At 41.6% G+C, this 121,896-nt stretch overlaps 2 protein-coding genes and 2 pseudogenes across 4 annotated transcripts; 2 read left to right on the top strand and 2 right to left on the bottom strand.

Moving 5' to 3' along the window:
- Window positions 1-24,652: 24,652 nt before the first annotated feature.
- Window positions 24,653-103,034, bottom strand: IQUB (IQ motif and ubiquitin domain containing). 2 transcript variants are annotated; one of them, XM_070423819.1, is made up of 13 exons: window positions 101,568-103,034; window positions 88,742-89,126; window positions 86,394-86,528; window positions 78,809-78,967; window positions 78,549-78,721; window positions 78,191-78,346; window positions 64,654-64,864; window positions 49,391-49,566; window positions 39,349-39,519; window positions 34,542-34,718; window positions 29,600-29,848; window positions 28,490-28,675; window positions 24,653-25,247 (listed from the first exon to the last, which is right to left on the bottom strand). In XM_070423819.1, exons 1-13 carry the CDS (start codon window positions 101,631-101,633, stop codon window positions 25,065-25,067), a joined length of 2,427 nt encoding a protein of 808 aa, XP_070279920.1. In that variant the 5' UTR covers window positions 101,634-103,034; the 3' UTR covers window positions 24,653-25,064. The 2 variants fall into 2 exon arrangements, with proteins under 2 accessions (XP_070279920.1, XP_070279921.1); XM_070423820.1 differs by lacking the exon at window positions 101,568-103,034 and adding an exon at window positions 96,208-96,352.
- On the top strand, window positions 81,721-82,598 carry LOC139016630 (MICOS complex subunit MIC60-like; annotated as a pseudogene).
- Window positions 90,300-90,414, top strand: LOC139017104 (small nucleolar RNA SNORA42/SNORA80 family; annotated as a pseudogene).
- A 1,337-nt stretch (window positions 103,035-104,371) lies between the features above and the next one.
- NDUFA5 (NADH:ubiquinone oxidoreductase subunit A5) lies at window positions 104,372-114,539 on the bottom strand. Of its 2 annotated transcripts, none has more exons than XM_070423822.1 (5): window positions 114,458-114,539; window positions 114,166-114,210; window positions 113,477-113,593; window positions 109,024-109,089; window positions 104,372-104,539 (listed from the first exon to the last, which is right to left on the bottom strand). In XM_070423822.1, the coding sequence occupies exons 1-5, from the start codon at window positions 114,476-114,478 to the stop codon at window positions 104,438-104,440; spliced, it is 351 nt and encodes a 116-aa protein (XP_070279923.1). In that variant the 5' UTR covers window positions 114,479-114,539; the 3' UTR covers window positions 104,372-104,437. The 2 variants fall into 2 exon arrangements, with proteins under 2 accessions (XP_070279923.1, XP_070279922.1); XM_070423821.1 differs by lacking the exon at window positions 114,458-114,539 and adding an exon at window positions 114,354-114,451.
- Window positions 114,540-121,896: the final 7,357 nt, after the last annotated feature.

Below are 121,896 nucleotides of genomic sequence, written 5' to 3' on the forward strand. Positions count from 1 at the left end.
GTTACAAGGCAGTCATATGATAGATGGAAGCTGGAAGGAGATGCCTCTTTAAAAAGAGAAGTGATAAGGAAGGACTGAACGTGATTATGCTGTGATTGAAACCTATGTCAAGAAAAGAGAAATATGGGAAAGAGAAATATGCATCATCTGTATATAGTTTGACTCCTCCAATCATTCATAACATTAGGGAAGTTTAGTTCTATGCTTCGTGTGAGCCTGTGGGGAAAGCGGGGCCTCCTGCCAAAGGGAGCTGGTGATCATGGCCCTTGATAGAGAAGCATCGAGGAGCTGACCCAAGAGCTCTCAGGTTAAAGCAGACATGACACCGTACCCAGCATTAGTTTAAAATCTAAATTTGACAAAATGTGAACGCTGTCTAAACATTTCAGTTTTGTTTTCCGAATCCTTATTAACAGATACCCCCAACTTAGTCTTCCCTGAAAAAAAAAATATCCAGGAGCCCTCAAAGGTCTTTTCAAACATATCCAGCTACATCGAAGCATGTTTAAGCAAATCTATCCCAATTTTCAGTAATCTGCATATCCTATTTCTCTATTTTAAATATTTTAAATTTCAATAACATGCTGAGATAAAATGTTAATCAATATGCTAACCTGTAAAATTAATATTACCACAAAAACAAGATGAATACTTATTTATGCAATGAATATTGATGGCATGCTGAGTAAGGGCACTGCTGTGGCACAAGCAACACAGCATCAAGGAGAAACCAAAGATGCTGACAGGGAGATCTGGTCACAAACCAATTTGTTCAAAAACTCAAACACTGAGTGGAGAATTGTGGCAAGCTATTGAGTTTCAGCAAATGAAGAGCGAACTCTCCTTTAGAGATTTGGGCCTTAATAATAGTTTTACTTTTCAGGGTTGTTTTGTTTTTGTTTTTGTTTTTGGGTTTTGGGTAAGTTACCTACTAACTCTATCTCAGTATCTCGGTCTTAAAGATGGACAGATTTAGCATCAGAGAAACTTTGTTCAAAGAATAATTTTAACTAATTTGCAAAAGCAACCGACTATGAAAAAAAAAATAAACTAGTGAAAGTGTTCACCTCATGCCTTAAAGACAAGTTACGAAGGGAATTGGTTTAATTCCTGTTATCCCAACTGCCCTTTAACATTTGATAGGCTTCTTCCCACTCTGATGTTTTGTGGCCAAAGCATTGGTTTTGCTTGTTTGTTTTCTACTCCACTGCTATTGTTTGGGTGGCAGACATTTCTCTTCTACCAAAGTAGAGAGGAAAGTTCACTAGATACATCAGGTTTTTCTCTAGGCATCAAGCCTCACATTTTCTCTGGAAGAGTTCCCACGGGTGACTGACGCTATCTCCATGCCATTTGCCCCTTGCCAATGGCCAGTGATTGACTGGATGGGAGTCCAAATGCCTGCTCCCTGGCCTCAAGGTGGAACAGTGTTTGTGGTCCAATTCACACTCCCAAATTCCCACTGTATCAGGGTTACACTAGACTCTTCCTAAAGCTCCCACGATTGGATTCTCCCATAGCTCCTTCCTCTTCTTTTTACGGCTTCCCTCCCTCACATTTCACTCTGAACAAGCTGCGGGCTCTGGCTCTACCAGCTGGAACCAGGAATGTATGCCTAGGAGGGATGCTAATGGCAAAACATAAGCCTGGAGAAAGCAGAGTTTATCCATAGGGAGCATGCTCCTGGGAGACAGAATCTAACGTCCTGGCGAGAGACCCAGTCCTGAAGCGTGCTGGGAAGACTCCTGACGCCTGGGAAAGTGTTCGTGGCCATGAAATGAATAGCAATACCAGAGCTGCCCTGGCAGCGGGGGGGAAGAGATGAAAGGCTGAGGGCATTGGGCTCGCTAGAACAGAACTATTATGCAAGTCCCCCAAACTCACAATGGACTGTTTCTTGAAGGCCCAAGGATGATCTTTACTTGGTGGGCCTCGCTACCGGTCTGGTGGCTGGGAGGGAAGGTGAGTGAGAGCAGATCTTTAGGGCAGCAAGCCTTGTCCACTCTAGTAGGTTTTCACAGGGTGCATTAGAAAGGGACCCCTGGTGAGTGTGGCCAGATGGATGAAATCTGGAATACAGTATAGAGGAGCTTTTCTCTTAAAAATAAAAATACATGGGAAATCACAGGGGGAAAAATGGAAGGAAACTTAAACCCTTTTAAGAAAATCACCAAGACTAGATACAGTGGGGCCTTGACTTACGAGTGTCCCGACTAACGAGTTTTTTGAGATACCAGCTGTCTCTCAGCCGATTTTTTGCATTGAGTTGATAGAGTAATTTGAGTTAACGAGCTCCTTAATGAGCTCCTTAACGAGCTCAGTCTTGGAACGAATTAAACTCGTAAGTCAAGGCCCCACTGTATGTGATTCTGAATTAATCAGAAAAACCCTCTCCTCCTTAGAGAAAGGCAGCAACAATGTACATTGATCCAATTCCGAAACTGTGTTAGGGCCACGCCAGGACGTACAGAAGTCTCCCGGTCCCTTCCCGGTTCAGCCCAGTGATCTCCGAGTGGGAGGTTAGGAGGCAGCACAGAGCAGAACCTCCGCATGGCGGTGGAGGCTCTTTCCCGTCAGGAAGTAAACACTGGTAGATGCTACTGAAAGTACCACAACAAGCGCAGTTCAGCGAAAGTGATTACAGCCTCGAGGATCCGTGCTGCTGCCACAGAAGGAGCATTTGGCATCCCTGACACATGGTATGTCGGGAAGGAACAGAATGTGGGCCCTCGAGAGAGGCGCTCAGTAACCGTGAAAACTACAGCCCTCCTCAGAGCAGCAGCTGTCCCCTTCGCTATGCCCAAAGTGTGGTTACTGTTGCTTTTTCCAGACCGTGTTTGAGACTTTTATTTTGGGCAAGAGATCACACTTACATCGCCCGTCAGCCCTGTGACAGCATTTGCTGAGACATATGGGCAGAAGACTGAGGAACAGGATAGCACTTGAAAAAAGTGGAGAGAGAGAAAAAAAAAACAGAGCCAAAACTGGTCCTTATGGTTACCCCTGAGTTCACCCAGAATGGAATTCTAGGAGCAAGAATATTCGCAAAACATAAGACATGTTAGTTGTCCTTATACATCTCTTGAAGTAAATTGTTCAACTGCTGCCTGTGTTTGACGATAATAACATATGCAAAGTAAGGTGCTCATCACTGTGCACGAGCTAGCGGCTCCAGCCAAGTACCATGCACTATTTGTATGCCTTTGGCTATTGTCACAGGTGTCAGGTTAATGTTTCCATTTGAATTCCACTGGGGCTTATGTCTTGAAAAAATGCACCAAAACAAGAACTCTGGTTTGATTTAGCATCTCTTGTTCCTCGGTTTGCTTATTACAGCCAAGCAGCTGCAAGATAGCACCACAACTCTTTGTGGTCGCGTGCCAACCATCTATGCTCTCTGAGCTACCATGGTTGTCATCTGAAAGATTATTTTCTCTCCTCATCAGCTGCCTTCTAACCTGACATTTACCTTCATTCATCACTGTCAGCACAATGATTCATCACAGGAGAAAAGGCCCCGGTGCCTACAGACAAAGCAGAAGCTGCCAAGGACCCAGAGGCACCACGTCCTGATTCATCCAGGACAGGACAGCCCCTTACATTAGGCCTTTCTTAATTTTCCATTTAAAAGCAATCAGACTATCCAAATAAACGACATCGTTATGCCATGTGCTGTCCAGCCATGTCTCCAGTGCTATGGACATTCCTCAGGAGGCCCGCCCTCGTCTTACCTGCACAAAGAACATTCCGCCAGGATGCGGCCGTGCTGCCAGGCCAACATCACAGATGCGTTTCGACAGTGCTTCCTCAGCCCGCATCCCTGGGCTCCTGTCGTGTGGCCGTTTCCCAGACCTGTGGCATCTGTGACCGTTCTTTCTGCAAGAACTGACCTCTTTGAGTCTTGGCTTCTGTGTCGGGGTTAAATGAGATAATGTCAGTGGAAACCCTTTATGAGGAGGGCAGTGTTATGCACATTTCAGGAAATGGTATCTTAGACTATTTCGTCTCTTGTCTTTGGAATGGACTGTGCTATCTTGGAGACAGATTCTGCACCCTCTCCGGTTCATTGTATGTGTATGTGGGGGGATGAGTGCCTGGGGAGGGCAGAGATGCAATTAAAGTTATTGGAATATTTTCTATAAAAAAAAATTCACCACCTACCCAAATACTTTTGTGGTGGTTTGATTATATAAAACAATACATAAAATATCACTAATGGACCATTTTAAACAATGAACCCTCAAAAACTGAGTAATAAGATGAGGAGAATGATGAAAACTTGTCAAAAGTTGGTCATAGGATACTGGAAATATTACCTAATAAAAGAGAAACATGTAAATTGACCGTCCCTCCCCTACGCCCACCAGCCAATCAGATGAGTATATAAATTAACCCAACAAAGATGGTGGTTAATTTGCATACATAGGCACCCAATGGCCTGGGTCCCGGGAACATCATTGGCACCCTGAGGTAGGCCCCGTTTGGGCCCTAAGCAGCCTAGGAAGGACCTGACTTTTTGAATAAACTGCTGGTGTAAAAAAAAGACACAGAGTAAGGACAAAATAGGTTTTATGAAGTTCAGAAAGGCATAATAAGGAGAATTTACTTCAAGAGAGTAGAGAAGTCTGCCAAGAAACAGAGAGATTTTCTCCTGGTGTGTGAACCATCTATAACCTCTCATTTCATGGGTTAGCAATTTTAATATTAACAAATTACAGTCCTGAGTAGGGAGACAACAGCAGATTACTCAGTTTTTGAGGGTTCATTGTTTAAAATTGTCCATTAGTGATATTTTATGTATTGTTTTATATAATCAAACCACCACAAAAGTATTTGGGTAGGTGGTGAATTTTTTTTTATAGAAAATATCCAATAACTTTAATTGCACCTCTGCCCTCCCTAGGCACTCATCCCCCCACATACACATACAATAAATCACAGGTCCTCTCAGCAGTTTCCTCTCACTTTGATGTTTCTCTCTGTCTTTCTCTTTGTCTTCCACATTCTCTAAAAATCAATGGAAACATATCCTCAGGTGAAGATAAAAAAAAGAAAGAAAGAAATGGCATATCCTATGAAAGACACATCTTGAAAATGCCTAAAGAAAGTTGTCATTTTTTCATGATGAAGGGACTGGAGTATGTGTTGATAAAAACACCTTGGTGGCTGTGGTGACTGGAAATGGCTGCAGCAGTGGGTGATGGGGCTGGTGCCTTCCCCTGATCAGCCCAGTCGCCTGCCACAAAGGGAGGCCAGACTGTGGCTTAGGCCCACTCCCCAAGCGGAGCAGGGAGTGGGCTTAAGCCATCAGTAGGACATCCCCTGAGGGCTCCCAGTATGTGAGAGGGGACAGGCTGGGCTGAGGGACCACCCCCCCACCCCCACCCCAGTGCATGAATTTCGTGCACCAGACCCCTAGTACATATATATTAAAGGTATAACAATTAGCCCTTTATCTAAAAGATCAGACACTTCCAAGCACATAAGAAGTGATGACTTACATATAAACCATACCCCTGACAAGCAATAGGCTCCCAAGCAATAATAATAAATCAAAATTGCAAATCATTGCTGACTACTAATTAGTGAAATTCCAAAATGAGCTCTTTTAAATATTTAGATGCAGATATCATTACATATGGGGAAAAGCCATATTTCTTTTAAAATATCCTATAATCAGGCTTTTATAATTGCAGAACAAACTTCTCCTTTTCTTGCCCTTCCTCTCCTGAGAAAGTCAATCCCAATTACTGATATTTTATAAATTCTACTATTGCTCAAAATAAATCACAGGTTTTAATAATCACTTTAATATGACTTAAGGCCTCAACTCAATCCAAAAGTATGTTAGTGATTGGCCAGAGTTTTCCAAAGTTTTAAAAAAAAGAAGAAATTCAGATAGAATCCTGCCATGATATTAACCAAATGAGATTCAAATAAGTGAACAAGAATAGGCCACCTTTTTTCAGGTGCTGCAGGAATTGCATGGAGAGAGAATGCATAGCCACATTGTTCTCTGTCAACGAAAACGCATAGCAGGCCACCTGTTTATTTGTTGGGATTTTGAATAGCTTTCCACACCAAGATTAAAAAGATTCCTGTTCAAATATTCCAATGTTCATTTTGTCATTACTAGTAAAGCTTTCATCCTGAAACCAAATTCACCACGCTAATAAAGCCTGCTGTTGTCTCCCTACTTGGGACTGTAATTTGTTAATATTAAAATTGCTAACCCATGAAATGAGAGGTTATAGATGGTTCACACACCAGGAGAAAATATCTCTGTTTCTTGGCAGACTTCTCTACTCTCTTGAAGTAAATTCTCCTTATTATGCCTTTCTGAACTTCATAAAACCTATTTTGTCCTTACTTTGAGTCTTTTTTTTTAACACCAGCAGTTTATGCACAAATAAATAAATATATACTAAGCAGAGCCTCCTGCCTGCCTCCAAATGTCTATGTTATGGGTCCCATCACGGGAGGGTCTGGGGAACATCGACCTGGTGGGGGCGGGTTCTCACAGGCAGGAATGCCCTTGCCAGCCTCCCCGGTCCCCTGGGCCAGGAGAGGGAGTCTGGAGAGGGACCCCCTGGAAGGTGCTGCAGCCAAAAAGGCCACGGTGCGCCTGGTCAGGGCTCCCACTGTCTATCCTCACGTCAACCACTCAGGGCCAGGGCCACTCCAGGGGCGAGAGGGGCATCCAGGTCTCCAACTGGGACAGTCTCCAACCAGGACAGTAGCCAGCCCTGCAGCACGCTGCCTGGTTGTGGAGCCCAGTATGGGCATCACTGGGGCCCCGGGACAGGCGGGCAGGGACCCTCAGGACCCCGTGGCTGGCGGCTGAGGCAGAGGGGACCGCCCCAGGGAGCTGGTGCTGGGTCCCGGCGCCTCAGGCTCTCCTGGCTCCTCCCTTTGAGCTTTGGCAGGTGGAAAGCCTCCCTGAAGCTGTGGGCGGGAGCCTCCTGAGAAGCAGTGAAGGCCAGGTTTACTCCTTTGCTTCAATTAGGTGGCTGCTCAAGTTCCTCATCAAAGACGACCTTGCAGACCACTGTTCCTAACAGAGCTTCTCTCCACTTACCTTGAGTGACTTTTGCTGATGGCATTTATTAACTCTAGGCAGCATTATATACTCTTATATTCAACGACTTCTGTGCACTTACACACATAATGCATGCTATGCTTATACAGTGACATGTTACTTATACATTATCTCCCACAACCACACACACAGAGTAAGGACATTTCGTATTCCCTGCTGCACCTCGGCACCTAAAACAACCCAGCTGGTTGGGTTCAGTGGATAGAGCGAAGGCCTGTGGACTGAAGGGTACCAGGTCCTATTCTGGTCAAGGGCGCATGCCCTGGTTGCCACTCGATCCCCAGTAGGGGACATGCAGGAGGCAGCCAAGGGCACCACAGCAATGATTCTCTCTCATCATTGATGTTTCCCTCTCTCTCCCTCTTCCTTCTTCTCTGAAATCAATAAAAATATATTTAAAATAAATAAATAAAACAACCAAGTCCATGGTAGATAATAATACACTCAAAATGAACTAATAGGTAACAGAATGGACGGATGAATTGACAGGTGGGAGAAAAAGGTGAAGACCTGGATAGAGTACCTGGTGGGGAAATGAAAAGGCAAGACGGTAGGTAGCATGAGCGATTCAGACTCTGGTACCTGAGATAAGAAAAGTGGCAGCTGCCCAGGTGAATACGTGGGAGGGCGAGAGGGAGAACCAGTCGCTGCTCTGGGTTCTGAATGTTGCCTAGCATGGCCCTTTGACAAATCACTTTGGCTTTTCAATCCCCCATGAAATGCTTGGGGGATACTTGTGAGACTTGCATGGAGTCTCACTTCACACTTGAACCTAAAAATAAAATTTTAAATGGAGACACTTGCTTCCAAATAATGTAGCCAGAATAAATTATGCTAAAGATAGAAATATCATAGAACTCTGCTTGAATGACTAACTTGTGAAATCCCCTGCCCATCCTCCCTTCCCAATGAGCGTTTCCCACAATAACTGTAGGGAAATTTGGAAATATATGTAGTGAACAAGTGATTGGTTCCACTGGTGTATCTCAGTGGGTAGAGCGTCGGTCTGCAGACCAAAGGGTCCCGGGTTCAATTCCAGTCTTGGTTACAGGCTCCTCCCCGGCCCAGGCCCTGGTCAGGGTGCACGCAGGAGGCAACCAATGGATGTGTATCTCTCAAATCGATGTTTCTCTCTGTCTTTCCCTCTCTCTTTCACTCTCTAAAAGATCAATGGAAAAGTATCCTCGGGTAAGGATTAACAACAACAAAAAAAGAGAGAAAAGGGTTTTCAATCCACGTCAGCCTGGCAAGCCCAAGAAACAACATCTCTCAAACAGCTCTCCCTGGTGTGCAGGATGGGTTAGAGAGCCTCGGCCTGTCCCTCCCCAGAGCAGCTCTCCCAAATGCCCACTCTTTCCTTTGCCCCTCCCCACCCCTCTCCCAACACACTCCTTCCTTCAGTCCCTGGGAACCCAGGCTGGTCTCCTTCAGGCCTGGGACCTAGGTGTGTTTTCCTCGGTGCCTTTCCAGAAACAAGATGTAAATTCAACATGAATGTGAAGGAGGACCCCAAACTCCCTCCTGACCTAAAAAGCTGGCTTTCTGGCTGCTTAGTTAACAGGAGCACTCGCACATAGACTTTCTAAATTTATTTAAAAATGTGAGACACTTAACAGAGGACGCCTGTGAATGTAGATTGGGAAGCAGAACACCTGCTGCTGCTCTAGTCGGGCTTTGTAAGTTGGTTGGAACATAATGGGAACAGCTTGTCATGCCATAGCCATTATAATGATGTAAATTATTTATATAGATAAGCACACATAAAATGAAATTTAAACACCATTAATGAATTTCACCATGTCCTGTTTGGTTTTACTGCATTTTTTTTTAATGTTTTTATTGATTTCAGAGAGGAAGGGAGAGGGAGAGAGAGACAGAAACATCAATGATGAGAGAGAATCATTGATGAGCTACCTCCTGCATGCCACCCTGGGGATGAGCCCTGACCAGGAAATGCACTGTGACCTCCTGGTTCATAGGTCAATGCTCAGTCACTGAGCCATGCCAGCCAGGCCGCTTTGCTGCATTTTAAAGTTTTGGGGAATGAAAAGGCATGGGGAGGAAGACAAAGGGAGTTTATTAAGAGATATGTACTATAAATAAAATTTCTACCTGTAGTCAAAGTGCTCTTCAGTTCTCAACTTTTTTCCAAATAAATCAGGTCACATAACATCAAAGAATTACCCATCTGGTAGAGTTGCCAGATTTAGCAAATATAAGAAATATTAAAATTTAACTGGACATTCTGTATTTTATCTGGCAACTCTGCCCTATGGGGCTCTTGCCTGATTCGATGTCATGGTTAAGAGCTTGGCTCTGGAGAGAGGCAGCTCTGTAATCCTGGTAAATAATTTAGCCTCATTAAACCTCTGTTTACTCATCTGTAGAATAAATTCATAATAGAATCTGCCTCAGAGAATTATTCTGAGAATTAAACAATTCAATTCATGTGGAGCCACACAAAATGAATGTTGTTTCACACTGGAAAATACTCAATTACTATTATTATTATTATTATTATTATTAGGATGGTGAACTTTTTAATCAATTAATGAAATTACTGGATTATTTCCAAATACAGTTCAACCACATTTCAGTGGTTTGGTTTTATTGCATTTTCAACTTTGGAATTCTTCATGAAATTTAGAACAAGAGGCATATAAAATTATTATACAAATATTAACAATATCTACATTTCAGTTCTACATTGGCAACCTAGGGAGGTATGGGAAAGGAAAAGAAAGAGGGGTGGAAGACACAAATTATATGCAAGAAAGATAAAGACAAATAGATGGGCGTGGTTTGGCCTGCACCCTAATGTTTTAAGTCTTTTTCAACACTCACAGGTGGGGAGTTCACCTAAGTGCACATAATTCTGGTTCTTCTTGACAAATCAGGACTGTGTGCCCCTCCAGCCTGAGTAGCGGTTGTCCTTGATGGAGCACATGCATTTCAGTTCAGCCCCTACTGTCCACCAGACACCGAAGCCTGCTGTTGGTCATCGTTACTCAGTCTATTTGTACTGTCGTTATTCTTATATCTGGTCAACTTCACTCATTCATTTTACCTGCCTGGCCCAGCCGTGAGGCTCAGGTGTGGTTTATAATTGCATTAACTCATCAAAATGATCTTGAAGAGCAACCCAAACCACCCAATATATATATATATATACCATCCAATTATAAAGAAACAGTGGGTTTGGTGAGCAAAAACAGCTTAAAACAAGTCATTGAGACCAAAAGGCTTCAGTTGTTTCTTCTTAGTTGTCTTCTAACAGAATCTTGAGAACTTTGTACACCTTGCACATTTTTATGTTGAAATGTAAAATTTGTTATCCTTGGTGTAATGACTGAAATGATATTATTTCTAACATAATATGAGCACTAAATTTTAAAATCAAACTCATATCACTCCATTAAAGCCACCTGATAGATTATAAACATGATAGTAAATTTTAGCATTTTATATTGAAATAATTTTAGACTTTCAGAAAAAAAAGATAATATAGAGTTCCCTAGGTCCTTTTCCCAACTTCTCCTGATGTTAATATTTTACATAACTGTGGAGTAATTATCAAAACTAAAAAATTAACATTACTACAATACTATTTCCTAATACCAACAATAATAGACTTATCTGGATTTCCCCAGTTTTTCCACTAATATCCCTAGAATTCAATTCTAGGATTCTATCCAGGGAACCACATTGCATTTAGTTGTTATGTCTCCTTTAGTCTCCTCCAATCTGTGGCAGTTCCTTGGTCTTTCCTACCTTTCAGTATCTTCGCACTCCTTCGGAGTACTGATCCTGTATTTTCCAGAATGTTCCTTGATTTGGGTTGGTCTGCTATTTTCTCATGGTAAGACAGAGATCATAGAGTTTGTGGAAGAATTCCACAGAGATGATGTGGCCTTCTCATGACATCATATCAGGGGCTATCTGATATCAATATGTCTTATTATTGGTGATGTTAATCTTCATTGCTTCATTAAGGTGGTATTTGCCAGTTTTCTCCATTCTAAAGTTACTAGTCCACCTTTATAATGAATAAATACACACTTTGAGGGAGGTACTTTGAGATGATGCAAATATCCTGTTTTACCCATTTAGTTTAATAACCATGGATGGATTTTGCCCACACAACTATTACTCTGGTGTTCTAATGATTTTTTGTGTCCTTTAAGCCTTCTTTATTTAGTAATTGAAATTCTTTTGTAAGGAATACTTTCCTCTTCTTCCTCATTTATTTATTCTGTTATTTATATCAGTATGGTCTCGTGGATATTTATTTAATTCTTTGGGTTATGTATTAGTCAGGGTTCTCCAGAGAGACAGAACCAACAGGATGTGTATATACACCTAAAGAGAGAGAGATTTATTTTAAGGAATGACTCACACTGTTGAGGATGTGCACAGTCCAAAATCTGCAGGGGAGGCCAACAGGCCGGGGACCCAGGGAACAAATGTTGTCCTAGTCCAAAGGTAGGCAGCTTGCAGAATTCCTCTTGCCTCAGGGGGAGGTCAGACTTTGTTCTGTTCAAGCCTTGCGCTGATTGCATGAGGCCCACACACATTTTGGAAAGTAATATGCTTTAGTCAAAGTCTATCAATTTAAATGTTAATCTCATTCAAAAAAGCAAACAAACAACAACAAAACAAAACAAAACAAAACAAAAAACAGCTTCACAGAAACATCCAGAATAATGTTTGACCAAATATCTGAACTACTTGGTAACATGACCCAGCCAAATTGACATGTAATATTAACTGTTATAGGTTATAACCCAATATGACCATTATTTATTTTGTTTTTCAAATGGTTCCAGCTTTAGCCATTAGGAGGTCATTCAGGTTGGCTCCTCTGTTCTTTTGCCAAGTTTCTATCCTTCTGCACTTCTCTACTTTCTGGAACTACAGAATATTCCAGGCTCATCTTGAATATTACCTGCCCCAGTCCTGAAATCAAACATTTTCCCAAGGAACTTTTGTTCCTTTAATGGAAAAAGATATTTAGAAACAAAGATCTAGGCACTGAGTGTGCTCAGTGCTGCTGGGATATAAAAGCTTGTAAACCTCCTCTGTGGACAGAGCTAAGAAATGTGCATATGACACTTACCAACACATACATATTTACTTCTGTATCTACCTCTTTGCATATTTGGAAATATGGGTTTACACAGGCATATCTGACTCCAATGTAGCACCACAGGGTTCAGTTCTAGCCTTCCCCCTTTCCTTATGTGTAATGTCTTTCTCCAGTCGTGAGAAGCTTTGCTGACATATATAACATGTTAACTTATTTGTTCAATCCTAGTTTACATATAAAGTAGTTTCAGTATGGCTAACCCATGCTCCTGTAGGACAGATACTTACGAAACAACGTACAGAGTGCGTGTATAGTAATTTGGTCTTTAGTCTTACATTATCCAGTCAAAAGTCGCCTTTTCAAAATTACTCGGGTCAGAGCTCCTTGCATTCCTACCTGCTTCAGTGTGGTTATGCCATTCATTTGAGATGAATCAGTTAAAATCATTTCTCACAATCTGTCTTTCATCTTCAGGTTCCCCCTACAACATCAGAGTTAAATTTCCTTTTATTTACAGAGAATAACATTCTCTGTGTGTAGTGTACAGTTCTATGGGTTTTCCCATAGTCATATATCCAATGCCATGGTTCCATCATCCCCAAAACAGAACAGTTCAGTCATCCTCAGTTTTCCTTGAGCTACCTCCATTGTACTAATGTTTTTAAATATGTGATATCCTTCACAGAGTAGCTATCCTTGGAAATCAGTGGGATACAAAAATTGGATTAGAGAACATTAAAAAATTTCACATTATGAGTGGTTTTCCAATAACTACTTGCCCCTTCTCCCATGGTCTAGAATCCCCAATTTTCAATGGGACACTCAGTCCTTCAGAATCAAGTTATACTCACCTGTGGCTAAGCCCTGGTCAACAGACAGAAGTGCAAGTGTCAAGCATGAGCATCTATAGTATAGACCAGGGGTCCTCAAACTACAGCCCGCAGGCCACATGCAAATACAAATATTGTATTTGTTCCCGTTTTGTTTTTTTACTTCAAAATAAGATATGTGCAATGTGCATAGGAATTTGTTCATAGTTTTTTTTAAACTATAGTCTGGCCCTCCAACGGTCTGAGGGACAGTGAACTGGCCCCCTATTTAAAAAGTTTGAGGACCCCTGGTATAGACCTTACTTTCAAGATTGCTGCAGCATGCCCTTTACCCTTTCTTTATATATATATATATACTAGAAGCCTAGTGCACGAAGTCATGCACCAGTGGGGTCCTTCGGCCTGGCCTGCAGGATCAGACCGAAACCGGCTCTCCAACATCCCCCAAGGGTTCCCGGGTTGCGGGGTGCAGGCCAGGCTGAGGGACCCAACTTGTGCATGATCGAGGCAGGGGAGAAACGCAGGAGGTTGGCCAGTTGGGAGGGACCACAGAAGGGCTCCAGGGCATGTCTGGCCCGTCTTGCTCAGTCCCAATTAACGGGATCCTAGCAGCAAGCTAACCTACCAGTCAGAGTGTCTGCCCCCGGTGGTCAGTGCATGTCATAATGACTGGTCGACCGGTCAACTGTCTGCCACCTGGTGGTCAGTGCACATCATAGTGAGTGGTTGAGCAGTCTTAGCATATCATTAGCATATTACACTTTGATTGGTTGACCGGCCGACTAGTTAACTGTTAGCCTATTAGTCTTTTATAATATAGGATATACTAGAGACCTGGTGCACGAATTCATGCCTGGGTAGGGTCCCTTGGGTTGGCCTGTGGATATCGGGCCCCAGCTCTCACCTCCAGCCTCACAGCCTCAGCTCGCGCCCCAAGCCTCACAGCCTGGCAGCCCCTCCTGGCACCCCACCGTGGCCTGGTGTTGCCCCCTCACTTGATCCACCATCCCACCTGTGAGGCGATCTATCAGGGCTAGGCTCCCGCCCAGCTCCCTCAGAACCTGAGAGCCAGGCAACAACCCTGCACCCTGCCACCGCCACTGATTGTCATCTGCAGGGTGATCGGCAGGGTAATCGTGCCCCCACTCACACCCGCCTTGGCCTGGCACCACCCGCTCACCTGCTCCACCATCCCACCATGGTCCCACTCTTGTTGGGGCCCATCGGGGCCAGCATGTCGCTGATGCCGGCCATGTTCCACACCACCCCCTGGTGGTCAGTGGATGTCATAGCGAGCGGTCGAATTCTCAGTGGAACAACTGCCTGAGGGGGCAATTTGCATATTAGTCTTTTATTATATAGGATATTTATTTATTGACTTCAGAGAGGAAGGGAGAGGGGGAGAGAGATAGAAAAATCAATAATGAGAAAGAATCATTGATTGGCTGCCTCCTGCATGCTCCACACTGGGAATCAACCCCTAACCTGGGCATATGCCCTGACCAGGAATCGAACCATGACCTCCTGGTTCATAGGTCGACGCTCAACCACTGAGCCACGCAGGCTGGGGCTTGCCCTTTCTACTTCATTCTTATCTCTATTGTCCTAACTTAAACTGGCATGATGGTTTAATATTTAATATTTAATACTGTTTTGCCAGAGGGTCAAATGAGATCATTCTACAACTTTAAATTTGGTAGCAGATATTTGGCTTCAAACATTTGGATTACCATATTTATCTTTCTCCTGGGAAATGTAGTTTGGGCTCTTATGGATATTAAAGTAAATAAATTCATCTTTAAAAATAAACTGAAGTAAAAATAAGCGATCTTTCAATTATCCAGGTTTATTATAGGATCTCTGTGATCCATATGTTGGTTCTAAAGATACTTTTCAAAAGCCATATCCATACATAAATTTACTCTGGCAATATGTCTTTCTTCCTCCTGTAGTGCTTTAAAATTCAAATGCAAAGAAACCATCCTTAAATTATCTTGCCTTGTGAGTGCAATCCCCCTCTAAGGCCCAGATTCACCTCCAGCCCGCATAGATCCAGTTCATCGAGACCGCTGCTGTGAAATGTAATAGACGGAATTGAAGACTAGTGGAATAGAGGTGATGTAAATTATTTATATAGCTAAGCACACATAAAATGAAATTTAAACACCATTAATGAATTTCACCATGTTCTGTTTGGTTTTGTTGCACTTTATTTATTTATTTTATGTTTTTATTGATTTCAGAGCGGAAGGGTGAGGGGAAGAGACTTATGCTGGAAAAATAGCCTCATGTCAGTTTACATAGCCTTTCTGAGCATTTCGTTTCAGAGGGGAGGATTCACAGAGAAACCAACCATAGACCTGGACTCAAGAAGAAATAGGAGGCACACGTCAACATCGCTACAGCAGGTACTCTGTTCTGTCGCCTGAAATTAGTAGTTAAAGGGGTTAGGGGGGAACTAGATTTCTGTCGTGTGTCATTTTGAACAAAATTTCAAAATTTTCATAATAATGCCTGTGGAAACAAGGAGTAAACATCAGCTGAAAAAGTTAACTGAAATTTCTAGCTATCAATAAAATGTTATATTTTTCAAAAATGGTTCTCCGCCTTCATTTAGAATGGACAGAGGACATGGGCCTGGTCTGTGACATGAGAGAGGTTGGTATGTAACAGAAATTTCCCAGCAGGAAGGACTTACAGAGTGTGGTAAGGGCTCACAAGTGAAGGTATTGGGGTTTCCTAAGTTAATCTCATTCGCTCATATATTAGCAACTTTTTATTAGGGTGATAAATAGCAGAAGTCACTTGATTACTAGCCCAATGCCTATTTCCAATGCTCTGTCCCCATAACCAACTCATTCCCTAATTAAGGGACAGGTAACAAGAGCTAATCTCCACTGATTATGAAAAAAAGACTTGCCACAGAAATATAGCACTAAGTAGACGTAGATGGTGAATGTAATTGGAAATAAACCTGAAACCAGAGGGAAAAACTGGGAAATGAAGAGCAGCATCTGGGAGTGAGCAGTGGGCAGAAGAGGAAAAGACAGAGGGAGGGCTGGACCATGTGACCACTTCATCCAGGAAAGATGGGTGGCCGGAGCTTCAGGGCCACCTAGGCCCAGGAATGCTTATGAGGTAGAGAAATCAGTTAGCACCGTTCACCTCCCAGTTTCCCCTCTTATTTTGGTTGCCATGTTTCCAGACCCTTGCACACTAGTCCTTGGTCACACAGGCCCTCCAGCACCTTAGCACACCCACTTAAGCCTCTCTCTTTTCCATCCCCCAAAGCTCACAAACTGAAAGAAGGCTGCGTTCATTTGTGTCTTCTCTTGGTTCTTTCTTTAATATGCACACAAAAGCAAGGTCTACCATTATTTCCTCATTTTCTATCTCCTGAGGATTTTTAAAAAATTTTTTTACTTCTCTGTCATCTTCCTTTGGTGTCCACTTTCCTGTACCTTGTAGGTAGGTGTCATGTGAGAGCACAGTGATACACACAAGCAACAGATTGTTCAAGTGCTTCCAGATACTTTCAGATTATGCCCCCCAAAATTATCATTCTACAGGTCTAGAAAAGGATTAGACTCCGTGTTTTGTTTTAGTTTTAAATCTTCACCCGAGGGTATGTTCCTTGATTTGAGAGAGAGAGAGAGAGAAAGAGAGAGAGAAAGAGAGAGAGAGAGAGAAAGAGGGAGAAAGGAAATATCTATTGGTTGCCTCCCATATGCACCCTGATGGGGAATCAAACCCACAACCTTTTGGTACATGGACCAACGCTCCCATCAACTGAGCTACCCGGTCAGGGCACACTCCATGATTTTTAATGTTCCTTTGGTTACTCCAGTGGATCCAGTTGGGAACAACTAGATCAATGAATATTTTAAATGGAATTATCAATCACCCTACCATCCACATCAAAATGAAAAAGTTATCCCAACCAAGTCTTCTAAAACTACTGAGTCTTATATGGGGATGTGCAGCCTCAGTAAAACCCAGAGGTGGACCCGAAGAGCAGCGCCTGGGGCTATCGGTCTGCAAGAGAGTTAATTGGTGTGTTCCATAGCTGTCACCAGTGGAATGAGTTCATCTATAAGCTGTAGTTTTAAGTTTTGAAAAGAATATATTTAAAATATATATTATGATAAAAAGCATTCTTAACTGAAATATTGTATTGGCAAAGGTCTTTTGAAATGAACAATGTTTTAATTTTCAAAGACTTGTCTGGACATTTTGGATTAAAACGTGAAAAAAACTTTAAAAGCCTCTAAGTGAAAAGCTAACAGATATTCATGCGATGTCTTATTCATCCTCAAATTGGGAATGCAGATGATTATAATGTCTGAGTAACAAATCCTATTGCAAACCAGGTGGTATTCAGTTCTTCGCTTTGCACAAAATTGAATAATCTAATTGAGACACCAACTGATGTGTCAATAAAAATAATTTTGAAGATAGAATACTGTATGATTTTTGGCATACAATTCAGGAGGTTAGAAACAAATGCATAGCCAAAAATTTGGAATTCCAATTTGTATGAATGTTTTACTGTGGGGAAGTATGACATATGATAAATAAAATACTGTCAGCCATTAATACATATTACATAAAGATAAAGTCCTGTAAGAGGAGAATTGAGAAAATATGATGAACATATATTGTTGAAAAGGTATTTGTCTAAGTGGATGGTGAAGAATATCAAATTGCTATTGTATCACCTTAGAAACTGGAAAGAGCATCATTCTCACTCTTGCAACAACAACAAAAAAACCTGGGTACCTCTAAGCCCATCACAAGGAGCAGTCATCTGCTGGGTGGCCTGGGTGGGACACAGATGGTGGCTGACTTCTATCTGTCCCTCTCAGGAGGCCCCAGAGCATGTGCATCCAGTGGACAGCTACAGGCCACATTGAAGCATCACCCAACCACCTCCACAAGTGACACACTCAAGAGGCAGACTCAGTGGGCACCAGAGCCCTGCTGAAGTTAAGTACTACTCTGTGGGGTGTACCCCTGCATAGCTGATCCTCCACAGTGATCTCAGCCAGTCCTTGCAGCCGATCAGCCTGGGGGAAAATCCCTCCCATTGATGTGCCAATAGAAGTCATTGCTCAACTACAACAGGAGGGCGTACATAGCCCACATGGGGCAGCACACCTGGGGTGCCTAGCTTGGGTGATTTGGGAGGCTGTGCCACTGGACCCAACAGAGCACTTACTGCATTAGGCCACTCTACCCAGCTTGGGAAACATCATAGCTCTACCTAATACATAGAAACAAACACAGGAAAGCAGCCAAAATGAGGAAACAAAGAGACATGTCCCAGATCAAAGAATAGGACAAAACTCCAGAAAAAGAATTAAACAATATGGAGATAAGCAATCCACTAGATACAGAGTTCAGAACACTGGTTATAAGGACGCTCAATTAACTTAGAGAAAGAGTAGATGAACTTAGTGAGAACTTCATCAAAGAGATAGGAAACATAAAAATGGAACTAGAAAATATAGAAGAACCAGTCAGAAATGAAGGCTGCATCAACTGAAATGAAGAATACATTACAGGGAATTGACAGTGGAGTAGATGAATCAGAGAATCAAATCAGAGATTTAGAAGCTAAGGAAGCAGAAAACACCCAAGCAGAACAGCTAAAAGAAAAATAATTTTAAAAAATGAGGATAGTATAAGGAGCCTCTGGGAAAACTTGAAAGTACCAACATTCACATTAGGGGGGTACCAGAAAGAGAAGAGAGAGAGACAGAGCAAGGGATCAAGAACCTATTTGAAGAGATAATCGCTAAAACCTTTCCTAACCTGGTGAAGGAAACAGACATACCAGTCCAGAAAGTGCAGAGTCCCAAGCAATATAATCCAAAGAGGCCCACATTAAGACACATCACAATTAAAATGACAAAGGTTAAAGACAAAGAGAGAACCTTGAAAGAAGCAAGAAAAAAGCAGTTAGTTACCTACAAGGGAATTCCCATAAGACAGTCAACAGATTTCTCAAGAGAAACATTTCAAGTCAGAAGGGATTGGCACAAAATATTCAAAGTGATGAAAAGTAAAGAACAACTAAGATTACTCTATTCAGCAAAGCTATCATTTAGAATCAAAGGACATATAAAGAGCTTCCCAGACAAGAAAAAGCTAAAGGAGTTCATCACCACCTAACCAGTATTACATGAAATGTTAAAAGGTCTACTTTAAGAAGAAGAAGAGAAAACAAAGATAAAAAATATTAATATTAAATGGCAATAAATACATATCTATCAACAATTGAATCTAACAAGCAAAATAAATGAACAAGCAAAACAGAAATAGATTCATACCTAGATACAGAGAACATTTTGATGGTTGCCAGATTGGGGGGAGGGGGAATGGGCGAAAAATATAAAGGGATTAAGAAGTACAAGTTGGTAGTTACAGAATAGTCACAGAGATATAAAGTACAGTATAGGGAATATAGTCAATAACATTGTAATAACTATGTATGGTGTCAGACGAGTACTAGATTTATCAAGATGATTACTTAGTGAATTACATAATGTCTAATCACTGGGTTATACACCTGAACTAATATAATATTGTATGTCAACTATAATTAAAAATTAAAAATTATTTTAAAATAACCAAAACAAAATTTTAAAAACTGCTTCAAATATTTCTTTTTAGAAATTTGCCTTAAGGTTGTGTGTGAATGTGAGGAATATAATATGTATAGAGTCAAATATATAAAAAATATGTGACTGAATGTTTTCTTGGAAAATATAGCTTTTATTCAAAAAATAGCACTTGACTATATTGCATTTTTTATAATATAAAATTATATTCAGCACTGCTTAGAGTGGAATTTATTATATGAAATGCTTATATGAGAAAAGATAAAATAATTCAAATCAATTATCTAAATTTCTACTGGGAAGTCACCAATAATGAGGGAGAAATAAAATTATTTTCAACAAATGGTGCTAAATTCCTGAAAGTAATCTACACTAATAAAAGAGAAACATGGTAATTAGCGTACGACCGCTACCCTTCTCATTGGCTAATCAGCATATACTTATGCAAATTAACTGTCAGCCAAGATGGCGGCTGGCAGCCATGCACTGAAGCGAACAGGGAGGCTTGCTTGCTCCAGTGACGGTGGACTCCAACGTTCCCCGCCTGACTTGCCGGCCTCTCAGCTGCAACTCTAAGCAACTATGTTGCAAATATAGAAGCTAAACAAAACCCTAGAAACCGGCTTTCAGTCAGCCGGGCTTCAGCCAGCCGGACCACAACATTGTACCAAATACAGAAGGTAAAGGCCAGAAACCTGCTTTCAGTAGCGAGGCCTCAGAGCTAACGCTGGCCCAGAATAGAAAAAAGAAAAAGAAAAAAAGGAGCAGTTGGGAGCTTCAGTCACCCGCCAGCCTGAAAACGGCCCTCAGCCCCTCAGCCAGACTGGCCAGGCACCCCAGTGGGAACCCCCACCCTGATCCAGGACACCCTTCAGGGCAAACCAGCCGGCCCCCACCCATGCACCAGGCCTCTATTCTATATAGTAAAAGGGTAATATGCCTTCCGGCACCGGGATCAGCGTGACAGGGGGCAGTGCCCAAACCCCCTGATCACCCTGCAGCTCTGTGAGTGACGGGGGGCGGGGTCACAACCTCCCTATCCGCCCTGCTCTGTTCGTGACAGGGGAAGGCGCCCCAACCCCCTGATCAGCCCTGCTCTGTGCCTGATAGGGGGGAGCTCCCCAACCCCCTGATCGCCCTGTGGCTCTGTGTGTGACAGGGTAGAGCCATAACCTCTCCATCGGCCCTGCCCTGAGTGTGACAGTGGCAGCGCCCCAACCCCCTGATCGCCCTGTGGCTCTGTGTGTGACAGGGTGCAGCGCCCCAACCCGCCCCCCGCACGGGCCCTGCTGTGTGTGTGACAGGGTAGAGCCATAACCTCTCCATCAGCCCTGCCCTGAGTGTGACAGTGGCAGCGCCCCAACCCCCTGATCGGCCCTGCTCTGTGGGTGATAGAGGGTGGTGCCCCAACCCCCCTCCACGGGCCTTGCTCTGTGTGTGACAGGGTAGAACCATAACCTCCCCATTGGCCCTGCCCTGAGTGTGACAGGGTGCAGCGCCCCAACCCCCTGATCCGCCCTGCTCTGTGTGTGACAGGGGGCGGTACCCCAACTCCCCTATCGGCCCTACTCTGTGAGTGACAGGGGGGAGCTCCTCAACCCCCTGATCGGCCCTGCTCTGTGCATGACAGGGGGGAGCTCCTCAACCCCCTGATCGGCCCTGCTCTGTGCATGACAGGGGGGAGCTCCTCAACCCCCTGATGGGCCCTGCTCTGTGCATGACAGGGGGGAGCTCCCCAACCCCCTGATCGACCCTGCTCTATGAGTGACAGGGGGCAGCGCCCCAACCCCCTGATTGGCCCTACTCTGTGAGTGACAGGGGGCAGTGCCCCAACCCCCTGATCGGCCCTGCTCTGTGCGTGACAGGGGGTGGCGCCGCAACCTCCCCATCGACCCTGCCTTGAGTGTGACAGGGGGCGGTGCCCCAACCCCCCAATCGGCCCCACCCTGAGCGTGACTGAGGGTGGCATTGCAACCTCCCAATCCGCCCTGCTCTGTGCATGACAGGGCGGCGCCCCAACTCCCCAATCGGCCCTGCTCTGAGCCTGACCAGGGGCTGCACCTAGGGATTGGGCGTGCCCTCTGCCACCAAGGAGCAGGCCTAAGCCAGCAGGTCGTTATCTCCCGAGGGGTCACAGACTGCGAAAGGGCACAGGCCGGGCTGGGGGACCCCCCTGCCCCCCGAGTGCACAAATTTTTGTGCACCGGGCCTCTAGTACAAAATAATCTATAACAATAAAAGGCCAGGCATCATGATCAGAACAACCAATTGACCAGTCGCTATGAGGCGCATTGACCACCTCTCAGTCCCTCCCTCCAGCCTGCAGCTTCCCATCGCTAGATGGCCAACAGGGAACCACGAGAACCAGACTGGGTGACAGTAGAGTGGGTCTGAGGACTGGACTCGCAGGGCGGTCACAGCATCACGGAGCATCCCAGGGCAGCAGCAACATCGCGGAGCATCCCGGGGTGGTGGCAAGCAGCTTCACGGAGTGTCATGGGGTGGTGGCAGCTTCACAGAGCAGAGCATCTTGGGGCAGCGGTGAGCAGCATCACGAGGCATCTGGGGGCAGCATCAGCATCGCAAAGCATCCTGGGGCGGTGGCAGCATCACAGAGTGGCTAGGCCTAGGGATCCTACACACACACGATTTCATGCACTGGGCCTCTAGTCTCTATATATAAAAGCCTCAGTGGCTGTCCAACTGACCGTTCACCTGGTAGCTATGATTCGCAATGACCACCAGGGGCAAATGCTCCAACCAGTAGAGAAGGGAGTCCGATTCCTCATGGAATTGGCTGTGGGTTAGGTTGCTGCTGGGGCACTGTCAGCCCTGAATCTGCTTTACCTGCACCCCAGACCCAGAGAGGAGGGAGCCCGATTCTGGGGTGCATCACCTGAGAACTGCCCTCTTACAATCCAGGACCCCTCGGGGGATATTGGAGAGCCAGTTTTGGCCAATCCCCACAAGCCAGGCTGAGGGACCCCACTGGGCCTCTAGTAGTGAATATAAAATGTCATTGAAAAAATAAAAATAAAACAAATGGTGCTAGAACAACTAAATATCCATATTGATAAAAGAAACTGTAATCAATGCCTATCCTATATAATAAAACCCTAATATGCAAATCGACTGAACAGTGGAATGACCAGTCGCTATGGTGTACACTGACCACCAGGGGGCAGACGTTCAATGCAGGAGCTGCCCCCTGGTGGTTAGTGCACTCCCACAGGGGAAGCGCCACTCAGCCAGAAACCAGGCTCACGGCTGGCAAGCACAGTGGCACAGGAGCCTCTCTAGCCTCCGCAGTTGCCTCTCCCGCTTCCACGGGAGCCTCTCCTACCTCCATGGAGAGCAGGCCTAAGCCGGCAGTCAGACATTCCCCCGAGGGGTCCCGGACTGCGAGAAGGCACAGGCCTGTCTGAGGGATCCACACCACCGCCCCCCCAATTGCGCAAATGTCGTGCACCGCACCAGGCCTCTAGTCTCACATAATATACAGAAATACTCAAGATGGATCAAGGGACTAAATGTAAAGCTAAAACTACAAGACAATTACAAAAACACTGTTAACATAAAACAAATGGGGTTTTTGTTTAGCAAATAAGAATTTTTTATTCTTTATTCAAAAGCAACTTAAGTATTTTTTCAACTTCAGGGTCTTTTCCTGGCCACTTGCTGCTGTGTATAATATAAATTAAATGGTTTCTTTCTTCGAATGGGAGACCAAATCCAGATGGTTTTGTTCACATCCATTTAAAAATAGGTAAAAAGAATGGAGCTATCACAACACATAATATTTTTTATTCTAATAACTGGTATTTTTAAAACTTCACATTGTTACAGAATATTTATAAAATAATAAAGCCTAAAAAGTTTAAGACCACATAATTAGTATAGTTCTCTGTTTCAAAGCCAAATCAATCTCCTGAAGTTTGAATTACTGACTTAATAAATTAGAAAAGAGGGAATCAGTGAGTTGTTGTCTTCCTAAAATTGCCCAGCTGCCTCTAATTTGGAAAAGATAAATGCAGGTAGGAAGACCATTGGAAGCTGCCAAACACAAGCATTATCCGGAAGCCAAGCTGAGTGGGAGGAGAGACAGAGCAATCCATTTGCAGATAAAGCTCTTGTGAAATCCGGAAGATTTTTTTCTAAGGAAGTCCCACTGAAAGTTCATAATAACCTCGTGAACACCTGTAAATTTCAGAGCTAAAAGTATCAGCAGTAGCTGTACGAACTTTATATACCTGGAACCTTCACCCCAGGAAAGCAGAATTCTGTCTCTTCTGAATAAAAGGAAACAGAAAAAGGGATGACTCTTGGGTCAAATTGGAATACAATGGCTTTTGGACAAATTCCCACAGTGCCATGTGACTAGTCTACAGTTCATAACCGTGTAGGCCACTAAGAAAATGATTAATCATGGGAGGGCAAACCAAATTCTGTGTGTATCCCATCAACATATTGCATATGAAATAATAAAGAAAATTATGCTGTTGTAACACTTAAAGCAAGCAAACATTAATCCTTTATTTAACAAATGTTTAACACTGCCAGTGTCCCATATATTTTACGTATACACTCTAATTTTCTGCAATCCTACAGCTGAAGTATTCCCAACATCACTTTCTGGATAAGGAGACACAAAAAGATTTTTACTCTTTGTCTGTCTGTTTTCATAAGTTCCTGAAGAATAAATCGTAGTTTATTGGACATTGTGGCCCCATGGCATAGTAGTCGGTCCATATTAAACTAAAAAAATATGTGTTAAATATATTAGTAAATGAATGAATGAGATATAGTTAGGTTGACCTTGAAAAATACCTAGGATAAATAGAAGCAGGGGAGTGAAGGCAGAATAAAAAAAAACCAGAAAATCCAGTCACCTCCGTTGCTTGTTACTATTTAAGGAAAGCAAAATTAAAAAGTGAATCGCCTTAAACCTAGCTACAAAAGAAAGGCATTACCACCCATAAGCTGAGGATGTAAAGAGCAAGAATGAGTCCCAGAATTCAGAGTTGTAGAGCATGTAGCTGAATGCAGTCACTGACAACAGACCAAAAATCAGGTGAGAGGAGCCAGGGGAATAAATACCGCAATCTTTGCCTTTCTTTCAGACCTCAGGTTTCCTGTGATGGTTCCCACTGACCAACGCCACTAGACGGCATGACATACTCGTTGGTGTAGTGCACAATGCAGCCTCCAGGGCACAAAGCAGAGACAGAGGGAGGGCGGGAGGCAGAGCGAAAGAGGCAAATGCAGGATATCCAGCAAAAGCCATGTGTTTTACATTTCAATATACTTTTATTTGAAAAACAATTAAAACCAATTTAACAAATTCTATTTCCATACGGTGTGACCTCTGTATTATTCTATTTGCAGTGGACAAAATGCTGATCATCAAACAAGTCCTCCTGGGTCTTCTAAGGTCTGGGCATCTGGGGCTCTATAATCTTAGGGCTTGTGTCCTCCTGATATTTCTGTCTGATTTCACCTATTTCAGCATCATCAACTATAAATGAAGCCAGGACTGGAATCTGCGAAAAGTAGTTCTTAGCCAGGATATGCTTGTGTTTGATCTTGTGAATGAACAAGGGTTCATATCCCTGAAAAAAAAAAAACAAATTCTATGAAATGTCACAGTTATATTTAGCCAAGTAAAAACACTTTCATGCCTCGCTACCTTTGCTTATAATTTCTCTGAGCTCAGGGTACATTTTTCACCACTGTGACTATCATCTTTCAGGGCTCAGCTCCTATGACCTTTAACCTGCCAGCTTTTCCTGATTCTCCCTTCTTTTCGACCAAGTGATGGCTACTACCTGTACCTTCTCTTACCACCTGTTTTTTGAGAGTAAAACAGCCCGTCAGTAAAGATCCCTCCCTAGTGTCAATCAAAAGTAAAGAAAGCCCTAGAGAAAAGGAGCCAAAGAATATGCACTAGGCAGGAGTATCCTGGGCTTATTTTTAAGCTTCCTCTCCACAGACAAATTTAACAGGTCAAAATAGGAATCCTTCTCACTAATCTAACTTTGTTCCATCACCTCTTAGCTCATATTTATTAAAGAAAAATTAACACATTTCTGTTATGCAGCATTAAATTATCCATACACAGGGCTTCCTACATTTTCAAAGTACCTTTATAGATCCAAAATGTAATCCTTAAAGATGAGATAAGCATATGATAGTATATACAATTGAAGAAATAATAAGCAGCTCTTAAAGAATAATATAAAAAGATATCCAACACCTATCACCCCCTTATTATATTATTCCCTTTTTATTAATGAGAAAACCAGAACACCAAGACATTAACAACCTTGCCCCACTTTTCTCAGCTCATGAATGACAGAGCCTGAATTCAAGTCAGGCTGCTCTGGTCCTCTGCACCGAGTCCATGCGTTTAGGTGCCTTTATAAAAAAGTATGAAGCAGAGGGGGCAGGTCTTACTGCCCTTTAAATCATTAGTGACAGGAATGGGAAATACTGGGCCAGGCCTGATGACTCTAAATCCACTGTTGTTCTGCTTTGGCCAATGTGCACACCATGAGAAACTGATCTGCCTTTTACAGTTTAAAGAAGAGAAGCTTTTTTCCATGCTTTTCCTATAACTTGTGTCATGATTACAGGGAGTCAATCTTTAACTTCTGAGTATTTTTTTTTTTAGTTCACTGAGAAAGCAACTATCAGTGCATTATGGAAAATCTGGAAATACTTTAACTAGCTGCAAGACAAATGATTCTTTTTTTATTTGTTTTTGTTAATCCTCACCTGAGGATATTTCTTCCATTGATTTTTAGAGAGGGTGGAAGGGCTGGGGGCCGGGAGGGTGGGTGGGGGAGATGAGAGACGGAGAGAGGAGAGAAAAAAACATTGGTGTGAGAGAAACACATCACTTGGTTTGCCTCCTGCGTGGGGCCCAACTGAGGGCCAGGGATCGAACCTGCAACACAGGTACGTGCCTTTGACCAGGCATCAAACCTGTGACCCTTCAGTAGGTGGGCCAATGCTCTAACCACTGAGTACATCGCCAGAGCAACAAATTACTCTTTAACTAGGTTGAATATTAATACTCAAATGATTACACCAGGCTGAATATTAATACCTTAAAAGATTACATCAGCCCCAAACCATCAAGAAGGTAATTTTTTTTCTGGAGTTTGTCTGGTTGTAAACCTTAGCTCTATTTTACAGAAATTCAGTAGGCTCGGCATCCTGAATGGGGGCAGAACTTAATTTGATTCTGCAGTAATTTGATTAAATACACAAGGGGAGCTGTATGGATTAATTGAAGAAGCGGTGGAATGTCAGCACTGGGAATGCACGCCAGTCCCACTGCGGTGCTAGATGAAATGCGTTTGCTAGTATTGGCTATGCTTCCAGTGATTAAGTATTTAGGAGGCAGCTGAGTTTACTAAATACAACACATAACACACCTTCAAAATTTCTTGCTGCTCTTTCTTTCCAGAGCTAAAGTAAAATTTATTTTAGCCTGGCTTCTCCGGGAAAGTTATTCCAAAAAAGCTGAAATTTTAACTAGTTTCTCCCCATTACACCTCCCCTCTCCCCAATAAAAACACAGGCCGGGAACAGCATCATCCAAAACGACTTACATTTGAAGTCATTTCTTTAGTTTCTCTTAGCTGGCATCTTACATGGAATTGAATACATCAACTTAATCAGCAGAAGTCAGTTGCAGCAGTAGGAGTCCTGGGCTTGCTTAGTGTAAATAAAGCTCTCTGGGAACTCATTGGGGACTCCTCAAATTCATTCATCAACAAGCTTTAGAAATTACATCTTGTAAGTTACTGAAATTAAGTGGTATTTAATATTTAACGTGCTTTCTCCATTCCTAGTTAGTTGGAAGCAAATAAAAAATGGAGCCTAAAAACTACACCCCATCAGTATGATGATTTCCATTTTGAGCACAAAATTATGAACAAAATTTATTTGACAATTTAGTGTGCTTTTAAGTAGGCTTGTGATGATTAATCAAAGGGCAGATTTTGAGTTCTATAACATCTATCTAGCGGTAATATTCATCTATTCACCCAACAAATACTTATTAAACCCTAATCTGTGACAGGCAGTGCGGTAGGTATTAGAGATACAGACACTAATAAGCTAAACAAAATCTCTGCCCTTGTGGAGAGATTGTGCTTGAACTTGCTATTATTAGATGGGAGTAGTATCATGTTTAGGTACTTGTACAAACCTTCGGGTCTTTCATTCTCACCTTCCATTCTCTTTTATTCTCGCCTTAGCTTCCCTTTAATTTTAATCTGTCACACATACCATCCACAATTTTTGTTATCCAATGGGTTCTCTGTTTCTTAACTCAATGGAAGTATTTAAATTATGCAGGGAATGTGGTTTTTTAAATCCTCACGTGAGGATATTTTTTCCATTATTTTTTTAATCTTTAATTTCTTTATTGGTTAAGGTATTACAAATGTGTCCTCATCCCCCCCATTAACCCCCAACCTCCCCCCACACACACACACTCATGCTCTCATCCCCCTGTTGTCTGTGTCCATTGGTTTGGCTTATATGTATGCATACAAGTCCTTTGGTTGATCGGAAAAGTGGAGGGAGAGAGAGAGAAACATTGACATGAGAGAGACATATCGATTGGTTGCCTTCCCACTCTCACCTGGACCAGGGCTGGAGATCAAACCTGAAACCAAGGTACACGCCCTTGATGGGGAATCAAACCCAAGACTCTGCAGTCTGGTGGCCTATGTTCTAATCATTCCAGGGCATGCATGGAATGTTGTAATACAGTCAAGTTATCTCTAATAATTCCAATGATTAAATTAATTCTCCCAGTAAAATGCAACTTGCTTACCACTTCAATACTAGTTAGCTTGAGATGAGCAGCAGCTTCATCTTTGGTGAGGAGAATGCAGTTCCAGGGGGACCACTCCACGGCCTTGTCCCACCGGACCAGGACCAGATCGTTGAGGTCATTCCAGGCACTCAGTGCTGACTGGGCCGCCCAGATGTTCTCTACCAGGTACTGAATATCTTGCAGCTGCAGGTCAACATAAGTTGAAAAATGTTTTCTTATAAACATAAAAATTGCTTACGATTATTATATTACCTAAGGAAATAATTAAATTATATTGAGTATATTTTTGAAAGAGCAATACTATTAGTGAGGTTTTCCGTGGCATATTGCTCCTTATTTTTCACTAAACATTTGTTCATTCTGACCAAATTAGCTTATCAGTCTCACATTCATGACCGTACCTTTGACCTAGACCAGTGATGACGAACCTATGACACACGTGTCAGAGGTGACACGCGAACTCATTTTTTTGGTTGATTTTTCTTTGTTAAATGGCATTTAAATATATAAAATAAATATCAAAAATATAAATCTTTGTTTTACTATGGTTGCAAATATCAAAAGATTTCTATATGTGACACGGCACCAGAGTTAAGTTAGGGTTTTTCAAAATGCTGACACGCCGAGCTCAAAAGGTTCGCCATCACTGACCTAGACTAAGCTATATATATTCCTTCCAGTATGCTAATTTTACCTTACATTTATATGGCAAGTCCTTTTCAAAATGTATGAGTAACTATCATCTTGTCCTCAGGGTTACTGTCCGTCATTTTATTCCCATTTTACAAATGAGGAAATTAAAATTTAAAAAAGCAATCTTCTTAGTGTTGTTAAAAAGATTTTTTTTGTTTTAATGAAAAAAAGAGAGAAGGGGGAAATGAAATAACTTTAAAAACATTTTTTTAATTTAAACCATACTAGCTAAAACTCTTGAAGCAACTTTTTATCAAGAAGTCTACATATATAAATGTAGACGTGCCAGAAGAGCAAGCTTCAGAAAGTATAAGCACAGGAGGTAAAATCCATTATTTTTAAAAGTTTAGGTGGAAAAGCAGGAATCTTGTCTGTAAACTTTCATCTAATATTGGCAACTCTCACTGATCATACCTGTATCAGGAAAGCAATTTTAGAATCATCATCATAATTAACCTCTGAATAGTAGAGCCGCTTAAGTAAATATTTGTACTTCAAAAATGATTCCCGTTGTCGAGTCTCATTGTCAAGGCTAATACAGTTACGACACCGGTATATGCGGTGTGCAGTGGATGAGATAGCGAACTCCGTGGACGGTAAGTAGAGCTGGCAACTGTGGCAAAAGTAAATCTTCTTATAAAATTTCAGTGGGTCTTGAGGGACCTAAATAATAAAAATATATACATATATTTAAATTTATATAGAGAGAGCAAGAGAAAGATGTAAATAAAAGCCAAGTCAAATACCACCCAACAGAAGCACGGAGGGCTAACATCTTAGAGAGATAAAAAAAGTTGGTTAATTTTTTTAAAAATAAGTTTTTCTTGATTTCACAGAGAGAAAGGGAGAGGGAGGGAGTGTTGCAGAATTTACCAGGCAACCAGAAAATACACAAGGAGTACCGGAGGTTCAGGAAAAACCCTTTATTTAAAGCAGTGTTGCTGGCTCAGGGGATTCGAAGATCCAAAGCCTGAACAACTTTACAGTGAGATTATCCTATATAATAAAAGCCTAATATGCTAAGTGTCTGGTCGTCCATTCAACCAATCAAAACATAATATGCTAATGATATGCTAATGCCACTAACCGCTCGCTATGACATGCACTGACCACCAGGGGGCAGATGCTCTGACCAGTAGGTTAGCTTGTTGCTGGGGTCCGGCCTATTGGGACTGAGCAAGATGGGCCAGACATATGCTGTAACCCTCCCGTGCTCCCTCCCTGGCTGGCCAACCTCCTGCGTCCCTCCTCGACCCCGATCATGCACCAGTGGGGCCCCTCAGCCTGGTCTGTGCCCTCTCGCAATCCAGGATCCCTCAGGAGATGTCAGAGATCCGGCTTCAGTCCTATCCCCCAGGCCAGACTGAGGGACCCCACTGGGGCACAAATTCATGCACCTGGCCTCTAGTTCCTTATATATATATTTCTCAATTCTTTGTTTCCTTACTTCCCAGCTTTCACAGCCCCTCCTGAGTCAGTTAGAATGGGGAAGTAAGATTACAGCTAAAGGCCTGGCCTGGGTGGTGCTAGTGACCTCCCCTCTAGCTAAGCTGTTAAATTCTTGTTTATGGCCCTTGTAAACTGGGAGTATTTAGGAAAACAGATTATTGCCTAAGGAAGGGGCAGTGACTTAATTATAGGCTAACAAAATGTGCACTAGGTCACCAGTCACTGGCACAGATTCAGATTGCTAGCTCCCGCCCCCCTCCCTCCCAGGTTGCCCCCTATATTCCTCCTCAAGAGAGAGAGAAACATGATTGGCAGCCTCCTGCACACTCCCTACTGGGCATCGAGCCCACAGCCCAGGGACGCGCCCTGACCTGACCAGGAGTTGAACCAGTGACCTTCTGGTGCATAGGCCAAAGCTCAACCTACTGAGCCACACCGGCTGGGCAAAAGTTGGTTAATTTTTAAAGTCATACTTTCCCTTTAACTTCCTATTCTATACAAAATTTAAACTTCAAGTAGTATTCATTTATCCTGCCAAAATATTAAAAATCTGTATTATTCATCAATCCTTGGATAGATGTAGTAAAATCACATAGAAAATTAATTGACTGAAAGAAAATTAGTAAGTCAAGACTTTGGGTTGCAAAACAGTAAGAAAACCTTCCAAGTACTTTGGCACTTATTTTTAAGAAGAATTTAGAGTTTTGGTGTTATGCTACACTAATTAATCTTACAGGCAACTAGATTAACATATAAGTAAAAGCTCACTAAACCATTTGTTCTTATTCATTGAGTTTAACAATAAATTTGGATAGGCTCAATTTTCAAGATTTGAAACTCTGTATCATATGGTAGTTCTATTTTTATTTTTTTGAGAAAACTCCATTCTGTTTTCCATAATGTCGGTACCAATTTACACGTTCACCGATAGTGCACAAGAATTCCCTTTTCTCTACATCCTTGTCAAAACTTATCTTTTGTCTTTATCATTTTGCAGTTTTGATTTGCATTTCCCTGATGACTGAGCACTTTTCATGTGCATGGTGGTCATTTCTCTACTCTTTGGGAAACGTCTCTTAAGGTCCTTTGCTCATTTCAAAGTGGGTTAAAATTGTTTTGCTACTGAGTTGTAAAAGCTCCCTTTGGGGGCGGGGGGGGGAGGGGGGGCGGTTGGGATATTAACTCACCAGATATATGGTTTGCAAATATTTTCTCCTATTTCATGGGTTGCCTTTCACTTTGTTGATGGTTTCTTTTACTGTGCTTTTTAGTTTGATGCAATCTCATTTGTCTGATTTTGCTTTTGCTGCCTTTGCTTTTGGTGTCATGACTAAAAAATCATTGTCAAACCAATGTCAAAAAACATTTTCCCTGTTTCCTTCCAGTAGATTTACCGTTTCAGGTCCTACATTTAAGTCATTAACCCATTGTGAGTTGATTTTTGTATGTGGAGGGATATAAGGATCTAATTTCATTTTTTAAATGTGGTTATCAAGTTTTCTTAATCTCATTTATTGAAGAGACTATGCTTTCTCCATTGTGTTCTTGGCTTCTATGTCAAATATTAGTTGACCTTATATGTGTATGTTTTTTTCTGGCTAGTCTGTATCATTGATCTGTATGTCTCTTTTTAAGGCAATACCATACTGTTTTAATTATTAAAGCTTTGAAATATAGTTTTAAATCAGAAAGCATCATGCCTCTAATTTTGTTGTTCTTTCTCAAGATTGTTTTGGCTACTAAGAATCTTTTCTGTGAACAATGCCATTGGAATTTTGAAAGGGATTGCACTAAATCTGTAGGTCAGTTTGGGTAGTATGGACATTTTAACAATATTAATTCTTCCAAAAAGATTTAGTAATACAAAGCAAACACCAAAAGCATGATCCATTTAAAAAATGGATAAATTCAACTTCATCAAAATCACTTATGCTCTGTTAAAGATATTGTGTAGAGAATGAAAAGCCACCCCACAAACTAAAAGGAGGTATTTACAAATCATATATCTTACAAATGGCTTGTATGTGAAATATACAAAGAATTTTCAGAATTCAATAAATGAGAAAATAAGTAGCCCAACTTAAAAAAAGGTGGGGGTAGTAGCACAAGATATATGCAAACAGCTCACCAAAAAGATATATGTATGGCAAAAAAGTGAGTAAAAAGATGTTTATTAGTCATTAGGAAAATGGAGATTAAGAAATAATGGGATACTACTTCACATCTATTAAAATAAAATTAAAATTAAACTTGACAATACCAAGTGGTGACAAAGAGACAGAACAACTGGAACTCTCATACATTGAGATGGGAATACAATATTGTACAGCCAGTTTAGAAAAAATGCTTGTCAGTGTCTTATAAAAGTACATATGCATTTACCATATGATTCAAAAAATCCCACTTTCTAGGCATTTAACTCCAAACAATTCATTTACATAAAAATTCATAATCAAGTGTTTGTAGTGACTTTATTTACAAAACCACAAAACTCTAAACAACTCAATGTTCTACAACTGTGAATAAACTCTGGTACATCCAGGCAAGAAAAATACAAACTACTGATATACTAAAAACCATAGGTAAATTTCAAATGCAATATGCTAAATAAAGGAAGCCAATGTCAAAAGACTACATGTTGTTTCACTTATAGGACATTCTGGCTTAGGTAAAACTATAAAACCAAAATGCAGATCAGTACCAAAGGTTAGGGGGCCAAGGAAAAGATTGACTACAGGTAGCAGCATGAGGGAATTTGGGAAGGTAATAAGACTTCTTTAGTCTTGATTGTGCTATTGGTTATATGACTCTCTGAGTTTGTCAAAACTCACCAAAAAGAGTGAATTATACCAAAGGTAACTTACAAAGTGAATAAAATGGTATAATGTTGTGTGAATGTATAGAATATAAAATTCTATTATATTACTACAAACATAAAAACTAAATAAGTCTATAGAAAAAGCTAGAGGTTAGCCTGGACAAATGAAACATTGATTTAAATAAAAAACAATAAAATGGGAAGCTTTTCTCTTGAATTTTTGTTATATTTTAATATTCTCTTCCAAAGCAATTAAATTTTAAACATTCATTTAAAAATAAAAATTATAAAAATTAAATAATTTTCATTTTTATAAGTTTTGATTAATTATTAAGATAATTGTCAAAAAGCAAAACAGATATTCAGTCAGCTTCTTAAGTAAATTACAACTCTACAAATAATCATTGGAATAAAACACTATTTAGAATTCTTTAGTAAACTACCCCTAAAAATATTGTAAACCATTTTGTACAGTAAGAAGGCAATAAGGCATTTATTTTGGCTTCAGAGAGCAAAAGCCCTATTGAAACCTAAACAGTTGGAGAAGACAGTTTAATTCAAACACATGTTACATGAGCAGTTCTCTCAGGATAGCTACATGGAGCTGTTCAATAATAATTATAACTACGTGATTAGTATTCTAAGGGAACACAAACCAGGTGCATGTAGAATCTCAGAGATGCAGGATCTCTAAGGCCTCATGAAGGAGGGACATGTGAATTGAGTCTTAGGAAATGAATTCGGACTTGGCTGGGTGAAGAAGGCGGACAGCATTCCAGGTGGAAGCAACAGTACGTGCAAAAGCATGAAGGTGTGAGAGGCGACGATACATTCGACATAGTGCAATATTTAACTAGAGATTTGGTTCAGATATTAGGAAAGAACTCAAGGTTGGAAACAGACACAGAAGTGAAATGAATATGTTTAATTCATCAACACAAAAAATAATCATTCAAAAGAGATTTCACAATAAGATGGTCTTCCACATGGAATCCCAGGAAAAGTGTTAAAGCAAACTTTGAATAGTCTTCCATTTACTATCTCACATCTTAGAATTTTGAGAAAGCAATACAGGAAAAAATTGAGTACCTTAAGGTGTCTTGCAACTTCTGCATTAAACAAAGGTGTTTTGATATAATGAAAAAACAATGTTGCAATTCTTTTTCTGAGTCCTTCAAGGTTATCATTTTTGACTCCTCTCATCATAAGGTCAACCTCTCTGTCAATCAATTCTAGAATTTCTTGAGTCAATTTACATTCATGTTCCTATTTAAGACACAAAAATATTCAGTTCAGAATTTTAAGAATCAGTTTTTTAAATTACCACACGAAGAAACTGAAATGAGACTCCAGAAGAAATGCAACATTACTGATAGCAATATAAACCGGCACAACTAATTTGGGGGAAAAATTGACATTATCTAGTAGAGTTAAAGATATGCACAATCTACAACCCAGCAATTCTGCTCTTAAGTGCTTTAGAGAAATGTGCATATGGAGTCATTACACACAGTGACCCCAAAGTAGAAATCAACCAAAGAGCCATAAATAAGTTAATTACATAAATAAGTGATGGCTTATTCATAGACCAGAATATTATCTATGTAAGGAAATAAGTGGACTACAGCTATATTCAATAACAACTTTCAGTCTTACAAATTCATGTTGAGCAAAAGAATCAAGGCACAAAATAGTACATATAGTATCAACCCATTTAAATAAAATACAAAAATAAGCAACACTAACCATATTTTTTTAGAAATGTACACAGAAGTGGTAAATAAAGAAAAAAAATCAAAGAAATTACCACCATGGAAGTCAGTATGGTAGTACTGCTAGGGGATAAGAGGGTGAGCTGCCATTAGGAAGAGAAAGTGGGACACCAGCAATGTTGGTTCTATCCTGTTTTGGATCCACAGGGTGGTTACATGATTGATGGCTTCATATTCGTTAGACTGCACATATATATTTTACAGATATTGTCTGCATGCTAATATAACTCACAATAATTTTTAATAAAGTAATAGAAATGAGTGTGGTTGGATAAGAAAGCCTTGGGTAAGAGCTAAGTGATTAAGGTACAAGGATTGATAAGTAGTCAAATAGAAGGTGCTCCAACTGCCCCACAGAGGATCATGAGAAATGAGTGAGCCAGAAGGTAAAGTCAGTAACTAACACTCTTCTGTACTTTCTAATACATGCTTGGCATAGCTAATACGTGAGTCTAATCAGTGGCCCCTGAGCCTGAAGGCACTTTAGAAGGACCTGGGGGAGGGTTTAAAGATGTTTAACATTGCTCTCACACTTGAGTATCTAATTTAACTGCCTTGAAATGGAGCCTAGATATTATTTCTAATCATTCTCATATCCTCTCTCTTTCTGTGTGTGTGGGGTGTGTGTGTGTCTGTGTGTGTGTGTGTGTGTCTGTCTGCCACTCTCTCTTTTTCAAGCTCTCCAGATGATCCTAATGTGTACTCAGGTTTAAGATTCACTGGTCTGTATTAGCAATTGTTACCAAAATAATACCTATTATTTATTGAGGGCTTTCTATTTGTAAGTACTGAGACATACAGATTAAATTTTTATTTTATATATTTATATATACATATATATGCACAAACATAGATATATTTATATCCTCAAAGCAACTAACTTTACAAATTAATTAAAAATGATTTTCAGAAATATTAAATAACTTATCTAAGGTTGCACAGCCATAAATGAATAAGAGCCAGAATTTGAATCATTCTTGAAGCCAGGGGGGATTAGGCTTAAGCTGGCAGGTGGACATTCCCCAAAGGGTCCCAGACTGCAAGAGGGCACAGGGAACGGCCCCCCCCCTCCGCCCCCGCCCAACCGAGTGCACAAATTTCGTGCACAGGGCCTCTGGTTGTTAAATAAAGGTATGTGTGATATAATCGCTTAAACAAATTGTTGAAGAGATGCCCAATTTATCTTTTATGAGCCACTCTTTGGCTTTTTTTAATTAGCCAGATAATGGTCCTAATTATGTCAGATAAGAGGATTTCTACTAGATTCCCTACCTGCACTCCCTTTTTAACAATTTGGTTATCATGCTTATTTCCTACCTCTGGATCTATTGCTTCTCCCTCTCTTCCTAAGTATCACAGTATTTTAAGGCCACTCGCTACACAAACATCTTTGAAAGAGTAGTTCAGGACAAAGGCACTCAATGCCTCTGCTCTCAAGATGGGCAGAAATGTGAGAGACCTGTGGAGACTTATCTCCCAACAAGAACATTTACTCGGCTACTTAATATGTCATACAAACTTTGTGTGTTTTGGTCTTGTTTTTTCTCAACAGAACAACAGTTCTTTGCAGTTAGGAAGCAAAGAACCCACACGAGGTATTTAAGCATTTCACTGATGAAATTCTTAGACTGCAATCACATGATTCTCCTAGATAGATTTAAATATGGCTGACATCTTCCATTGTTATTTATAATGAATCCTGATTATAATTTGGATATCTATATCTATATGCTCTGAGAATTTGACTCATATTGACAACCAAAATAGACACGCCATGCAGTTATCCAATCCATTGCCTATCTAAAACCTTTATAATGGTTAAAACAGATGGTAATTCAGAAACAACTTCTATCTTTATGCCATAAACTGAAGGTGGCATCTGGCAAGTGCCTTATAAATGTAGTGAACTGAAAATCATTTTCAAAAGCCAAATATTTTAACTGAATTGCCCACTTAATTTACCTATATTGACAAAAACATATGACCAATATTGCCTTCAATTTGAGCTATAAAACAGAAGAGTGATACCAGTGGTCCTAATGATACTTGGGTTTTCCCCTTTATTTAGGATACAGAAGACATACTCATTATAGTGAATGCTGTGATGTGCTGCCCGATTACCCCACTTCAGAACCAAAGCACTCGGTCTCCCTGCTGTGGACAGGGCTGGCAGCTGGCAACTCCCAGCTGAGCCTCCCTCTAGATTTCGCTCAGCTGAAGAAAGCCATATTGGCTGAAAAGAGCCGCCATCGATTTAAAAGGCCTTCCTCAGTCAAGGCCATGCTTTCTTCCCTGGAACACCCTGAAATCAAATGACTAATCAATGTGGGGGTATAAAGGCCAGGACGCTGAGTGGAGGTATTTGGGAACAAACAAATAACTAAATGGAATTCTGACCCAGGTCCAGCTCACAGTGGGTCCCCTGGGTGCAGAGACCCACCAGCATTCATTTCCCTGGTCCTGACACACATCATTGGAATAGAATACTTGGTAGTTGGCACAGGCCCCCTTTCCCTTGATTTCTTGTGCTTCTGTGATGGGGAAGACGAAGCAGAAGCCCTTGAAACTGCTCTACCCTGGAAACCAAGGGGGTAGAGTAGAAATGGCCTCACTCACTACTTTGGGAATGTTTGCTTCCTGTCCCTGCAACTGTGTGCTCTTCAAGTTCAGAGGTCCCAATTCCTGGGGGGGGGGGGGGGGGGGGGATGCTTCTAGCAGTGGACACAGCAAGAATCCTATTAAACGTGAAACTATAACTCAGGGGTCCTCAAACATGCGGCCCGCCGAAAACATGTATCCGGCCCGCCGGGTTTTTTGCCACCGCAGTGTGCATAGGAATTTGTTCATAGTTTTTTTTAAACTATAGTCCGGCCCTCCAACGGTCTGAGGGACAGTGAACTGGCCCCCTGTTTAAAAAGTTTGAGGACCCCTGCACTAATGCCTGGCCACATGATCTGGGACAAAAGAAGTGTCACACGCCTGTAAAGGTAACTGACCTTGATCTTTCAAAGGCAGTATGGCTGTTATTACCCAATGCAGACAAGGAAGGGTATTTTTGGCCTCCATGTAACGGGCATTTCTTGATATACCATTTAAGGATGAGTGCAGTAAATAGCAGCATAGAGCATCACCTTCCCCTATCCCTTTCCCTTCTTGGGCCCTGAAGGAAAAGACCAGCGAGGAAGGTTAGACTCTGGGTACCAAGGAAACTAACACCGTCCTGAATCAGTGATCACTCAAGCCCAACCCAGACTGTTCTGAGGGGTATTCACTGGCTTCAAACCAGGGAGCGTGTTCACTGGGCTCCAATCATGGAGCAGGACTGGCAACAAACGTGAGCTTCCCTGAGAGGTATTGGTTGGTTCAGCCCTTTGTTCTCTAGACCAAGCATGTCAAACTCATGACCCACAGGCAGTATGCAGCCCACAATGAATATTTTTGTGGTCCAGCCAATATAACGGTATGTAAGAAACATTTTAATAAAAATTTCATCACTTAATTTTTACAATATCCTGTTATACATAATTATTAATAACGAACTACAACATTTGCTAATGACTGACTACTATAATCGTGTTGCATTTATTTCCCTTACACTCCTTACATGCAGGCGCACCATTTCTCTCCACTAATACTAACAGCAAACATTTTAGCAGCTGATTGCCACGTCATTAGTCTTGGACTGACTTGTTTGGTGTGCGCAGGAGGAAATATTTCCCTTTCAGAGAACAAGAAAAATAGGTTTATTTGCATTACACTTATTAATTTGTGAAGTTATTCAGTGTCTGGTAAGTTAATGCTCAAGAAAAAATATTAATTTTTATTAAAATGTTCTATTATTTTATGTTAATGTTTACTCATTTATTTCAGCCCTTTGTATTCAGCATTTTTATATTTATTATGTGCCATAATATATAGTTTGAGAACTTTTAGATAAATATCACTGCATAACCCATATCCTCTCCAAGTTATACCAAAATAATACAGTTGTTGACACAATTTATGTAAACATTTATCAATCATTTTTATACTTACTGAATGCAAACATTTCATTTATTTCAGCATTCAATTTTTTTTATTGATAATGCTAAGAATACCCCAAAACTAAGAGAGAGTTAATGTACCTTCACAGTATGTTTAAGTGTTAAGAGTACATCCAGCCTCTCATCTTGGGAGAGATTTTTCAGCATAATGCATTTATAGATGCTTTGAAGCTCTCTGGCTCTGATGATGAACTGTGTTTCCATCTCAATTATTTTGCCATCGGCTCTTCTCCAAGTCTTCGGAGCTGAACACTTAAAAATAATATTAGGTTTATAATTATCAGTTAGCTAAAGGCTAAATTATAACCTTGTTTTTTCTATTAAAAGTTTACCTTAATTATCATGTGCTTTATGGATAAGAGTATCACTAAAACATCAGAAAATTAATTAAAGAATTTGGAGACCATGGGACAGTAAGACATTTTAGGGGAAAAAAATATGAGAGAGCTGTTCAGCATATACAGTATAAACACTTCTACAGGATTCAGATTTTGCTACTAATTGTACTAGCTGGTACGTTGAATGGCTTGAAGGGTGCATGAAAAAACTCATTACCCCCATTTAGAATGTTTTTAAAAGCTATCTGCTCAGTTCAATTATATTAAATTGTATAAATGTCTTGATCGTGCTTTGCCAACTGAAGACCATCTTTGTGGGTGGAGCTATTGTTACAATCCTCAATGTATTCAGCCAAAAGAACTCTGTGAGTTTTAGTTCTGTTTTCTAGATAAATAAATCTACCAAAAGTTTATAATTCTTCACAACGCAGATGTCCATAGTGAGACGGCATTAGTAGCTATCTTAGCAGGTGCTATGGTCCCTGCCTCCCTGGTAATGGCTGAGTCTCACTTTGTATTTCCAAACCTGGCATGGGACCTCCCAACAGAGCCCACCTCCAGAACTGAGGGTGACAACTAGAGCTCACCTGCGCTCACGCTCCTCTGACTACTTCCAGGCTAAGAATTCAGAGACCAGAGACAGGAGGTGGAGAAAGCCCTCCGGCAACTGGGGACACCAGCGAGTCTTCATGCCGAGTAGGAAGTTGGGGTTTGCCAGCGCTTCTGTCCCCGCCTCTACGATGCATTCACCGGGAAATTTCCCTGTGAAAACTCACGGTCTACTTGCTCTTCCACTTGAAGGTAGAAAGCTGCTCAGTTTCTCTCCCTGATTACGCTCTATCAGAAACAAGGCTATCTTATCATGACTAATAGCTGTTCAGATGTTGGAGGCTGATGGGTAATCGCTCTGGAGACCTGTAGTCCAATTGCCATACTTGCAACCATTTAAATCTTAGATTTGATATAATTTAGAGTTTAAATAAAACCCCAGGTGTTGGGACAAATCATCAGGAATGTAGACTAGCCAAATAAAGAAATAATATAAAGATGCATTTGGTATGATAGTATTATGAGGAATTTATAGTTATAGCATCAATTTACCTTTTATTATTTTACATTTCGTATTAGCTAAATTACATTGAGAACTACAAAGTAACCTTTGAAAAAATTACATTTGAGCCTTGGCTGGTGTGGCTCATTTGGCTGGGCGCAGAGGCCATACAGGAGGCAGCCGATAGATGTTTCTCTCTCTCATTGACATTTCTCTCTCTCTCTCTCTCTCCCTCTCTCACTTCTCTCTCTAAGGCAGCGGTTCTCAACCTGTGGGTCGCGACCCTTTTGGCGGTCGAACGACCCTTTCACAGGGGTCGCCTAAGACCATCCTGCATATCAGATATTTACATTACGATTCATAACAGTAGCAACATTACAGTTATGAAGTAAAACAAAAATAATTTTATGGTTGGGGCACAACATGAGGAACTATATTTAAAGGGCCAGAAGGTTGAGAAGCACTGCCTAAGGTTAATAAAAACATATTTGTAAAATAAATCAACTATATTTGATATGCTTTCAAAGTAATGGCATTATTTTCTGATCAAAGCCAAAATTAATCAAAAATTTTAGATTCTCAGTTCTAATTTTAATTCAGCAAATGTGAAGCATCAGCCCTATAATTAATTATTTTTAGAGCATAACTGTAGTATTAAATAATGTATTATTCATTAGTGGCCTGATAAAATTAAGTCAAATTTATTAAGAATTACAAAATGTATATAGCTCAATAATAAAGTGTTTTATCACTTAATTATTATCAATTAGAAATAAAAATATTGTTTTAAATTGAATACAGCCTTGTATGGGCTAGGCCTCAGAATGTTATTAAAGTTTCATGCTTGTTTCAAAGCTCTTTTTAAAAGTTTTAAGGAATAAGCAATCGTAAGATAAGTTTTCTATTGCAATATTCTAAAGTCTAACTAATTTAATATGCAATTTTCCTCAGGGTGGCTCTGTTAAATGTAATCTTCAAGTAATGTGGATGATACCTTTTCCTCTGCAGGCTGGTAATTTATTTCATTGGTAATAATCCAAGTATATTAACCTTTTGATGAAATGCCTAGTGTAAGAAACATGCCTCTGATTCATCTTCATAGAAAAGAAACAGCATGTGGCCAGGCGGTTACTGGATTTCCCCAGAGCAAATAGGGTGTGGCGGTTGGGAAGAGGGCATGAGAGCTGTGCACGTGGCTGATAGCACATTTTCCAGGAAGATTCCTCTAAACGAAGGGAGGTGGAGACGGCTAGAAAGGTCTCTGCCCAATGTTTTAAACGGCCCATGGGAGACAGCAAGACCTAGGCGGCGTATTAGGAAACAGGTGACCAAATAGTACTCAGCCAATGAGGAACCCGAGGAGGGACTAAATAAATAGGCTATGTTCCCTGCCCCACGTGTGTTCCTGTACAATGGGCGCCCACTCTCCAGAGTGTTATTAAAAGTCTCATTTTTGCCATGTTTCTGTTTCCCAGTCCGTCATTGAAATTCGGACAGGTGAGCCATTTCTCAACCTACTTTATCTACTGCATTGTGTTTTATCCGGCTGGTAGATTGATTTAACTCTACCTTAACTTTTTAGCCCCATCTAAATAGTATGATATAGTAATATCTTGGATTTTTTCCAAATATATTCAACATTCTGAACCTTTCCATCCTTTAGTTTTCAACTCAAACTCTATTCCTAACTACTATAGTCTGAACAAATAAAATCACTAGTACCTGAAATCCTATTTTACTTATAAACACACACACACACACACACACACACACACACACACGCAGTGTTTTTATTTCAATTGCTCAGGACAATAAAATTTGTGTCCAAATTGTTCTATAATTATTTTATGTTTGTTAATTCTATATCTCCCCAAAGATTATAAGAATAAATGTTTCAGTTATGTATATCTCACAGGGCTAACAGTACTCATTCATTCAGCCAACTAATATTTATTGTGTTTATTGTATATCAGCACACCAAGTACCTAGTAGATAAAATACTGTCCTGATTTCAAGAACTCTCAAGTCTAATGAGATGTAAAGATAAGAAAATAAGCAACTAAAAGAAGGGTGATTATGCGTGATGATTGCAGGTAAATAAGTAATTAACTGGTGAAAAAAATAGAATCTAAGATGAAACCCAAAGAAAAACTAGGAGGTAGACAGAGTAAAAGGAATAATGAGTGATAGATACAAAGAATCCTAGATATGAAGTTCAAGTTCCCTAGTGTTGGCACTTCGAAGATATTAAAAATCTGTTTGGCAAAGCTTTTTTATACTGGATTTATTTCTGCCAACACTGACAATTTGGTCTTCAAATCTAGGCTTCTTTGATTTCGGGCCTTAAGATATTTTTTTACTCCGATGTAGGAAAATGTCAACTTTGCTGATTTCTCTTTCCTATTGCCTTTTTTTCTTTGAAAGCTTTGGCTGTACTAAGAGATGCACAACAATCGTGTTCTTAAATTGACTCGGAAAACAGGAGTGTAATAAATTCCACTCCGTTGCTAACAAATGAGACAGCGCGAACTCTGGAGGAGAGAAACAGAAGAACAGCAGGAAGACGCATTTCAGGGCAGGGAAGGTGGAGAGAGAACCTTGAGCGCAGCAGGCTTCCACAAAGGAGGAGAAATGACTGCACTGGGAAGAGGTCTTTTCTTCCTCCTGAATTAATACGCAAGTCCCTAAGGACACAAATTAAGAATAGCCCAACCCCCCAGTAGCTACTGGGTAGTGGTCAGCTTTTCTTTTACACAGCAAAGGGGTTCCATTCGTCCACAGAGGACACAGAGGCAAGAATCGGTTGCATTTTTCTGTCCCATTAGCTGCTGGCCACCTGAGTAATGAGAAAACCACTTAAATGACACAGCTAACATAGCAGGCAGTTTTTTAGCTTGTGATTATGAGAAGTGGTGTGAAATCAAGAGAATCAAAGAATAAATGGCCTCGACTCTAGAGAAAGCCTCTTACAAAGTGCAAATGGTCTTGATACAGTTTGGATAAAAAGCACACAAGATATATTAGAAACCAGCTGATGATTTTTTGTTCAAATTTCTTGACCTGAATTTCTTCACCTCTGTTAACTTGTGAGTTTTTAACTTTTGATAACCTGTGGAGGTCGATGTTTGATGTGTTAAAAGTATAACTCATTTAATTAATTCTTCAGAAAACCTTTCCATTAAGCCTTTTAAGGAGAATGAAGGCTTAGTATAGAATTTGTAATAACTGACTGATTCCATGCCTTGATTGGACAAATTTAAAAGCATATCATTCTTGCCAAGGCCGGTTTGGCTCAGTGGATAGAGCGTCGGCCTGCGGACTGAAGGGTCCCGGGTTCGATTCCGGTCGAGGGCATGTGCCTGGGTTGTGGGCACATCCCCGGTGGGGGATGTGCGGGAGGCAGCTGATCGATGTTTCTCTCTTATCGATGTTTCTGGCTCTCTGTCTCTCTCCCTTCCTCTCTGTAAAAAATCAATAAAATATATTTAAAAAAAAAAAAAAAAAAAAAGCATATCATTCTTACTCAGAGAAATTCCATGTTCAGGATAAAAAGATAAAAAAATAGCCCTAACCGGTTTGGCTCAGTGGATAGAGCGTCAGCCTGCAGACTCAAGGTTCCCAGGTTCGATTCCAGTCAAGGGCATGTACCCTGGTTTCCAGCACATCACCAGTGGGGGGTGTGCAGGAGGAAGCTGATCAATGTTTCTCTCTCATCGATGTTTCTAACTCTCTATCCCTCTCCCTTCCTCTCTGTAAAAAATCAATAAAATATATATTGATTTTTCAATAAAATATTATTATATTAAATTAAATATTATTATATTTAATAATTATATTTAAATAAAATATTATTATATTCAATTAAAATATTATTCAATAAAATATTATCTTTTTTAAAAAAGATAAAAAATAAAATATTAGTTCAATAATCTACATAATCTTTAGATTCAATGAAGTTAAACACCAAAATTATAATTGTGTTCTCCAATGTTATTTCCAAACTACAAAAAAGTAATTGTTCTTTTTACGTATCTATATATTATGGTGCTAAGTGTGGATCCTAAAATCTGCATTATAGCTCTGGCTGTTAGTTTTGACATTTGAAAAACTCTAACCTTGTCCAGCTTCAGGGATTAATAATAAGCTATTTTTTCTTAGCAATCAAAAAACCCTGTGGATTAATAACTTACTTCAAGTTTAGGAGCTGAACACTGACTCCTCCTGCACACTAGAGACAATGTTAGGCATGGGGATGATGGGGGAAGGTGGACGGGCATAAAAGGGGGTAGATGTTGTATTTGCAACAAAAGACTAATATAAAATCTATCGTAATTGTTTTCTATGATGTTTAATCTGACATCATATACAAAAAGGTGATTAAAATGATTTTTTTATTTAAATAACAAAGATTTTAAAATGTACTATAACAGGTTAAAAGCAGGTCCAAAGTCACTGTTCATCAATATTTTTGAAGACTTGCCAAAACCGGTTTGGCTCAGTGGATACAGCGTCGGCCTGCGGACTGAAAGGTCCCTGGTTCAATTCCAGTCAAGGGCATGTACCTTGGTTGCGGGCACATCCCTAGTAGGAGATGTGCAGGAGGCAGCTGATCGATGTTTCTCTCTCATCGATGTTTCTAACTCTCTATCCCTCTCCCTTACTCTCTGTAAAAAATCAATAAAATATATATTTAAAAATATATATTTTTGAAGACTGGACTAATTAGGTTATGTAATGGACTGGGATCGATCTTGAATGTAGTTTCTCCATTCCGTGGTTGTGTTTTTCTTGCCCTATATAACACTTTAGTCAAAAGAGAAGTGAAATTCCTTTGTATCAGATGAAATGTCCCATTCTCTCAACCTTAGTCTGGGGATTAGTGAGATCAACTGGTGTATCAGCTGGAGTGACTGCAGATTTAGAACTCCAGTTCTAAACCCTATGACCCACAAAAAGCCTTCCCTCGCTATCCACGAGTTCTTCTGGCTAGCTCTTCTACCCTTCCGTCAACCTTCTGGTCTTGAATCGTTGTGTGCTGCCCTGAATCAGTCTGGACATTGGGATTCAGTCATTCTCGCATTCTGTCCCCCTCACAAAAAAATACCATCTTGCACTTAATATTTTACTTATTTAGTAATACAACTAAAGAAGCCACATTGTACCCTATTGCCTTCCAACTGCCTCCTCAGCAATACTCAAAAACCTCCATTTTACTGGCACAAAACAATACTTCCTATACTGAGGATCCTGCAAGGTCAGATTGAACCCCAGCAACTTATCAAAGTATTTATAAGAAACAAAAATGATCCCTGGCAGGTGTGGTTCAGTTGGTTGAGTGTACTCTGTGCACAAAAAGGCCGCAGGTTCAATTCCCAGTCAAGGCACATGCCCGGGTTGAGGGCTCAATTGTGCAGGAGGCAGCCAATTAGTGTTTCTCTCTCTCTCTCTCTGTCTCTCTCACTCTCCCGCTCTCTATAAAATCAATAAAAGGAAGGCAGGGGTGGGTAGGTGGGTGGGAAGAGATCAATCTAAGAACTTGTATGCATATATGCATAACCCGTGGGCACAGACAATAGGGAGGTGAAGGCCTGGGTCGGGGAGCAGGGGTGGGCTAGAAGGGGTCAATGGGAGAAAAAGGGGACATAGGAAATACTTTCAACAATAAAGAGTAAAAAATAATAATAACATGTCATCAAGGAAAATATAAAATAAAATCAATAAAAGCATATATTTTTAAATAAAAACACATTTTCTTCTTAATGGGAATTCTTGTGAACAAAATTTCCCAATCTTATCCTTTTTTTGTGTGTGAGAGATTTAAAGACCTTATCTTAGAGTGATATATTTCATGAGAAAAAGTTATGTTCTTCAACTGTCTCCAGTTGCTATTGTATGTTGGGACTTGATCTACTTTTAGACTCTCTATAATTCAAAAAATGTTTAGAGTTGATGCTAGACATGAGGCCTGGGGTAGGGATGAAGGGCAAGGTAAAAAGGCATAAAGAAGAATAGATATTGCAAATGTATTTACAAGAAGGATTTAAATTAGTTTATAGTAAACAAAGGAGCAGAGAAAGCACAGGTGGGAACCCCTATGGAGGGTGAAGCCCATCTCCCCTGCCCACTGGCACCTCAGAGGCCTCAGGCACCTGCAAACACTCTTGGGCCCTGGGTCCATGCTGACCTCCTTGGTGAGGTTAACAATCAGACACATAAGGAACACAGTTCCCAGTGATGGCACTAGATTCAACATAAAGCAATCTGCTAAATGAATAAGTTTGTTTGAAATATGAGTTGGAGAAGTATGAATATTATGGCTTCTATACAGTAGACTAGTCTTTTCTAGATGAAAATATTTAAAAATTTGAAATGACAGTAACTACATGTCATTGTATAATATCTGAAATATATACACTATCTAATGTCTGAAATATAAAATTATAAAACGATTGTTTCTCATCTCCCCCGGCTTTCCTCCATGAGCATGCATTGATACTCTGTGATAAACTCTGTGCTAAGATGTGAGGATACAGAGACAAAGATAGCTCTGGCCTTCAGAAGCTCAGAATCTAGGAAGGATGCAGACATCTAAACAGATACAATAAAAACTGACCACAATGTTCTAAGAGAGAAGTAAATAGTCTCATGAAAGCATACAGTCCAGGCTACAGTAGGAGGATCAGTGGATCCTTTCTCGAACAAGGGGCGTCTGAGCCTGTTTGGAAGGGTGGTTAGCTGGCTACGGAAGCAGGAAGGAAAGGATATTCCAAGTAGGCGCAACACTAGATGCAGGAGCATCAAGAGCACGTGATCTTTCCAAGGATGTGCACATTTCTGAGCACGGCTGGAGCAGTGTGGCTTTCGTGTGCAAGTAGAGATGGCAGTGGGAAAACAGGGTGGGTGAGGTGGGCTGAGAATCCATTATTAAAATCTTTGAGCCCTAGCTGGTTTGACTCAAAGTGGATAAAGCATCAACCTGTGGACTGAAGGGTCCCAGGTTCAATTCTGGTCAAGGGCACATTCCTGTGTTGTGGCTCCATCCCCAGTAGGGGTTGTGCTGGAGGCAGCCAATCAAGGATTCTCTCTCATCCTTGGTGTTTCTATCTCTCTCTCCCTCTCCCTTCCTCTCTGAAATCAATAAAAATAAACAAATTTAAAAATGTAAAACCTTTGTTCCCTGAACAAAGTGAGGAGGGGCATGGGCAGAGTGGTATTTAATGAGGTCACTATGGTAGTGACAACCGTATGGATAATGGAGGAGGGAATTGCAAAGAGAGACTGGACACCAAGAGCCTAATTTGGGGACATAGAGTAATCCAGAGGAGGAGAACATCAGAATTATTTAAATCAGGGGCAAGATCACACACACAGGACAAGCATCTCATGACAATCTCCTGGGGGCAAAAGGGCAGCGAGAGAGACGAGCTGCCCACAGCATACCCTCAGACGCCCCTATCCCTCTGTGTTCCAGCAGGACCACAAGGCATTCCACAAGACTCAGAGTAGCTGCGGTTCTACTCTTTGCCTATGTGGATACATGGGAAGTCATCAGAGTGCCATGAAGGAGCCATTTCCTTACAGGCAGTGGTAGTGGGTTTAGAAATGAAGCGGTAAAGAATGGAGGAGATTATTAAAATAATAGAACAAACAGGTTGGTGGCTAAATGGTATGTCAAGAATGATGCTTCCTGAAGCAACTGAGTAGATGATGAAATATTCACAGAGATAAATGGTGTGTGTGCTACAGAATAGAATAAGGTTGGAGGTGAGGGGTGAAGGAATGGTGAGATGATATGACTTAAGAGTTGACGTGAGGTGGACTCTTGGGACAGTAGGCAATCGGGTATGTGATCTTGGGAGCCCCTAGACAGGTCTGGCCATTTTTTACCATCACATCCAGCCTGGAACTATAGGGAAGTCCAGGATTCAGGTAGTCGTTAAGACCAGAAGAAAAAACTCAGATCAAACAGGAGAGTGTACAGGTAAGATAAGAGGAAGGCATTTATAGTATCAAAAAAAATACATTTTTTGAGAACAAATGCTCTCAAACAAGAATCATACAAACTAGAATCACTAGACTCCGTACAGGCGAATATCTTGAAGAGCTCCATTCATTTTCTTCCTGTAGCTGGTTGGCTTTTAATTGTTTACAAAGATCAGGTTTATAAAAGAAAATTGGTCACTATGGAAACAGGCTATTCAGTATCAGACAGTGTCACCAGGAAAGGGTAATTACTTTAGTTTTTCCATTAATTGTATGTTTTCATGGTTTTCAATAATCATGTATCTTTTTGGTCAGAAATATTCCATCAGTTAATGACCTGGTGAGCAAGAGAAAAAACGCTAGTCTATAGCTATTTCCCTAGGTTGCTTACTCTATGGGCACACCAGAAATGAAATTTTGTGAATTTCATACTCCATATTATCAGGGGGTGCAATTCATCCAATTCCTATAGCCAGCCTAAATCTAAATGAACAGTCACAAGGAAAGTGTCTCCATTTTTTTTATTCATGGTTGAATCCCTTTTGTTGAAAACACATTAATTTCATGTTACTTGTCCGTCATTATTCTAGGCTACAGTTAAAATGTAAAGATGCATCAAAAGTAAAAATAGAATTTTTAAAAATATGTCACCAAAATGCTAAACAAAATTCACGCAAATTCTTAAAATGTAAATCTTACCTGTTTTACGCTAAGGGTACACTGATGTTTAAACAAGTGTCGCTGCACTGACCTTATTCAAAAAAGTTTGTATGATGGCTTCCTGGTTGGCCAGGTAAGCGATGTGTCTGTACCTCCCAATGGAAGCAATGATTTGGGTCTCTTTTTCCAGAAGTTCGCACAAAGCAACTTTCCTCTCAGCGCCACAGAAAGTCTGGTTAATGCATTCCAGTTGTTCTTGTCGCCAGACTAGAGGAATAACATGAGAGACTCCTGAGGTTTTAAAATCCCACAGCTTTTTACCACCACGTCCTGACAAGCAGTATTTTATTTCTGTGTCAATTTCAATAAAATTATACATGAATGGAATCACTCATAACGTACATCTGACATATGAAAAAATAGGACGAAAAAGAAGCTGAGAGGCTTAAAGCAATAAAAGCAGTCAGACAGACAGAAGCCAGAGGAAATCGATACAGAGAATGTCACCGTAAGCCTGTAGTAAGCTTGCTCGCGGGTTCCTGCCGCAGCAGCAGGTCTGTCTTCACCCATGCACGGTTACCTAACTTCAGCTCCGCTCGAGGTACCCTCCCCGCTGAACACATCAGATACGCTAAATGCTCTGTCCCCAGCCTTTTCTTCCAGACATCTCAGTCTCCTCTCTCCTAACCCACACAGGAAGTGTGGTTTCAAGGTATAGCTAGATCTTGCCTTAATGTTCTTCCTATTCTAATGGCTGCCCTAAAAAAATCATTTTTGTAACTTTGCCATTTACTTCATCTCCTGTTTTCCTCCCAACCCCTATTCCCCTCTTTCTAATTAAATGAGCCATATAAATGACAGTTGCTGACTATGTGCCAGACTGTCCCAAATGCTTCCGTGAACTCATTTACTCTCCTGACAAACCAATGCTTAGGTGCTACTGGCATCCCCTAGTTTATAGAAAAGGGAACAGGAAAAGAGAGACTGTGGGGCTTGCCTAAGGAGCCGGGACTCGAACATTGACAGTCTGACTCCGTGGTCCACACCTTGCCTGCTCTCTGCCTCTTAGAAGCATGCCATCCTTTCAATTGTACAGTCCTTTTCCATGCGAACTGACCGTTGGTCTACTCCGGAGACCCGCCTTGACTTAAGTAACCATCTAATCCTTTCCTCTGACATAAAGGTAATGTGTTATTACACTGTCAGGATGAAGTTACAAACTCCCATGAACTGTACTGTGGACAAAGAACCAAACTTTTTCTTTTCTGAACTTTCAATAACCTAGTTCACATTTATGGTTAGAACACCTGCCAAAATTCTTCTTTGCCAGTTCGAAATACTCAACAGCCATTTTTAAATTTAATTTAATTTAATTTAGTTTAATTTTTTCATCACCATTTATCTCCTCTACGCCCTTTTCCACCTCCACCACCACCTCCCCGGCTGCAATCACCAGTGCACACTGCTGTCCATGCCAATGAGTCCTCTCTTTTATTGCTTTTTAGAGAGAGGGAAGCGAGAGGGAGAGAGAGAAACATTGATCAGTTGCCTTGAACATGCAATCAACAGGGGACTGAACCCACAACCTGGGCATGTGCTTCAACCAGGGATCGAACCAGCAACTTTTTGGTGCACAGGATGATGCTCAACCAACAGAGCCACCCTGGGCAGGGCTCCACAGCCATCTTTGAGCAATTATTATTGTGAAAAGAACTCTCTAAGGCTGGATGGTACATACAAAAGTGAGAAAGGCATGCATACTCCATTTTGAAGGGACTAACGGTGTCCTTGCCGCTCCCCAGTTGGGTAGACTGTAAAATCCTCCCATCAGGACAGAATTTCTGCTTCTCCTTCCATTTCTCTTTACCCAAAGCCTGTCATTTTGTACCATTAGGCTTAAAGACTTCCTTTGGGTGCAGCTCTTCCTTTTTTAATTTATTTTTTTCATCATCATTTATCCCTTCTATGCCCTTTTCCACCTCCACTGCCTCCCCCTCACCCTCCGCAATCACCAGTGCACACTGTTGTCCATGCCCATGAGTTCTCTCTTTTATTTTTTGCTTAATCCCTCAGCAACCCCCAACATCACCCCATCAAGGGGTACATTTCTTGACATATAAGAGTACTTTCTCTATCGTCTCTTAGTTATGATTTAATCAAGTAAAATATACTCTTCCTTTGTTATATTCCAGACATGGGTACTTTCTCATCATGTTACAGAGATATTGCAAAATCTATTACATTTAGAGGGAGAAACCAAGATGGCGGCATAGGTGAACACCGGAAATTGCTGCCTCGCACAACCACTTCAAAAATACAACTAAAAGACAAAACAGACATCATCCAGAACCACAGGAAGGCTGGCTGAGTGGAAATTCTACAACTAGAAGGAAAGAGAAAAGCACTGAGACTCAGAGGAGGTGCGGAAGTAAAATGCAGAGGTACGGAGGCGCACGCTGAAAGGGGTGGCAGCTGAGGACGCGGTTGTCTTTTTCCATCGGGAGGGAGTATCAAGCTCCAGACATCTCTGAACTCCAGTTCGAGGTGAGTCTCTGGGGACCCAGACTCATACGGGGAGAAACTTGACTGTCTGACATCAGGCAGAAATCGAGGGCAGCTTTCTCTCAGAGGTGCTTGCAGCTATTACCGGGACACTGAGACGCGGGGCCTTTTAGGGTAGGACTGGGGAGCAGCCATAGCTGCTTGCTCCACCCTGTTGATCCCCTGAGACCCCGACCCAACCAAGCTATGCACAGAGGCTTTTGCATATGAAAGGCTTGGCCCTTTGCAATCTGAAAATTACCTAACAAACTGCAGCTCGGTCAGAGAGACCCAGAACTTCCAAAAGAAGGCCCAAGGCCCCACAGTAGCTTGCATTGCTTCACAGCTGGGCCTCATCTGGGCACCTCCAAACCCCAAACAAAGAAGAGGAATCTCTCCATAGCTCCTGCTTGGTAGCCTCAGGCAGAGGCTAAATTAGCACCTCCTTAGAGATCCAAGAGCCAGTGTACCCAGTGGTTAGAGTGGGACCATCCAGATTACAACTCCTCAGATCCATAAGGGACACAATCAGGGGGCAGACTCAGTGAGCACCAAAGCCCCACTGAAGCAAGTCTTGCCCCAGAAGGGTGTCTCCAGCTCAGAAGTTCTCCCACTGCAGACACAGCTGATTCTCACAGCCAAATGGCCTGGAGGTCAATTCCTTCCAGTGATACCTACAACAATCAAGGCTTAACTACAACAAGACGGTGCACACAGCCCACAAAGGGGTGCACCAAGAGTGTCCACCTCAGGTAATTGGGGAGGCTTGAGCCACTGGGCCCTATAGGACACCTAACACAGAAAGCCACTCTATCAACACAGAGAAGCATAAAAAATGCGGAGACAAAGAAACAAATCTCAAAGGACAGAAATGGAGGAAAGCAAACTACTGGCTATAGAGTTCAAAACCACACTTTTAAGGTTTTTCAAGAATTTTCTAGAAACCACCGATAAATTTAGTGAGACCCTCAAGAAATCTAGTGAGACCACCGATAAATTTAGTGAGACCCTCAAGAAATCTAGTGAGACCCTCGAGGTTATGAAAAAGGACCAACTATAAATTAAGCATACACTGACTGAAATAAAGAATATTAAACAAAATTCCAACAGCAGACTAGAGGATCACAAAAATCAAGTCAAAGATTTGAAATACAAAGAAGCAAAAAACACCCAACTGGAAAAACAAAAAGAAAAAAGAATCCAAAAATATGAAGATAGTGTAAGGAGCCTCTGGGACAACTTTAAGCATACCAACATCCGAATTATGGGGGTGCCAGAAGAAGAGAAAGAGCAAGATATTGAAAACCTATTTGAAGAAATAATGACAGAAAACTTCCCCTACCTGGTGAAAGAAATAGACTTACAAGTCCAGGAAGCACAGAGAACCCCAAACAAAAGGAATCCAAAGAGGACCACACCAAGACACAGCATAATTAAAATGCCAAGAGCAAAAGACAAAGAGAGAATCTTAAAAGCAGCAAGAGAAAAACAATCAGTTACCTACAAGGGAGTACCCATACGACTGTCAGCTGATTTCTCAATAGAAACTTTGCAGGCCAGAAGGAAGTGGCAAGAAATATTCAAAGTGATGAATAGCAAGAACCTACAACCTAGATTACTTTACCCAGCAAAGCCATCATTCAGAATTGAAGGTCAGACAAAGAGCTTCACAGATAAGGAAAAGCTAAAGGAGCTCATCACCACCAAACCAGTATTATATGAAATGCTGAAAGGTATCCTTTAAGAAGAGGAAGAAGAAGAAAAAGGTAAAGATACAAATTATGAACTACAAATACACATCTATCAACAAGTGAATCTAAAAAATCAAGTGAATAAATAATCTGATGAACAGTATAAACCAGTGAATATAATAGAATCAGGGGCATAGAAAGAGAGTGGACTAACTATTCTGGGGGGGAAAGGGGTTTGGGGGATGCGGGAAGATACTGGACAAAAATTGTACACCTATGGATGAGAACAGTGGGTGGCAGGGGTAAGGGCAGAGGGTGGGGTGGGAACCGGGTGGAGGGGAGCTATGGGGGGAAAAAAGAGGAACAACTGTAAAAATCTGAACAATAAAGATTTAATTTTAAAAAGTCTATTACATTTATATATAATTTATATAATTAGAAATTATAGTTTTCTTCTATTAAAATGTCAGGTTACTTTAACACCCATCTCTGCACTGAAAGGTGAATATCTGAAGCCATAGTGTTGTTTCTGGCCCTCATCTATTATAACCAATTCCTTTCATGATTTCATGGCATCTAGTTTTACAGTTTTATCAGACCATTTCCTCTCCCTCTTAAATTTCAATCTAAAATCATCCTGATCAGGTCAATAACTTGCCAGTTATGTTCTTTTAAGAATCTACTGACCAGTGTGGCTCAGTTATTTGGACTTCATCCAATGCACTGAAAGGCTGCCAGTTCGATTTCCGGTCAAGGCACCTGCCCAGGTTGCGGGATTGATCCCTGATGGGGGGCGGGGCGGGGCATGCAGAAGGCAACCAAATGATGTTCCACTCTCACATTAATGTTTCTCTCTCTCCCTCTCCCTTCCTCTCTCTCTAAAAATCAATAAAAAAACTTTTAAAAAATAATCTACTCTGTACTTGTAGACACTGTATGGCTTGGTTTGTCCAATAAGAGGATTTGTAAATTTAAGAATTAAATTGTATTAAGAAAGTCCAGGAAATCTATGACTGATGAGTTTATCAGTTAAGAGTGGTAACCAAAAAGAACTTTTAAAAATTGAACAAACTCCATATACCAAAAGGTAGTATATGATTGAAGAGAAAAACTGAAAAATTATTTGCTTATGGAAATAGTAACTGAGAATATTTATCTCATGGTATTACCTAGATGTTCCCAGAAAGCAAATAAAAACTGAGAGGTATTAGTAAGCCTATTTTACTTCCTAGTTTTACATTAGAAACCTTTCAGTAATAAATTTAGGCCACTGGAGCTTTATTTAGGGTATTCTGCTAACCTCAAGAAACAAAATACTGCTCGCCTAGATTAATATTTAAGTCCTAGGTAAATATGGATATATATACATATGTGCTTTCAGGTACATGTATTCATATTACTCAGTTTTTATATTTTGCTCAAATTATTAGTATGACTTTTAAAAAGAAACCCACCCAATGAAGCTAATTAGAAATGAAAATATGGGCCTTAATTTCAATAAAATTTTCCAATAGATGAACAACCTCTCTGTAAATCTGTTATAAGGGATAGAATATGGCATCAGAAACATACCATGTCCCAACTACTTATAAGAAGTAGAAAAATACAGGAATCAGGAACAGCTGGACAAAACTAATTTTACATCTCATTTGACTGTTTCCAGAACTATACGTAGAAGCCATTGAGGAGAACAAGAGAGATTCTTCCTCCCCTTCATAACATATATGCTCCCTAGGGATGATTTAAAGAATGGAATAATGTATTCGTTTGCTTGGGCAGCCTTAACAAAGTACCACAGAATGGGTGACTTAAACCACAGAAGTTAATTTCCTCTCAGCTCTGGAGGCTAGAAGTTCAAGAGCGAGGTGGAGACAGGGCTAGTTTACTCTGAGGGCCTCTCTCCTAGGCTTGTAGAAGGCCGTCTTCCACTGGTGTCTTTATATGATCTCTCTGTGCCTGCCTGTTTCCTAATCTCTTCTTCTTATAAGAGCACTGGTCAAATTGCCTTACGTCCCATTCATAGGACCTCACTCCTTCTTAATTACTCCTTTAAAGGCCCTTTCTCTAAATTCAGTCACATTCTCAGACACTGGGGATCAGGAATTCAACATATGAATTTTAGGGGAAACACAATTCAGCCTATAACAAATATCAAAACCCTCAATATTTTGAAAGAAAATGATATTAAACAAGTTGGTTCATTTGAAAGAATACATTTATCTCCTTAACTTATCTTCTTTGACAAATGACCTAATTTCCAGAGTTTGAAGTTCAACTATGAAATGAAAGTATAAGACTAGTATCTAAAGTCCACACACATTCTAAACTTTCTGAGACCTAAATTACAATTTTCAAATAAAAATTAACAGAACATACAATCTTTATCCACCACTGGCAACTAATGTGCATCTTCTTTTTAAAATTCTCATCACAAAGTCAATCAATCAATCAATAAGTAAATAAATAAAATTCCCCTCACAGGCTGGAAGCCCGAATGAGGAGAATCTAGAAAGATTCAGACTGAAAGCCCAGGGCCAGATATGTAAATGGACTGAGCCCACTGAGTCTTCAAAAGCCGGAAATCAAGGTACCTTGACCAAGAGGTAATAGTTAGAGTCAAAAGACTCAGTTAACACAAGTCAAAACAAGTTAGAAGGGTTAGAAGATTCAATTCAATACATATTTACTAGATGTACCGAGCAAGGTCCTATCAGATGCCACAGGTGCAAAGGTGAACAGTAAAAAGAGAGCGGTGTGCACAGAGCATAACGGGGCAGGAAACGGGGCTGTGAGCTCTATCCATGCTGCCGGGAGAGGTTTCTAAAGATGCTGACGTCTGAGGTAAGAGTAACAATTGATATCAGTGGAAAATTAAATAGATAAAGAAGTAAGTATTCATTTTTATTACTGAGGGACAGATTATCTGGAGGAAAAGTTAAAACTTTGTATTAGGCGTTCTAATTCAAACTATGTTATTGCCACGATGAGCCACAAGAGGGCAGCAGTTCCAAATACGTACAGGAGTTAAGACTATGGACTGAAAACTAAATTATTAAGTAGAAGAGCGGTATAAATTATTGAGCTTGTGAACCAGAAATTTTAACTACCACAAAAAAAATTATTATTCTGAGGGCTTAAATTTAGAATTTTAGGGCTAGAAAAAAACTGAGGGATGTCTCTTTCATGCAAATTTCATTTGCTTCCATATAAAACATGTGTAAACGTAAAATATATTTGTTCTACTCTAATATGAAAAAATCTGTATAAAATTAATTACCACATAACAGTAACTTAAACATGCATAGGTCTTTGTACTTTTTAAAAATAGTTCCATAAATATAATATTTTATATTTTCTACTTTATAAAGTGAAGTAGATGGGTCAGAAATTATTAAGTTATTGTACTGATGAAGAAGCTGAGGCTTAGGAAAAGCAACTTGTGTAAGTTAATTCCACTAGTAAGTAGGAAAAGTAGAACCTCACTTAGCATATTTCCTATTATTTTGCACAGTTACCTGTTAACCAAACAAAATAACAATGGTATTTGGTTTATTCACACAGAATTTGGCATGTTGTTTGAATAGAGTTCTGCTCTAACAGAACTTTAGTTTTATAATTATCAGTAAGAGCTTTCACAGACAGCTTGTTAACAGTACTCTGTTTAACTACTAAGACTTAGAAATAACCTTTGTTTTCATCTGATAGAGCAAACAGAAATAGAAGCAAAATTTAAAGTAAAAAAGAAAGTATTTGCACAGGTTAACACTGAGGAGACAGGGGATGCAGATGTAGAAATCTAGGGAGCAAGCTTAACTGTTCCACTCGCCACATCCCTACAGACACTTAGTGTTACATGTGAAGCACATTTATTAATATTGCTGGTTGGACCTAGTGTTGAATTGTATCGTCTTGAGTAAGTAGTGTCTTGTCACACAGCTCTGTAAGTAGACACCTAAAATTATATTCAATTGGAGCGGAAACAGTGACTTGAGTAATAGAACACATAATAATATCCACGAATAGTATATAAAGTTATAGTAAAACACACTTGCTAAAAGTTAATGTTATGAATCATCATAGAAATCATATTGTTATTTCTTTGTATTAAAAAAAAACACTGTTCGATAGCCAGTTAGCCTGGAGGTCAATTCACCCCTAGTATTGCTGACAACAATTAAGGCTTAACTACAACAAGACTGCGCACAAAGACCACAAGGGGGTGCACCAAGAAAACATAAAAAAATGCGGAAACAAAAAAACATGACAGAAATGGAGGATATAGAGCTAAATAAAGAACCAACTAGAAATTAAGCACACACTGACTGAAATAAAGAATATTATACAGACACCCAACAGCAGACCAGAGGAGCGCAAGAATCAAGTCAAAGATTTGAAATGCGAAGAAGCAAAAAACACCCAACAGGAAAAGCAAAATGAAAAAAGAATCCGAAAATATAAAGATAGTGTAAGGAGCCTCTGGGACAGTTTCAAACCTACCAACATCAGAATTATAGGGGTACCAGTAGATGAGAGACAGCAAGATACTGAAAACCTATTTGAAGAAATAATGACAGAAAACTTCTCCCACCTGGTGAAAGAAATGGACTTCCAAGTCCAGGAAGCGCAGAGAACCCAAAACAAAAGGAATCCAAAGAGGACCACACCAAGACACATCATAATTAAAATGCCAAGAGCAAAAGACAAAGAGAGAATCTTAAAAGCAGCAAGAGAAAGAGACTCAGTTATCTACAAGGGAGTACCCATACGACTGTCAGCTGATTTCTCAATAGAAACTTTGCAGGCCAGAAGGAAGTGGCAAGAAATATTCAAAGTGATGAATACCAAGAACCTACAACCAAGATTACTTTATCCAGCAAAGCTATCATTCAGAATTGAAGGTCAGATAAAGAGCTTCACAGATAAGGAAAAGCTAAAGGAGTTCATCACCACCAAACCAGTATTATATGAAATGCTGAAAGGTATCCTTTAAGAAGAGGAAGAAGAAGAAAAAGGTAAAGATACAAATTATGAACAACAAACATGCATCTATCAACAAGTGAATCTAAGAATCAAGTGAATAATCTGATGTACAGAATGAACTGGTGATTATAATGAATCAGGGACATAGAAAGGGAATGGACTGACTATTCTTGGGGGGGGGAAAGGGGAGTGGGAGATGCAGGAAGAGACTGGACAAAAATCGTGCACCTATGGATGAGGACAGTGGGTGGGGAGTGAGGGCGGAGGGCGGGGTGGGAGCTGGGAGGAGGGGAGTTGGGGGGAGGAAAGAGGAACAAATGTAATCTGAACAATAAAGATTTAATTTAAAAAATAAATAAATAAATAAAAACCTGTTCAACCAAAAAAATAATAATAATTGAGGCCATTTTTAATTTCTAAAATTCTTCTGTGATCACAAGTGCCCAACGTCCCCACTTCCTGGCATCTAAGATAATAGAAAAACTCTCTGTCGCAGTTACTTCCGCTTCCGCAGGTATTCCTAGGAAAGCAGAAGCCAGAAAGAACGGCATCACTACACGCCTGTTTCCCCTTCATTCCTGTATGCATTCATTCCACCAATATTTGTTGGGACACGAGCTAAACACAGAAAAACAGAGATAATTTTTTTAAAAAAATCAGTTATTCTCTCCTGAAGCTTACAACTCAGTGGTGAAAATTAATGTTAAATAAAAGATGTATTACTACAAATTATGATGATATGAGTGAAAAATTCAGAGTGCAATGAGAACATGAGATGTAATAGGATCTCAGTCACAAAAGGCTTGGAGTGGGTGACATTTGAGCTGAGAGATGAGACAGGCTTCAAGAAGAACAGTGCACCTACTGCTTGTTCGAGTAACCGAAGCTTCTAATTGTGCCAGTGACTAGCATACACTGAATGAAAGAAATGAAGCAAAAAGTCAAATGTGTAGAAAACACATGCTTACATATTATCATTAATGGGAGGGAATCTACACTAATAAAAGAGAAAAATGGTAATTGGCGTATGACCGCTACCCTTCCGATTGGCTAATCAGCGTATCCTTATGCAAATTAACTGTCAGCCAAGATGGCGGCCGGCAGCCAGGCAGCTGGAAGCGAACGTGAGGCTTGCTTGCTCCCGTGACTGCAGACTGCAACATTCCCCGCCTGACTTGCCGGACTCTGAGCTGGCAGTTTGAAACATTCTAACAAATATAGCCGGCTGGGATCTCAGAGCTGAAGTTATACATTGTTTCGATTATAGAACGGCAAACAAACCAGCAGCGGAAGCCTCAGAGCTAGAGCCAGAGCTAAAGCTGGCCCAGAAGAAAAAAAAAAAAAGAAAAAAAGGAGTGGTTGGGAGCTTCAGTCAAAACCCCTAGCCTGAAAGCAGTCCTCAGCCCCTCACCCAGACTGGCCAGGCACCCCAGTGGGGACCCCCTCCCTGAAGGGTGTGTGACCAGCTGCAAACAGCCATCATCCCCTCATCCAGGCTGGCCAGGCACCCCAGTGGGGACCCCCACCCTGATCCAGGACACCCTTCAGGGCAAACCAGCTAGCCCCCAGGCCTCTATCCTATATACTAAAAGGGTAATATGCCTCCCAGCACAGGGATCAGCAGAGCCACGAGGCCTTCTGGCACCAGATCAGCATGACAGGGGGCAGCGCCCAAACCCCCTGATCGCCCTGCGGCTCTGTGTGTGACAGGGTGTGGCGTCCCAACCCCCTGATCGGCCCTGCTCTGTGTGTGACAGGGGGTGGTGCCTACCCCCCCACCCCCCACGGGCCCTGCTCTGTGTGTGACGGGGTAGAGCCATAACCTCCCCATCGGCCCTGCCCTGAGTGTGACAGTGGTGGCGCCCCAACCCCCTGATTGGCCCTGCTCTGTGGGTGACAGGGGGTGGTGCCCTAACTCCCCTATCGGCCCTACTCTGTGCGTGACAGGGGGGAGCTCCCCAACCCCCTGATGGGCCCTGCTCTGTGCGTGACAGGGGGGAGCTCCCCAACCCCCTGATGGGCCCTGCTCTGTGCGTGATGGGGGGGGCAGTGCCCCAACCCCCTGATTGGCCCTGCTCTGTGAGTGACAGGGGGCAGTGCCCCAACCCCCTGATTGGCCCTGCTCTGTGAGTGACAGGGGGCAGTGCCCCAACCCCCTGATTGGCCCTGCTCTGTGCATCACAGGGGGTGGCGCCGCAACCTCCCCATTGAACCTGCCTTGAGTGTGACGGGGGCGGTGCCCCAAACCCCCAATCAGCCCTACCCTGAGCGTGACTGAGGGTGGCATCGCAACCTCCCAATCCGCCCTGCTCTGTGCATGACAGGGGGCGGCGCCCCAACTCCCCAATCAGCCCTGCTCTGAGCCCGACCAGGGGCTGCACCTAGGGATTGGGCTTGCCCTCTGCCACTCAGGAGCAGGCCTAAGCCAGCAGGTCGTTATCTCCCGAGGGGTCCCAGACTGCGAGAGGGCACAGGCCGGGCTGAGGGACCCCCTCTTCCCCCCCGAGTGCACAAATTTTTGTGCACCGGGCCTCTAGTTAAAATATATTGCCCCTCGTCTAAAGGGCCGAATCAGAGACAGGATGCTGAACTAAGAAACTGGAGAAGGCCCTAGCTGGTTTGGCTCAGTGGATAGAGCATCAGCCTGCAGACTGAAAAGTTCTGGTCAGGGGCACATGCCTGACTTGCGGGCTCAATCCCCTGTAGGGGGTGTGCAGGAGGCAGCCAATCGATGATTCTCTCTCATCACTGATGCTTCTAATTCTCTCTCTCTCTCTCTCTCTCTCTCTCTCTCTCAGGAATTAATACAATATGTATTTTTAAAAAATTGGAGAAGTTCAATTCTGAATTCAAAAATTCCCAAGACCGTCAAAGAACCATATTGGACAATACTTTCTTTATAACACAAGGTTGAGGATCAAATGAGATAATATACTAAAACTGCATACTTTACCCATCTACACTAATAAAAGAGAAACATGGTAATTAGCGTACGACCGCTACCCTTTTCATTGGCTAATCAGTGAGTATATGCAAATTAACTGTCAGCCAAGATGGCGGCCGGCAGCCAGGCAGCTGGAAGCGAACATGAGGCTCGCTTGCTTCAGTGACTACGGACTCCAATGTTCCTGCCTCACTTTCCGGCCTCTCAGTTGCAACTCTAAGCAACTATGTACTATGTTGCAAATAAGAAGCTAAACAAAAGCCCAGAAACCGGCTTTCAGTCAGCCGGGCTTTAGCAACATTGTATCGATGTTTTCAGCAGCGAGGCCTCAGAGCTACAGCTGGCCCAGAATAAAAAAAAAAAAAAGAAAGAAAACAAGGAGCGGTTGGAAGCTTCAGTCACTCCCTTCCGGAAAACAGCCCTCAGCCCCTCACCCAGACTGGCCAGGCACCCCAGTGGGGACCCCCACCCTGATCCAGGACACCCTTCAGGGCAAACTAGCCAGCCCCCATCCATGCACCAGGCCTCTATTCTATATAGTAAAAGGGTAATATGCCTCCCAGCACCGGGATCAGCGGAGCAGTGAGGCTCCCGGCACCGGGATCAGCGTGACAGGGGGCAACGCCCAAAACCCCTGATTGCCCTGTGGCTCTGTGTGTGACAGGAGGGGGGGGCCACAACCTCCCTATCTGCCCTGCTCTGTGCCTGATAGGGGGGAGCTCCCCAATTCCCTGATTGCCCTGCGGCTCTGTGTTTGACAGGGTAGAGCCATAACCTCTCCATCAGCCCTGCCCTGAGTGTGACAGTGGCGGCGCCCCAACCCCCTGATCGGCCCTGCTCTGTGGGTGATAGAGGGTGGCGCCCCAACCCCCCTCCACGGGCCTTGCTCTGTGTGTGACAGGGTAGAGCCATAACCTCCCCATTGGCCCTGCCCTGAGTGTGACAGGGTGCAGCGCCCCAACCCCCTGATCCGCCCAGCTCTGTGTGTGACAGGGGGCGGTGCCCCAACTCCCCTATCGGTCCTACTCTGTGAGTGACAGGGGGGAGCTCCTCAACCCCCTGATCAGCCCTGCTCTGTGCGTGACAGGGTACGGAGCCCCAATACCCCTGATGGGCCCTGCTCTGTGCGTGACAGGGGGTGGCGCCACAACCTCCCCATTGACCCTGCCTTGAGTGTGACAGGGGGCGGTGCCCCAACCCCCCAATCAGCCCTACCCTGAGCATGACTGAGGGTGGCATTGCAACCTCCCGATCCGCCCTGCTCTGTGCATGATGGGGTGGTGCCCCAACTCCCCAATCAGCCCTGCTCTGAGCCTGACCAGGGGCTGCACTTAGGAATTGGGCCTGCCCTCTGCCACCTGGGAGCAGGCCTAAGCCAGCAGGTCGTTATCTCCTGAGGGGTCCCAGACTTCGAGAGGGCACAGGCCGGGCTGGGGGACCACCCTCCCCCCCCCCCCCCCCGCCCCGAGTGCACAAATTTTTGTGCACTGGGCCTCTAGTCTACACTAATAAAAGAGAAACATGGTAATTGGCGTACGACCGCTACCCTTCCCATTGGCTAATCAGTGAGTATATGCAAATTAACTGTCAGCCAAGATGGCGGCCGGCAGCCAGGCAGCTGGAAGCAAACATGAGGCTTGCTTGCTGTGAACTCCAACGTTCCCCGCCTCACTAGCCAGCCTCTGAGCTACAACTCTAAGAAACTATGTACTATGTTGCAAATAAGAAGATAAACAAAACACCAGAAACCAGCTTTCATTCAGCCAGGCTTTAGCAACATTGTATCCATGTTTTCAGCAGCGAGGCCTCAGAGCTAAAGCTGGCCCAGAATAAAAAAAGAAAAAGAAAACAAGGAGCGGTTGGGAGCTTTAGTCACTCGCTTCCGGAAAACAGCCCTCAGCCCCTCAGCCAGACTGGCCAGGCACCCCAGTGGGGACCCCCACCCTGATCCAGGACAGCCTCCAGGGCAAACCAGCCGGCCCCCACCCGTGCACCAGGCCTCTATCCTATATAGTAAAAGGGTAATATGCCTCCCGGCACCGGGATCAGCGGAGCAGTGAGGCTCCCGGCACCGGGATCAGCGTGACAGGGGGCAGCGCCCAAAACCCCTGATTGCCCTGCGGCTCTGTGTGTAACAGGGGGCGGGGCCACAACCTCCCTATCCGCCCTGCTCTGTTCGTGACAGGGTGCGGCACCCCAACCCACCCCCCCCCCCACGGGCCCTGCCCTGTGCCTGATAGGGGGGAGCTCCCCAATCCCCTGATGGGCCCTGCTCTGTGTGTGAGAGGGTGCGGCGCCCCAACCCCCCACCCCTCCCCCTGCCGCACCTATGGGCCCTGCTCTGTGTGTGACAGGGTAGAGCCATAACCTCTCCATCAGCCCTGCCCCGAGTGTGACAGTGGTGGCGCCCCAACCCCCGATCTGCCCTGCTCTGTGGGTGATAGAGGGTGGCGCCCCAACCCCCCTCCACTGGCCTTGCTCTGTGTGTGACAGGGTAGAGCCATAACCTCCCCATTGGCCCTGCCCTGAGTGTGACAGGGTGCAGCACCCCAACCCCCTGATCTGCCCAGCTCTGTGTGTGACAGGGGGCGGTGCCCCAACTCCCCTATCGGCCCTACTCTGTGAGTGACAGGGGGCAGTGCCCCAACCCCCTGATCGGCCCTGCTCTGTGTGTGACAGGGGGCAGCGCCCCAACCCCCTGATTGGCCCTGCTCTGTGCATCACAGGGGGTGGCGCCCGCAACCTCCCCATTGACCCTGCCTTGAGTGTGATAGGGGGCGGTGCCCCAACCCCCCAATCAGCCCTGCTCTGAGCCTGACCAGGGGCTGCACCTAGGGATTGGGCCTGCCCTCTGCCACCCGGAAGCAGGCCTAAGCCAGCAGGTCGTTATCTCCTGAGGGGTCCCAGACTGCGAGAGGGCACAGGCTGGGCTGAGGGACCTCTCCTTCCCCCCCGAGTGCACAAATTTTTGTGCACCAGGCCTCTAGTTGTTAGTATAAAAGCATTTCCAATTTCATTTCCCCCCTTAATTCCTGTACCAAATGTAAAACACTATTCATCATTTTAAATTATCTAATCCAGATTCCCAAGACATTTTTCCTAAAATAAAGTCTTCCTTTTGTCTTTAGTAGACCTGTTTTTCCTACTAATGAAAAATTTTAAAATTAGTATTTTATGCAAAGCCTATTTTAAACTTACGTTCTAGTGCATTATAAAGAAGTTCAAAATCTTCTTTTGTTTTAGGATTATGCCTCCGGAGATAGTCCATTTTCATCCATTCTTCTTTTTCTCTTATCTTTCTTAGTTCTTCCTCTTCTTTCCACTTCAACTTTAACATTTTTTGTCTTCTTAAATTATCAACAAAGACTTTAGCATGCCATTGTCTATAGTACGTCTGTAACACTATTACCTGTAGTTAAAAGGAAATAAAAAATATCTACCATCAACTTTATGAATCAATAACAGGCAACAATGATTATTTTTATTCCAATTCAATAAATACTAAAACACTCTAGGTCTAGTTTTAGTTCTGTGACAGGTATTCTCACCTATATTATAACACAGATAATGCACATCAGTTATTTGACTGTGAAATCTAGCAAACACATCTTCATGGGAGGCAGATAGTACAATACTTAAGAGTACAGGCTCTGCAGAAAAACTTAATTTAAATCTTCCCTCTGCTACTCTGTTTGGTTTTGGGGAAGCTACTTGCCATCTCTGTGCTTTGGTACCCTTATCTATAAAACACGTGATAATAACAGTATGCATCTAAAGTGCTTAGTTGGCTTAAACCTGGTGTATCTCAAATTATCAATAAATACTATTATTGTCATATTTAATTATCTCTATTACTATTGAATAGCAATTATCTCTAGTTCATCATTTTGTCCTTAGCATTAGCTTATATTTAAAACAAAATTGAAGACCATAACTCTTTCTCATGAAGTATATCACTCTAAGATAAGGCCTTTAAATCTCATTTTTTTTTTTTTTTTTTTTTTTGTTTGTTTTTTTTTTTTTTTTTTTCCTCTTAAAGTATTACAAAGGGTATTACATAAGTATCCTTTTTCCCCCCCCCCACCCTTGACAAACCCCTACCCTCCCTTACCCCCCAGTGTCTTATGTCCATTAGTTATGCTTATATGCATGCATACAAGTCCTTCGGTTGATCTCTTACTCCCCTCCCTCCTGCCCCCCAACTCTCTCTGGCCTTCCCACTGCAGTTTGACAATCAGTTTGAGGCAGCTCTGCCTCTGTATCTATTATTGTTCAAAAGTTTGTAATGGTCTTTATTATCCATGAATGAGTGAGATCATGTGGTATTTTTCCTTCATTGACTGGCTTGTTTCACTTAGCATAATGCTCTCCAGTTCCATCCATGATGTTGCAAATGGTAGGAGTTCCTTCTTTTTAACAGCAGCATAGTATTCCATCGTGTAGATGTACCACAGTTTTCTAATCCATTCATCTACTGATGGGCACTTAGGCTGTTTCCAGATCTTAGCTATGGTGAATTGTGCTGCTATGAACATCTGGGTGCATATATCCTTTCTGATAGGTGTTTCTGGTTTCTTGGGATATATTCCTAGTAGTGGGATCACAGGGTCAAATGGGAGTTCCATTTCCAATTTTTTGAGGAACCTCCATACTGCCTTCCATAGTGGCTGCACCAGTCTGCATTCCCACCAGCAGTGCACAAGTGTTCCTTTTTCTCCACATCCTCTCCAGCACTTGTCGTTTGTTGATTTGTTGATGATGGCCATTCTGACAGGTGTGAGATGGTACCTCATTGTTGTTTTGATTTGCATCTCTCGGATGATTAGTGACTTTGAGCATGTTTTCATATGTTTCTTGGCTTTCTGAATGTCCTCTTTTGAAAGGTGTCTATTTAGATCCTTTGCCCATTTTTTGATTGGATTGTTTATCTTCTTTTTGTTAAGTTGTATGAGTTCCCTATAAATTTTGGAGATTAAGCCCTTATCAGATATGACGTTGGCAAATATGTTTTCCCACGAGGTGGGTTTTCTTGTTGTTTTGTTGATGGTTTCTTTTGCTGTGCAGAAGCTTTTTATTTTGATGTAGTCCCATTTGTTCAGTTTCTCTTTAGTTTCAACTGCCCTAGGAGCTGTATCAGTGAAGAAATTGTTTTGGCATATGTCTGAGATTTTGTTGCCTTTGTATTCTTCTAGAATTTTTATGGTTTCCTGTCGTACATTTAAGTCCTTTATCCATTTTGAGTTTATTCTTGTGTATGGTGTAAGTTGGTGGTCTAGTTTCATTTTCTTGCATATGTCTGTCCAATTTTCCCAACACCATTTATTGAAGAGACTATCTTGGCTCCATTGTATGTTCATGCCTCCTTTGTCAAAAATTAATTGAGCATATTGGTTCGGGCTAATTTCTGGACTCTCTATTCTATTCCACTGATCTATATGTCTGTTCTTGTGCCAGTACCAGGCAGTTTTGAGAACAGTGGCTTTGTAGTACAGCTTGATATCTGGCATTGAGATCCCACCTACTTTGTTCTTTCTCAGGATCGTTGCAGCTATTCGGGGTCTTTTTTTATTCCAGATGAATTTTTGGAGAGTTCGTTCTAGATCTTTGAAGAAGGCCATTGGTATTTTAATGGGAAGTGCGTTGAATGTATAGATTGCTTTGGGTAGTATGGACATTTTAATGATGTTGATTCTACCAATCCAAGAACATGGTATGTTCTTCCATCTGTTTATGTCTTCCTCTATCTCTTTTTTCAACGTCCTGTAGTTTTCTGAGTAGAGGTCTTTAACCTCTTTAGTTAAGTTTATTCCTAGGTATCTTAATTTTTTTGGTGCGATGGTAAATGGGATTGTTTTTCTGATCTCCCTTTCTGAAAGCTCACTGTTGGTGTATAGAAATGCCTCAGATTTCTTGGGGTTAATTTTGTATCCTGCTACATTGCCAAATTCATGTATTAAGTCTAGTAGCTTTTTGATGGAGTCTCTAGGGTTTTGTATGTATAATATCATGTCATCTGCAAATAAGGACAGTTTTACTTCCTCTTTTCCAATTTGGATGCCTTTTATTCCTTCTTCTTGCCTAATTGCAATGGCTAATACTTCCAGTACTATGTTGAACAGGAGTGGTGAGAGTGGGCATCCCTGTCTTGTTCCTGTTCTTAGGGGAAATGGTGTTAGTTTTTGTCCATTGAGTATGATGTTGGCTGTGGGCCTGTCATATATGGCTTTTATTATGTTGAGGTATGATCCTTCTATTCCCACCTTTCTGAGAGTTTTTATCAAAAATGGGTGTTGGATTTTGTCGAATGCTTTTTCTGCATCAATTGATATGACCATGTGGTTTTTTTCTTTCAATTTGTTTATGTGATGTATCACATTTATTGATTTACGGATGTTGTACCATCCTTGCATCTCTGGGATGAATCCTACTTGGTCATGGTGTATGATCCTTCTGATGTACTGCTGGATCCGATTTGCTAAGATTTTGTTGAGGATTTTGGCATCTATGTTCATGAGGGATATTGGCCTGTAATTCTCTTTCATTGTGATGTCTTTACCTGGTTTTGGTATTAGGGTGATGCTGGCTTCATAGAATGAGCTTGGAAGCGTTCCTTCCTCTTGAATTTTTTGTAGTAGTCTGAGGAGGGTAGGTTTTAGTTCTTCCTTGAATGTTTGGTAGAACTCCCCTGTGAAGCCGTCTGGCCCTGGGCTTTTGTTTGCTGGAAGCTTTCTGATGACTGCTTCAATTTCTTCCATAGTTATTGGCCTATTGAGGTTTTTAGATTCTTCCTGATTGAGTTTTGGAATGTTGTATTTTTCTAGGAATTTGTCCATTTCCTCCAGGTTGTCCAGTTTGTTGGAGTAGAGTTGCTCGTAGTATTGTTTAACAATCATTTGTATTTCTGTGGGGTCTGTTGTTATTTCGCCTCTATCATTTCTGATTTGGTTTATTTGGGACCTCTCTCTTTGCTTCTTGGTGAGCCTGGCTAGGGGTTTGTCAATCTTGTTTATCCTTTCAAAGAACCAGCTCTTGGTTTCATTGATTTTCTGTATTGTTTTTTTGGTCTCTATTTCATTGATTTCTGCTCTAATCTTTATTATCTCCTTCCTTCTGCTCACTCTGGGGTTTTCTTGTTGCTCTCTTTCTAATTCTTTGAGTTGTAGAGTTAGATGATTGACTACCATTTTTTCTTGTTTTTTGAGATAGGCCTGTAGAGCTATAAACTTCCCTCTCAGGACTGCTTTCATTGTGTCCCAGAGGTTTTGGATTGTTGTGTTTTCATTGTCATTAGTGTCCAGGATGTTTTTAATTTCTTCTTTGATGTCATCGGTAACCCAATCAATATTTAATAACATGCTATTCAGCTTCCAAGTGTTTGAGTATTTTGGGTTGTTTTTATTGTAGTTTATTTCTAACATTATGCCATCGTGGTCTGTGAAGAAGCTTTTTATGATTTCAATCTTCTTGAATTTGTGGAGACTTTGCTTGTGACCCAATATGTGGTCTATTTTTGAATATGTCCCATGAGCACCTGAGAGGAATGTATATTCCGCAGCTGTGGGGTGAAGTGTTCTGAAGATGTCAATTAAGTCCATCTGATCTAGTGAGTCATTTAGGATTGCTGTTTCTTTGCTGAGTTTTTGTCTAGCGGATTTATCCAGTGATGTCAGTGGTGTATTAAAGTCCCCTACTATGATTGTATTGTTGTCGATCTCTCCCCTGATATCTTCCAGAAGTTTTCTTATGTATGTGGGTGCTCCTGCATTGGGTGCATATATGTTTACCAGGGTTATATCTTCTTGTTGTATTGATCCCTTTAGTATTATGAAGTGGCCTTCCTTATCTCTGGTTATGGCCTTCACTTTGAGATGTACTTTGTCAGATATAAGTATTGCTACCCCAGCTTTCTTTTCCTTTCCATTTGCGTGAAAGATATTTTTCCATCCCTTCACTTTCAGTCTGTGTGAGTCCCTTCTAATGAGGTGGGTCTCTTGTAGACAGCAGATGTATGGGTCATGTTTTTTTATCCATTCAGCCACTCGATGTCTTTTGGTTGGAGCATTTAGTCCATTTACATTTAAAGTTATTATTGAAAGGTATTTGTTTGTAGCCATTTCTTTTTGTGTGTGTGTGTGTGGCTGTTTTCTTTCTGAGCTTGATATTTCTTCTTTTTACACCAGTCCCTTTAGCATTTCTTGCATGGCTGGCTTGGTGGTGATAAACTCCCTTAGCCCTTTTTTGTCTGTGAAGCTTCTTATTTCCCCTTCAATTTTGAATGATAGCCTTGCTGGATAGAGTATTCTTGGATTCAGTCCTTTGCTTTGCATCACTTTGTAGATTTCCGTCCATTCTTTTCTGGCCTGATGTGTTTCTGTTGAGAAATCATTTGATAATCTAATGGGAGATCCCTTGTATGTTACTTTCCGTCTCTCTCTTGCAGCCTGTAAGATTCTCTCTTTATCCTGAACATTTGCCATGGTAATTATGATGTGTCTTGGTGTGGGTCTTTTCGGGTTCACCTTGTTTGGGACTCTCTGGGCTTGTGTGACTTTTTTCTTCCCCACCTCAGGGAAGTTTTCTGATATTATTTCTTCGAATAGGTTTTCTAATCCATGTTCATCTTTCTGTTGTTCTGGCACCCCTATTATTCGTATGTTGTTTCGTTTCATGTTGTCCCAAAGCTCCCTTAGGCTCTCCTCCTGTCTTTTAATTTTTTTCTCCATTTGCCGTACAGTTTGAGTGTGTTTTGCTTCCTTGTCTTCTAATTCACTAATTCGGTCCTCCGCTTCTCCCAGTCTACTGTTGATACTTTCAATGGAGTTTTTTATTGAAGCTATGTCACTCTTCATTTCTTCTTGGGACTTACTTAAGTTGTTGATTTTTTCATCTGTTTCTTCTAGCTTCTTGCATAAGTAGTTGAGTTTTTCATCTGTTTCTTCTTGCTTCTTGAACATGTGGTGCATGTACTCTAGGAACCTTATTCTGAATTCTTTTTCCGTCATGTTGCATATCTCTGTCTCACTTAGCTGCTTTTCTGGCGAGTCCTCCTTTTCTTTCCTTTGGGGGTTTCTTTGCCTACCCATGTTTGATCTCGCTGACATATGTAGATGTTGAGGTGTTCAGTGGCTGCTCCCTGGGTGGCAGGGGCTCCTTGGGTTGTGGTTGCTGCTCAGACGGTTGCGGTAGCAGCTGCTTTCCAGTTGGCAGCAGCTCCTCTGGTGGGTGTTGTTCACAGCTGTGTTGGCTCTTCTGGCTGGTGGGGGGAGGCTTCACGTACAGTTGCTGTTCCACAGACAGAGGGTGTGGTGATCAGGAGGCTGTGGTGATCAGGAGGCTGCGGTGATCAGGGGGCTGCTGTTGCTTGGATCTGCTGCGTTGATTTAAAGGCACAAAATACAACAGAGCAAGGCACAACGTACCAGGCACTGAACACAAGTATATTCACAATATTAATAACCCCAAATAAAGGTGACCACCCGAATTAAGAGAATTAGGGGATAAGGGAGAAAGAAGAGAAGAAGATAAAAGAGAGAGCAGAAAAGAAAAATAAGAAAAAAACAAACAAAAAAGGAGTGCAAAAATAGAATTGGGAAAAAAGAGGGGGGAAAAAAAGAGAGCGAAAAAAGAGAATGAAGTAGAAGTGGGGAAGAGACTCCCCGTATGAGGAGCAAACTCCAATAGAACTGCCACTAATCTCAACAAATTCCAGCAACAGATCCCTGGAGATGAATGCAAACTACAAACCACCAATAATATCCAGAGGGGTAAGGGAAAACAGAAGCACAAAAATAACTGGGGTGGGGTGGGGGAGGGAAGGGAAAAACCAGCAGAAAAAAAAAAGAAAAAGAAAAAGAAAAACAACCTCACAACCAGTCCTAAAAAAGAAGAAAAAACACAAAACAAAACAAACAAACAAATTAAAAAAAAAAAAAAAAGCCCAATATATTCAACAATCAAGAAAACAATAGAAAGATAAGAGAGAAAAAAAATGGTTGGAAAGTGAAGAAGGATAAAGAATAGGTGTAAAAGGATTTAGAGCAGTAGATTGGAAATAGGATATATAAGTAGGGTGGAATTAGACAGGGGGTAAAAAGAGGGAATTGGGAAAGTCTGGAGCAGGAATAGGGTAAGAGAAACAGGACACCAAAAGGGGAAAAGTAAGGAAGAGGGTTTTAGCAAAGAGGTGGAATTGAGATAGGGAAAATTAATGCTAAAGGAACGATGAAAATAGAATGGAGAACACTAATCCCAAAAGAAAATAAAGAGAAAATAAAATGGCACTTTAAAAAATGGTAAAATGGTAGGAGTAATAATACTGGTTAAAAATAAAAATGTGGTAATTGAAAGGGTAAAATCAGGTGATGGAAAAAGAAGAAAAAGAGAAAAAAAAAATTGGTTTCTTAGTAAAAAGGTGAAAAAATTAAAAAGAAAAAGAAAAAGAAAAAATTTGCAGTAGTGATGGTCTTTCGGTTCTTCTACTCTTCAGCCTGGTTCGCCTTAGTCCTGCCAGGTATTTAGGAGAGTGTTGAATTTGCCTGCATTACACTGTTCCTCCGTGTTGTAAATCACAGTCCTGATTTTAAAGCAGGCCGTATTTGTGATCCAGTCTGCCTTAATTTGTATTCCCCTAAGAGTCAGTTTGTGGCTCAACCTCTGGGTGGCAGTGTTTTTGGGTTGGCCTCTGAGGCTATACAGCTTCTCTATCCTTTTTTAATCCTTACCCTGCTCTGTGTTGTTGGTGGGACTGAAAATCCCTCTATAGGCCAGACCCTGGTAACTCCCAGGGACTAATCAGCTTGTTTTAGTCCTTTATCTCATACAGGGTGGAATCTGGGTGTGGCTGTGCTCCTTGCCTGGGGAGCTGGGGGGAGGAATTCCACCCTCTGGAGGAATGGCTGCCCCAGTCCTGGGCCCAGGGGGGTCTCAGCACTCAATTCGCTGCCACCTCCTCCGGCTCCCCCTCTTTCCTCAGCCTCTCCCCAGATTCCCCTCGTCTGCACCTTCACCCTCTCTTCAGCACAGGTGAGTGTCTGTATCCGAACTGTCCTATGAGCAGGGTTCAGTGAAAACAAAGAAACAGACAAACGCCGGCCGGCCGCGGAAACGCTCCTCTTACCGGTCTGGGAAACGCTCCTCTTACCAGCACTGCATGGTCTGGGAAACGCTCCTCTCTTATGGGCACTGCATGGTCTGATCAGTTCCTCAGGATGCCCCCTTTAGTCTCAGTTCTCCGCAATCACAAAATCCAAATCTCAAATCTCCTGGCGCCAGCAAACCCGCGGAACTCCTTACCCTGGTCAGGGTCTGTGTCTGTCCCAAGAGACGCGGCTGTCTGCCATGCGGTCTCCCTCCGACCCTCTGGGCTCAGGTCTTGCAAACTTTCCTGCCCAGATCCCTGGTTTTTAACCTTTCCAGGGGAGGTCTGCCCTTCCAGGCTGCAAGCCGTCTCACCAGCTGAGTAAATTTGCCAATTCGGGGTGGGTGTTATTAGTTTCAGCTGCTTACTCCGTTTGCTCCGGGACAAGACCTGGGACGCGTCTGCCTATGTCGCCGCCATCTTGCTTCCTCTTAAATCTCATTTTTTAAAAAAAGATAAAATTAGGAAATTTTGTTCACAAGAATTCCCATTAGGAAGAAAATTTGTGTTTCCTAAATATATAGCAGGTAGGTTATGTGGTGGAAATCACCAAAGGCAGGTTAGATAAAAGAGAATTTAAGCCAGCAGGTATCTATTAAATTGTGAAAAATATAAATATGTCTGAGGGTCCACTGGATCCGCAAAATACTTGCAATATAGTTGAGAGTTTCATTTTTATTTACTAGACTTATAAATAAAAATAAAATGTGGAGAGGCTGGATCAAGATTGAAGACAGAAATATGTTGATACATGCCTTTCCCTCCTTCTAGTCCCAGATAATTAGAGATAATTATATAAGCAGAAATAAGAAAAGACACTGGACCATGTTGAAGGAGTCCTCCAAAGGAAGAGAAACTTTAAAGAATCCCCCTCAAGAAAGGGAATGGGTGATACTTTAAGCAATAAAAAAAAATTAAAAAAAAAAAAGAAGAAAGGGAATGGGTGGAATCGCTGCAGGAGGAGTCTAATCATACCCTGGACAGGCAAGTCACAAAATAGAGAAACGACTCTAAGACTGCTTCAAGCCCCAAACTGGTGGGTCACGTGAGCAGAAGAATCCCAGGGCAACTAACTAGGTGACTGCTTGAAAAATGCGAGAGAGACAGGATCCTCTAAGTCTAAGACAATTAGTTAAAGACAACAGAGCCTTCGCTGGTTTCGCTCAGTGGATAGAGCGTCAGCCTGAGAACTGAAGGGTCGCAGTTTTGATTCCGGTCCAGGGCACGTGCCCTGGTTGCAGGCTCGACCCTAGTAGGGGGCTTGCAGGAGGCAGCCGATGGATGATTCTCTCATCATTGATGTTTCTATCTTTCTTTTCCTCTCCCTTCCTCTCTGAAATCAATAAAAATATATTTTTAAAAAGCAACAGAGGTATTTGCCTCTGGGCAAGAGGAGTCAGTGGCCCAGAAGGCTCGTGGCACCAGGATGAATAGAAGCCCCCTCTCAGAAAACTAGCTCTCTCCCAGAATCAAGCCTGGCCCAGCCCCTAAAGCCACTGGGTAAGGCTGTAGTAAACAAACACAGTGGACATCAGAAATCTCAAATACTCTGAGGACACACCCAAGAAAAACAAAACATTTAAGAAAAGCCAACAAAATAAAAAGTGCCTCATTCAACAAAGAAGAATTTACATTTGTATGAAACAATTACTAAAACAGTGGGTCTCAAAACCTGTGGGCTAGACCCACAGCAACAGCAGCATCTGGAACTAAATTCACAAGCTTCAGTACAAGGGCTGGAGGAGCAGGGGCCAAGGCATGAAAGAGCTGGCAGACTCGTCATTCCTTTGTTGAACTTTACCCCAGCCAGCCAGCTGGTGCCGCTGCCAAATTGGAGATCTCCATTAAGTTGGCTAACATTGTTCACCGCCCTGGTGATTCCCTGAGAATCCACCACACCACACTCACACCACCCACCAACTTCTCCCAGCAGATCCTTCGCACAGGCAGCCTTCCCCAGATTGTGCTGCTCACTTTCCTACAATCTCTCAGAGGCCCTCAATCCCCCAGCCAGCAGCAGCTGGCATTGGCATTCCCTGTACCTCTTCCAAAGCACCCCCACGCGCAGGTCTAAGGGCAGCCAGACTCAGTTTGCAGCCTTGCCTCTTCCAGACACCTCTAAACTCACAGGCAACAATCAATTGCAAAAGACAAAGGATGGTTGACTAGACAAGAAAATCCAGACCCATATATATGCTGCCTACAAGAGACCCACTTCAAATATAAAGAGTCACAAACTAAAAGTAAAGGGATGAAAAATGACATATCATGCAAATAAAAGGAGGGGGAAAGCTGTGTGGGGAATACTTATATCAGGCAAAACAGACCTTAAAATAAAGTGAGCCTGGAGCAAGTTACTGTTGCTGTGGGGGATGGAGGGAAAGCAAAGGTGAGAGACATAAGTAAAATCAGAGTGTCTAGGAAAAATTAAAGGGAAGATATCCTAAAACTTCCAGGATATCTCCACCAATGAAGCAAAGAAAAAAAAAATGCCTCTATTATTCTGTGAGCAACAAACCTAACTGAGTTGAGGTCTCAGACAATTCGCTCATATGGTTGCAAAGACAGACAGAAGCTCCCGGATTGGAGAGGGCTCTACTGAGTTATTTAGAAAATAACTCAAAAATAATTCAAAACAGCCGAAACCGGTTTGGCTCAGTGGATAGAGCGTCGGCCTGCGGACTGAAGGGTCCCGGGTTCGATTCCGGTCAAGGGCATGTACCTGGGTTGCGGGCATATCCCCAGTAGGAGATGTGCAGGAGGCGGCTGATCGATGTTTCTCTCTCATCGATGTTTCTAACTCTCTATCTCTCCCCCTTCCTCTCTGTAAAAAATCAATAAAATATATTAAAAAAAATTAAATTTAATTTAAAAAAAAAATTCAAAACATAGTAAAACAATAATTTTTAAAATTTAAAAATGGGTAAAGGATCTGTGTATACATTTCTCCTGAGACTATACACAAGTTGTTAATAAGCAAATAAAAATTTATTCAGGCCAGTTAATATATATATATATATATATATATATATATATATATTCAGCCCAGCTGGGTATGGTTCAGCAGTTGAGTGTCGACCCAGGAACCAGGAGGTTGCCGGTTTGATTCCCACCAGGGCACATGCCTGGGTTGCAAGCTCAATCCCCAGTAGAGGTGTGCAGGCGGCAGCCAATGATTCTCACCACTGTTTCTATCTCTCTCTCCCTCCCCCTTCCTCTTGGATAACAATAAAAACATATATATTTTTTAAAAGAAAATATATCCAATATAATTAGCCATCAGGGCACACAAATCAAAAGCACAATAAAATATCACCTCACACTCATTAGGATAGCTATAATAAAAAACAATAACAAATGTTGATAAGAATGTAGAGAAATTGGAATCCTCATATACTGCTGGGGGGACATAAAATGGTACAGTGCTTTGGAAAACAATTTGCAGTTCCTCAAAAGTTTATAAGCAGACTTACCATATGACCCAGCAATTATACTCCTGGGCATATGCACAAGAGAAATAAAAACATATGTCCATATAAAAAAAAATTGTACATGAATTTTATATCAGTTTTATTTCTAATAGCCAATAAGTAGAAACAGCCCAAATGTCCATCAACTGAGAAGTGGACAAATGAAACATGGTATGTACATTTGCATATATGTAATAGATATATACATTTGGGTATATATAATAAAATATTATCCTGCAATATAAAGAAATGAAGGATTAATACATGTTACAATATGAATGAGCCTAAAAAACATTATTCTAAGTTAAAATACTCAGTCACAAAGACTATATTCTGTATGATTGCATGTATATGAAATGTCCAGAATAGGCAAATCAATAGAGACAGAAAGTAGATTAGTGGCTGCCTGAGGCAGAAAGGATTGGAGGGAAATAGGATGGCTATTGGGTGGAGAACTTCCTTCTGGGATGATGGGAATGTTCTAAAATTGATTGTCATAATGGTTGAATAACTCTGTTTATATAGAAAAATCTTTTAACTGTATACTTTTTTTAAAAGGGATACTGAAAATTTTATACTTAAAGACTAGAGGCCCAGTGCAAAAAAATTGTGCACGGGTGGGGTCCCTAGGCCTGGCCGGCAATCAGGGCCTATGTGGGCCATCTCACCCAGTCCCGATTGGGGCCGGGCTTGCCAGAGGCTGCCGGCTGCTGGATGGGGCCTGCCGGATGGGAGGAGGGACTGCGGGAGGTTTGCCAGCCAGGGCGAGAGACTGGGAGAGGTTGGCTGTGGGAGCACAATGACCACTAGGGAGCAGCTACTGTGTTGAGCATCTGCCCCCTGGTGGTCAGTGCATGTCATAGTGACTGGTCAACCAGTTGTTCCTGTAATTCTGGTTGTTCAATCACACTGGTCACTTAGGCTTTTATATATGCAGATATTAATTATATAAATAAAAAACTAGAAAATAATAAAAATGGCACACTAGAAAAATATTTAACATAAAAGAAAATGGTAAAGGAGGAACAGAGGAACCAGAGAAACAGAGGACTATAGACAACAATAGCAAAATCATGATATAATTCAACCTTATCAATAATAACATGAAATATATGTGTATTGAACACTTTAGTCAAAAGGCAGAGATTACTAGATTGGATAAAAAGATAAGATCCAATTATATGCTATTTACAAGATATATACTCCAGATACAAAGTCTCAATTAGGTTAGAAGTAAAAGGATGAAGAGAGTAGAGTATGCAAACATAACATAAAAGAGTTGGAGTGGCTATACTAATATCAGAGAAAACAGATTTTAATACACTTTTGTTTTCAATTAGTCTGGAACCCTTCCTAGGTGATCCAACTGTCACAGGGATTAAGGCCAAGGGATAGAGGGTACAGAGCTCATAAATGGCCAAAGTTCTGGGAATTCCCTCAGGGAAAGAGAAGGATTAGGAGTATTTAGGATTCTGGTTCCTTATACTGGGGGCAGATTAATCCCAAAAACTGCATTTACTACCAATAATACATGGCTCACACTGACAAAGACTCTCTCCTTGACCAAATTCTAATCAGGCTCCTCTAAGCTCTTTTTCAACTATGCCTTGACATTTGGGCTTCTGTGCTCAGCTTTGCATTTTTTCAGTTTTATTAAGAATCCTGCTAACTCAGTTTAACCAGAATCCCCGCCCTCAATATCTGATCACTCTCCATATTTGATTGGGTTCCTCATCTTCCGCCACCCCCCAGATGATGCCTACTCACTCTGGCCTGCCTTTGGCAGAAATCCTGTTAATTTGGTTTAGCCAGAATCCCCTTTATCCCTGATGTTTTCTCATAGTAATTTTCCATCCTCTGATCCCTACCTTGTTCCTTGGCTATAAACTCTCACTTTTCCTGCTGTATTCAAAATTAAGCCTAATCTCTTCCCTCCACTGTAGTAGCCCCTTTTGAATCAAGTCTGCCCTACCATCTTTAAAAAATATTGTAATTTAGTCATTAACCACACTCACATAGGTTCTTCCCATGCAAACTAGTGTGGCTTAGGCAAAGACACAGATATACACAGAACAATTGACTCACATATTAAATTTTTAGTATTCACCCATAATAAAAGTTATCTTACCGCGTTTAATCTTCGAGCATGGTATTCTTCTGCTGTAAAATATTTTCCTGGTGTTATCAGTTTATCAGTCATATTTGATACATACACACCAATTTTAGTCATCTGTGTGGATGTTGTATTTGTAGTTTGTTGGAGCTTTTTTCTCTGAAAAACTGTCTAAAATTAAAAGAAGATTTAAATAAATATCTACTCTCTACACATATAAATGAGTAAGAGCATATTCTCCTACATATTTAAGTTATTTATTCATTAATTTAGTTGCCATATAATTCCTTAGAAGACTTTTAGAGAGGTATACAGCATAACATGTGTTTATTCTGTAGCTTCAAAAACCTATAAGGAAAAATAAAAATACTACCTGGGTATCCCTACAAAATGTATTGTCTTTTTCAGGAATCTTTTTAGGTACAGTTTGTGTTCCAGCATTGTGATATTCTATTCCCGTTAGTTTATGTCTGAATCCACCAAGAAATGGTTTGTGAAAGTCACATTTTATAATCTCAACAGCTACATGCTGGTACTGATCAATGGCTGAGGAGACAAAACCAAGACTGAATGGAAGTTCAACTACAAAATGACTCTAAAATGCTTTTATCCAAAAGACATAAAATAACTAACCAGTTTGTACTCTGACAATTATGATTTGAGAGGCACTTAATCTGTGTAATCTTTTGATTGGATACAGATCTGGAAGTGTGGAATAGATATCCACTTGTACAACATCCTGCGGCTTAACTCCATATTTTAGTAGAGTCTCATGATTTTTAAGAATTTTTCCTAAAAATGAGATAAAATTATAAGAAGTGTTATGACAAAGAAATGAAATATATTCTCATTTGAAGGGGTTACAAAACATCTATAAACACATGTTGTTTAATTACCAAAATATTGATTGGTATCGAGTGCCAAGTATTAATGGTGTCCATCTCTTGCTATAACGTTAATACAGAATACTCTGCAGTGGGAAAAGTCAGGGTGGTATCCCGAGCAAGAATTCAGCATTATAAGTAAAGCTACAACTCTTAACTCATCAGAAATGCAAATACATAATAACCATGCAACTCTGTAAACATTTGAAAATTTAAAAAACCTATTCTATAATATGAGCAAAATCATACTCTAAATGATTCTGTAAAAAAATGACAGTGTATTATATGTAAGCACAAGACATAGCATATCTGGGGAAACCTGACTATTTTAATACTCACCTCTCTCTCCAGCAGAAAAGTATACAATCAGAATTCTAAGGAATCCCTTCCTGTCTCGGTATCTATAATCAGAAACTCATACAAATTAATTAATGCCAAGGTGGAGCTAAACCTCAGTTTTGTGTTTGAAAAAGTATAGAGCACTTTATTTTTATGTTGTATTGCTTCAACCTCTTCCTTCTCCCCATTGGTTTATTCTATAAATTGACTCTAATTTTATTTCTCTATTTTAAGGCATACAAAAATATGTATAATGTTACTGGTTGCAGTTTTGTATCATGGAAACTTTATTCATAATACCCATACCAATTTTCCAACATATGATCTTCCTAATTACAATGAATAAGTTAAGCATAGCAAAGGTTTTAATACATTCATTCTTAGAAATATATCACATGCCACCACTAGCCTTTTAAAAATGTTTGATAATTATAAATATTTTTTTTCAATTACAGTTTACATTCAATATTATTGTGTATTAGTTGCGTGTGTACAGCATAGTGGTTAGACAACTACATACTTTACAGAGTATTCCCCCTGATATTTTCAGTACCCTCCGGGCACCATACATAGTTCAAGAAAGCACAAAAATCATTGAGTTTCTACATTTCACCCTCAATTCATAATTTAAAAATTAACATGAATGTTATAGATTTGGTAATAGGTTTAAATAATGGTCCTAATCCCCAGAACCTATGAATGCTACCACATATGGAAAAAGTGACTTTCAAGGATTTTGAGATGGAGAGATTATCCTGGATTATCCAGGTGGACCCTAAATATAACCACAAGTGCTCTTATAAGAGAAAGCAAGAGGAGTTTGATTATAGGGGTGAAGGTGACATGACAGAGCAGAAGGATTTGAGGAGGCTGTGCTGCTGGCTTTGATGATGGAGGAATGGGCCATGAGCCAATGAGTATAAGGAATGCAACTCTAGAAGTTGGAAAAGGCAAGGAAGCAGATTCTTTCCAGAACCTTTAGATGGAGAAGAGCCCTGCTGACACTTTGACTTTGTCTGAGTGAAAGTGAGTTAGGATTTCTGACCTCCAGAACTGTAAGAGAAATCATGTGTTGCTTTAAGCTACTAAATCGGTGGTTGTTATAACAGTCATCGGAACCTAATACAGATTCCCAGAGCCTCTTCATCCCTCTCCTTGTTTCTGTAGTAGGCTTAGTCCCATACCAAACTTGAATTCTAGTTCCGGTACCAGAAGAAAGCACCTATCTAGAAGGTGGTTAGTTGACACAGAATCCAGCTTTTTCATTATTATTGCTACTGACATAAGCCCAGTGGTGATGCCAAGTACTTACACATAAAGAAAAGGCCATGAAGTGCAAAGAAAGAGATTCTTAGGTACCATTGGCCAACTTCTCCAGTGCTCTCTCCAGCTTTTAATTTCACCTTATAATTAATGCCACACAGTTTCAAGTTCCCTTTTTGGAGTTATACCTATATTTAAGTTCAGACTCTGCCACTTATTAGCTATGTGGATTTGTGTGATCTGAAGAGAAACCAGAGCTTTAGTTTTATTCTTTTAAAGAAAAATTCATAATAAAGGATTTTGTGTGGATGGAATGATATTGTGATAATGTAGCCACCATATTTTGTAGGGCTATCACATAGTAAATGCTCAATAAATTAATCATCATCATCAACATGATCATGATCGTTCTCACTATTATTATCACTATACAAATTTTAGCTTTGTTTCCCTAACCAAGCTTTAATAATCAGTTGCTTGAGTACACAAGCATTACACTATTCAAGTATACTGATTATAATAGTTTTGAAAAACAATTTTTTCTACTGTATAGTGCTTAGGATTTTCCACACACAAAAAAAGTTATTGTGATACCTTTGTAAGTAAAGACCAGAACTTTTTAAGCTAAAATATTAGGATTTGCTATGGGACACAGCAAAAGCAGTCTTGAGAGGGAAGTTCATAGCACTACAGGTCTAACTCAAAAAATAAGAAAAAATAAACTATTTAACCCTAAAACTTAAAGAATTATAAAGAGAAAAACAAGAAAAATCCCAGAGTTAAGTAGAAGGAAGGAAGTAATAAACGAGCAGAAATAAATGACATAAAGACTAAAAAAAAATACAAAAAAATCAATGAAACCAAGAGCTGGTTCTTTGAGAGGATAAACAAGATTGATGAACTTTTAACCAGACTCATGAAGAAACAAAAAGAGAGGGCCCAAATAAATAAAATCAGAAATGAAAGCAGAGAAGTAACCACTGACACCACAGAAATACAAAGGATTGTAAGAAAATACCATGAACAATATATGACAACAAGCTGAACAATGTGGATGAAATGGACAAATTCCTAGAAAACTACAATCTCCCAAAACTGAATCAGGAAGAATTAGAACTGAATAGGCAAATAACAATGGATTAAATAGAAGCAGTAATCAAACAACTCCCAGCAAACAAAAGCCCGGATCCAGGTGGCTTTACAGGGGAGTTTTACCAAACATTCAGAGAAGAACAAATACCTATACTCCTCAAACTATTCCAAAAAATCCAAAAGGAACGAACACTTCCAAGCTCTTCTTTTATGAGGCCAGCATTATTCTAATTCCAAAACCATATAAAGACATGACAAAGAAAAAGAATTACAGGCCAACATCCTTGATGAAGAGAGATACTAAAACCTTCAACAAAATATTAGCAAATTGTTGGGTAGTGCTGTCGAGGCCATCAAAGCCACCTGTTCTGATAGTGAATTTGCCCAAACTTGAACCGCAGCAATCCCTCAAGAGTCCCTGACCTGTGGGGTATACAGTGAAGAGACCCTTAGAGCCCGTTTCTATGCTGTCCAAAAGCTGGCCCGGAGGGTAGCAATGATTGATGAAACCAGAAATAGCTTATACCAATACTTCCTCTCCTACTTGCAGTCCCTGCTCCTATTCCCGCCTCAGCAACTGAAGCCACCCGTGGAGCTCTCCTCTGAGGATATAAACACATTTAAGTTACTGTCATATGCCTCCTGTTGCATTGAGCATGGTGACCTGGAGCTGGTGGCGAAGTTTGTCAATCAACTGAAAGGGGAGTCCAGATGAGTGGCGCGGGACTGGATGAAGGAAGCCCGGATGACTCCAGAAACTACACAGATAGTGGACATCCTGACAGCATACGCCAGAGCTGTAGGAATAGGAACCACTCGAGTGCAGCAGGAGTGAGGCCTAGAGGTTTTGTCAGAGGAAGTCAACAGTAATACATGAAGGGTTAGCAGCCGGGTCCCAGAATTGTCTAGAAGGGGCAGGTTACACATGCTGTTCTAAATGTTAACACCTGTGGCGTTTATGTTATTTCCACTTGCTGTCATGTCAGTGAACTCCAGGAGTGCTTTCTTTGCAACTTGTGCAACATTTTCTGTTTTTCAGGTTTTACTGATCGGGCTGTGAGCCAATCAAAATGATGTCTGTGATCCCTATTATTATTGATTTTGTCCCTGGAGCAAACTGAATAAAACAGAAAAAAATATATATTAGCAAATTGCACCCAGCAATGTATTAAAAAGATCATACAACATGACCAAGGATTTATTCCAGGGATGCAAGGCTGGTACAATATTCACATATCAATAAACATGATACATCACATAAACAAACTGAAAGACAAAAATCACATAAAAAGCATTAGATAAAATCCAACACCCAACTTTCAGCAAAGTTGGAATTCCTATATAATAAAAGGCTAATATGCAAATCAACTAAACGGTGGACCGACCAGTCGCTATGATGCACACTGACCACCAAAGGGCAGAAGCTCAACCTAGGCGCTGCCCCCTGGTGGTCAGTGCACTCCCACAGGGGGAGTGCCACTCAGTTTATAATTGCTAAGATCTGGAAACAGCCCATCAGCAGACAAGTGGATAAAAAAAGCTGTGGTACATTTATACCATGGAATACTAGGCAGCAGTAAAAAAAAAAAAAAAAAAAAAAAAAGAGAGAGAGAGAACCTCTTACCCTTTGAGACTGCATGGAAGAACCTGGAGAGTATCATGCTAAGTGAAATAAGTCAGTCAGAGAAAGACAAGTATTACATGATTTCAGTCAGCCATATGTGGAATCTAATTAACAAAATAAACAGATGAGTAGAGTGGATCCAGAGACATGGAAGCATGGAACAACAGAGTGCAGAATCTCAGAGGGAAGGCAGTGGGGGGTGGGTGGGTAGGTGGGAAAAGATCAACCAAAGAAATTATATGCATATATACATAACCCATGGACACAGACAATAGGGTGGTGAAGGCCTGGGGCAGGGAGTGGGGGTGGGCTGAAGGGGAGTCAATGGAGGAAAAAGGGGGACAAAGGTTAAAAAATAAAATAAAATATTAGGATTTGTGCAGACATAAACATAGTCTATAGAAACATTTATTTAACTACTAGAGGCCCGTGCATGGATTCGTGCACAGGTGTGACCCCTTGGCCTGGCCTGCGGGGACCGGGTCGAAACTGGCTCTCCAACACCCCCCGAGGGGTCCCGGATTGCAAGAGGGCAGTTCTCAGGTGATGCACCCTGGAATCGGGCCCCCTCCTCTCTGGTTCCCGGTGCATCACCTGAGAACCACAGCTGCCAAGTCACTGCAGCTGCCGAGTCACCGCAGCTCAGCAACTCCTGCATTAAGCATCTGCCCCCCTGGTGGTCAGTGTGCATCATAGCCACCAGTCATTTGGTTGACCAGTCATAGCTGTCACTTAGGCTTTTATATATATACTAGAGGCCCGGTGCACAAAAATTTGTGCACTGGGGGGTGGGGGGGTCCCTCAGCCCAGCCTGTGCCCTCTCGAAGTCTGGGACCCCTCGGGAGATAACGACCTGCTGGCTTAGGCCTGCTCCTGGGTGGCAGAGGGCAGGTCCAATCCCTAGGTGCAGCCCCTGGCCGGGCTCAGAGCAGGGCTGATTGGGGAGTTGGGGCGCCACCCCCTGTCATGCACAGAGCAGGGCGAATTGGGAGGTTGCGATGCCACCCTCAGTCACGCTCAGGGTGGGGCCGATTGGGGGGTTGGGGCACCGCCCCCTGTCACACTCAAGGCAGGGTCGATGGGGAGGTTGTGGCGCCACCCCCTGTCACGCACAGAGCAGGGCCAATCAGGGGGTTGGGGCACTGCCCCCTGTCATGCACAGAGCAGGGCCAATCAGGGGGTTGAGGAGCTCCCCCCTGTCACTCACAGAGTAGGACCGATAGGGGAGTTAGGGCACCGCCCCCTGTCACACACAGAGCAGGGCAGATCAGGGGGTTGGGGCACCGCCCTCTATCACCCACAGAGCAGGGCCGATCAGGGGGTTGGGGCGCAGCCACTGTCACAATCAGGGCAAGGCCGATGGGGAGGTTATGGCTCTACCCTGTCACACACAGAGCAGGGCCTGGGGGGAGGGGGGGTGCCTTTCCCTGTCACACACAGAGCAGGGCCAATCAGGGGGTTGGGGCGCCGTCCCCTGTCACACACAGAGCCGCAGGGTGATCAAGGGATTGGGGAGCTCCCCCCTATCAGGCACAGAGCAGGGCCAATCAGGGGGTTGGGGCACCTTCCCCTGTCACGAACAGAGAAGGGCAGATAGGGAGGTTGTGGCCCCGCCCCCTGTCATACACAGAGCCGCAGGGCGATCAGGGGGTTTGGGCGCTGCCCCCTGTCACGCTGATTCGGTGCCAGGAGGCCTCGCGGCTCCGCTGATCTCGGTGCTGGGAGGCATATTACCCTTTTACTATATAGGATAGAGGCTTGGGGGCTGGCTGGTTTGCCCTGAAGGGTGTCTTGGGTCCCCACTGGGGTGCCTGGCCAGCCTGGATGGGGGGATGATGGCTGTTTGCAGCTGATCACACACCCTTCAGGGTGGGGGTCCCCACTGGGGTGCCTGGCCAGTCTGGGTGAGGGGCTGAGGGCTGCTTTCAGGCTGGTGGTTGTTGACTGAAGCTCCCAACCGCTCCTTTTTTTTCTCTTTTTTTTATTTTATTCTGGGCCAGCTGTAGCTCTGGCTCTAGCTCTGAGGCTCCGCTGCTGAGCGTTCTATAATTGAAACAATGTATAACTCCAGCTCTGAGATCCCGGCCGTTTGTTTAGCTTCTATATTTGTTAGAATGTTTCAAACTGCCAGGTCAGAGGCCAGCAAGTCAGGCGGGGAACATTGGAATCTGCAGTCACTGGAGTAAGCAAGCCTCATGTTCGCTTCCAGCTGCCTGGCTGCCGGCCGCCATCTTGGCTGACAGTTAATTTGCATAAGGATATGCTGATTAGCCAATGGGAAGGGTAGCAGTCGTACGCTAATTACCATGTTTCTCTTTTATTAGTGTAGATATAGATGTTATTCTGGTTAACTCCATCACAGCTACAAAGATTACATCCTCTCATGACACAAAGCTACTATAAAGTGGGCTGCTCAATATTGCCCACAAAATATAAATAAACTTGCACATTGTGGGAATGTGAATTGACCTTAATGTATAGAAGGCTAATAGATAAATTATTTTTAGCCCTCTTCTTACTCTATACATGCTCTATCATGCTTTATTTTATTTTAACCTCATTTCCTCCCATTCCCATATATAGTTTTCTTCCAGCCACACTTCCCAAAAGTCCCAATTTTTCCCACCTCTTTGGGACTTAGCACAAGTATTATAATTTTCACTAAAAGAAGCTTTTCAGAATCTTTCCTCCCTGTAGTCACAGCTTTTTGTGCATACACATTATGTGGGAACTACTACATGAATCTTCTTCCTTGCTAGTCCATAAACAACTTGAGAACAGGGATTTTGTTTCATGTTTCTTTACATCTTCAGTTCTGAGCGAAGTATTAAGAACAAAGTATGTCCTCAATAAAAACATGTTGAATGAATGAATACATAACCACAACATAAAATTCAATTAGTAAATGTCAAGATACTTAGTTTAACAAATCAAATATCCTGATTATTTACATGTAAACAATTAAATCATTAACACTAAAGAAGTCTTGATACATTGTATTAGCTTCCAAGCTTACCTCCACATCTTAACTGTAGTACATCAGATGGCACATTCAATATGTACGAAAAATGGTCCCTGAGGTTTCTAAAACTGCTGTCAATTTTAAAAGGCATTATCATTTCCTGGGACACAGGAAGAAGTACAACTTTTACTGTAGATTTAAAAAAAAAAAGGAAAGAAAGAATCATGGTCAAAACAAGGGTCAGCAACCTACAGTCAATAATCAGATGGAAAATCATGGAACAATTTTTAATTACATAGAATGCAGGTGCTTCTGCCATATTCCCCCACCGCCTGCACCTCCATAATACGAGTTACTTTTCATTTTCTATTAGAAGTTGCAAGCTTTTGCTTTGATAACCAATGTAGAATCTCAAAAATTAACATTGATGATGAATACCTGTTCCCCAATGCCAGCTCAAAGTTCAGATCTGTCTTCTATTCCCTGGCATGAGGATCAGTGCACATTCGGTATTACCTCCTGGCTCAAAATATCGGGAGAAATATAAAATAAAACTAACTGCTTTGAAAAATTCCCACTATCTGCTATATATTACTCACATGTAGACATAGAAAATTAAGCGTTTTTGTGTAGTACTGGAAAGGGACCCTGAGGCTTAGAGGATGTCCCAATACTTTAATTACATATTGATATCATACATCACTAAATCAGCGCATATTCATGAAATTAAGAAAAACTAATAAATTTTCAAAGAAATTTTTCTTTGACCTTGCAACTACAAAAGATATCACATACTAAATCCATTCTTCTTCTCATAATTTATGTGTATAGTTGACAAAATGGAAAACACAAAATCAGTTTTGCAAATATCAGAAATACCTACACACACACAAAATCTGGAATAACTACACAAACCCACTTTTCACAAAAATGGACATTATGTGGTTCACTCCCCATTTTATAAAAAGGAGATCAAGATACTTTGAAAATTTTAAAAACTGTCATTATAAAATGATTGTCTATTCACAAATTATAGGAAGGAAATACAGTATTTAAAAACTATTGCAGGTAAACTTTTTCTTTTCACCTACAGATTTTAAATTTTAATGAAGAAGATGGAAAAGGTAATATGGAATAGAGTGCACACTGGAAGCCAAAAATGTCTTGTATATTTCTTATGTCTGATATGACAGTTTTCATAAACTAAATGAGACATCAGTAATGCCAAGATAAAATTCAGCTAGGCATTGTTGATGCCAAGGTTCTTCAAACTTGTTAAAATTTATTTTCACAGTTCTCTGTCAACAAAGAGAACACTTCCACAGATGTTAAATTCTCAGAAGGCTATTTTAATTGTTTTATGGATTCAAACTTCGATGATAAATATATTTTAAATTTAGGAAGGGAGGTGTGTTGAGGAATTTGTGAGCCTCACGGCCAAGACAATATTTTTAAAAATCACCACGAGTTTGTTATAAGCTACAATATGAGGGAATCACAGAAATATGAAAAAATGAATCCCAGTTTACACTGAATAATGAAATTGAAGAATAACACCTCAGTTAGGTGTAATTGGGCTTGATTAATTTCTTTGTCTTCCTTTTCATTCTTAACTTATGTGGACAAGCCTCACAAGGTTAAACTACTCCACTGAATTCAAAAGCTACATTTTACCAGCCAAACTAAACTGCTGTAATTGTTGTTAAGTGATGGCTCACGTTCTCACCCTGCGGATGAAAACTCTCTCAGAACTTATGGACAAAGGGGAGAAGCAGTAGTCAGTTAACCAGGCAAGTAGAAAGGTACTCTGTGCAATCACTTTCTTGCTGCCCCCTCTGCTTTGGTACCAACAATGCAGTAATAACTCCTACATGCCACCAACATTATATCTTTAAAATTAAACTGTAATGAAAGACAATGATTTTTCTGAAGCTAAAAATAAGGTAACAATATGCAGAAATTTGGACACTGGTAAAAGCAACATGATATGTGTGCACTGGCTATGAAACTGGGAAATCTGGGGTCAAGTTCCCATCCCAACTGTTTGCTAGCCCCTTACAATTAATTCCAAACTGGCATGCAAAAGAATTACAATTATACCCAAGAATTTATCTGCCATTTCCTAAGATCCCTAGACATTTTAAAAACAGGATAAAAAAAAAAAAAACAGATAAACATCCTTTTAAAATTAAAGATGTTCATTTATTTAGGGAGAGTAGATACTGTAGAATAGAAAAGCTTCACATGTAGTTAGGAGATTCAAGTGGTTTAGCTGGAGACATTTGGTGTATAGGAAAGGGGAGGGTAAAATCAAATGCAAAGCAAATCTTGAAGCAAAAACAAGAAAAGGGAAGCCTTCTTCAAATGAGGATAAGAATTATCCCATCTTCCCTGGGTAATACCTGTTGCTGTAGCATCTACCACTGCTGTCTTCAGAGTGCCTCTTATAGCCTCTATTCTATCCAACAATATCTGATAATCTTTGGAATACCGACTGGTTGTATCAGATTCAGTGAGATTGTAATCTGAAACTTGCTCAGATGTCGTAATTTCTTCGTTGGATGCCAGGCTTGAAGAGCTCTGGTCACTCTGCTCCTTAGCTTGCAGTTCAAGGACATCGCCAGACAATTCGTGCTCGGATCCATTGTCTTCAGTTTGATCTGACTCTGGAGGCTCTTCTGAGATAACTGGAATCTTGATCGTCTCATAAGCATCATCACTTTCTTCTGTTGCATCAGGAGTATCCAGAAGATCCAATTCTTCTAACTCTTTAGACATTTTCCTGAACTGAGAAAATTAATGCATTTACTATACATAAAAACATATATACCAAATATCACATTCATTGCTGGTATACATTAATGTTCATAAAAATTGTAAATTTTTTTATTGATTCATAAAGTATACAGTATAGGGTTATGTATGGAATAGCATATCGGGTAAATGGTCTCCACGGCTTGGCTGGCACATATGCACTCTTTTGTTGAAATTTTCCATGACCGTTTTGCATAAATGTGGCTGAATTTCGATGAGGCTCATTTTCATCTTGATGGCTTGGTTAATCGACAAAATTGTCGCATTTGGGGTTCAGAAAACCCACGAGTGATTGTTGAGAAACAAATGCATCCACAACGTGTCACTGTTTGGTGCGGATTTTGGGCTGGAGGCATCATCGGACCATTCTTCTTCGAAAATTCGGCTGCTCAGGCAATAAGAGTTAATGGTGCTCGCTATCGCGACATGATAATCCAGTTTTTATGGATGCTATTCCATACATAACCTTATACTGTATACTTTATGAATCAATAAAAAATTTACAATTTTTAATTATAAACCTGTGTTTTCTATCAAAGTTACTTCTTGCGTGGATTTTGGGACACCCTCAAATACAAAACTACCATGGAATTTATGCTCTGGCATTACAATTGATCGGATGCTCCAAGGACCCTGCCAGCTCACACAGCAACTACATCCTGGATGGTACACACTGTTTGTAGTAGCTTTGCTTTTACAAGACTTAGCAGAGGTCTCCAATGACCTCTACCCCCTCCCAAAACCTATATCAACAATCAAATATTGATCCTGGAGCTGACTAGGGCCTGAGCTACCGCAACCAGCCTTGGAAAACAGTATGACGCCATCCAGGAGCTTGGGTCTGGGTGGACCAGGACAGCCCAGAGCCAAGCTGCAGAGGCAGGAGCTGGTGCAGGGTAGTGAGGAGCTAGTGAGCAGTGAGCCAACCTATAGAAGCTGGCAATCAGGAAGGAGGGATAGAGGAAGTAACCTTGAGGCTGATTTCTGTGGCAACCAGAAGAGGGAAGATTAAAATCTGGAACAGTAGTGATATGGGAAAGTTGTGATTGGGGTTCCCACTTGAAGCACAAATCCTTATGGAGAAAAAAAAATTAATCTTAGTGAAATTGTCTGGCTACTAGATGACAATTTTTTTAAAAAAATCAAATATGTGTCTATGGGCCCTCTCATAGTGGACCCATGCCAGAGGAAGTTGCAGCCTCAAACCATTGCCCAGCCTCCTTACCCTTGGGCTGTGAGCACTGAAGGGGGCTGTACAGTAAAAAAAAAAATCAAATATGTGGAATAAAAATATATAGTTGTTGAATCCAGTGACTATAGCATTAGAGTTGAAGAGATAATTAATAAACTGGAAGATAGAGGTTTTACAGAATGGTGCAAAGAGATAAGGATATGAAAAATATGAGAGTTTAAGAGCCATAGAAAAGAGTAAAAGAAAGTCTAGTGTGTTTTTCTGCTAAGCATCTATCTTGTTGTGAGCTAAGAATGGATTTGTATTGCTAAAATAAAATTTAAAAAAAAAAATGCAGAGGAAACCAAGATGGTGGCATAGGTAAACACCGGAAATTGCTGTCTCCTACAACCACTTCAAAAATACAACTAAAAGACAAAACGGACATCATCCTGAACCACAGGAAGGCTGGCCGAGTGGAAATTCTACAACTAGAAGAAAAGAGAAAAGCACACTGAGACTCAGAGGAGGTGCGGAAGTAAAGTGCAGAGGTACGGAGGCAAACGAGGAAAGGGCTGGCAACTGAGGACACGACTATCTTTTTCAATTGGGAGGGAGACACAAGCTCCTGACATCTCTGAACTCCAGTTCTGGGTGAGTCTCTGGGAACCCAGACTCATACGGGGAGAAATTGTACTGTCTGGCATCGGTTGGAACTCGAGGGCGGCTTTTTCTCAGAAGTGCTTGCAGCGATTACCGGGACACTGAGACTCGAGGCCTCTTAGGGTAGGACTGAGGAGCAGCCATAGCAGCTTGCTCCTCCCCGTTGATCCCCTGAGACCCCGCCCCACCCAAGCTGTGCGCAGAGGCTTTTGCATATGAAAGGCCTGGCCCTTTGCAATCTGAAAATTACCTAACAAACTGCAGCTGGGTCAGAGAGACCCAGAACTTCCAAAAGAAGGCCCAAGGCCCCACAGCAGCTTGCATTGCTTCACAGCTGGGCCTCATCTGGGCACCTCCAAACCCCAAACAAAGAGGAATCTGCAGATCTCTCCATAGCTCCTTCTGGGTAGCCTCAGGCAGAGGCTAAATTAGCACCTCCTTAGAGATCCAAGAGCCAGTGTACCCAGTGGTCAGAGTGGGACCATCCAGATTACAACTCCTCATAAGGGACACAATCAGGGGGCAGACTCAGTGAGCACCAAAGCCCCACTGAAGCAAGTCTTGCCCCTAAGGGTGTCTCCAGCACAGAAGTTCTCCCACCGTAGACACAGCTAATTCTCACAGCCAATTGGCCTGGAGGTCAATTCCTTCCAGTGATACCTACAACAATCAAGGCTTAACTACAACAAGACTGTGCACACAGCCCACAAAGGGGTGCACCAAGAATGTCCACCTCAGGTAATTGGGGAGGCTGAGCCACTGGGCCCTATAGGACACCTAGCACAAAAAGCCACTCTATCAACAACGGGAAGCATAAAAAATGCAGAGACAAAGAAACAAGTCACAAATGACAGAAATGGAGGAAAGCAAACTACTGGATATAGAGTTCAAAACCACATTTATAAGGTTTTTCAAGAATTTTCTAGAAACCACCGATAAATTTAGTAAGACCCTCAAAAAGTCTAGTGAAACTGCAGATAAATTTAGTGAGACCCTCAAGAAATCTAGTGAGACCCTCGAGGTTATGAAAAAGGACCAACTAGAAATTAAGCATACACTGACTGAAATAAAGAATATTAAACAAAATTCCAACAGCAGACTAGAGGATCACAAAAATCAAGTCAAAGATTTGAAATACAAAGAAGCAAAAAACACCCAACAGGAAAAGCAAAAAGAAAAAAAGAATCCAAAAATATGAAGATAGTGTAAGGAGCCTCTGGGACAACTTTAAACATACCAACATCCGAATTATGGGGGTGCCAGAAGAAGAGAAAGAGCAAGATATTGAAAACCTATTTGAAGAAATAATGACAGAAAACTTCCCCTACCTGGTGAAAGAAATAGACTTACAAGTCCAGGAAGCGCAGAGAACCCAAAACAAAAGGAATCCAAAGAGGACCACACCAAGACACATCATAATTAAAATGCCAAGAGCAAAAGACAAAGAGAGAATCTTAAAAGCAGCAAGAGAAAAACAGTCAGTTACCTACAAGGGAGTACCCATACAACTGTCAGCTGATTTCTCAACAGAAACTATTCAGGCCAGAAGGGAGTGGCAAGAAATATTCAAAGTGACGAATAGCAAGAACCTACAACCAAGATTACTCTACCCAGCAAAGCTATCATTCAGAATTGGAGGTCAGATAAAGAGCTTCACTGATAAGAACAAGCTAAAGGAGTTCATCACCACAAAACCAGTATTATATGAAATGCTGAAAGGTATCCTTTAAGAAGAGGAAGAAGAAGAAAAAGGTAAAGATACAAATTATGAACAACAAATACACATCTATCAACAAGTGAATCTAAGAATCAAGTGAATAAATAATCTGATGAACAGAATAAACTGGTGAATATAATAGAATCAGGGGCATAGAAAGGGAGTGGACTGACTACTCTGGGGGTGAGGGGAGGGATGTGGGGGGTGGGGGAAGAGACTGAACAAAAATCGTACACCTATGGATGAGGACAGTGGGGGAGGCGGGTAAGGGCAGAGGGTGGGGTGGGAACCGGGTGGAGGGGAGCTATGGGGGAAAAAAGAGGAACAACTGTAATAATCTGAACAATAAAGATTTAATTTTTAAAAAAATATGCAGAGACTGCATGTGGCTTGTGAAGCTCTTTTCAGAAAATTTGCCAGGCCCTCATCTAGCATATTTCAAACTGGAGTTCCAGAAGAAAACAGAAAAATGGGGAAAAAAAGGAAATATCCTAAAAAATAATGGCTGAGAATTTTTCAGAACGAATGAAATATATGGATCCACAGGTCCAAGAAGCATAGCATATACCTAATCCATAGCCATGTACATTGTAGTTAAATTACATCATAACAAAGAGCAGGTCTGGAAAGCAAACAGTGATAAAGGACATATCATCTACTGTTTTGAATCATATTAATTTTCTGACATTAATAGAAAAGAAAGAAAATCACTGCAGATTGCTCATTAGAAAAATAGAAGCCAAGGCAACAATGTACTAATTAAAATAAAATAGCTATCAACCTAGAATTGTGCATCCAGCAAAATAATCTTTCAAGAAAGAAAATAGATACATTTACAAATAAATTACCTTCAAGATATCTGCTCTAAAGGAACTCCTAAAGGATATACTTGAAGAAGGAGGAAATGAGTCCAGTGAAAGTCTGAAGTTCAAGAAGAATAGATGAGCAAATAAACACATATTGTCAACACAAAATAATAGTAAAAAAATGAAATATTATATAATAAAACATGTAATTGGAAAGATGAAAATAAACTGCTCTTGACTCCTTATACTGTTTAAAAATACCGTTTAAATTTCAAGTACAACAAATAAAATAACTAAAGTTTTAAAATTCTAAAACAAAAGGCGGGGGGAAGTGAAATGAGATAAAAACTGAACAAAACCTCGATTTTTAAAAAATTCCAGAAACTTCTTTAGGCTCTCACCCACTAAAACAAAACTTCCCTTTGGTTATTTTCTGCCATAACAGAGCTCAATGGCCTGATTAGAAAGAGAGTATCTAAACAAACCCTAACTCAGCAACATACTTATCTGCCCTTTTTGGAGAGTCTAGGGTAAAGCTCTTGTTTCTATCTGGAGGGTCCCCCCTAAAATGGCCAAGATGGCTCTTTTAAATCAGCAACAAAATCAAGAACTTCTGCTCTTCAAAAAACACAACTAAAGAAATAAAAAGACAAACCATAGACTGGGAGATAATTTTTTTTTTTTTGCAAAACTCACACCTGATAAAGGACTTGGATCAAAAATATTCAGAAAACTCTCAAAACTCAATAAAAAAAAATTAACCGTTAAAAAAAGAGTAAAAGATTCAATAGACACGTCACCAAAGAATAGATACAGAAGGAAAATCAGCAAGGCCTGGACTAGGCTGGGGCAAGTGTGGTGCCTGCAGGGCTCGACACTTGGACCTGAGCCTGAGAATAAATGCCTCCTAAAAGTCTGGACCCGGTTGCCTCAATTACCTCATTCTAGTTCTGGTCCTGAGAACAAGCTCATGAAAAGATGCTCAATGTCATCAGTCATTGGAGAAATGCAACCTCACATCACAATGAGGATCCACTATACACTTATTACAATAGTTAATATACGTTGGTGTATTTCTTTAGCTCAACACTATCAAGGGGTAGTGAGTATGAAGACAAGTGGCTTTTATATCTCGATGGTGAAAATGAACACTGGCGGGTGCAGCATTTGGGGTAATTCTGTCAATTTTCTTATAAAATTAAATATGTACTTATTCTATAAGCCAGCAATCTGTGTCCTTCACCCAAGTGGAATGAAAAGCTACATTCACACAAAACCTGTACACAGAAGTTTAGACAGGCTTTATTCTTAGTCACCAAAGACTGGATGGAAACAATACAAATGTTCCTTAGCTGATGAATGGATTCATATACTGTGATGCATTCATAAATGGAATACTGCCCACCAATAAAAAGGAATAAACTACTGATACACACAACAACATGGAAGAATCTCAAAGTATGCTAAACAAGAAGCCAATTTGAAAGGCTGCATATTCATGATTCACTGAAGTGATAAAGCAAAGCTATTGGTTCACAAACTCAAGAGCTCCCCAGGTAAAATCCAAAACCGCAACAGAGCAGTTTTATTTTGTTTTGTTTTAGGGGGGGGGGGGGAGAAAAACATTGATTTGTTGTTTTATTTATTTATGCACTTATTGTTTGCTTCTTGTATGTGCCCTGACTGGGGTCAAACCCACAACCTTGGTGTATCTGGATGATGCTCTTACCAAGTCAGCTACCCGGCCAGAGTGATAGGCGGCAATTTTTATAAGTAAGGAGGCTTGTCTTGGGCAGCTGCAAAGAGGAGTAGATCTCTGCAATCACCTACCAAAATTTAAGATTTTATATAGGGACCTTACTCCTGCCAAGTCATGTATACAGACCAGACGGTCTCAACACACATTACTCTCCAAGGACAGTGGAGTGGATGAGGAACCTCCCATTTCTCTATCTAGTTCAAGGGTCAACCCACAGTCAGGTCCTCTTGATGACCTTGCACAAAAGCACAGACCAGCCTGTGCATTTTTACAGGTACAACTGCGTATTTGTATATGGAGGGCGCCTCTAGAAGGTGAACTGGAGGACACGGATGGATTGAAGGCAGAACTATTTAAATGTTTTATCATTTATTTCTATTATCTATTCAAAGTAAATGTCTTAATCTTGAAATTTGTTTTAAAAGAAAATTGTTATAAAAGAAAAGTGTCTCCATTATGATTACGTGCCCAAAAAAAGTCCCCCTTCCACCTGCAAGCATGATAGATCTAGAATGTGAGTGTAAGCAGCAAGGCAGGGGTCCAGTTTTGCTTTCTACCAAACAGACTTGAGTTTTAAATTCTTTTAAAAGGCACAGCAAAACCAGGGGAGGAAAGGAGGTGTGAGAGTGCCGGTGAGGAACGTCTGTACGCCCTCTGTTTACTAAAGACTGAACATGGACCATGGATGGCTCAACGTGTCCTAATGCCAGCGCTGGGTACACACACACACGTTGCTGCTATGCTATTCCCGGGGGTGGGAGGTGAGGTACGGCTCCTAGCGAGAGGCTGCTCCTTCCGAATCCCAAACCACGGAGGCGGAGCCAGAAAGGGAACCCAGAAAGAAAGGATGCTTTGCACGGCTTTTAAACCAAAGGGGGGACATTCCGACGGGCCAGTCAGTCCCCAGGGCCCAGGCGGCATCAGCGCCCGGCAGAGACCTCGGAGTGCAGCGCTGGTAGATCCCCGAGGCAAGGCCGGTCTAGCGGCTGGGTCCGGAGCGTGCAGCCGGAGCCTGTCCTCCTACCCGACAGGGAACTCGGCGACTCGGTCCCAGTGGTTTCTTGGGCTCCGAAAGGTCCGCAACGGCTGGATGCTCTGTTACCCGCAGTATCCTAGCAACGCGGCTCGCGAGAAGAGAAGGTTCTCGCGCTGGAAAGAATGGCAGCGGAGGGGCGGGATGAGGCGGAGTCGGGGGCGGAACGGATTCAGGGGATGGGGCGGGGCGAGTGGGGACTGGGGACTGGGGAGGGGAGAGAAAGGGCCAGGGGAGGAGGGGCGGGGTGGAGTCGGGGCGGGGGCGGAGCAGAATCAGGGGATGGGCGGGGCGAGTGGGGACTGGGGAGTGGGGACGGGGAAAGGGCGAGGGGAGGAGGGGCGGGGCCAGGGGCGAGCACCGCTGTTACCGCGGGTTAGATTTGAAAGGGAATCGGACTCTAACCGCTCTCCCAGCTCCCTTGTCCACTAGTGAGAGAGCACAGCTCTCTACGCTACAGATGTAAGAAATCAGGATTATAGAAAACTTAAATATGAAATGAGAATGAAGATCTTGACAAACGAGAACCCAGATGTACAACAGTCGGTGCCTGCTTGCTTTTTGTTAAATTTATAACTTGGCTCTTAGCTTCCTGGCAACCGAAAAGAAAAGGGAGTCGGGAGCTATTAAAATAATTCCCCCTTTTAACTCAGGAGAAGGGTTGGATTGGTGTTTTGTTTTTGTTTTTTTCCTATCATCATACGTTCTTTAAATTGAGGTTTATAAAGAATTGGGGGAAAGGATCGTTTATGTTCCTATTTCAAATGTAGTAACAAATTTAATGTGGCTGCCTTAAAGTAATAGCTAACACTTATTAAGTATTTTCTTACTAAGCACTTTATCTATATATTTTAATACATATTTTTAAAGTTTAGCTGTCACTCATGTGGAATCTAATGAACAAAATAAACTGATGAGTAAAATAGATCCAGAGACACGGAAGCATGCAACAGACTGAGGAGCCTCAGAGGGAAGGGGGAGGGAGGGAAGAGATCAACCAGTAAATGTATATGCATATGTGCATAGCCCGTGCCCACAGACAAAAGTGGGGTGCAGCACTGGGGAGGGGATGGGGGGAAGGGATATATTTCTAATTTAATTCTTACAATGATTTTATTAAGGAAGAACTGTGATTAGTTAGCCCCATTTTACTAATGAGGAAACTAAAATTAGAGGTTTAATGAGAGAGGCAGATTAAACCCAGCAGTATGAGTCCTGAGCAGTGGTTCTCAACCTTCTGGCCCTTTAAATACAGTTCCTCATGTTGTGACCCAACCATAAAATTATTTTTGTTGCTACTTCATAACTTTAATGTTGCTACTGTTATGAAACGTAATGTAAATATCTGATATACAGGATGGCCTTAGGCGACCCCTGTGAAAGGGTCATTCGACCGCCAAAGGGGTCGAGACCCACAGGTTGAGAAGCGCTGGTCCAGGGCCTCTAGTTTAAACTACTAATCTATGCTATCATGTTTAACACCCTTTACTATTTTAAAAGATAAGATTAAGTAATAAAATTAAAATTTTGTTATATATAGTACAGGTTCATTCCTCCTTCATCATGTTCAATGTCTTCATTCCTTTATGTCTATTAAAATTATATTCTTATGGCCCTGGCCGGTTTGGCTCAGTGGATGGAGCGTCGGCCTGGGAAATGAAGGATCCCAGGTTCGATTCCCGTAAAGGGCACATGCCCGGGTTGTGGGCTCGATCCCCAGTGCGGAACTTGCAGGAGGCAGCCAATCCGTGATTCTCTCTCATCATGGATGTTTCTATCTCTCCCTCTTCCTTCCTCTCTGAAATCAATAAAAATATATTTTTAAAAAATTTTATTATCTCCCAATAACTTCTTACTACTCAGTGTCATTTTTCAGTCTTCACCCTATTTTAAAATATGTTTGTTACTAATACAATATAAAATATTGTCAGATAAAACTGGCTTTAATAATGGATTTATATGAAAGCAAGTGCATTTAAATCACTGCATGCGTCCACATATTTATGAAGATCAGAGGAAAGGGGGAAGACCATTCATATAACCAGGGTTAGTCTTTTATGGGTAAACCAGGTGCGAATGGAGGTGTGCAGACAAGTGCTTCCACATACTCCCCGACTCCCATCTCCAAAATCATAGCATATCTTCACCCTTCTAGCTCTCCTCTTTCAAATTTATCATCCACTGACCTCCACGTATGAAAAAAACTAGGGTTAGGCATAGAGGCATGAGATGGAGAGAAGAGAACCTGGTGGTAGAGTGTCAAGCAAGTACTTCACAGTGTGAAATGTGGTTGGATACCCACTACATGTTCACATTTTATTTATAGTTCACTGTGGAGATGATCTTATGCAACCATATGGGCCTAATTTAATTGCTAGGCTTCCAGGCGCTCCATTCTATGCAGGTTGGAAAGGTTATTAGCACATCAAAATTACACACACACACACACACAGTAACTATTTGGTTGTATAAAATAAAATGTAAATGCAAGATGAAAACAACCAATGGGAAAGAGTCAATTCTTAAAGTGGAAAAGTAATTTTATATCATTTTATATTTACTGGTCACAATAAACCTGTACATTCATTTTCTTGGGATTTATTGCCCAAAATGACTTATCTTTATTTCTTATGAAACACCTACCTTTATTTATCTCAGCATTTATTATACAATAAATGCTTTGTTGTTTGGCTTTTATTTATTATTTTATTTTGTTGTTGATAGTATTACAGATGTCCCCCAATTTTCCCCCCCTTTAGCCACCTCCTCTCAGCCCCAGTTCTTTATTCTTTTAAAGATGTCACCTAGTGGCTTTATGAAATCAAGCATTTCGAAATATTTCTCATTTTTACTTCAGGCTAAAATGTGTTTTGATATAAATGAGTGAATTAAAACACATATTAGAAGAATTTAGAAAACCAAGGACCTAAAGTTATGCTTTGGAAATCATCTATATGGATTAAATTTGTGAGCTAGTGAAGAGACTAGAACTACAGATAGTATTTCCATAGTCCCTTTTCTGTACCCATAAGGAACAGCTGTGTTTGAAATTTAGGACTTTCCCATTTTTGAGAACTAATATGGGCATTTACTATATATCCTGTGACACATTCAGTGGGCCTGGAGAAATAGAATCATAGAAACAGAATCAAGTACATTAATACTTCTATAGTAAAATACATCATATTCACATTAAAGTGGGGTAAAGACTACAATACTAGTAGCCTTATGTCAATTCCAGTCAGATTGTGCTTCCAATGAGTTGTGAAAAAGTTTTCTGTTTTCCAACATTTTTGGAGTTTAGCCTATCTGAATTATCACCATGGTTGTGAGAAGAAATTAGAACTAGTCCAGCGGAGAGGCCTGTTTGAAAAGCCTGCTGAACATCAGGTGAAGAGACAACTTTTTTTGGTGGGGGTTGAGGGAAGTGGACATTGGTTAATAAAATTATGTAGGTTTCAGGTGTGCAATTATATAATACATCATCTGTATATTGTTTTGTGTGTTCACCATCCAAAGTCAAGTCTCTTTCCAGCACCATTTATCCCCGTTTTACTTTCTACCTGTGCCCACCCTGCTCTCCCTCTTGTAATCACCATACTTTTGTCTATGAGGTGTTTTAATCCCTTCAACTTTTTCACACAACTCCACAGGTGTTAGTCTTTGACAGCTGTTAGTCTGTTTTCTGTATCTGTTTCTATTTTATTTTGTTCATTAGATTCTGCATATAAGTGAAATCCTAAAGGCAATACAGCAAGTCTTCCCATTGTAGTAAGTCCCAAAGTCAGCTACTTAAGAATCTTGATCTCCATTTGACAGACTGTTTTCTTTCCTTTTTATCTAGTATTTTAACCCTCATTGTTATCCATGCAAATAAACCTCTTTGGCATTATAACAACAAAAACTCAGCTTCACCTCTCTACATTTTAGGTCAGTGTGGCTCAGTGGTTGAGCGATACATGAACCAAGAGGTCACCTGCTCGATTCCTGGTCAGGGCACATGTCCAGGTTATGAGATCGATATCCTATAAGGAAGCAGGAAGCAGCTGCTGATTCTCTCTCATCAATGTTTCTATTTCTCTATTCCTCTCTCTCTAAAAATCAATTAAAAATGTAATTCATTTAGAGAGAGAGAGAGAGAGAGAGAGAGAGAGAGAGAGAGAGAGAGAGAGGAAATACTACAATCAAAATAAACTCCTTCCATCCCCAAAGTTGAGGGAAAGGTAGGAAAGGAGAATAATGAAGAGTGAAGCCTGGTGGCATATGATGGTTGCCACTAATGGCATCATATTCTTTCTATTCAGATGACAGACTACACCAACTTCTCCTGGTATAGAAGAGATGGCGACCCTCAGAGTTGATTCTTACTCCAAGTGGGTGCCACATACCCTGTTTGCCCAGGACAGTTATGACTTATACCTATTATCCTTATAACTTTTCACTTTCAAAATCATTAGAGGTTAAATAAAAAATCACACAAACCATTTTCATCCCAAAATGAAGCATGCCCATAAATTTGAATATTCTGCATTCAGTCCACAGATAGAAAGGGGGCATTGATTTTCCTGCTGTTTTTTTTGTTTGTTTGTTTACAAAGCTCAAGTTGATCAGCTTCTCTTTTGAATTGCCTGGATTATGGTAATTGAATAAAACATATGAGGAACTTAAGGAAAATTGAAATGGGCCATTCTGAAAAGCACTCACATTAATCTAGACACCACTAAGCAACATTGAATATCTTTAAATAGAAGAACACATCTCCAATTGGTCAGGAAAGCTTAATCTGGAAGTTTATAGGAAGCAACTGAAAACATTTGAAAGAGAAAAAGCAATAGAGTGTAAGGTTGTATGGGCAGTTGGAATGGCAGTTATGAAATGTGAGGATGATGGAGCACACTGCAATGCCTTTCAGATACCTACCAATTATCAGCCTGTGATCCAAGTGCAGATTTTTGCACAAAGTAAAATCCAGTTGACTACTTCTGTTCATAGTTATTCTTTATATGTACTTTGACAGAAAAAGTGAAGAAAGCAGGATCTAGATTCTTTTGGTACAGCCCATATAGCTCAGCAGGAGTGACATCTCAAGATTCGTAAGGAATAATACAATGGTTAGGGCAGGAGTTCTGGAGCAAGACTGTCCTAGGTTCAAAATATAGCTCCATGTTACTAGCTATGCAACCCTGGGTATGTTATTACACCATCTCTCTGTCTCAATTTCTCCAGGATCCCTATGTTGCACAATTGCAGGGGAGCATTACTCACCTTGGATTCTGGTTTCCTTTTCTGGAAAATGAAGATAATTTTCAGGGTCTCACTCTTAGCTGTCATACGGATTTAATAAGTGAAATCAGTCAAGTACTTTTAGTGCCTGGCAAACATTAACAAACATTAGCTATTATCTATACACTAGAGGCCAGTGCACAAAATTCGTCACGGGTGGGGTCCCTAGGCCTGGCCGGTGATCAAGGCCAATCTGTGGGGTGACGGGGGGCGGGGGTCCTGCTGGCAGCCGCTTTGCCTGGCCTAGAGCCTGCAGGCTGGGGGCAGCTCCTGTGTTGAGCATCTACTCCCTGGTGGTCAGTACTCGTCATAGCGACCAGTCATTCCACCTGTCGTTCCGCTGTTCAGTCAATTTGCGTATTAGGCTTTTATTATACAGGATATAAAAGCCTAAGCGACCGAACAACCAGTCGCTATGATGCGCACTGACCACCAGGAGGCTGACGCTCCATGCATGAGCTGCCCCCTGGTGGTCACTGCGCTCCCACAGCAGGAGCACTGCTCAGCTGACCAACGGGCGCCAGAGGCCAGGCTCATGGCTGGCAAGCTCAGCTGCAGCGGCAGGAGCCTTTCCCGCCTCTGCGGCAGCACTACCAAGTGGCGGCAGTAGCAGAGCAGCGGGGCCAGGATGAGCAGGAGCGGCGCAGTGCTGGCCTGGGCTTGGGCTCCTCCCCAGCCGCTTGCCACTTCGTACACTACTACATCTCTTGGGGGATGTTGGTCTGCGAGAGGGCACAGGGCAGGCTGAGGGACCCCACTGGTGCACGAATCTGTGCAATGGGCCTCTAGTTCTAATAATAATTACTACAACTACTACTATACTACAACGAACATTTCAACTGCAAACATCAATAGGCTCCCTTTTATCAATAGCTACTGGAGCTTTGTTGATGAAATATATAAGATACCCAAGAATCATGGGAGAACTAGCGCTAAATATATGACAAAGGCACATCAAGCCACCTTTTTATGGTTGGTTAAAAAATTATCCTGAAAGCATCTATGCAAACATGCCTTAGGATCAATCATGTATTTTGATCTGAATAAATACAATGTATTACATATTAAAGCAAATGTTTAGAATTGAAAAGTTAATTATAAATCACAAATTCTACTTCTTTTACAGAGAAGGAAATAGGCCATTCTGAGAAGTTACAACTTGCCTCCATTTAGAGTTCACAATGGCACTAGAATCATGGGAATGAGAGGCCCTGGACTTCACCCTCTCCCTCTAATGCTTTTCCCCACTTCCCCACAGAAGCTTTCCCTTTACAGTCTGGCTGCTGAAAAGTAACTCAATCCACTTTATTTAATATTTATTAAGCATTCAATGTACAGCTCTATAAGGGAATATATTGGGAAAAAGAAAAATATAATTTTTTTCTCATTCTGATTCTGCTTTGCCACAGAGATAGTAAAATACACATGCACATACACATTCACATTCACACAGACACCCAAAAGTACTATCTTTGAAGGCAAGAAATACCAAATTTAACTAAATTTTTAGAATGATATAGGGCTAGAAAGAAAAGAGGAGGACACCTGAAAAGTAATTTTATTTTTGTTTACCCTTAAACATATCAATCACTTTTTTCCTTGAACAGCTTTATGTTCTGTTTGAAAACCACCTATACTCATATTGGAAACTTATAAAAACTCCTTAGTGATTTCACTTGCAAGTTATAACTATACAACTAAGATGTTTTGAAAATAAGCCTATCCATATGCCAGATAAACTTTAGAAACTCTTAATCTCTCTTCTGGTACAGAAATTCTCTTTCTATTCTGATGTACTTTGGTTAAGGACCAGAAACCTAGCTCCCTTAAATGAGACCTCCTAAAAAAAGTTTTCCAACTACCACTGTAAATAAATCTTTCTTTCAAATACAAATCAATTTCCTCAACTACAATCAATTCTAATTTAATGGTTTTTACTCTTGCTACTTCATTTCAAATAGTGACCTATACATTTGTTTAAGCAATAACTTCCTTTCTGGTTTCAAAACATGTAAGAATTTTTCCAATTAACTTTCAAATCTTCCTAGAACCTCTATTTAAAAATATATTATCTTTGAAACTAGAGGCCCAATACACAAAATTTTGTGCAGGGGGGTGGGGGGGGGGTGGGGGGTGGGGAGGCATTCCCTCAGCCTGGCCTGCGCCTTCTCACGGTTGGGGACCCCTCGAGGGATGTCCGACTGCGGGCTTAGGCCTGCTCCCTGGGGAATCAGGCCTAAGCTGGCAGTCGGACATCCCTCTGACAGCCTGGGAGCCCTCTGAGCATGTCCACCTGCCAGCTTAGGCCCGCTCCCCAGGGGAACGGGCCTAAGCTGGCAGTCAGACATCTCTCTGGCAGCCCAGGGGGGATGTCTGACTGAAGGCTTAGGCCCGCTCCCCACGAAGAACAGGCCTAAGCCACAGTCGGATATCCTTAGTGCTGCTGAGGAGGCGGGAGGGGCTCCCACCACCGCTGCTGCACTCGCAGCCCTCTGCCTGGCTTGTGGCTGAGCGGAGCTCCCCCTGTGGAAGTGCATTGAACACCAGGGGGCAGCTCCTGCATTGAGTGTCTGCCCCCTGGTGATCAATGCACGTCATAGTGACTGGTTGTTCCGCCATTCGGTTGATTTGCATATTAGGGTTTTATTATATAGGACAATTTGAATGCTTTAACAAAAATGGATTCACAAGTCCCTATTACCATAATTATCAGTTTTTACAAGTCTCCTAAAAACGTTCTGCATTATCAGTTTTCTTGATTCTAAGATGTCAATAATATGGAAACATTTTTGATATAACAGAACATTTAATCACATCATTTTCCCTTCAACACACAAGTTATTTGATGATGATTATATTGGCCATTTCCATTGGTTGGCAGGAGGCTCATCCACTAAAGGCTCCCATGGCTTCCACTGTATCATTTTTCTTGCCAGACTTAGTTCATTTTCAGCCTGTCAATAAAATATTTTTAAAAAATCATTTGCTTATACTGTTTCATAGACATGTATCATAGCTAATAACTAAAATATAACTACTAAGCTACTATTTTCATAGTCGTACCTAATAAGCTGTTCTATCAAATGTTCAATATTATTAATTAATATTACCTTAACTGTCAACAGTTATGTAACTACCAAGAGTAAGAAAGAATAGATTTTTATTTCTCCTATTTGATTAAAATTTGATATTAGATTCTAGTTCAAAAGTATAATTGGTGAGTTTTTTTATCTTAATTGTCTATTTCACCATTAGACTACAAATTCTTTGAGAAGCAAAAGTATGTCTCTTCATTGATGTCAATGGCTTTCAAATTTTATTTTACCACGGTCCAGAGTAAAAACAAAAGAAACAAAATAAAATTTTACTAAGGGATCTATAACACACACATATAATTCCAAGAAAATAATATTACATTTACTAGCTGTGATACATTCTATATTCTATTGTATTTTTTAACAAATTTTTTTACTGATTTCAGAGAGTAAGGGAAAGGGAGAGAGAGAAACATCAATGATAAGAGAGAATCATTGATCAGCTGCCTTATACATGGCCCTGAGCCTGCAACCCAGCATGTGCCTGGTTCATAGTTCAACACTCAACTGCTGAGCCATGCCAGCCAGGCTCTGTTGTATTTTTTTAAGTACTAGACACAACCCACTTATCTGATTTCATTACCCATAATCACTTGAGACCAGTCTGTAAAACAGTGATCTATGGAATGTAGAATGCAGTAGGCGCACAAAAATATTTTTGATTGAACTAGTTTCCTTAATCAGATTGTTACATTCGCTTTTTCCTTTCAAATACAATTCATAACACATCTAACAAATATATTTTATATATCTTATTATTTCACATTTTTTCTAGAACAGAGTCCTATGACAATGCTGGCCAACTTAGGAGAATACTGTTGAACACTTGTCAGGATGTCATGGAAGGAATTCAAAACAGAATAAGTGCTTAGATTCATCCTAGCAGAAGCTATAATTCTCAAGTGGCTCAAAACAGCCAATCTATGTTTAGCAGCAACAGTCTAAAATGTATATAAACAATGAGTTAAATGGTAGACTACAGGAAATCTGGAGGTAGAAGTATTTACCAAGGCTGAAATAAGAAAACAGTATAAATACTGATTAAAAATATCCCTTAGGATGGCCATTTCCCTGATCTGGGTCTCTTGAATATTCATGCTTTCTCTATGCCCCCAAAGCACTGTAGTGTGGGGAGGCTGTCCAGCTCTACCCATCAGTGAAGCCAGCCTTATTTCAGAGAGCTGGACCCCATTGCATACAGCCCTTGTAGCCCACTCCTTCCCTCGTCTCTAGCTTCTGACACACTATCCTTTCCTCATCCCTCTCTTACTATAGCTCTAGACTGAGCTGTCCAATATGGTAACCACTATCTACATGTGACTACTGAGTGAGCACTTACAATGTAGCTAGTTCAAATTCAGATGTGCTGCACGTATTAAAATACACATCAAATTTTGAAGATTTAGTATAAAAAAGAATGTAAAATATCTCAATTTTTTATAATACTCAAGTTTCAATAATATTTTAGATATATTGGGTTATATGAAACACTAGAGGCCCGGTACACAAAAATTCATTCACTAGGGGGCGGGGGTCCCTTGGCCCGGCCTGCGCCCTCTCGCAGTCCGGGACCCCTCAGAGGATGTCCACCTGCCAGCTTAAGCTCGCTCCCTGGGGCATCGGGCTTAGGTGGCAGTCAGACATCCCTCTGGCAGCCCAGGAGCTCCCGGGGGATGTCTGACTGACATCCTTAGTGCTGCCAAGGAGGCGACCGGTCGTTCTGGCATTAGGGTCAATTTGCATATCACCCTTTTATTATATAGAAATATTAATCTTATATTGCCCATGAAAATGTGCAGAACTGCAAAACTGACTTAAAAATGAATGTATCATGAGACTACAATTGCTTGATAATTTATCAACTAAAGTCATGATCAAAGTGAAATCAGGTAGAAAAGAAAGAGGATTAGGAAGAGGACAATAATAAGTTTGCAGTAAGTTCCCATACTCTACATCTAGTACCTTATGCTAATGAAAAGAAAGGCCAGGAAAATAGGCCTCTAATGATTGAAACAGGACATTCATCAAAAGCTGTCTGAATGCCCTATTTTTCTTTTAACGGAGCCATCTAACAATGCTTTTAAATATGTCTATTAGTGAAATACTTCCCTAATCTACAATAATTTCAAATATTTCCTCTTATTTACCCTTTAATAAAAGGCAAGAAAACTTAAGAAAAAAATGATTACATTTTTGAAAAATTCAAAAAAATCCCTACTAATAAAAGGCTAAGTAGTCACCAGGCCGTCACAAGATGGCTGGGCGCACAGCGGGTGCACGCAGGTGGGCGTGGCTGGTCTTGATGCTGCAGGTGCGGCACGGAGCCTGCCTGGGAGTCCCACCTCCTCCCAGCTCTGAGTGCGGCCAGGCCTGGGGGTCCAAGGCCGAGACCCAGGCCCAGGCAAGCCATGGATGGCATGGCGGCAGCTCCTATGAGGGCCGAGGCTGAGACTCAAGCCCAGGCAAGCCGCAGCTGGCATGGCGGCAGCTGCTGCAAGGGCCGGGCCGAAGCTCAGCAGTGGCTGGCAGTGGCAGCAGCAGCAGAGTGATGAGGGCGTCGCCTTGCCCTGATCAGCCCAGTCGCCTCCCGCAGAGGAAGACCAGAGGCAGAAGCAGCAGCGAGAGGGTGATGGGGGCAGTGGCTTCCCATGACTGGCCCCTCGCCTCCAGCAGAGGGAGACCAGACTGCGGCTTAGGCCCGCTCCCCGGGGGAGCTCCCTGGTGGGGGGGGGGGGGTGGGGGGGAAGTGGGCCTAAGCTGTCAGTAGGATATCCCCTGAGGTCTCCCGGACTGTGAGAGGAAGCAAGTAAGGCTGAGGGAGCCCCCCAGTGCACGAATTTTTGTGCACTGGGCCTCTAGTGTAAAAAATAAATGAAACAGAACTGAATATTTATAAGACTCACATAAGAGTAAGACATGAGAGTATATAGAGGGAGGATTATTTATCCAAATAAAATTTTTTTAAAAATATATTTTATTGATTCTTTACAGAGAGGAAGGAAGAGGGATACAGAGTTAGAAACATCGATGAGAGAGAAACATCGATCAGCTGCTTCCTGCACACTCCCTACTGGGTATATGCCTGCAGCCAAGGTACATGCCCTTGACCAGAATCGAACCTGGGACCCTTGAGTCCGCAGGCCGACGCTCTATCCATTGAGCCAAACCGGTTAGGGCCAAATAAAAATTTTTAAAACCTCTACATATGGGAGATAATATCCAATTGAAGTCAAAAGACAAAACAACAGGCTAAAAAAAAATGTTTAGGCAATATGGCAAAAGATTAAGGTTAGTATCTCTTTTATTTTAAAACAACTCTCAAAGAAATATGTAAGAAAAACAAATTATAGCCGAAACCGGTTTGGCTCAGTGGATAGAGCGTCGGCCTGCGGACTGAAGGGTCCCAGGTTCGATTCCGGTCAAGGGCATGTACCTGGGTTGCAGGCACATCTCCAGTGGGAGATGTGCAGGAGGCAGCTGGTCGATGTTTCTCTCTCATCGATGTTTCTAACTCTCTATCTCTCTCCCTTCCTCTCTGTAAAAAACCAATAAAATATATTAAAAAAAAAAAAAAAAAAAAAAAAAAGAAAAACAAATTATAGAATAAAAATATCGCCTTAGCTGGTTTGGCTCAGTGGATAGAGTGTGGGCCCACGGACTGAAGAGTCCTAGGTCAGATTCTGGTCAAGGGCATGTACCTCAGTTACAGGCTCAATCTCCAGCCCTGGTCAGGGCTCATATGAGAGGCAACCAATCGATGTATCTCTCTCACATCAATGTTTCCCTATCTCTTCCCCTCCCTTTCCACTCTCTCTAAAAATCAATGGAAAAATATCCTCAGGTGAGGACTAACAACAACAACAAAATATTAATAATTGCCCTAGCTGGGTGGTTCAGTTGGTTGGAGTGTCATCCAGATAAGCCAGGGTTGTGGGTTTGATCCCCAGTCGGGGAACATACAAGAATCACCAATCAATGGATAAATAAGTGGAACAACAAATCAATGTGTGTCTCTCTCTAAAAAAGCAATTAAAAAATTTCTTAAATACTAATAATTTATAGAACATGAAATATAAGAACATTGTTTTTAACATTTAATCTTACTAGTAATTGGTGGGTAAATGCACAACTAAAAAAGGGGGGGGCATCATTTCCCCCAATTTAATTAAAAATTGTATTATATACATTAGAAGTATTTTCTACTTGTGATTAGTCTTATGTTTGATGAGTTGATAATAGAAATTTAGTATTCCTTTCTTTCTGGAATGTCAGTTTTGTGCCTCAATACATTATGTCTCTGAACTTTTGAAGCCAAACATCTAAATATTCAACTTTTTCTTTACCTGAAGAATCACCTCTTCTATTTGGCCACCCTGAAGCCTGTCTTCTAATTTTTTAACATCTGGTTCCTATAATTTAAGGGGGGGAAAAAAAAAAACAGAAAAATATGTAAACACAATATCTGAATGTTTCAATATCATATATTTTAAAAACTCATATATAAAAAATGCACTTGCTGTAACAAATGTAATTAATTTTTCTCTCATCGTATACTTACTAATTTTTATCAAATAGTTGGTGGAAACCGATTTCATCTTTCTATTTTAATGTTTTTCTATCTTAATATTATTAAACATGTATTAACATGTTTATCAAGAGTAAAAAAAAATGCCTAATTCAGTCTTTCTAAAATACAGATTTTAAAATACCACTTTATTTTCTTATTATTTCCTGTATTTCCTCTGACACCGTTAGCATTAAAAATAGTAGCTAATTTATGACCCAGAATTGCACTCTTAGGTGTAAACTAAAAAGAAATGCATAATATGTTAACCAAATGACATGTTCAAGAAAATTCAAAGAAGCACAAATCACAGCTTCATATTACAAACAATCCAAATGACCACATATCATAGAATGAATAAACTACAATGTTTGAATATAATAGAATACTATACAGCCATGAGAATGAACAAACTATAAACAAGGATTCTCTCAAAATTAATATTAAGCGAAAGAAACCAGACACAAAAGAGTACATGCTGGTGGTTCCATTCAAAACCAAAGCAAAAGGAATATGTGATGTCAGAGGTCAGTATAGTTATCTTTAGGAGGTTAATAACTAATTGGAACAAGAGAGGATTTTGGTGTTCTGGAAATGTCCTCTCTTTTGATTTGATGTTAACATGGGTTGGGTGTGATGATTTTGTGAAAAGTCATGATTTCTGCACATTTCTTTGGGTATATAAATCCTTCAATAAAAGGAAGTCTTTAAAAAAAAAAAGAGAATGCTAGTATAGTACATTCATGACATATAGTTGCTTATTTTCTAATAGACTTGAGTTTTTTGAGAACCAAAAACCATGTCCTCTACATACATATGTAAATAAGTATAAATATAGTGGTGGTGGGGGGGAGGGAGGGTTGCCCAGAAATGGAATAAAGATCGGGAGAAGAACAAAAATATTCTCTACAGAAACTGGCATGTCCTGTCTCAGGGCATATGCTGGTGAACCCAGGATATCTGCACAGCTTGTTCCTTCACTTCTATGCAAGTCTTCCCTTGTATACGATCTCTTAACACGTGCAACTGTGTTAAGCACTTTACATAAATTACCTCAATCAGTCCTAACAATAAGTGCTCAAGGTTGATATTAGTATACCCAAGTTATAGATGAGAAAATTGAGACAGAGAATATGGACAATATGCCAACAGTCATTTAGCAAATTAGTATTAGAACTAAGATGAAATCATTGAACAGGCTACAAACCAGTGCTTTACACCAATATGCTATTACTATCTCCCTAGTATAATCTGTAAAAATATTTACTTTTATTTCCATTTTAGGCTTAGGAAATAGATACTTTACAATCATAACAATATTCACGGAGACTCTGCGTGGCTTAAAGGGGAGTTAAAAATCTGTGGTAATTTAACCAAAAACAGGAATCAGCAATATAACTATTATGTAGTGTAAGGGGTTGTTAAAAACTATTTGTAATTAGCCTTTTGAATAAGCAAACATTTCTGAGGGACCTTATATGAGTGCCAGGTACTTTTCTAGGTTCTTGGATACAAGACGAATGCAATCATCATTCATTAGTAACTTATGGACTAGTCGAGAAGACATAAATAAAACACGGCGTGATAGGTACAATGGAAGCAGTCAATCTCTACTCAGGGATGTAAGAAAACGTTTCACAGAGAAGGTAATGGATCTTGAGGACTGAGTAAGAACTTCCAGACAGATAAGGAAGGTAAGCATTCCAAGAAGGGGGGGGGGGGGGGGGGGGGGTGAAGGGGGGGGGAGACAAAAATAAAGTTGCCTGAAATTCCCATAACTGTCAGCAGTGTGGTATTGCTGAGCATAGCGCACAAAACAGGAAATGGTAAGATAAGATTGGGAAGATAACCTAGAGCTAGACCTTGGAGGCCTTCCATCCATCAAGGATTTTATCATGTAAGCCAGTGGTTCCAAACCTGACTGTACATCAAAATCATGCAGATAAGGATAAAGTTGAGTTTCCACAGCCAGCTCAGCATAAACCTATAAACTCAGTCTTTGAGCAACACTGACAGAAAACCATGGTAAAGTTTTTAAGAAGAAAGACACTGTAATCACATATTGAAAAAATATCACTGTACTGGCAGTGTAGGATATACAATAATGTAGAATGGGACTATACACAGACCAATCAATTAAAAGGCAGGCAATTCAAACAGCACAGGCCAGGGAAAACGATTTTAGAACTAGTAAGTGAAAGAAATGACAGTGAACTATTCTTCACTTGACAGTGGCTATGAGAGAAAAGAGAAACAGGGCAAAAGTAAAGGAAGATATAAAAAGTTTTCTTTTTCTTTTAAGATAGAACAATATACATTTTACGGCTATCTGAGAAGGAAAGAAGAGAAAGAATAAAATAGAGTTGAAGACATTCACCTTATGAAAGGAAAAAGGGAAATTTCTTACTCTGTAATGGGAAAAAATATATAAGCCCACTGTCCTTAAGAAAAATGAAAAGAAATGCTAATTTCCCCTTTGGAGACTTTAGCCTCCACAATTAAATTAATTCCACAATTACCAAGCTAAAAGTTCCACATCAAATTGCATTGTCTTGTTGTATACCTAAGGAAATGATAAAAGCTCTTTACATTGGACTACTTATTGCATATATGTCAATTACTTTTGGAGTTTATGAACATAATTTTGGATAACTGCAAAAGTTCATGAAATAAGTGCTAGTGTGGGAATTTGACAATAGTGTAATATAGTTTGGTATAAAAGAATCAGAAGCCGTCTACTGTCTAGAGAAGTGGTTCTCAACCTATGGGTCGCGACCCCTTTGGGGGTCGAACGACCCTTTCACAGGGGTCGCCTAAGACCATCGGAAAACACATATATAATTTAATCACTAAGCTTTAATTATGTTCAATTATAACAATGAAAATACATATCAGATATTTACATTACGATTCATAACAGTAGCAAAATTACAGTTATGAAGTAGCAACGAAAATTTTATGGTTGGGGGTCACCACAACTTGAGGAACTGTATTAAAGGGTCGCAGCATTAGGAAGGTTGAGAATCACTGGTCTAGAGCCTTTGATTTGGAAGCTGTTACCTGCTTATATTTGTCTGCTCAGGCTCCCTACAAAATACCATGGATTGGGTGGCTTAAGCAACAGAAATTTATTTTCTCACAGTTCTGGAGACTGAAAGTCCAGGATCAAGGTCTGGCCGGGTAGGTTTCTTGTGAAAGCTATCTTCCTGGCTTGCAGAGAGCCACCTTCTCACTGTGTCCTCATGTAGTATTCTGGTGTCTCTTCTCCTAAGGACACTAACTCTTCTGGGTCAGAGCACCAGCCGTATCACCTCCTTAACCTTATTACTTCCATAGAGGTTCCAGCCACAGGAACCTCATCAGGCTTCAACATACACACTCTAAAGCAGTGGTTCTCAACGTTCCTTATGCCGTGACCCTTTAATACAGTTCCTCATGTTGTGGTGGCCCCCAACCATAAAATTATTTTCGTTGCTACTTCATAACTGTAATTTTGCTACTGTTATGAATCGTAATGTAAATATCTGATATGCAGGATGTATTTTCATTGTTACAAATTGAACATAATTAAAGCATAGTGATTAATCACAAAAACAATATGTAATTATATATGTGTTTTTCCGATGGTCTTAGGCGACCCCTGTGAAAAGGTCGTTCGACCCCCAAAGGGGTCACGACCCACAGGTTGAGAACCACTGTTCTAAGGGGACACAGACATTCAGTCCTTAAAATGCTCAATAAAATTCTGTAGTTAAGTGACTAATGTGGTCCTCTTCTTTTTGCAACAACGCACTTTGTAAGAGTTGCTTCTGACAGTTTTCTTTAAACACAACACACTTTTTTTTGTTTTGTTTTCATTCTCTACTCTAGAAAAAAAGGATGAAGATTGATGTATCTAAAAGACTGATGTAAAAAATAAAAGATCAATAAAGGACTGGATAGGAAAGAGAGGTAAAAGAGGCACAGTGTTAACTTAGGAAACGGACTTGATCTTATTCCTTTACTCCAGCATCTTTAGGGCCTTGCATATAGGAAGCTCTCAGTAAGCAGGTGTTTGGTGAATGAAAGAAGAGAAAGGACAGAAGAGAAGCATGGAAGGAAAAAGAATAGAAATAAGAGGAAAGTGAGCAGAATATGCAAAAAAAAAAAAAAAGCAACTCCATTTCTGTTGTTGTTAAATGTTGCCTTGGATACCATAAATCCAAGCACGCAAAATTAAGCCCGCTACTTACCGCTTTCACCATAGCCAGCCTCTCATTTGTAATCTCCTCTGTGTATTTCCTATATGCTGCATTTTTAGGGATTTGCTCAAGAACATCAAGAATCTTTGTGTACAATATTCTTAACCTCTGAAAAGACAAATCATACAAATGTCTATTTTAAAATACCACCAAAAATTAAAATGGGACACTTTAAAAAGTTTCACAGCTTAAAGAAAAAAAAAAAAAAGACAACTGTTTTTTAAAAAAATACTTCACTTTAGCTGTAATTTCTTCATGTCTATGCCTTATCATATATATGTTTTTATTTATTTTTTCTATTCTTTTTTAAATTTTACTTTCTTGTTTAAAGTATTACAAATAGTAGTATATGTCTCCTTTTTCCCCCCATTGACCTTCCCCCGGCCTCTCCCCGCCTCCCGCCCCCCGCCCCGCACATGCCCTTATCCCACCCCCCGTGTCTGGTGTCCATCGGTTATGCTTATTTGCATGCACCCAAGTCCTTCCATTGATCTCCTATCGATCTCTTTTACAATTTAAGGAAAATCGTGTGGCACCGGATCAACTCTCAAGGGCTCAGGAGGAGGAGCGGTAATTCTGGGCTGGAAACGCCCCCGTCGCAGTAACCTTCCGGGGAACAAGGTCGCGGGGCTGCCGTCGTCCTCGGGGACGCGAGGAGAAGGCCGGACAGGGGTACCCACCTCGTGCGGCGTCTCGCACACCGCCAGTCCCACGAGGCCGGTGGTCTGCGCAAAAACAACACGCCGTTCAGGCCGGTGACCGCTCCGCGCGCCCCCCACGCTGAGCCGGAGCAGAGCCGCAATCCCACCCCCGGCGTCTCGGTGCCGCCCGCCCCGAGCTCCCTTCTGCCCCCGAAGGCCGAGCACACCGAGCGCCCACGCCCCGCCCGCGCCGGTTCCGCCACCCGCCGCACGCGGGGCCGTCGGGCTGACCACCCGACGGCCCGCATCCAGTGACCTCCGGCCGCCTCACCTTCTTCAGCAGGCTCGCCATGGCAGCGCCGACCGCCGAGCGCGCGCAGCCCTCTGGGAAGCTGGTCCAGACCCGCTCAATCCACCACCGAGGCCGCCACTCCGTCGCCTTGGAAACAGCCTGGCTCCTCCCCCTCAGGACCGCCAATGCCGCGCCTGCTCCGAAAGGGAAAATTGACGCACGCGCAGAGAGCATACCGGCGTCTAATCCCTGCGGGTGGGGGCCGGGGTTTGTGTTCTGTGCCTCACCTTCGGTTCCTGGCCCTTCCACCGCGGACCATTGCCCAGAGGTTGAGGGAAATACTCCAAGGAACTAAAATATTGAGAGTAGCCATTCTAGGAGCCGGCACTCTGCTTCCCCTTTGGCGAATTCCTGCACGTCCCTCCACAGTGGGGCAGTAAAATGAGGGTGGTCGTGGAGCTAGCTCAGTGATCGCTGAACTGCAAAAGCTAATTCGTGCAAGCGTACCAGTGTTCTCGGGATGTTGAGCCGCCGCACTATGCGGCATGCAGTTGCGTTTCCCATCGCAACCCCTTTCTCCTCCATTTCACTCCCTGAAACAATCATCATTGAATCATTTCCCCAGGGTGAAGTGATTCCAGATCTCCTCCCCACCGACTTCTACAAACATTTATTGGGCACATGCTAGTTCCTGGGACATAATTTGTAAGACAGGATCCCACAGCCTGGAATTCACAGAACAATGATGAAGACATGCAATACTAGGTAATGCTAATGTTCCAAAAGAGGTTTGTACCAAGTGTCATGGTAGCAGGTAGAAGAGGAAATAACTAGCCAAAAGTTGTGGGTGACTTGAGTTAAAGAAGACATTTACTAAAAAGTTAATGAGAGAAAAGCACAAGAGAGAAATATATATATATTCTGAATAGCAAAAGTCATCATTTAAATAGTAAAACACCCCACAAAAGGGGAGAAGATATTTGCAACCACATACAATCACCGAAAGATAAGCAATACCTAGAACTCGTAAGTAACTTCTATAAATCAGTGAGAAAGGACTAATAACCTGAGCAGGTCTCCCTGCCTGTCTGGAATGAGTTAATATATGTAGTTAATATAAATGAGTTAATATATGTAAAGTTCCTGGCTCAGTGCATGGAACAAAGCACCGCACACAGGATTGCTGTTAATTTTTAATTTTGCTATAATTATACTCAACCTAGTATCTAGAAGAATGCTTTTAGAAAGCACTTTGCTCAAAATCCCCCCATGATTTTTCACCGAAGTTTAAAAACTAAAGTCCTAACACCCACCTATGAGGTTCTGCACGAGATTGCCCCTTCTGCCCCTCACCTCTCAGATCTGACCTCCCATTCTCCTTCCCTACTCAGATAGCTGCTCTTCTAACCCTTTTCTTGAAAAATCCTTCCAACAGTTGGGCACATGGCTGACTCTCTCACTTCTTTCAAGTATTTCTGCAAAATATTACCTTCTCCATATGGCTTGATCTGGCCCTGAAATTTTAAATTGCAAGTCACCACAAAGCACACCTTACCTTCTACTCTACTTCACTTTTCTTTTAAAAGAAATACCTACACTAATAAAAGAGAAAGATGCAAATTGACCATACCTTTGCTACACCCACCAGCCAATCAGGAGTGCGTATGCAAATTAACCCAAACAAAGCTGGTGGGTTAATTTGCATATGCCGGCGCTGAGCGGCCAGGGTGGAGCCGGATGCTTGTGTCTTCACCATGGCAATGACGCAGGTGTTCCACACTGCCCCAGCCGCTCTTGGCTTCTGGGCAGCCTGGGAAGGTGGAGAGGCTGCTCCAGGCCAGAACAAAGGTGGAAAGGCGGCTCCAGCCGGAGTGAAGGTGGTGCCAGCAGCCAGGGGAAGGAAGGCCCATGATGCAAGAGTGGAACATGGATTGGCTGCCTCCTGCATAGCCCCCCACCAGGGATTAAGTCACAACCCAAGCATGTGTCCTGACCAGGAATCGAACCAGCAGTCTTCTGGTGTACAGGACAACACCCAACCAACTGAGCCACACCAGCCAGGGTTCTGCTTTAGTTTTCTTCAGCCCTTATCACCTTATATGCTATCTAATTACCTTATGTTGGATTTTTATATCATTCTTTCTAGAAACCATATGTGAATGGAAATTATGTCCTACCATATCTCAGGTGCCTAAAATAATATCTGGTACATAATAGGCATTCAATACATATGTTTTTAGTAAATATGATAGAAAAAAAGGCAAAAGAAATTAAAAGGCAATTGACAAATATGAAAACAGGAACACTCGATAAACATGAAAAGGGCTCAAGCTCTCTAATAATTAAGTAAATGGAATATAATTTTATTGCCATTTTATGGACAAAAATGAAAGACTGACAATACCAAGTGTTGGCAAGGATGTGGAGCAACAGGAACACTCATACACTGCTTGTGGGGTGAATTGGTGTAATCACTTTGGGGAATAATTTTACAAATACTAGTTGAAGATATGTTAAAAGCTAAAACTGAGTGTTATGGGTTGAATTATGTCCACACTCAACTTCATATGTTGAAGTCCTAAACCCCACTACCTCAGAATGTGAGTTCGTTTGGAAATATGGTGATTGCAGATGTGATTTGTTGAGGCGAGGTCATTAGAGCGGGTGCTGTCCAATATGACTGATATTCTTATAAATGGGAAAATCTGGACAGGGAGACATGCATACAGGGAGAATGCCATGAAAAGATGAAGGCAGAGATCGGGTTGATACTTCTACAAGCCAAGGGACACCAAAGATTGCAAAAACAAACAAACAAACAAACAAAAAACAAAAACAAATCCACTAGAAATTAGAAGAGAAGCATGAAACAGATTCTCTCAGCCCTTAGAAGAAGCCAACCCTGCTGACAACTTAATCTCAAACTTCTAGCCTTCGATGGGAGAGCTAACACTTTTATGCTATATAAGCCACTGTATAGTATGTTTGTTACCATAAACTAACAGTGGGTAATAGATTAGTTTGATCATATGCTCCTCTCTTCCATTTAGGATAGCTGTCCCTAGAAACATGAGCCATGGGATATAACCTTTCCAGTTCATATTACCCCAGAATTAGCCTTTACCATAACTTTCATCATAATTTCCAACTTCTGATATTTAAATTATCCACAATGACCAATTCATATTATTATTCACAATGACAATTCAATATATATTATGTCAATGACAATGACAATCTACACTAATAAAAGAGAAACATGGTAATTAGCGTACAACCGCTACCCTTCCCATTGGCTAATCAGCATATCCTTATGCAAATTAACTGTCAGCCAAGATGGCGGCTGGCAGCCATGCACTGAAGAGAGCAGGGAGGCTTGCTTGCTCCAGTGACTGCGGACTCCAATGTTCCCTGCCTGCCACTGCCGGCCTCTCAGCTGCAACTCTAAGCAACTATGTACTATGTTGCAAATATAGAAGCTAAACAAAACCCCAGAAACCAGCTTTCATTCAGCCAGGCTTCAGCCAGCAGGACTGCAACATTGTATCGATGTTTTCAGCAGTGAGGTCTCAGAGCTAAAGCTGGCCCAGAATAAAAAAAAAAAGAAAGAAAGAAAGGAGCGGTTGGGAGCTTCAGTCACCCGCTTCTGGAAAACAGCCCTCAGTCCCTCACCCAGACTGGCCAGGCACCACAGTGGGGACCCCCACCCTGATCCAGGACACCCTTCAGAGCAAATCAGCCAGCCCCTACCCATGCACCAGGCCTCTGTCCTACATAGTAAAAGGGTAATATGCCTCCCAGCACTGGGATCAGCGGAGCAGTGAGGCTCCCGGCAATGGATTCAGCGTGACAGGGGGCAGCGCCCAAACCCCCTGATCGCCCTGTGGCTCTGTGAGTGACAGGGGGTGGGGCCACAACCTCCCTATCTGCCCTGCTCTGTTCGTGACAGGGGAAGGCGCCCCAACCCCCTGATCAGCCCTGCTCTGTGCCTGATAGGGGGGAGCTCCCCAATCCCCTGATTGCTCTGCGACTCTGTGTTTGACAGGGTGCGGCGCACCAACTCCCTGATTGGCCCTGCTCTGCGTGTGACAGGGTGCGGGGCCCCAATCCCCCCCCCCCCACGGGCCCTGCTCTGTGTGTAACAGGGTAGAGCCATAACCTCTCCATCGGCCCTGCCCTGAGTGTGACAGTGGCGGTGCCCCAACCCCCTGATTGGCCCTGCTCTGTGGGTGATAGAGGGTGGTGCCCCAACCCCCCTCCACGGGCCTTGCTCTGTGTGTGACAGGGTAGAGCCATAACCTCCCCATTGGCCCTGCCCTAAGTGTGACAGGGTACGGAGCCCCAACCCCCTGATCGGCCCTGCTCTGTGCGTGACAGGGCTGGCGCCGCAACTTCCCCATCGACCCTGCCTTGAGTGTGACAGGGGGTGGTGCCCCAACCCCCCAATCAGCCTTACCCTGAGCGTGAGTAGGGGTGGCATCGCAACCTCCCGATCCGCCCTGCTCTATGCATGATGGGGCGGCGCCCAAACTCCCCAATCAGCCCTGCTCTGAGCCTGACCAGGGGCTGCACCTAGGGATTGGGCCTGCCCTCTGCCACCCGGGAGCAGCCCTAAGCCAGCAGGTCATTATCTCCCAAGGGGTCCCAGACTGCAAGAGGGCACAGGCTGGGCTGGGAGACCCCCCTCTGCCCTGCCCTGAGTGCACAAATTTTTGTGCACTGGGCCTCTAGTTCTATATATATTAACAAATGTGCATGATGTATTGATGGCATTTTACAGATATGCATGTTCCTGGATATATATATATAACACCCCACAAAATATATAACATACAAAATGTAAAGAAACTATGCAACTAAAACAAACCACCTGATATACCATTTGCTCCTACAAAGTTGACACTCTTATTTGGACACACTAGATTAGATACAGGACACCCCATTTGGATTGGAAGGAAATACCCTATTTTTCAAACCAGATAATGCTGAAATCATCACTGGTGAGAAGGAAAGTGGTTTATTCAAGTGCCAGCAACTCAAGAAGATGGGGGACTCCTGTCCTCAAAAACCCATCTAACATTTCTGGTCAAGCCAGCGATTCCTATAGGGAATTGGTAGGAATTTGGGAGGAGGGAAATTCCCAGAGGGAGTATAGACATGCAGTGTCTCTTGAGAAAAGAAAATGAGAATAAGGGGAGAGGGCTGAAAAGGAGTCACCACAGCTCCCACTCAGGCTCCCTCCCTTTGTTCTGATGTTCTTTCTCAATTTGCTTCAAACAGCCATTTGTGGTTTTACTGCCAGTGTCAGCACTCCTTACTCCCAAAGTAGGCTGCTCAAACGTAATGAGAACTTGGCCAGAGATGAAAGCACAGGATCGATTTACATACCTTAAGAAAACATAGGGTTGATTATATACTTTGAGATAACACAGAATACATACCTTTGATGACCAGATTGGTAATATTAAGTCAATGTTAAATCATGTTACAGTAGCTGGTGAAGTCTTGAGGTGCATGGCAATCCCCAATTCTCTAATGCAGTGCTTGATACATTCTTGGTTTGGCTACTAGTTGAGTTGCTTGAATCACTGAGCAGAGCAGATATGACAATCAAACTTGCCAGGCACAGGGGCAGCTCTGAGCTTGCTTCTACTTTGGGCCATTTGAACAAGGGCTACTCTGTAGTGAGAAGGCATTGTACAGCATATCTCACCTCAGCATGGAAATGGGGAGGGCAGTGGTTCTACATGTAAACACACACACACGACCTTGGAGGCCTCTAACATATAGTCAAGCCCGGCTGGGTTAAAATTATAGCTCTGCTTCTCACTAACTGTGACCTTGGGCAATTTACCTAACCTTGTAAAGAAGCTTTCCTCCTGGAAAAAAAGGCCATGATAACATCACGTCTACTTTGCAGGAATGCTGTGAGGATTAAATGTGAATTAAGGCAGATATACGACCAGGACTGCATTACAGAGCATCTTTATGCAATTTAGAAAATGTTGGCCCTCTCCAGGTTATACAGCCCATCACCAGGGCATTTGTGTCAGTGAGCAGAGAGGAAGATGAATTTCAGCCCTCTGGCCCCTTCACCCAAGCATCCTTATTCAGGTGCCACCTGCACAACTGTGCAACAGAAACGGGGGGGGGGGGGGGGGGGGGGGAGGGGAGGGAGAGCTTAGCATAATGTGTGGTTATCACAAGAACTCAATAAATATTGTCCATTATTATAATTATTAGGTGACAAACCACTCCAAAATCCAGTGTTGAAGGTTGGTCGGAAACATCTGGTTACATTTGTTATGAAGAGAGAACAATGGATTCACAATGCACACCTAAGTCTTAGAACACCGTTCAAAATAGAGAATTGGAAAGCAACCCATTGAGCGTCCATTCCTGTGTGACTCTCCTCCCACTAGGTGGTGCTGTCTGTCATGTAGGCACAGACTTCAGCTTGTTTTGGTAGAACTGACCTCCATTTAGAAATGGCTTTTACTTATACTGACAACTCAGGCAATAGCCAGGTGGTGCCTGTGGCCCAGGGGCTTTCTTCAGCTCTTTGTGGGCGAGGCGGTAGGTGTTACTTCCTTCTCAGAGCACGAGTGTTGCGCAGTATGTGTAAACACTGCTCCAAGAAATCATTCTCACCAGAAACTCCATTAACTTCCGAACACATTGAATTGAAAAAAAAAAAAAGAATATTCTCAGTAATTAAATTACCAACTAACAGCATCATTTTACTGTTTGACCTCTTTGGGCGTTGTTACTGTCTGAGAGAGGAGGCAGGACATGATATTTCAGCTCTGCAGTTCTAAAAGGTTATTCTCTAGACACCTCATCTGCATGTCAAAGGAAGAGGATTCTGCCCAACTTAAGTGATAAGGCTGTATTTTCATTATTTCTATTTTCTTAAACTTATCTAGTTCTAAAGAACTTGTGAGCTTTGCTACACAAAGGATACATTCTGAGAAGTCTTTTAATCAAACTTGTATACATCACATTGTAACTGGACAATCAATGGGTCTGTGCTGCCTGTCCCTACTTGAGCCAATTAAGCAGAGACATGATTGAATCATATATGAGTATTTATTCTAATAGTGCCGGCAGTACAGGAGAGTAGCACATCACCCGCAAAAATCTGCTTAGCACCCCACCATAAGCCAGCTCCTTATATTGGGTAGATTAGATAGAGAAGTAGCCAAAGGATGTGCCAAATGGGCGGTTAACAGGTTAGTAGAGGGCTAGGGTCTTCAAAGGGCTGATGGCTCTGGTTTCCGCAACAGGTTGTTAATCTTTTCTTGATAGTAGGCAGCTCCCTAATGAGGAGGATGGGCTGCATTTCCAGGTGAGCTCCCAGGTCCCCTGTGTAACTGCCAGCCAGGTTAGAATGCGCCTTCTTTAATCAGAATAAAACAATCACGGCTAACAGAGCACGATTAATATTTCTTAACAATTATAGCTGGTTCCCCTATCCA

Source organism: Myotis yumanensis, unplaced genomic scaffold, assembly GCF_028538775.1.
Source record: "Myotis yumanensis isolate MYYU_CA2020_CCGP unplaced genomic scaffold, mMyoYum1.0.hap1 SCAF_9, whole genome shotgun sequence".
Classification (NCBI taxonomy): Eukaryota; Metazoa; Chordata; class Mammalia; order Chiroptera; family Vespertilionidae; genus Myotis; species Myotis yumanensis.

Excerpts from the sequence above, each read along its gene's own strand:
- IQUB (XM_070423819.1), bottom strand. The coding sequence starts at position 101,633 with ATGACAGCTAAGAGTGAGACCCTGAAAATTATCTTCATTTTCCAGAAA. Across the intron at positions 28,676-29,599 it reads AAATTGCTTTCCTGATACAG|CTGCAAGATATTCAGTACCT; the intron begins GTATGATCAGTG and ends GTTGACCTGCAG. Across the intron at positions 25,248-28,489 it reads AGCTAACTAGTATTGAAGTG|GGATATGAACCCTTGTTCAT; the intron begins GTAAGCAAGTTG and ends TTTTTTTTTCAG.
- NDUFA5 (XM_070423821.1), bottom strand. The coding sequence starts at position 114,434 with ATGCGGGCCGTCGGGTGGTCAGCCCGACGGCCCCGCGTGCGGCGGGTG. Across the intron at positions 109,090-113,476 it reads GGCTGGCTATGGTGAAAGCG|GAACCAGATGTTAAAAAATT; the intron begins GTAAGTAGCGGG and ends CTTAAATTATAG. Across the intron at positions 104,540-109,023 it reads TAGAAGAGGTGATTCTTCAG|GCTGAAAATGAACTAAGTCT; the intron begins GTAAAGAAAAAG and ends TTTTATTGACAG.